This window comes from Corapipo altera, unplaced genomic scaffold (assembly GCF_003945725.1).
Source record: "Corapipo altera isolate COAL_440 unplaced genomic scaffold, ASM394572v1 69, whole genome shotgun sequence".
Classification (NCBI taxonomy): domain Eukaryota; kingdom Metazoa; phylum Chordata; class Aves; order Passeriformes; family Pipridae; genus Corapipo; species Corapipo altera.
Window position 1 is genome coordinate 1047471 of NW_020884908.1, and position 128788 is coordinate 1176258.

Consider the following 128788-nt stretch of genomic DNA (forward strand, 5'->3'; position numbering starts at 1 on the left):
GGACCCCCGCTCCCCGGGGGACACCGATGCGAAGCGGGAGGGCACTGCGGCCCCGCCTGGCGGGTCAGCGGGGCAGGGCACGGCCGGGACCCCGGCGCAGGGCGGGGCGAACACGCCCGTTCCCGCGTTGCCCGGGCGGAGGCGGCGGGGCGAAGGGCGTGAGGGGCAGCGCCGCGCCCGCCGGGAGATGCGGCTGCGGGGCGAAGGGCGTGCGGGGCAGTGCCCGCCGGGAGATGCGGCTGCGGCACGGGCACCTCCTGGCGGGGCTGTGCCTCGGCGCCACCTTCCCCCTGCTGTGGTTCGCGGCGTGGCAGGGCAGCCGAGGTGAGAGGGAGAGCCGGGGAGCGGAGGGAGGGAGGGAGGGCGGCGGCACCTGCTGCTGCCCCGCTCTCGGGGGCAGCGCGGCGCTGGCGTCTCTCCCTCGGTGCGCCGGTGCCGCGGGCGGGAGGTCGCGGCGTGCGAGGCGTCGGGTCGCCCCATCCGCCCCCGGGGCTCGGCACCCCGTGGAGGGAAGGAGGGGGAATATCATCCCCTCATTCCTGCTCAGCTCGGCTGTCCGGGCAGTGGCCGCGTGTCTCGGCTGTTCCCCCGGGTCACGGCTTACCTGCACCCAGGTGCGAACCTGCGTAACAGCTTACGGGGTTGGATCCTTGAGTAGTCACACACGTCCTGTTAAAATTAAACCCCTAAATTTAGGAGACAATAAAAGTTTCCTTTTAGCTTTTTAAACTTTTTTTTCCCTCTTTTTTTTTAACTCTTTTCCTAGCAAGCGCCTTGCATTAAGACGGGAAGAAAAGTCCAAAGGTGATTGCTGTAGCTGTTGCTTTTTAAATGTTTTTGATTTTAATTATGGAGAGCAAAGTAGCATTATCCATGCATTTTTGCCTCATGTACAGTCGCTTTTCCACGTGTATGTTTCCAGCATTCCAGAATGCAACTTTCCAGAGAAAAATACCCGAATTTTTGTACTTTATAAATAAACTTTAAAATTACACAATGTCTTTTTAATAGGTTATGTAGGTGGCACATGCTAGATAGATCTACCAAAAGCCACGTCTCAGATTCTCCAAGCTAACGTAGGAAAGATAAAACTGATGATACTTTCCAAAAATAAATTAGAAAGTCTCTCCAAAAAGTACCTCTAAGACCTGTAGACATGAATTGTTATGGGTGAGGGGGTGGCTGGTTTGGGGTGAGGGAGAGAGAATGGGTCTTTAAGAGCTTCCTGTACACACCTTTACAATAGGTCTGGTTTTATAGATGCAGAAGAACTAGAATAAACCAGTTAGTAATTCCTGGGATGAACACGGAACTCCAGCTAGCTGTTAATTTGTTTATATTAGTTGTTCCTGTAACAAACAGAAATGGGAGTAGAGAACTCGGCCCCATGATGGCATATTGAATAGAGTCGAGGCAGCGCTGGTCCTCCTGCCTTTTAGCATTTCGTGTGAACTGTATGATTGTTTATCTTACAACACCTCATGTTTTTCTCAGTGGCAATCTTGCTAGGAGTGGAGGAGAAATGGAGTAAAAGGGTGTGTCTTAAGAAACTAAGATCCAGGAGATGTCAGAAGGAAAGCATTTGTCCAACCTGCAGTTACTCTCGTGTTGTTTTGTGACTCCTCATAACTGACACTGCATTTTCATTTCACTTTCTTTTTGGCCGTTCTCTGATGGCATTCCATGCTGGGTTGTCTTGCTTTGGTTAGTTAGTTTGTTTAGGGGTTTGTTTGTTTGTTTTGGGGAAGAGTGATAATATGTGTTGTGGTGCATATGTGTTGTGCCTTAACTTTTCTCTTTCTACAGTTGCCTCCTCCACAGTAAACTGAGTAACTAATTCCTCTCAGATGGTGTAATTTTCCTAATTACTATTATTATCAGCACCTGTTTTCTTAGTAAACTTCTAACTATTACAAATATAAATATGTAGTGTTCAGATACATGTTCTCTCAAGCTTGGTAAATCTCACAGATGTGTAAATAAAATAGTTAATATTAGTAACTAAAGGAGGAGGTAACAGCATGTGGTGAATGACTGTATTATCTTTATTTCACTGAAATAAACACTTTGTTCACTTTGTTCCCAAGCAATGTTAGAAGATTGAAGCCTTCTAACTATCTGGAAAACCCCAAGAACAGCCAGCCATATGTTGTTACCTTTTACCACAGAGAGAGAAGCATTGGGAGCAAACCAGCTAATGTTCTGTTGTTGTCACAGGGTATTTGTTTAAGAAGATGGTTTGAAATTAATCTTTGCTCTGAAAACAGGCAGATACCTCTGCTTAGATGCTGTTAAACTTCTGTTCTTCCCTTCTGCACTACTGAACTTACTCTCCATTGACAGGCTTAGAGCACTACAGCAGTTCCCACTTTTGGTGCATCTCGAACTGCAATGTGTGTTTTCTTTTCTAATACCCTTTTCACTTAGCCCACCTGTTACTGGGAGGGCAAGTACTGCACAACAGCTCCCAACTCTTTCACTCATTTGTCAAATATTGTTTTCTGGCTCATTTTCTTCCACACATTTGTTAAGTCTCCTCTTCAGTTTCCTTCTCTGCTTTGCCCATTGACATGTTTTGGCTGCTCTTGATTTTTGACTACAGTCTATCACTAAGTAGTCTGTAGTATTCCCTCAGGTTTTTATCTAATTAGTGGTTTCTTGGATTGTAGTGATGTTGGGACAACAAATAATCTTTGTTGTACAACTAGGATAGGACAGCCTAGCTCAAGGCTAGTGGTTTTGAGTACTTCCATAGAATAAAAAGTACATAAAAGCCTTGTAAAATGTTGTTCAGTTCTTCCACAGTCTCAGAGCCTTTCAGCCCTTTTAGTTTAAAGTGTTAAGTCAGATATTAGCTCTGTCCTGAATTCTGTGGAAATAAAAAATCAATAGCTAATGCCAATGACCTTGAAACACATTATACTAAAGGTAGTTTGAGAGATTTGAGTTGAAATGTGTTTGCTGTCAATGACAGCAGTAAATAATTGGCCGTTTGGTGCTGCTTCTGACTATTATGTGCAGCCTGAGCATTGACTTGGAGTTGTGAGACTGAACTCAAGTATGAGTAGCTTAAACTGGCATAGTAGGAAAGATGCTCCTGCCTCACCCATTTGCTTAAAAATGAAAAATCAGAATGTACCGGTATCATTAGACTTCAGCTATTGTGGATATTATGGTATTTATTTTATCCTTACAAAGATGTTTTTATAGTCACTTTTTCCATTGCTTTATAAATATAAGCAGAGATTTCACATTAAAAATGCTCATATTTTTGTGGCCGGGAAAAGAAAAAGGAGATAAAAGTAATTATGGGGGCAATGACCAAATCTTCAGCAAACCCTAATACTGTGTCTAAAGTTGTGTGGTGATTCCTTCAGCATCCTCTAGAGAGCTTGCCAACACAGGCTGCTATTAGAGAGTAGTCAGCTGGACTGCTGCAGCAATACCTGTTTTATGTCCTGCATGGTTTTGCTATGAGCTTTTTGGTCCCTCCCCGGGGCCCCAGGCAAAACCTGTCTGAGGCAAACAGTTTCTATCTGAGGACAGAAAAGGCTGTTGTTAGGATGATGCAGATGTTTCTACTTGTTGTGAAACTGAGTTACAATCCACTTGCTAATTCACCTGACCAAAAATTATTTGCTGTCATAGAAACACTCTTCATATAGATTTGTAGTTATGAGAAGTAGTATAGAACTCACAATATAGTAGTGTTTTCCATGTAAATATTAATCCATTAAAAGTCTAAGTGTAAGGAGGTAGTGAATTTTTCCCCCTCATGAAAAACAGCAAAGGAGAAGGCAAAAATACATTATGAACTCATTATGAACTTACATAAAATTTCTTCAGAGAAAACAGTATTCCTGAATATAAAGAAACTTTGGTGTCTGTGCTGAATAACAGTGAAGTTTTTGTAAGTCTCAGCAATGAGGTAAATCATATCATCTCTCATGGCAGTGAGTCTTCATGTTGCTTTCAGAGGTTACAAAATTAGATCTCTTTGAGTTGACTTGTAAGATGTTGCTGCCCTCTTCACCTGAACTTGTGGGATAATTTATCCAAGTAAATTAAAAGTAATCTTTGACTGGAATTTAGGAGAAAATGCCTCTGAATGATGACATCACAAGGACCTAGGCATGTTAATATATACATATATTATATACATACATTATTATATGTTGAGTCAAACACTATGAAACCTGACTTTCTTTAGTTATTCCTTTGAGGCAGGGCGAACAAGAGAGAAGCTGTTCATACGTGATCACATTCACAGAAGTATATTTAAGGATTATCAAATTGTTTAAAGTATACATTTTTTCTTTGCTTCACAAAACCTTTAATTAGGGGAAGGTGTACAAAATATTAAAGAGGTATTTCTGATAAAAGTAGTTCTTTTTTCAGTTGAAATACAGTAATGCACGTGCTAGCCCAAACAGCTGATTGCACATTTGTTTCCAGTAATCCTCTGCCCATGGTGTGATGCTTTGTTTCACCTGGCCAGCCCCTGCTGTGCAGCCACGTGCAGGTCATTTGTGATGGACTTCTTTGCAGGTTTCCTGTCCAGACCCAACTGGCACACTGGCTCAAATCTTCAATTAAATAGGGGCATATTGACAGATTTGATATGGAGTCTTGAATTACACCATTCTCATTTCAGCCAGTATAGCTTATCCAGATTTGTGTGCAGAAGCCAATTTTCCTGCCTTCTCCAGGACTGCTAGGCTGCGTTTAACCACTGTTTTTTCCACTTGTCCCAGCTGACTGGTAGGCTACATCTTCCTTTCATGTGTACATTTCCTTCCAGTGGCACTGAGAGCATACAGAGGTTATTGCACATCCAGGTTTTGCCCCAATATGCAGTCAGGATGTGGCTGAAATGCACGGGGTGATAAGGGAAGAGTTTTTCCAGTCCGTCAATTGCTTACTCAGTTTCTTTGCAGAGTTCTGCATTTAGACATTAAAAAAAAAAATCAACAGCCTCAAACGGGACTTTAAACTTAGTATTTCCAAAATTTTACATCAAAATTCATATCCAAGACCTAGAGAAGTTGTGTAGTTTTACTGGCTTCTAAATGTGTAATTTACTGGATGAAGAGTCTGCTGCTTCTTGCAGTTACTTCAGTCAGGACAGTGCCTAAAGAGTAGAGGAACTGAGTCATAAATCCTGTGGTACAAAATGAGGATAGTTACTATCAGTTTTCATAGAGAAAGGGATAATGGAACATTTCAGACCTCTCTTTGTCTCATCACAGCCTGTACTTAAACAAGTGTAAGCATATGACATCCCAGTGTTGTACACTGAGTCTTGAGGAATGTAGTTTTATCCAGAAATACTTTAGTTAGTGGCTAGGCATTTAATTAAATGTGTGTATAACTGAGTAATTGCTACATCATGCAGAGAAGTAAAACTATTTAAAATACCAACCAGAACAAAGCAATAGCCATTGCTTGAAGTGAATGAGTACCACCTTAAAACCAAAGTGTACCAATTGTGGGCAAACACCATGCAATATCCATTCATTTTCTCTATTTTTCCACTTCTTTTAGTATTGCTTTCATATATGGTGATGTTCTGACTGAATGTTTTATGATCACTTTTCACTATATTCTAATATAGTAAAAGACCTGGACCTCAAATGAGGATTGTTTGCCAACATATAGGAAAATATTATTAGAGCTTTAGTTGTATTTTCTTTGAAAGAAGTTTTCTTGCTGCTAAGCTACTTTCAATTAGATACAGCATGTAAATGGTTCAGCAAAAATTATTCTATGCCAAACCCAGTAGATAGTCCATGTTCATTAGATAATTGTACGTTTTTTCAAAATTCAGTTATTAACTTCGATCTGCCTTTAACTTTGTAAAGTGTGTGTTTGTTTTAATACTGGAAAGCATTATGATTCTGTTCCTAGTATGCCCTTTATGGGCACAGAGGAACCTTAACTCCCACCCCTAGCCCCAAATTACTGGCACAGTGCTTTTCTTTGATGTCACTGGACATTAAATGTAACAGGTGAATGTACCTGGTGTAGGTGAAACAGCTTCTGACTTTATGGTAGTGTTTCTTGGCTGTCTCTGACGTCTTGGAAGACACAAATAGTACTGTGCTGTAAGGCTATAAAGAAAATATTTAAAGGTAATGCACATTGTTGAATTTAAGTGTTTGCGTAAGAACTGGCTGTTCTGACCCAAGACAGAGGCATTGTTTGGGCAATTTCTTTTCCTTCCTTACTCTGAGAGAAGAAAACCTGAGCTTGCAAAGCATGTAACAAGGCTCAGAAAGATCTATTTTAGATCAGTTACGGGGAGATAACAAACTGCTATTATTAGTGCAATTAAATCTCAGTGGTTTAATATGCTTCATTAGCCTGAACAGTGAGCAGTGGGTCCAAGCATGGAGTATGACAAGAACTTTTGCAGTTAGTGTGCTTATATAATTTTCTTTTGAGGCCATTAACCAAAAGTCATTTACTAAAAAAAAGAATCTTTAAGTAAAATAAACAGTGTAGCGTGTAATCGAAAAATAGGAACAAGACTCCCTGCTAGGTTTTAGAGTGCTTTCTTCCCTCCTTTATGCCACTCCCAATTTTCTTTTTATTTTCTTTTCTCTTTGAATGCTAAGAAGAGATAGTTATGAATTGTTCCACAGCTCTTAGATATTGCCAGAAATAATTAATGAAACTCTAGGCACTTATGATAATAGAGGAAGTGTGTGTGTATGGAGCAAAGAGAAATAATCAGTCAGCTTTTAGAATGAGTATTTGCTTTAGAGATTAGCATTGTTTCTAAACAGTTTCAATTTCCAGTGCAGAAAGTGTATATATATATATATGTATGCATTAGGAGGTGACACAAGATTGCATTGAAAACCATTTTAAGTGTTGCTAGCTGAGCGTTACAGTAGCCATAAGACTACATGAAAATGTGTAGTTAACAGTCGGAGGAAATGCTACAGTAGAGCTAAAAATTCATTGCAAAAGCTTTGAGTGCTATCACTGTGTCTGGTTGCTGGCTGGGTCCTTTTTTCTTCCCATGGCTAGTAGCTCACCAAGCCTTTACCTTCATTTTCTTTTTGTATTTTTGCCACAGGGCCTCATCTTGCTATTTTCTGCTTTTATTCTGACGTTCCTTGTTGCTGATAGAACCACTGGTAGACAAAGCACTACCACATTAGGCTATTGCTGGGCACAGAGTGTTTCATGATATGTCCAAAGCTGCTTCTCCCTGGCCCTCCCTGTGAGAGAGCCATGTTTGTAAAAACACCCTTTGTCTTTCTAAGCAATCTATTGCAAGCAACTGTTTTAGTTCTGTGTAGAAAGGAGCAACATTTTACACACACACACACTTCATTTAAACCTAATGACCGTTCAAATATTTAGAGTATTTAGCTTCATACTGCTTTCCAAACACATTTTTTGCCAAGGGTTTAGTAATAGTATTGCTCATTTACATGTGCTCTAATAACACTTAGATCATTTAGTGTTCTATTTCAAACTATATATTTTTATAATAAATTCATCCTTTGCTAAGGGTGAGTAAATATTATGTTGCTTTTGTCAAACCCTTGCTTCCTCATCTATCAAAATCATGTGAGATAAGTGACTAATAAGAGTCTTGTTCTCCTAACTGAACAGAGGCTTCAATTCTGAAAGACTTAAAAGTGTAAAGTTCTGGCCTGAAGAAATAGATGAGGCTGATTTACAAATACCATCTTCTCTGGGTGCACAGAGTGATAGTTGAGTATTGACCTTTTATTTGCCAGAGGCATCTATGACTTTTTGGTAGGCTCACCTGTAAGTAAGCAAATAAAACTATAATTGCTTGGTTCTTGCCAGAATGTCAGCATAGCAGTGATACCTCTGGTTTTGAGTCCCACTGACACTCCATGGCTGAAAGAATTGTGAAGAGACTGACTATGATGCTATAATTCATCTGCAATTTCTTTACTGATTCCTTCTACAATGCAGTTGTACTGAGGGGAATTTTAACTTGGTGTGACAAAATCTTATGCTATTACAGCACTGGAAATGTCAATTATAAAGCACCTCCACTACCAAATGATCGATTCCATTTTCAGAAGCAGTAAGTTGTGTCCTGTGATACCATGTATTTATCCTAAGATTGTGGGCTTGCTCTTTGTTGTTTGCATCTTCCCAGGAGCACATGGAAGTTTACTGCAAGTTAAGCCTCCACTTTCTCTTGGTGCTTTTATTAGGTAATTCCTAATAAAAGCAATTGGAAATTAAAGAAAAATGCACATTCATTACTATATCTAGGTTACACCTTTGAATTAGGCTCGAAATTGCAAGATAAATCTCCACTGTGTTTATATGTGCTGATGTTCTATCTGGAATCACTTTCTTGCTATGAAAACAGTCTAATGAATATCTATCAGTCACCTAAATCAGCTTAAACCTCCTGTTTTCATTGTATTCATATATGTTCTAAAGAATAAAAGCTAAAGGTTGGATTTGTATTATGGCATTGGAAACAGAGCTACCAAAGAAAAGCATAAATAAGAAAGTGCATTCCTATATGGTAGTTGATGAATGGGATCTTTCTTAGGTCTTCCAATAATTTAGCTTCTTTGGGATTCTAGCTCTGTAGTCTGATGCCTCATGAGAGATTTCTGTTGGAAATCTGTTTTTATCTATTTTAAGTTGTTTAAAGATAGATGCTGAATCTGTTTTGACCTTCCATTTTTTATTTTTGATTTATTCACTGACTTTTTGGGGAAGCCTACCTCAATAAAGTAGAACTTCCTTGTTGCGTGCAGCTGAAATAATCCAGTTTCCCCCTTCCTTCAGCGATGATGAATTTACGTTCACAGCTGCCTCGTACAGAATACTCATAGATATAAATGCCTGTCTTGCAAGTCAAAACATTTTTAAGAGCGTCAGAAAATTTTAGGAAGCATTCATTTTATGGGCATTTTACTAAACCTACTTTAAGTTTAGTGAGGTCAATAATGATAATACAGATCATACATTTACTTCTTTTTTTTTAACTACTTTTTCCTAGATGTTTTAAATTTCAGTGTCTTCAAATCATAAATTTAATTATTAAATTAAGAACTTGTGCTTACTGCAAATAAAAGCCCCTGTTTATCCAAAACACGTATTAATTCTGTTTGAAATGCCTCTGCAAATCCTCACAAATTTGTATTACCTGTCCATTATGATCTTAGTCTCTTTTACAGGCTAGAATTCCTGGGAATTCACTTTTCCAGAGAGACAATGGTGGATCCTATAAAATGAGGCCTGCCACAGATGGGACTCAGCACAGTCCACAGATAGAATGGGAGAAGTGTCTAAATAACAGCATTTAACTAAAAAAAACCCCATCAAACCAAACAATTAAAAGAAGCAGCATTAAAAAACACTTTTAAATTAATCAGGATTCCCCTTCTACTTTCTTTACTCTCTATTGCAAAGTGGGTGACATTATTGAAGTGTGGCTTTGTATTAATTTTAATAAATCTAACAATCTTTGTTCATATGACACTGAGGCAGTGAATGCTCCAACAGATATGAATCTCATATACCATCTGTGATAACTGAGAAGTTCTGACATCACCTCCTTCTTAGGAAAGTGGATCTTCTTTAAACATAACACTGATATTATCCTAGAATACTGTGCAGAATGGCAGAGGTGTGTGATAACTGTGACTGAGTACAGTGTTTCTAATGTTGATGTAGTTGTAGAGTACTTAATCAAATGTGGGCTCTATATTATGAAGGTATCCTTCGTACCTGAGCATAGTTTCAGTTGTTATCTGATAAAATATATCCAGGAGTTCAAGTAACTATCTTAACTAATAGTTGTTAATACACTCCAGACACTTTTTGAGTCATAGATGAAGGCTAAATACCTACATTTGGGTCTTAATAGTGGTTGGTAAAAAACACAAGCTGTTACATAATTATACTTTCCAATGTGAAAAGGGTTGTCAAGACTTGTAGCTTGGTGAAAAACGTTGTTTGCCTTACCAGATAGCACCTTCCCCTGCAACTCACAGATTTGCACTGACTTTTTTTTTATTGTGGATTTCTTATTTTTGGTTTTGTCTTCAGTGAAAGCCTTTACCCAGCTGTGCTTCCTAAACTGTGCCTTCTTAACACTCTTCCAGACTTCTTCACACGAATAAAATTTATTATTGTTTATACCCTTCTGGTGCTGTCATGTTCTGGACTGTCTTCGATTCTTTAGCTTTATTCCATCATATAAATTACCTCTTTGAAAAGAAATTTTGCTCTCACTGCAGGAAATGACTTAGACACATATGAAAGCCAGTTTCTGGAACTTCGGCAAAGACTATTGTATGCTGAAAAGGAAAATAAAAGAAGATCACATGAACTGAGCAGTGCCCTCGATGAAATTAAACGTATAGTTGCAATAAGAGCAAACTTGACAACAAATCATACAGGTCTGTATGTATAAAAATGTACTGTGTTAACAGTTCACTTTTGTGTGCTCATGTTTATAACTGGTGTGGGGAGAAAAATCATTGGTTTGATTATATCAGCATTAAGTAGAGGGTTCTACTTTTGAAGAAAAGGCTGGGGGAATAACTTCTGTTTGAAATGCCTCTGAAAATCCTCACAAATTTGTATTACTTGTGCATTTTAAAGAGGATTTTATGATTGGTAAGTAAGTGATCAAATAAGGAGATAAATAAAGGGGGGCACACTGGGCTGCAGGGGTGTCATAGTGGCAAAGCTCTTTATATTGCTGATCGAGATTCTTACAGTCCTTATCCCTCTCTTACTGCCAACTACAGAGCACTGAATAAGCTATTTTTACCAACTTTTACTGTGCCAGTACACCCTCATAAAAAGAGGGCTGTGTTCTGACCTGGAAGGCAGGTACACCTCCTCAGATGTTCCTCACTTTCCAGGTGGAGTGACTTTTTGAAGGGCTGGGCACCGAGGTGCATGTGTGGGTGTGCAGCCTCATGTCATCAGGCAGATCACATCCGTGTCTGCTGAACCCAGGAGTTGGGAAGCCCCATGAGGACTTGCTGGCTAGATACAGCCCAAGGGTGTCCCTGCTAGAATTCATCTTGCAAGCAGTCGGTTAATAATCAGAAGGAAAATGTGAATGCTTGTAAGCGTTGCCAATTAAAACTTTTATCTGGGGGGAGGAGGGTAGGGTATGTCTCTGCCCCTTTTTTTGGTGGCTTTTTTTGGGGGGGGGGCTTTTTGGGGATTTTTTTGAGGGACACCAACATGCAATTAAGCTTAGTGATGCGGCTTCTTCTCATTGTTAGTTCTAACTTCTCAGTTACCTTGCCTTACAGGCTGTTGTACATCTCCATCTGTATACACACTGTAGTTGTATACAATAGGTTGACAGTTTGATCCCATCCCCTAAAATAAGTGATGTAGTTGTGCGTGATCTGCCTTCCTCCCATATTCAAAGACCTACTAGAAGACCTACTTACCTGGGGAGAGAAGGGAAACTAGAATAGACATCTCTGTGCTGGAGGCATTTCACAGTACACCCCAACTTCAGAAAGAGTCTGGGTGATACTGAAAACTGCCATCTAAAAATCCTTATTTTCATTGAGTACAGTGGGCTGGTAATCAGATTAAAACAGAGAATTAACCAGGACTGTTACAGGGGAAGAAGGAACAAGGTGCATTTCTTCTTTGTATGGTCAGATTTGTTTCTTATCCTGTTATTCCCTGCCAGTTTTTGTCTGTTTATTCAATGTTAATTCAGTGGGACTGTTCCGATGTGCATAAACAAACAGCTGAGTGTTGACAGGATTGTGGCCTTACAAGTTTTAGAACAGAGCCATGGTGGCAGCCACCAGTAGCCCCACATACAGTTATTACCTAAAGCACATAACAGCAGTAGAGGAGACCTCAAGTTCCCCTTCCCTCTTTATTCACACTGGGGCCAGCTGAATATCAGAAAGTATTAAAGCTGTCAGTTCACAGGATTTAAAGCAGAAATTTCTTAAAATCATTGAATAATTTTCCTTTTGTTTTTACTTGCCCTTCTGCTTTTCATTCCAGCCAAGTTTTATTGTACAACAAAAATGAAAAGGTTTCTATGTAGCAAAACTCCTGTAAATTTAATGGTAAAACAGAGTGGGAGGAGTTGTGGGTCTCTCTTTCATACACAAATATCTGGGCGTTAAATATACATATACCCCCCCCCACACACATACATATATATATATATATATATATGGTTGTTTGGGGGTTTTATAAACCTGTTTTCTCTAGGGCTGGGAATCTCTGAGTCCTAATTTTCAGTGGGAATACTTCTTGGAAGTTGAAAAACTTAAAATATTTCCCATTCAGTAAGGCTCTGTCTTTGTTGATCTAAGCTGAGTGAATAAGGCTGATGATGGTTGGTTGTGAGACTTGTACGTCACTTTGAAAAGTAGTAAATTTTGGGAATTGTCTTAGATGCATTTTTTTTTTAGGAAAAGTAACTTTCTATCCAAGTCAATAGACCTTCTATTGCTTTCATCTTTATTTTAAACTGGTAAAGAAAAAAGATTTCTCTTACCTACTACAGTCTTTGGTTTCTTGAATACTTTCTAAAGGCCTGGATATGGCTTCTTTTTGCCATAGGACTTTTTGTAACCTGAGAACTTCTGTTTGAGCCTTGAGAACCACCATGTGTTATATTTTAGGGAAAGCATTTAAGTTTATTATGTAATTAAGAAAGTATTTTGTCAGAATCTGTGTTTCTTTTAATTTAAAAAAATTACTTGACAACTATGTAAAAAAACCCAAACCAGTTTTTTTTTTACTGCTGCTTTTAAAATCACTGCTTGTTGTGTTGTAAGGTGGCTCAGTCCTGCAAGTGTTTAATCATAGGAAAATGTGGACTCAGTTCCCAGGATGTTCAAGCTTGGAGTTCTGCAGCATCACCTGGGTGGGAGGAAATTGTGCTGGGCAATTCTCAGTTTAATATAGTGTAATATATATGACATATAATCTCTTCTGAGGAATAGTTCTGATTTAATAACCTTGCTTGTGGTAATCTGCCAGTGCTCAGTTGAGCAAAACAGTTGAAAAAAAAAAAAAAGGCTTCACTGCTGGCTTTTTATTTTATCTGTATCTGTGGATTTGTTGGGTTTTTTCAGATGATATGAAGTTGAAAATAGTAAACCTCCCAAGAAAACTCCCCATGCATCTCACAAACATGCACTACTATCTACCTCACCTTCAAGAATATGAAGATGGAATTTTCCCAAATGTTATTTTTGGGCAACAGAGAACAGGAGGTGGGAAATTTGGTTTGGCTTATATTTTCTATATGTTTGTATTTTATATTAAATTCTAGCAATGAAGCATACTCAAAAGTTTGGAGTGGGTTTTCTCCCTTAACTTAACAATGTGGCCAAGCTGAATTAATTTTAATGGAGATTGCAAAAGTACTCATCCCTATTTAAAATCTTTACCTCAGAGTATTCTGAAAAGCTTTTCAAATATCAAGAAAAACAGTCATAATTGAAAAACAATATTATTTTTTGTTTTAATGATATGTTCTTATGGCTAAGATGCATTTGCTGACGTTTTTTGCCTGCAAAATTAGTATGAATAAGGAAGCCAAGGTGAATTTATAATGTACTCAGTTTGCCAATGTGAGAAACAAATGGAAAGGTGATGTGATAATTTAAAGGATGTTAATATATCTTCAGTGTAAATTTTCATCCACATGAGAAACCAGCTGACACCTGCAGAAATCATAATGAATTTCAGTGAACTATAATACAAGTTATAAAGTTACATCTTATTTTAACTGTCATGTGACAAGTAAAAGGAGTATTCGAAAGCAGTAAGCAAAGAAGGAACTAGTCAACCATTTTGCTGAGTTTTTTATTTTCTTTAAGTTTTGATTTTTCTCTAGGGTGATTTTATATAAAGAAACACTTGGCAGTACTTTTGATTTAACTAAAAAACTCCAAACCCTTGGCCATGCCCATGACAATGGATAACTTTCTACAGACTTCTCATTAGTAGGTGTACAACAATTAGCTGTATCAGTGTGATCCTGTGTTGTACTTCTCACCGGAGTGCCCATAGATCAGTGTCACTAATAAAAGAATGCTCCATGTTTAATTTTTTTTTTATTTGTACACGAAAATCACAATAGCAAGACTGCAGTTTAATAAGGACAGGTTGACCTTCAGTGTGTAAAACCTGAGTGGTTTAGCAGGATATGTGTTTGGAAGGAACACTGGAACTTTGGCATTTTTGAGCTGACACTGGCATGGATATTAAAGTCTGGAGCAAGTCACTAGTTGCACCTACTCCATTCTTCTAAAATCTGCTGCTTTCTTGCCAGCCTCCTGAGATTTTGGTGAATAGAAATCATCTGCAAGGACTAAGATTCCATAGGTTTACTGAGCTATGTTTGGCCACTGATTTGGGTAATGCCCATATGTATCCTGCAGATGCATCTTGCTTACAGTCTAATGATGTAATACAGCATAGGTTTGGTAGTAGTGGAACCTTTGCCAGAGACAATTTCATCTCCTTTGTTTTAAATAACAATAATATCTAAGTTTCTTTCTTCTTATTACTGATTCTATGGAAGCCATTGATGCATATCAATCAAACTGCTCAGCAAGATGTTTGAATTTGATTCCTTCTGAGATACACACACAGTGTTCATTTCCTGTGATAGCCTGTTCACTAGAACAGTTTTGGTTTAACCCTTACTGCTTAGATCTCCAAAGCAAAAGTAACCACTTATTTTGCAATACTCACTTTTGAAACTCAGTAGCAGGCACCTATGTGTTTGCCAGAGGTAGTAGTATTCCCAAGTTCTAAAATGTTGATCCTCTACACAGTGTAGGGCTGGTGCTTATAACACAGACACGTGGGTATCTAACCTAAACTTAGCTGGAGGTGTCTCTCCTTCCAAGTAGTAAAGCAAGTGCTGTCCCAGTGCTAAGGGAATACTAACTGTCACCAAGTGTCATGGTCACATCAAAATTAAAATGTAATTTCCCTTTCCTTTTACTTGACTTAAAATTACGTGACTTGAGGCCGTCTCTCTTCGCAGTCTCACTGGTGGTGGGTATTCCTACTGTGAAAAGGGAAAAGAAAAATTACCTGATTAGTACACTGCATTCCCTGCTGCAGGGACTTTCTGAAGAGCAAGAGAAGGACTGCGTAATAATCATCTTTGTGGCAGAGGTAAGTTGGCATGGAAAGGTGCAGGATGCTGATAGAAAGACAATATGGAGATTTATGTCTTAGTGTAATAACGTAGGAAAGGCTGCAAAATAATGTTACCTAGGCCTTTGGGAGGGATTTCTTCAGGCCTGGAGGAGATGGTGAGCAGCTGTTCATATGTGGAAAAACCCCTGTAACTCAGAGGATTGAAGGGTAAAAAGTCACATTTACAGAAACAGTTGTTGAGTCAGATTTTTCAATAAAACCATATGAACTCATTATTTATCTCTGAAAGTAAGGCATTCTGCTTTCAGAATGAAATGTAAATCCTCCACTGAAGAGTTCCATAGGACTTGAAGAAAGGAAACTTAATCAGTCTAAAAAATGTTCAGATTATTTATCTTCTAGTTTGATATCATATATCTTACAAAGGTCATGTTAGAGCCTTCTGCATGCGTTTTGACATTGTATGTGCCAAAGAAGACTGTTCAGAGACTTAATCGGTTCCATGTTTGGGAAAGTAAATAGGGCTCAAGGTAAAATGTTAGAGCTAAATGCTTTTTTTCTTATTCCAACATGTCTTGATCATATTAAAAAAAAAGCTACAGAAGGGAATTAGCTAGTCATAGATCCTTGCAGGTAAATGACTGTGCACAGACTTTGTATTTTTAATTCATGTTTCTTTATCCTTCCATGAACAACATTAAATTCATACACGTATTCATTAACAGTTACAGTTTGTTTTTTTTTAGTTCAATCACCGCTTTTGCAGCTGTAATATTGTCAAACAGAACATAGTTCACTTTAGTAAGTTATGTCATGACTTCCACTTTTCTGTTTTGATCACAGTGATAAGTATATAGGACGAATTTTACTGGCTGTAGTTCTCCTTGAGCATAGTTTTTCAGGAGCTGAACTTATTTTACAGCTGATATTTCCCAGTGGAGAGCTCTGGCAATGATGAGCTTTGCCGAGCTGCCATTCAGATAAATGTTTTATTACAGGGCTTCAGAGGGTTCTGTGAGTTTTTGAGGGTTAACTGCTGAATAGTGGAGAGTCCTAATGTGACACTTCAAACAAACAGCAGGTCTGGTGGTAGTAACATAGTCCACATCAGCCAATTTAGGATTAAACTGCCATTGTAGGAATTATTCTCCCCTTTATCCCATCCCCAAAGTCACATTCTCGCAGCTTCCATTTTTCAGCCATGCAGTAGATTGGAGCAGCTTGATTGTGCTGATATGAGAGGTGATAAGAACATTTATTATGAGAGGAAGGCAGGTGAATCTACACCTTCCTTTTTCCCAAAATGTCTCAAAAGACTGAGTTAAAGGTTTACATCATGGGTTAATTCATAGTAACTTATTGACTGAAAGTGAGTTGTAAGTTCTGGGTATTTTTTTTTCTTATTGCAGCTCTTTGCTTACCATTTCACCTTGGTTTTATTTATTGTGTATTTAAAAAAAAAATCTGAACTGCTAAGACACATATTGTGTTGCTTTGCAAATCACATCCATAAAACTTTGCACTCTTTAATGTAGTTAACTCTTTAATGTAGTTAGCAGATGTGTTCCGCACACCGAAACTGTCACCTTTATGAAACAGCAGTAATGAATAAGTATGTCCTCAAAATTTCCAGACAAAGAGCCCTAAGTTTGTTATATTAGGAAGAAACTAACTAAAATTTTAAGTACTGCTAGCTTTAGAATATTTTTCTCAACAGCATCAGGCCTCTTTTGTGATTTTTGGATGATTAACCTGAAGCAGCTCTTTTTACTGACATTTCTATGACTGTGCTTTTCGGGCATAATTGAAAGCTGTAGAATAGAATTTATGCAGAAAATGGCCTGGCCTCCTGCAAGAACAGAGAAAAACAAAATGCAGAAACCACAGCTGGAGATGATTCACTTTTGCATTCAACTACATTGAAAGTTTGATTGGCTTGAAAAGCCCATACTGTCCTTTAGTAGAAAATCTGCTGTACTGTACCGTGTTTGTTTGGAAGGAAAAAAAAAGAGAATAAAAATGAAGTGTTTGCATATAAATATTCCCTACAAAAGGTTGTTTAATACAAGAATAGGTGACTTGAAATGAAATGCACCCTTCTTTTCTGTAGGTGAATGCAGACTATGTTAAGAGTGTTGCAGAAAGTGTTAAAACCAGGTAAGTCCTATAGAATGTAACACCCAACAGCGAGGTTTTTTTGAAAGAAAAATTACTGAAGAAAATTAGAGCATTTCAGCTGAAATGGAACTGCTAAATAATGAGGCAATGGTTCACTCTTGGTATGTGTGCTATAACTCACTGTGAAACGAAAACTTCAGAACAGAAGGATGTATATCCGTTTATTTTCCATTTTTTATTTCATGAATATGCTTTAACTAACCAGCTTAAATCTCTGATAAGTATTTACTTGAGCCCAAGTCTTTTCCCTATGAAATTAATGATGCAGTTCACACACCTGAGGCTACATACATTAGATCCCCACTGACTACACAAGCCTGCAGTGTATTCTGATGTCTGTCATAGAATCATTTAGGTTGGAAAAGACCTGTAAGATCAGTTGAGTTCAACCATTAGCCCAGCACTACCACCGCTAAACTATATCCACAAGTGCCACATCGACATGTTTTCCAGGTGTCTTTGTTTCCTTGTTTGACTACTTTTTTTTTTTGGCAGCAAATAGATTACCTCTATAATCTTTAATACTGTTATATGATGGGTAACATGAGATGGGTATTCTTTGCCATGCCAAATTAATGTAAGAGCTAGGAAATGCAAGCTTGCTTCCCACTGCAGTTCTGCTTGCTCTTATCTTCCCTCCCCATAAATGTTTACAGCATTGTGCATGTTAAAAACTTCAGAGGAACAACTATTTTTTGGGGGGGAAAAAAAATAGACTCATTGGTAGATTTTTGTCTTTAAAAGTGCTGCTTTTAAGAAATAGTATGGTGTAGCTAACAGTCACAAAACAGATAAGGCTAAAGGCCCTGAAGGGCAGTGGACTGAAAGAAGGAAGAGCTGAAATCTGCACTGTGCTGCAGTACTGGTGTTGCTGGTTCTTTCATGCACAAGCTTATTGGTGAATTGGTTACTCTGACAGAACCCCTCTTTGGCCAATATTTGAAGTGAAACAACCTTTCCCCTCGCTCCTTTGAAATGCCTACAAGAGAGTTCTCAATCTTTGTATTAATATTTTATTAGGATTATTCATTTAGGTTGGAAGAGACTTTTAAAATTGAGTCCAGCCATTAACCCAGCGTTGCCAGACCCACCACTAAACCATGTCCCCAAGTGCCATATCTACATGTCTATTGAATACCTCCAGGGATGGTGACTCAACTACTTCCCTAGGCAGCATGTTCCAATGCTTGATAACCCTTTTGGTGAAGAAATTTTTCCTAAGACCCAATCTAAACCTGCCCTGACGCAACTTGAGGCCATTTCTTCTTGTCCTGTTGCTTGTGAAAAGAGATGGACACCCATGCAAAACAACCAACAAATAAAAAAAAAAAATCGAACAAGATCCCTGGAGGAGTTGCCCTTTTTCTTCGCTTTTGAGGCTTTTCTGCACATCCTGCTGCACTCCAGGGTTTCCCACACTGCATTTAGGGTGTAGGTTTCCCCCAGAAGACTCCTGTTGGTTAAGTAATAGCCATTGCTTCCTGCCTCCAGAGGGTTTATCTCAGCTGGGAATACTGCAGCAAGGACAAGAGTAAGAGGCATTTCTCCTCAGCACTGTTGAGCACTGCTAAGGTACAATACTTACAGCAGTTTGAGGAGGTTTTTTTTTCCATGATGCTTTTACTCTGATGTGCTTAATTTTTAGTGTTGGTTTTTTTCATTAATCATAGGAAATGTGAAACTCGGTTCTGAAAGCTCTTTATTTCAGTGATCCTTTACTTTGTTGCATTGGAGTTTGTTTGTTGGGTTTGGTTTGGGGTTTTTTTTGTGGGTTTTTTGGTGTTTGGGGTTTTTTTTTCCAGAAAGAGAGGGAGATTTGACTTCCAGGCTTGACTCTCAAAGTAGATTATACATTTTTTCAGTGACTTTTTAAAGGGAAAATATAATCCTTGGATCAGAGACTAGACCCCAACCAAACCCCTGCTCTGGACAGTATAATTCTATCTAGGATGTGGAATTATAATTGGAGCAAGGGTAAGGAAACTTGGAGCTCTCACACAAGGAAGAACAGTTGTGTGTTGTTCTAAATAGTGGATTTAGTCATGAGTTACTGCTGCATTTTGGCAATTATCTCAGGATTGTTAGTAAGCATCTATAGATGCAGGAGGGGCAGGATTTTTGAGACACACTTCTCTCCAGTGTTTTCTGAGACTTTGAGTTACTGACCAGTCTGTTCTGATGGTGGTCAAAGACCACTTCTTGGTTCCAAATTTGCAGTCTATGTGACTTAGTTTCTTTGCTGGAGTTGTGAATTCCACTTGTGTGGGAGCAGACCTAATTCTGGGGAGCTTCTGTCTATGGTTGCCCTCAGAAGTCTTTTTGAGGAATGGAGTCTCACAAAGATTCTTCTCACAGCTTTCCCAGAGAAATCCAGTCTGGAGTCCTAGAGGTCATTTCTCCTCCTGCTTCTTATTATCCAGATCTTTCCAACCTGAAAAAAACACTTGGGGATTCTGAGGACAGAGTAAGGTAAGATGGCTGTATAATACCCAAGAACTTTTGCTAAGAGTGAAAAATGAAAAATTCTGCAAAAGTCAGTGTGGTTGAGCTGATAATGCTTTTCTGTTTCAGAGCTAATGGATCTCAGCTGTAACTTTAAAAAAAAATTGTTACACAAGCAGATCTTGAGAAAAGCTATGCTGCACATCAGCTTCAGCCACGGTTTCTCCTTTGGGTCTTGACTCTGGGCATCCCATGGGTTTTAAACCAGATGGATAATGCCAAAAGGCATTATCTGAGCATAAAGGAAACAAAACAGTAAAATCTTTCATGTGATGCATATGGGAGAGGCTCTGTGAACACACAAAGGAAGCCTCATGTGGCCCCTTAGCTAACTACTGACAACTACTGTGGGTTTAATTAATGACCTAACTTTTGGTGATCGCAGACGTTTTATCTACTGTTAATGCACCCTAACTGGTGATTTCATTCACTCACGTGCCCCAAATTCACTGAGACAGAGATTATAACCTAAAAAACCCATTGATTTATTGGAGGAAAGTAATTTTCTTTCAATCAACAATAAATAATTTATTGGAAGCCACTGCAACAAAGCAGCAAGAGACCTGCAGTACTGAGAGTTTAGGTTGGAGGAAATCAGCAAGTGTATGTATGCTTGTGTTTTGGCTTTATAGATAAACCTTATGTGTTTCAGAGCATAAACAAGTTTAAATACTTAACTTTCAGATATGATTAAAATCAGATACACTTTTATGTTATTTAAATACTGATAAATTACTCTCTAGTCTTTCACCATAGATTATCAAACATCAACTTTGTCCTCTCGTAAAATGACAGACTGTCCAAAGTCTCTGTTTATATTTAAAACTGAAAATTAAATTTATCAACCTGCTTTTGTGCTGTTCATAAGTAAAAGCACTTTGTCTTTAATTTTAGAATAATCCATATGTATTTACTGTCCATAATATAAGGAGTAGAATCATTTAAGTCAACTGACATGAATAAACTTGTTAGATATTTTGATTCAGGCTCCATTGATGGAGATCAAAATTTTTTGCTTAGTTAATGTTAACATTTATAGGAAAGTCAAATTATATATAAATGTTTACACTGATTGTAGAGGAATGGTTTTTTTCACTTAACTATGGGTTAGAATACTCAACCTTACAATTTCACTGTAGAGGAAAAAAACCTGCAGAGCATTAGAAATGCTTTTATTATAGAAATAACCCTTGCAACCCCCCCCCCCGAAAAACTTATCAGAATTTACTGCTTATGTTTAGGTGGAGAACTAAACAGAATTTGGATTATAGCTTTTTAATGCTATATGCCCAACCTAAGGGAACATTGTATTTACAGGTATGTCTATATTATCATTAAATAGCTGCAGTGCATCTGTACCGATTATTAGCTTTGGCAACTTTAATTTTTGTTAAAAGCCTCAATAAAAACAGAAGTCTGTCGTAATTTTCTGTGTATTTTACCTGTGCTCTTTACAAGCATCTGCATATTTCTGTGTTTATATTCATCTTATGGCCAGGTACTATTTGATTAAATCCATCTGTACCTTCTTGTCATTTGTGAGGTTGAATAGCAAGGTAACTGAAGCACGAAGGCCTTATTTGATTAGGTTAAGAAAGTCAGAGTTTAGTGTCTCTTTACTTAGTGCAGCAAGGCAAAATTGTGGTGGTAGGTCCAGGTTGTAGCCCAGATCCCAACAAACCAGAATCTCTCAGATAGGGAAACACACCAGTATAGCAATACTGAAGTTAAACTACATGTTGGTACAGATCCTAATTTCTGCAGAAGACTTAGTCTTAGACTTTAAGATCTGCATGCATTCAGGCTTAGCTTTAGCCATCATTCTAAATTTTCCTAATTTGCACTCCATAGAGATCATAATCACCACCAGAGAATCCAAAATTTATCAGAGCTGTTCAATAATGGAAGAGATCCATAAAATTTTCACATAGCTCATTACTGTCAGGAAAGCTCAGAAGAGAGTTTTGCTTGGTTCTTAGTTTTCCTGGGTCTTCTCCTGCTCCAGACACTGTATCACATAAGGACATCACAGGATTCCTGGAAGCAGAAGAAGAGAAGACTGCAGGAGCAGACATCTCATATGGTTCTTGTCAGGATTTAACACAAACATGTTTGAGCTGGGCTACCTAAGAGTCTGTGTTACGTTCTAGAATGTGGCATAGGTGCTCAGAAGGCAGGAGGAAAAGAAAAATGTTGTGTTTTGAACAGTTCAAGTTTAGTGGAAAAGGAAGTATTTTCCTGTGGCTTTTGTATATTTTTAAGAACAGTACCCAAGTTTACTAAGTGTAGACTAGAGCATTAAGGTACAGGAAACCCAGTGAAGTGAAATGTTAAGATACTGCCAGGTATTTAATGTCCTCTCCCGTTACACAGGTCTACAGCATTCATGTTTGCATGGCAATGACTTACTTATGTATTTGTATTTTTACAGAGATTTGAGAACATGGATTTTCTTATCTGAGACAGTATATAACGACTGTATAAGTTATAATTGAACTGTGTTATTCAGAGCAAAGCCTGAGTTCTGATGTTTGTGTGGGAGTTATGCCTGCATTCAGAATTTTCTTTAAAAGAAACTATACTTTCCTCATACCATTCCTACTATATCTACTTCTTCATTTTTATGTCCAGCCTGCAGTTGCTTCTGTAGCACTGATGCTGTTCTGCCTAGAAAATACTTTGTCGAGTACAGCTGAAAAGAATGAACACTTGCTGCCATAAAATCAGGATGATCTCCCTCTATTTGGAAGTCTTGTATTAAAGGAAAGCAGATAACTTAAAAATACTTTTCCTTAGCCTGCTACAAAGATTTACTTCAGTAGTCTTAAGCAAAACTTTCACTAGCTTAGATTTTATTTATCATTTTGTCAGGAATAGTATAGTTTGAGTGACTGGTATTAACTCCGAAATTTTGAAAGAAGATAAGCATACATGATTAGTCTTGATGTCTACAGTTGATGTTATGAGTCAGGCAAGATCTTTGCCAAATAAACACTCATTCTAGGATACTGCTGAACCAGGATTTAGGCAATGTGAAGTCCATTGAAGCTAACAGGGTTACACTGTGGATGAACCTTACCTACTGATCAAACATAGTATTTGGAAGAAACAGAATAAATCTCGTCCTTTTTACTTGAAGCATCTCTTCTACTTTTCCTTTTTTTTTTTTTTTTTAACCTGAACCACCCACTGCTTATTTCAGTTGTTTTGTTTGGTTAGTTCGGTTTTGTTTGTTTGGGGCTTTTTTGTTGTTTGGTTGGGTGGAGTTTTTTTGCTGGTTTTTGTTGTGTTTTTTTGTTTGGTTTGCTCTGGTTTTTGTTGGGGTTTTTTTGTTGTTTTTTTTTTTTTGAGGGGGTGGTGTTTGTGGTTTTCTGTTAGGGGTTTTTTGGGGTTTTATTTGGGGGGGAGGGTGTTGGGGTTTTTTGGTGACATTTTCTTTATCAATAAAACCTGGGAGAACTTTGAAGTCCTTGTTTCCACTTTCACTGTACCTCCTGGCATCCACCAGAGCCCCTTGAGGCACTTGTAATAATGGGATCATAACATAGCTATAAAAGCAGGCATTCCAGTCCCAGCCTGGTAGTGAGGACGTGTTCTTTTTGTCCCTGTAGACTTAGCTCATTCTGAAGCAATCAAACATTTAAAATCAGAAAGAAACACAAATATAGCAGTTTCTGGCAATTGTTTTCTATTAGCACTGAGAGGAAGCAAAAATAAAACATTAAATAAGTCTTTTAATTTCTTCAGTTAAAATCTGTTATGATTTTTTTTATCACCACATGTGGAGGCTAGGGAAGCTTTGTGTATTTCTAAATAACATATACATTATTTATATACCATTACTTCAATTTCTCAAGCGTATTTCTCTAATGTATTTAAGGCCTGAGGAATAACTCAAGGAGTTCGTTAGTAGTCTTTACATGGATTTTTTTTCTTCCCCTGACTAGACTCTAGGTGAAGCCTGTTATTTGGCAGAGCTCCTGAAAGGAGCTTCACAATCTCTACGTAGTCATTGTCAGTGTTTCAAAAATATAAAAATACCTTAATATAACTTAGAAAGGAAGACACTTTCCTGTCTGATGCCTACACTTCCATTGAATGCTTCCACTTTTTTTGTTACTACTTCATTTTTACTTCTCTTAGCATAAGAAAAACAAATGGAAACCCATTTATTGTCTATCATCTTGAAAATTTTCATAGCCTTGCTATAGTGCATGTGTCTCTTTTCATCCAAAAGTACTGATGAGTGAAAGGAAATTAGCTGCCATCATGTGTTTTGCTGACCTTCTCATGGCAGTGGGGCAAATGAACTAGACAGTTCATATCCTAAACCTCCTGATCCAGCTGTGTGCAGCCACTACATAACCTTTTTTGGTAGATAAGAGCATATGAAAAACAAGTGGCTGTAAGCTGAAGGCGGAAAAATTCAAATTAGGATTTGGATAAAAAGTATTAAGCATTCAGGATAATTACACGTATCACATACTGAAAAAGAACTGACACTGAAATACCTAAGCAATGGCAGATGTTCTCCAAGAAGATGTGCTTTAGTTGAACACAAATTACAGGGCTCAGTACAGGGTTATATAAAAAACTTAGTGGCCTGTGCTATGCAGGATGTCAAACTACATTCTCTAATACTCACTGCCAGCTTCAGGAAAGCCCATTTCAGACTTATCGCTTTGCAAAACTACTTTCAGTTCGTAACCACATTCACAGCCTCTGTATTTTTAATTTTTACTGCTCTTGTAGGCTTTCTCATGGTGTTTCTTGATATGGTGGTCTCCCTAGGTTTTTGAGGTACTCCTCACTGGTTTCGATCCTTTTTTGGTGCCCCTCAGTTTCTCTTTAAGGGTTGTCTAACCTCGCTCTTTATCCCTTTACATCTAGCTCCTCTAAGCTCATTTGATTTTATGCAAGATTTCTTGTAAGTTGACATTTTGGTTTTGTTGTTGTTGTTGTTGTTGTTCTCTTCTGTATAGCTGTCAACTCAACTCAATCCCCCCATCTCAGAATTCGTTAAGAAGCATTCATCTTGATCATCTTGATCAGTTTGTCTCCGTCTATCTATTTTTTTGGCATCTTACTATCAGCAAAAGCTGACAGGGTCAAATCTTGTCTTTCTAACCTCATTCTACATCCTCCTGGCTTCACTGTTGACAACACATTTCTTTCCAGCCAGCCCTACACTTGTAGTGGTGGCTAAATTCAGCTAAAAGCTGTGGGCCTGCTCTCTCAAGCTCTTGATGATGACTGTGCTGAGTAAGTTGAAGACACAAAACCAGCAGGAAATCGTGCTTTTTTTTTTTTACCCTCATTTTCTAGCTATTTATTTTCTAGCATTCGTTTTCTAGCTATTTATCTTCCTGAAGCAGATTCTACCACCACCAGACGTGTATCAGGGCCAGTGAAAGTACAGCAATGAGATCAGATTACTGTATGATTACACTACACCCCAACAATATTTTCCTGAGGACTCAGCCTCCTCTTCTTGTGTTTTCACACCCATACTGAATTCAAACTGTGAATTGCTTGCTCCTTAATTACTTCTCAAATACATTTATTTCCTTTATGTCATTGCCTCCAAGCTCCTTATTTGGATTCATTATCCTTGGCTTTTTAGTATCAGGAACAGCTTCTGTTTTTTCAAGTGCCCCATTCTTCTCTGAAAGCCAGGCAAAAATGCAGCCAAGGCCTTTCCCATTTCCTTCATGGATGTCATCTCCTTTCCAAGTACCCTTTAGCTGGCTCCACTGCTGTATTCTCCCTCAGCCTTTATAACACTTCAGAAGCTCTATGTATTCCTGTCCTTCAGTGTGATTCATGCAACACATCCCTTCTTTCATTACCAGAATTCCCTGGGACAACTTGCTTTCCACAGGCATCTCAGTAATCATCCACAGTTCTTCTCAGTCACCTTTTATGAATGACAAAGTCTGCCCAGGCTACCAGAGCCCTTAATCATCTGCATTAGGCACCTCTCTTCTCAAACAGTTTGCTCCTGTTGCCTATCAATGCTTATACAACTTAAGTACAAACCATTCATTGTTGTCTTCCCTAACTTCTTATCTTTTTGCTTAGTATTTTCTTTTAAGTGAAATCTCTTTAAGGTAGGAAGTCCTCCTTTCTCAAAAAAGGGACAAGCACCCATGGTGTTACGGTCACTGCTGTAGATAAATATTTAATGAATGATGCTAAAACAGATATATATGTAGAAGTTAAATAGCAATCCACTGTAGTTTGGCAAAGTTTCAGTACACATAGTACAGCTGTCAACATTTGCATGTGGCAACATCACCACCCCCTCTGCAAACAACAAAATCACTGCCTTTTTTTTTTTTTTCCATTCTCATCAGCTGGAAGATGATATTATAGCCAAACCTGATTATATTGCAAGTATAAAAAGCTTTGCTGCTCAACAGTCCCAAGACTGGATGGTTCTTGAGTTTTCACAGCTTGGGTTTATTGGTAAGTATCGATCTTAACAGGGTCAACTGGATTTGGAGCTGTGTAGATCAAAAAGGTCTCACTCAGAATTACACTTCAAAGCATGGAAGGACATATGTATCAAAACCTCCTTGGTTCTTCAAGGAAGGTCCCACTGAAAGTCTTTTACTTTTCGTGCTCTTTAAAACTGTCTTTTTAATACAGAATCTCCTCAGCATAGGATCCAAATTTGGGTTCCCATAAAAAGGAAGTTGTTCCATCCCACGGCACTGTGTGCCCCTGTAATGTGTAGTCTTCAAGAATCAAGCAATGTTTTTGCATATCTGTGTCTTAATTTGAAGATATTCAGTATAATATTGCCATTGAAATGGAATGTCTAGTATTTTTAGGAACTATTCAGGCTCCATTTCATCTGACACTCTGCTACAGGTGACTGGCAGGTTTGTGTTTGGAAATAGGATATAATTACACACGTTATTAGTCAACTGGTTGACTGTGTAAGAATATCTCCAGGCATGAGATGGACATCTTTGCAAAATCCCAAAGAGCTGGAGGATCAACAACTCTCCAAAACTGGAGTCTCTGTGAAATTTCCACTAAATATCAGAATTATGTTCATGTGTTTAAGGCTGGTGATGCTTAAATATTTATTTAAATAAATTATCTTTAAATGTAAAGCTGGTGATTTTTGCATAGCAATGAAAATATCTGAACATGCAACATTTTGTCTTGCTTTCAGGAAAATTGTTTAAATCAGAAGACTTGCCACTCATAGTGGAATTTTTTCTCATGTTTTATAAAGATAAGCCCGTAGACTGGCTTATAGACCACCTGCTCTGGGTTAAAGTATGCAATCCAGAAAAGGATGCAGTAAGTATGTCTATGAGTTTTTGAACATAGGTAGTATTCAAACAGTCTCAGTGACAAAGTAATTTATTTTTAATAAGCAGAATAGAAATCTCTCAAACCTGACATACTTTGGAATTAATGGAGAAAACTGTGCTGTGGATCTGCACAGAGTGGCACAGTGTTTGAGCCCATTGGGCCATAAAGGGAGGTCTGACTCTCAGAAATTCACATTTTCACACCAGAATTGTTTTGCTGCCTCTATCAGCTCAGAACACAGACAGCACAAGCTCACATCTGCCTGCAGCTGGTCATGTAGGCAACCCTGCAGCATGAAAGAAAAATATTAATATGTAAACCTATGGGTTTCTTGTAACCTTCTGCTGACCTTCTAATATGAAAGTCAGTAGAACATACAATGTTACCACCACAGTTGTTCTGAAATTTGCCTATCAATTCCTTTCTTTCAGGAAGCAGAATTTAAGTGTTTTGCTTTAAATCTTTTACTACCTGGGAAAAAAATTTCCTGTTTTCCTGGGAAAAAAAAAAAAAGAGCAGGAAAACATGTAGGTTGAAGGAACTAAATGATACTTTTTACTGAAAATGAAAGGAACAGTTATGTTGTGCCATTTCTAGCACTATGGCTGAGCCCAATGATATGTTAAGTATTTCTTTATGTCATTTTGCATTCTTTCTCTCACTAGTCTTTGGTGCTGGTCACTACTTACAGTCTTCTTGTATAACAGGCTGTGCCATGGAGGACTGACCAGAGTTTGTGCTCCTCCTTGGTTTTTAAGGTTCAGGAGTTTTAATTAGTGTAGCCAGTCCCTAGTGCAGGCATTTACACGTGTTACTTTCGTGTTGATAAGGAAGCAAGTAGAGACAGATAGCAGTTGTGCTGAGCAGGAGATTAAGGGGAGCGGAACATTGCCGGCTCATGTCCAGCCTCTCACCCACCAGCACCCCCAAGTCCTTCTCAGCAGGGCTGCTCATGATCTGTTCCTTTCCCAGCCTGTGTCGATATCAGGGGTTGCCCTGACCCACATGCAGCACCTTGCACTTGGTCTTATTAAACCCCATGAGATTCCCAGTGCCCCACTTGTCCAGCTTGTCCACGTTTTCGACCTTGACTGACTATTAACGTATCAAGGTTCAACTTCATCCACTCACCAAAAAGATGGTTTGTGATAAGCAGGGCCATCAGCTCTCTGCACAATTTAGAAAATTCATCATGTTTACCTCCTGTGAATCATCATCCACCTCTGGGCTCCCCAGTACAGAGCAGGTGCAGAGGAGGCCACAAAAATGATCAGAGGCTGAAGCACCTCTCCTATGGAGACAGGCTGAGAGAGTCAGGGCTGTCCTGCCTGAAGAAGAGAAGGCTCCAGGGGAGACCTTACAGCACCTTCCAGTACCTAAAGGGGGATTCTAAGTAAAAGAGAGAAGTGTTTTTTCAAGGGCCTGTTGTGACAGGACAAGGGGCAATGGTCTTAAACTGAAAGAGGGGATATAAGGGAAACATGTTTTATGGTGAAGGTGGTGAGTCACTGGCACAGGTTGCCCAGAGAAGCAGTGGATGCCAGATCCAGTGTTCCTGGCCAGGCTAGATGAGGCTCTGAGCAACCTGGTCTGGTGGAAGGTGGCCCTGCCCATGTCAGGGGTGTCAGAACGAGATGATTTTTAACCGTCCCTTTCAACCCAAACCGTTCTGTGGTCCTGTGATCACATGCAGTTGGGACTAGCAACTTGCAAGGGTGGAAGGCCTGACTCAAGGAGGAACCTTATCTCAGCTTCTGCAGGAATGACCACACCATCTCTGTGCTACTGATTATTCTCAGCTGTTGCTCTTTTAGTAGTCCTGCCACAGCACAAAAGGAGACGTGCTAGGGACTACATTATTATAAGGGATGAACTGCAAACCCTGTCAGTAGAAGGATCACAGATTTATTTTCTTATAATGATTTTTTTCTCTAGCAAAAGTATAGTGTGCTTTTCAAAGAAACAGCTGCCAATAAACCAATTTGCATGTGTTGCTTTTTTGCAGTGTTTTGCTGAACATCTGCTGGACAAACATAAAAATACTTCGTTCTTGCTTTCCGGGTGGTTTTGAATTTTCAATTCTGTGGAAATTATAAATCCCCCATGAATCTTGATGTTTAAGCCAGCTGAGTGAAGACTTTATAACTTTTAGCTTTAGAAGGCGTTGATATATTTTATGTAACTTTTTTTTTTTAATAGAACTGAAAGCTCTTGATTGAAGAGGTAAACACATTATCCTCTCAAATTTTAAGGTATGAGACCTGGGATACAGAGAAATTAAGTGATCTTCCAAACTCATTCCATTCTATGGCAGAAACTAGAGTAGAACTCAGGGAGTCTCATTTTAGCTCTTTGCTCTGTTCCATGCTTCATGGTCTCATTAATTATTGTGGCATGTTTGCTTCATTGCATCGAACTATGATGCTCTATAGATACTGAGAAAAAAATTGCATTTAAAGGAGTAGTTTGCAATCATTCAAAAATCAAGAAACTCAGAAATTAGTACCAATTACAGTTATTTAAATCCCTGGTATACGTATTGTCACAAGTGTAGTAAACTGGAAAATTGTGTTTGAAATACAGTATTTAAGGGCTTTATCTAATTATATGATAAAAGATCCATGACTTATAAGCCTTTCAAACATAGCAGAAAGAGCCAAAATTATAAAGATTGAAGTATAACCAGAATATATCTCAAGATTAGTTTTGGTCAAAATAGTTTAATTAGAATGATATGGCAAAGCCAAGAGTTGAAATACTATTTGCCAGAAATAGGTAAAAAAATCAATTGATTTCAGATTTGAGGTCCATTTTTGTCACTCTGAGATGTGATCCATGGTATACAGTGCAGAAATCCCTGAATTGCTGGTAGTTCAGCCTTCAAATCTGTATAACACCGTAAGTGGAATTATGAGTTTTGGTCTAGAAACAGTGTATTTGATATAAAGTGATGGTTAATTTAAGGATTACTCATTTAAATATGGATAAAAGACCTGAACCCATACCCTCAAGTAGATAGGGAAATTGCCTTATGGAACTTAGTTTGTCTCTCCTTGGTTTAAATAATCCTTTGCTCCCTTTTACTTTCTTTCCAGACACACTGTGAACAGGAAAAGTCGAAGTTCCGTATCCGTGCTAAGCCATCGCTCTTTCAGCATATGGGAATTCATTCATCATTGGCTGGGAAGATACAGAATTTGAAAGTAAGAGTAACAAATTAATGCCATATTTCTAAATTACACGCTTGTGTTCTGACTTGTTTCTCAAATCAGTTTCTAGAATCACATATTTGGCATTGGATGGCATTTCCATATTCAATTATGTTGGTTTACAGATTTGGTGGAAAATATTAATCTGGCACCTAAACTGCAGCTGGGGCACACTGCTTCTGCACAAACATTTTTGAATCTCTAACGTGAACAATTGCACCAGTCACAGCAGCGTTTCATGGCATGTAGGGACCCTCTTCCCAACAAAAGGTTACACGTGCTCTGCTCCACACAAACACAGACAGCTGCGATGGTTTGTTTTGGCTGAGCAGTTCACATTCCCAACATGAAGGACTATTAAGAAGGTGTACTTGTAGGACAGAGGTGTGCCTAATGTGATGGCCATAGATTTTTAGGGAGAGTTTGGAGGGCAAACCACATATCTGATAAGGACAAGAACAATGGTGCACCAGACTTCAGGGATCTCTTGATGGTGCCACTTAGACTTGTCACAAGATAATATGAATTTCTCTATTTGATCAGACTAGAGATTCATGTAGCCTTTAGCAGAGACCAGTATCACATGTTCTGGCAGTAGACAACTATGAGATAGCCTACTGTGGAGAAGTTTATTTTTAAATCTTGGTAACTAAGGAGTAATCAGTACAGCTCTGCCTACAAACTGTAACACTGAGTCCCAGTGATTGCACTGAAATATTATATATTTATTAAAAATATATTGTATATCTTTTCACACTGAGTTAATTATTTTCTGGAATAGCTTCCTATAGCTATTCCAGATATCAGTGCACTTTTTTTCACTGTGTGAGTGAAATTAAATTTCTTTATATCCAACAGGATAAAGATTTTGGAAAAAATGTACTGCATAAAGCACATAAGAATCCACCTGCAAAAGTGGATACAAGCCTAAGAATATACCAGCAATATACCTTGGAAAAAATTTACAAAGGAGAAGACTTTTTTTGGGCTTCAGCTCCAGTGGCAGGTGACTACATCAGGTTCACCTTTTTAAATCCACTTAAAGTTGAAAAGTAAGTATTACATGATATGGAATACAGAAACCTACATATATCCAGTTTGGAAATTATTGAGTCTGTTCAAAATCAGTGCTCAACTGCTTGCATAAACCTTGTTACTGACAAAAATCCTTTATTTGCTATTTATCTGCTCTTCTTCTTGAACTTCCCTCCTGAAATACATTTCTTCCTTGGTAATTGGAGACCTTAATTTTTTTTCTTTTTATTTTATTTCTTCATATAAATATTTTATACTCTCTCATGATAATTCTCAAAGGATTTTGTGTTTCAGTAATGAATTTCAACAATAGTTTGTGAAAACTTTATTTGTGTAGTTGCCAACAGAAAGGCTATTTGCGTGATGTCATGTCTGTATCTCCACCTAGTGAGCTGCACTAAATGACAGTTGTTACAATAAACACTGCTGTTCTGTGATCAGTGGTTAATTAACTGGTTTATGCTTTAGGAAACCTGGGTAGCCTGTATTTTTACATTTTCCTGTTACTGGGAAGCTGTACTGCATGAAGCTAACTCACATATAGTATTGTCTAATGGCTCGTCTCAGCCCCATCACAATGCTAACCTGTGAAAATGTACTGTTAGTCCTATAATATTTGGTGGTCTTAGGCCTTGAATGTTTGGTACCAGAGGAGAGAGGTTGATGCTTTAAATTTCCTTAGTTCTTTTTGGATCTAAAACCCTAAGAAATCTAGTGCCAGAAATTTCAAACCAAACAAGGATTTTTATTTTTAAATCTTACAGGTATTTTCACTTGGATTTTTATTTTCTCAGTGCTCTGGCTCATTGGCTAGGAAGGAAATTATTTAGAAGCATCTGAATTGATCAGTATTGGTTAAAAAAAGGGGGATTCTTCTGGCATGCAGTGCATGGTTTAGTGGAAACAGGAGTTTTTGCTGCCATTTGCCTTCCAGAAACCCATCTCACCTCAGTCTTAAAATGATAGGAACAGATCAGAGGGCAGATCTTCCCTAGCCATTTAAATCTGGGAAGTTAATTGATTTGGAACTTGAGCACTGGAAAGGGAGGACACTTGCATTCCTGGTTCCTGAGAAAGATGGTTTAAGTGTTTGTTCTGTTTAAAATAAAAAGCCTCTACTATAGTTTGGTCACAGATGTTAAAGTTCCAATGCATATTTCACTATAGCCCACAACTATTTAAAGAAAAAGTATCTGAAACATTCCTTCAAAACTGGAAAGAATTATTTCCCTAGAACTTTTCTAAAATATAAAATACCTGGAAATAATATACCTTTATCATCAGGTACTTCTTCAGAAGTGGAAACATGGAGCACCCTGGTGATAAACTGTTTAACACTACTGTGGAAGTGTTGCCAGTAAGTCTCTCATTTCCAACTGTATTTCATTTTAAGAATGATGTTCAGCATAAAGTGTCATAACCTAGAAAACATTTCTGAAAGTTTTATTGTTTCATTGTTTGGGGTTTTTTTACAGGAAATGCAAAGAAAAGAACTAGTTGATACTGGAAATAAACTTAACTACCCAGCAACCAAAGACGGATATTTAAAAATAGGTAATTTTTTTATTTTCTCTGCAAAGTCAGAAATTCTATTCTTACATAAAAAATGGTTCTGCTTGAGAGTATTTCATTACCTCTTTAATAAATTCAAGATTCCAAGGTGGATTAGTAAGGAAGATAAACCCTTTGCACTGCTGTGTAGTGTAGTGTATGATATTTGACCGATGACTATCCATTTGGTTTAAATAAGAACCCTACCAGCAGCAGCAGCAAAAGCCAAGCCATTTAATTAGAAGAAAAAACTAATTACAGTCCCTGCAAGGTCTTAATAGGATGGATTGGGTTTGTGTGGCAAGGTTTTGGTAGTGGGAGGCCTACAGTGGTGGCTTCTGTGAGGAGAAGGCTCCAGGCTGAACCCTTCACTGGCCAAGGCCAAGTCCATCAGCGATGGGAGTAGCGCCTCTGGGGTAACATATTTAAGAAGGGGGGAAAAAACCCTGTGTGACAGCAATTGGAGCTGGGGAGAGGAGTCTGAATATATGAGAGAAATAACTCTGAAGGCACTAAAGTCAATGAAGAAGGATGGGGAGGATGCCATGCTGACTCCCCTGGGGAGGAAGGAGGAGCAGAGACAACACAGGACGAACTGACCACAACCCCCATTCTCTCTCCTCCTGCACCCCAGGGGGCAAGGAGGTAGAGAAAATCAAGAGTAAAGTTTAGCCCAAAAGGGCGGGGGTGGGGGAAGGTATTTTCAAAATTTGGTTTTATTTCTCATTACTCTACTCTGATATGATTGGTAATAAATTAATTTTTTTCCCACGTAAAGTCTGTTTTGCCCATGACAGTAATTTCTGAGTGATCTCTCTCTGTCCTTATTTCAACCCTTGTGTTTTCTTTCCCCTGCCTAGCTGAGGAGGGGAATGATACAGTGGCTTGGGGGGCACCCTGTGTCCAGCCAGGATCAACCCACCCCACAGGATGATTGATTCTGGTTTGGCTTTTGCAGCCGTAGAGGAAGACAAAAATCATGATTATGACAGCGTTAACTTGTGTTCTAACTTGAAATGAAACACGATACAATGCACCTTCTCCCTTTTTGCCTCCACCCTGCTTGCCCTTCTTCCTTTCTCAGGGTGGTGAGTGACTTCTCTTAAACAAACTGCAGACTCTCCACGTGCTTGCCAAGGCCTGGTTTCTACAATTACCTAAACTAAAACACCACTGTGTGAACAAAAATGGTCTGTTAGGAGATCTGATTTGCTTGCCACTTCTGTGCCTTCTAACACTTAATTACTCTTTTCTCCCACTGAACAACTTTCATCTCTCCAACACTTTGTATGCTCTGACTTCTCTCCCACCTACCCATGGCTGCTTTTCTCTAATTAGAGATGCAAACCAAGATGCTGTCAGCTCACAGTTGCACATGCAAGTTTATAGGAATGAATATCATATATGGGATGAGTGTTTTTCATTTATCTGCAGGGATTTTATGCCAGTTTAACAAGGTTAATTAAAAAGCACTGAACTATTGAAGGAATGTGTCACAATTGGTCCATGATTACCAACACATCTTTTTACAGACAGTAATACTTCTCAGAAAAACTGTTCTAGATGATTTAAAATGACCATGTGTGCCACATGTATATGGTTACTACTAGCATGTGCACATTTATTTAACATTTGTAGCTATAGGTTGTTTTCTTGTATTCTTCTCCAGCTCCTAGTTGCTGTAACTGAAGGAATGAATCCTTCTTGCTTATAGCTTTATTTTTCAGTTGTTATTGTTTGACCTTTTCCAAAAGATTTTTTTTCCTAAATGTTTTATTTAATTATACGTGGATTTAATTTATAGATTGTAATTTAGGGCTTTCATATAAGTTTGCTTGGAAATATATTTCATTCTAATATATGTTTGCATGGATCTTGTTCTATTTTTTTATTTAGGAGCTTTTGAAAATGGGATTGCAGAAGGAAGTATCAATCAGTCAATAGGAAGAATAAAGGCTATTCGTTTATCAATCAGTTCTGATTCCCCTGTCTGGGCAATACTTAGTGAGGTAAGCATAATAATAAAAGCACTTTTATTATTCATTGTTAAATGAGTTTTGGTTGTTCCAATCATATAGTATTGGTAATCATGAATTCTGTTTAATTTTAAATTAATTTTGTGTGGGGAAACTCACAAAAGTGGAGAATTATATTAATTATTCAGGGGAGAAGTTAAATTTATGTCACAGAAAGTGCTGGAAATGCTTAAATGGGATGATTCTCCAGTTTTGCAGTGCTGCAAGTGTAGTTGCTAGGATTTGGGTCTTGATTAAAAAAGCTTTTTTCAGTCACCATCTTGTATATTAATTATATTATGTCATTATATTATATAATTTTCAGATGAGCATGTGATTTTTTAATTCTTCAAATTTTTCCCAAGTGTTTGAATATCAGTGAGCCCATAAATAGAAAATACTCAGCAGAAGTCACTGAAGAGAATTATTACAGCCTTAAACTCTAGGCATAGCTGGAAGAAGGGAAAAGCTAATGTCTTAGGAAATGTTTCTGCAGATTTTAGAAAATAATAAGATTTTGATTTTTTTCAGGTACTTATCAAGACATCTGAAAACTGAAAAAACCCCCACATTTTTGATGTGTTGCTTGTTACAGACTGTTTGAAAACAAGGCTGACAGCAACAAAAAAAGAACTGGGTAAAAAGACCAGTTCCAAACCCATGTCATTCTTAGTACTGTCTCTTATGAAAGAGTTGGGATAACTCTTATGTCTTTATAGAAAAAGGTATAAAGAACCCAATTATGTTTGTACATTTCTGTAAAATGTTGTTGAGTAAGGTGTCATCTATAAAAATCTCACCTTAGGCTGGCAACATTCAACATATATAGTTATAAAAAATTGATAAGGCATTGCAGGCTGTCTCAGGGACTAAAACATAAATGTATAACAAATTTAATTAGAAGTAAAAATATGGACATTTTTGGAAAATATTAGGAATACAGTGTTCAACTCCACTAAAAACACTGGTCAGTTTTGTAGGGAAAGGAGAACTGAAGGAAAAAGCTGTCAATAGTCATTGCAAGTATTCAAAGAAGTCCACAGGAACTGTTTAACATTATGAAAATGGATCTGAAACTTAACATAAGTGTGCTTCAGTCTTAATGCAGCATAAGTTACGTTTAATATTTTTTAAATGAAAAGTGCCTCTAAATTACCATTTGAATAATTTTATACTTAAACAGATATTGTTTGGAAGATTGTAAAACTTTTCGATGAATTGTGTATTGAATTAACTACAGGAAATAATAAGGGTATTACGTGTAACTATATTTTTGTAAAAAGAAAATCTATTTAAATAAAATTTTGGATCCTACTGTTTGATAATCACTGTGTAGTCATATTTAAATCCTGGTCACAAGTCAAAATTCGACAAAAATTTGAAAACAGCAATCTCATTTGACATATTTCTAGGAAATTACAAACCACCTTGGGCATCTACCTGTAAACAGGCAGAATTCCAGTATCACATCCTGAGCACTTGAAGGAAGACAGTGCCTTCATTGCCCTGCATAGGCATTGCATCCTAACAGCAGGAAATTAATTGCAGTGTACAGCTCTGCGTCGATTTGTATTGAATGGGTTACATTAATGTAATATTGTATTCTTAATGCAAGAGTGTTTTTCATTTAGAATGAGTTGAAATTAATTGTCTTACATTAAAAGAGTTCAGAAGAGGTTTGTTTTTTTTTAAAGACCACCTCTAAAAATGTCTTGATAACGTTACTTGCAGGTTTATAATTTATTTTTTTTATATTATTTATTTAGACTATTATTTACAGGATTGTTTATATACTGTGGTGCTATATATACGTGTGTATAGATGTATATACATACCTATATGTACATGTATTTCTTGGACTAAATATTGCAGCCTTCATTGTGTTAAGAGTTTAATGCCAGTTAAGAATCAATGCAATAATCCAGCATCCTTAGAAATACACTGAGCAACACCTTTATCCATCAGCACTTACAGTGAAAACATAAAATCTTATTTTGCCATTGCTTTCACTGCAACAGACTCACAAGCTGGGAGTAGTGTCTGCATTCAGGGTGCCTTACACTCACTTGTTACAGGGCAGTGTCACCGTGAGAAGGAAATTTTAGGGCAATTATTAAATCAATGAAAACAGAAAATACTAAGGCAATAGGTTTTGCTACCAAAACCTCTTATTTTTACAGTGAAATGAGATTTCACTCTAACTCATGAAGCGTAATTTCAAAAAGATCATCAGAATACCTGAAATTATATTAGGAAGTGATTGGACTTTAACAAAATATTGTTTAAATGTAATTTTTCATCCTGTGCTGCCTGCTTTGTGCTTCATTCATTGTTCCTGGTTTTACATCTTTTACATAACCATTGCAATCACGGGATACACTTCCCATACCTCTGATGTAAATGAGGTTTTAGTTGACATCATACATAATGAATGCTTGGACGTGAACCTTTAAAGTAAAATTTTGCTTAATCCTGATCCTTCCCTGTGCTTTGGGGAGCGCAGAGGTTTCTTGCACCGGCTGCCAAACCACAGCCAGATTAAAGGCTGCCAAGAGGAAGCTTCAATTCAGGTAATGGATCCAGGGAATTAAGGAGCTTCCCCTAACTTTACAGGTGACTGGGTTTGAAGTCTAGGCATTGTGATTGCAACTTATAAAACCAAAGGCAATAAATGAGAAAAACAGCTCTGAAAGGAGTTTCAGATTCCGTATTGGATCACCAGGCTCCTTCAGTAGGAAATTGCAATTCAGTACTTTCAGGTGGTTTAAAACATAGTCTCAAAAATAGTGACCACCTCGAGCTCATTGTACACATACCTAACCAGGTTAAACGCCTGCGTGGGAAGAAAGCTTATTCAATATTAATATGGATATTTAATAATATTTTAATAATTGAGTATTAATATATTAATATATTAATGTATACTATTAATATAATATTACTGTTGAATAATATCAATATTGAACAAGCTTATCCAATGTTAATAATTGTTTATTTAACCCATGATTTTCACTGGAGCATACATTTCATTTCTCTGCATGGCGTGCCTCGGTTCTCGTCTTAAATCTTTTGAAGTACTTTTGAAAGGGGGCACACTGACATTCGTCTTCTTTAGAAAAGGCAGCTGAGAACTGAGCTTCGGTGATTTATTTTAAATGTGTTTATTTCGCTCGGCTCAACGACCCCGTATATTGGGGTCATCAAACACGTGTAATTGGACCGCCAAAGTGAGCCTCCAAATGTAATGAAAGGATTTGTTAATTTGAGGTTAGTGGTGGCGGAGAAGCCCTTTTTCTGGGCTGACCGCTGCCCGGGGGCGTGCGGAGCAGGACGACGTGTGACCCCCCGTCCCCCTGTCCGCGGCCATGACGGTACAGCCGCTGTCACGGGTGCCCATGGCCGAGGGGAGGGGCCGGCCCGGGCCAGCGGCCGATTGGCTGATTCGCCGCGGGAGGGGCGGGCCGCCAGTCGCGCACCGAGCCGCCATTGGCTCTCACCTCACGGCGGGCGCCGCCGATTGGCGGGGCTCCCTGCCCGTCTCCCGTGCCCCCACGCGCGCTCGGCTCGGCCGTGCCGCGATTGGCGGGGACGCGGCGGCGCGGCGCGAGCGGCGGCACCTGCTCCCGCTCCCGCTCGCGCTCCCGCAGCCCCGGGAGCGGCGGGGGCGCCGCGCGCGTGCGCGGCCGGGGATGCGCCGGGAACGCGCCGGGAACGCGCCGGGAACGCGCCGGGAACATCGGCCCGGCCCCGCTCCCGTTCCCCGCTCCCCATCCCCGTCCCGCCGCCCGTGACCGCCCGCCGCGGATCGGAGGACGCCGGGAGCGCCGGTAACCGCCCGCCGCAGGGCTAGGAGCGCCGGCAGCGCCCGGGGAGGGAGAGTGGCGTCGCGGTGCGTCGCGGTGCTTGGTAACGAGGGCGGCGGCGGCGGGAGGTGCGTGTGGGCCCCGTGTGGCGAGGGGAGGGGGCGGTGGCGGTTCCCTGGCCCCACCCCGCTCCCCTCGGCCCTCACGGCCGGCGGCGGGTCCCGAGGGCGGGTTGGGGTGAGCGCGGTGATCCCCCCGCGGGGGTGGGTTTGGGGCCTCGGGGGCCCCGCCGGGCACGGGGAGCGCGGCCCCGCAGCGCCTGCGGCCCTCGCTCTGCCTGCCAGCTGTCCCGAAAAGCGGGGTCGTGCTGGGCGCTGTCTGAACACCGAGCGGCCGCTCGGTTGACCCGAACTTATATTTTTTTTAAATTTTTAAATTTTTCTTTTTATTTATTTTTTTTTTAATTGGAAAAGAACGCTTTCCCGGAGGTTTTAGCAGCAAAACACCTCGAGCAGGCCACCTTCAGGAGCACAGCATTGCAGCGGGAGTAGCTGCTGAGTTACGCGTTTGGCACCCCCAGTCCAGTGCGGAGGGGAGTACGGCTTGCACACCAAATAAAGGGAAAAATAAAAAGCTGCGTAAGGATTCTTGAGTGCTTTTCACCGAGCAGTTGCAGCTGGATGTTGTCTTTGGTCAGGTCGATGCCAGTGCAGCAGCTTGGGGGAGGTAATAAGGCAGCAGTAATAAGGTGGGGGAAAAAAAACCTCCACTTTTTGTAGCCCTGGATGGAATTGCTGTTTGGCCCTGGGGAAAGCCCATGTGTTGATACTGTTGATGCAGGAGCTTTAGACCTTGGACTGAGAGAGACTGTTAATGGCTGGCTTGTTCCCTTTCTGCTTGAGAATGCAGAGCTCTGAGAGTTGCATGAAAATGGCATGACCCTCTTCAAAGTCCAAAGAAAAGTTATTAATAATTATTAATAATCTCAAAGATTTTCATCTCTGTTTAGTTCTGCATAAAATGGAGCAATGGTGCCACTACCTTAATGGCATGTGTAGAATGTGCAGCAGGTCACAGCGCAGAGGTCTGAAGATTGACGTACTTGCACCATCCAACCATCTGTGGAAATCAAATCATTCTGGTGGGAATGGATCCCAGGAGGTCTCTACTGTGGCAGGGGCAGCCCTGAGGCCAGTTCAGCTTGCTCTGAGCTTTGTGTGGTCTGTGTGGAAGACCCCAAGGACTGAGCCTGGGCAGCCTGTACTACTGCTTGCCTGCCCTCATGGGGGAAAAAATTCTAGTAACCAGTCAGAATATGTTTTCAGTTTAGGTCTGTTGTCTTTCTTAAATATTAGTATGTGTCTCAGAAACACCAGCTTGTTACTTGAGCTGCAATGTTCTGCTGATGTTGCAGCACTGTTGCTGATCCCAAGAGCAGTAGTACTGCTGGCTCAGATGTCCCTTCTGATGTGTGGCAGTGCTGTTGTTACCCATGGTAAACAGTGACCAAGCTATGCAAAAATTTAAGTTTAAAATTGCAGAGAAAGATGAATATTAGCTGCCCATCCCAAAAGGAGAGATTGGGAATCCTGATTTGGAGGTGCAATTATTCCAGGATAGATTTCTGTGTCTCAGTTCCTTTGAATGCAGATTTTCTATCCAGTTTTCTCATGGGTCATACAGAATTGTTGGCTCAGCTGGTCAGAGCATGGTGATAATAGTGCCAAGGGTGTGGGTTTGATCCTGTATGGGCCATTCACTTAAGAGTTGGATTTGATGGTCCTTGTGGGTCCCTTCCAACTCAGAATATTCCGTGATTGTGTAAAATGCTGGCAAGATTTATGGTTTTTCAGTTATCTATTTGCTGTAGCTGGCTGAAGGATGGTTTGGAAGTCACTGGTCTTTGGTGTTTTGGCAAAACTGCCAGTAAACATGTATGGGGTTTGTGTGAGAGCCTTAGTCTGGGATAACTTGCTTTGTTCTGCTGAGGAAGTTTCAACAGTGAGGATCCTTCAAGCTTGATTTTATTGTCACCTTGAAGAAAGAGTAAGAAAAGTTTTTCATAGGTCTTCATGTGTTAATTAAGAAAGTTCAGTAGGTTTTAAAGACCATTAAATGTGTAGTGTGAAATTCTATTTTGAGACCACAAATTCTTGATTTATTTTACATTCTAAGACTGTAATGCTGGCAGAGTTCACAAAAATAAAGGATGCAATGGGATTGTTTGAAACCATCTTTGCCTGGCAATTGAGCAATGACTGCAGTTGGTCTTGATAATGCATTTTGGTGTTTCTGGGATTATTTTAGAAGTGTATCAAAAGGTCAAAGGTTAAAATGAGCCTTCTCTTCTTGAAGGAAGAAGTAAGAGATCTAATTGAAGACTGAATGAAATTAGGATAAAGTCCTAGGCTAGGACCAGGAAGCAGCGATAAGACTCGGCGTGAACGAAGTGAAAGCATCAGGAGTTTTGGAAGGGAGCTGTGTAGAAAGGTGAGTGTTAGTCTGATTTCTTGGGTACCCTTGTTATTCTGTGTATGGAACAAAAGTGGATGTGGCTAATTACAGTAAAATTACAGCTATGTAAGTGAAAAACATTTTGGATTATGCACATTATACACCTGTAATGTATTGACAAAGAAAGGTGTATCTCTTCACCTGCTTTAGGAAAAGAGGAGGAGACCACCTGCATGACAAACTAGCTAAAGGTAGGCAAGCTTTATACTAAAAAAGCAAGTCTGATGCCTGGTTAATATATGACACTTTAGGTAGGAGCTAAGGAGTCCCAGAAGGTATTGATATGAAATTCTTTGACTGTTTTTATCCTAATACAATGGTTAAGAAACACAAAAATGAAGGTGGTAAAACGAAGTGTGACACCCTCCAGGCAAAGGTGTTCAAAATATACCATAAAATTCAATGTTCACCATGATAAACTGAATTACTTTCAGTCTTCAGGGCAAGATTATTTTAAGTGCTAGAATTGGCCCAGGAGGTCTATGAATTAACAATATCTGTAGTTTTTAACTAAAATTCTAAAAAATCAAATACAAAAACCACAGTAAAATTTGCAGATAACTGTTGAAATGTATCACTGTGGTAATAACTGAGGAAAGAAGGAACCACAGACCTGCCTCAAGCAAGGTTATAAAGTTGCCACAAGCAATGGCAGGGATTATGGATAGTAGTGTGGGGCAAAATGTGATTAATGTAGTTTTGTGGAAAATAGGTGTTACTCCCAAAAAGAGAGGCTTTTGATTATTTCCCAATATTGACATAGTACTAGTGTGTGAAACATTTCTGTATGATACTCCTGGGTTTTGGCTCTAAATATAATCAGTGCAGTCAATATTAATTTAATGAATCCTAATTTTTTTTCCTTATTCCTTTTTTTCTTTTTGGATATTTGTAGCACAGTCATGCTGGGATATGAGTTTTTTTAGCCCTGATACTGTTTGATCTCTATATGTGTTGCTTGATAGAACTTGGCAGGTGTTAAAAAATGAACGATGAATAGGTATTGGTGCAATTCTGATGTTTGAGTTGCTTAGCAAATCTGATAAACCCAGGAAAGAAGAAAGAGACTCACACTTCCAGTATAAGATAGTATCTAGAATTGCTGGGATATTCAGAGTTTAATCTCTAAAGGGTGATGATTTAACTGAGAGGGTGATTGCTTTCTCAGGAGCAGAAAGCACCTCAGCAGCAGAGTATTTAGTTTGACCAGTAGTGGCTAAAGGTAATGTACAGTTTGAAAATGTCATACAATAGCAAGTTAAATATCAGTATTTGTCTTTATTTTTAAGCTTACTGTGAATAGAATTAATAAGAACTAAAGGATAAACACCTTTTCAGAGGTATCTAGAATGTCTTTGTTCTGTTTCCATATTCAGACAAAAACAATTTCAGAAAGAGGTGTTTTTTGCAAGACCTTTGCAGAAAGGTGTGTCCTTGACAATGCACTGCTCCAAACCACTGGATACTCCAACACAAATCTGAATTTGTATGTCTTACAGATGTGAAGCAAAAAATACAGGGCAACAATGTGTTCTTTTTCACAGCAGATCACATGGAAAGGCTGGGGCAGTTGTCTGCTGTTGACATTCATACTTACACAGATTAAAGATTTTCAGGTTTCCCTGAAATTAGAAATGTATTTGTATTTAAGCTTGAGCTTCTGCTTTAACTAACTTAAACTTTAAAATCATTGGAAAATTTTGAAACAGAAAATATTTTCTGAAACAATCTTATACTTTCTTTGGACACTTCCAGCTGGAGTTGATATAAGCTCTGCGCTCATCTAAACATAGTCATTGGAAAAAGAGGCAGAAAGAAATGTGTAATTCTGGCAGTGGATAATAATGCATCCTAAACCTAAGGATTTTATTTGCCCTAATGAAAGGGATGTTACTTATTGCTACATTGTAGAGACTGATTCAAATTGGTTACTTGTTCAGATTGTTAAAGAATGGGAAAATAAAAGCAATCTCATCTAATTCTTAAAAAAATATATATACTGCAGTCAAATTCTTGCTAAATTTGGCAAGGTAAGGGAAAAGGCTACAAACACTTCCATAGGGACAACAAGAAGTAGAAGAGAGTCTGAGTCAGAGCTTTGTAGTAAAACAAAAAAATTCAAATTAAGAAATAGCACTTTCATAAAATATTATAGTGACAACACTTTCTGATAGTTGTTTCCTATTGTTTTAATGTGTTTTTTTTCTCTTGTAGATAAAGTCTGGGGTAAAATTAAAATAGCATTGGTAATATCCTTGCAACAATATTTAAAATTTAAAACTTTCAGTTCTTCAGATAACCAAGATGCACTTCCAGTGGGACTGGCTGTGTTTGGGTGTCCTGCTAATTAGCTCAGTGACTGCAGAAATTGGAAATGAAGAAAATCTGGATGCAGATGTTGAAGTGGAGGATTTTGACATGCAGTCCCAAGAAACTGAGGTTGACAGAGACAAACCTTCCATAGAGGTAAGATTGCAGAAGTCTTTAGTTAAGTCTGGTTAAATACAAGATGCATAGTTATAACTATGAGAAATTGGTGGACAAATATATTTTAAAAAGACTAAATTAGAATGCAGTTGACAACTGAGTGGGTGTCAAACCCAGCAGTCTTTCAGTTGCTGTGTGTGACATGTAGGGCAAACTTAAAGAATGATTCTCTTATGCCAAAGTGTAAAATCTCCTGCCTGTGGTGGATAGTCGAGAAAAAGGTTTTACTTCAGTCTAGATACAGAACCTTTTGATGCAAGTCCTAACATGCTTTTTCTAGAGAAGAAAGCAGAAAGCATCTTGGTCTTAGTGAAATTTTGACTTTGGACCAGTTTCTGGATTTCATCAGTCACAGATGCTTTTTGTCACTGTCTTTATTCTCAGAAAATCTTCCTTTTGTTATGCTGTACTTCACAATAGATACAAATAGCTGTAGGCAATATTAATAACTTATTTTTTCAACTCTCTGTTGTGTAGCCCAGTTGTAATGTGCTGAGTAGATAGGAAAACAGAAGAATGGAAAACATGTATAGAAAGAAATAGGGAGGAAGCAGAGAACTGGTGCAAGTTCAGTAAATTTTCTGGGGTTTTGTTATAAATAAGATGTAACAAAGGTTTAGTTATGAGCTTTGAACAACTTATAAAATTCACAGTTGTGAAATTGTTCAGTGTTCAAGGGATGCACCCAAACTATTGAAACAGGGGTGGGGAGGAAGGGGTTTTATGCTGCTAGGAAATTTCTAATGAACAAAATGTGTTGTTCTGCATGGGTGGATTACTTCTGGAGGTATGATAGTGTGTTTCAAATGAAATATTGTAATTTATGTTAGAACATGTATCTGTACTTGTCTCTTAGGTTGTGTACCAGACTCCAACGCCAACCGGGGAAGTGTATTTTACAGAAACCTTTGATGGGGGATTGTCTGGGTAAGCTTATGCCTTAAAAGAATAAACTTTTACTTTCATCAATTCAAATTGCAGTGGCAGGACTTATTTTGTATTCAGTTTTTTGGCTAGTATCCTTATAAAAATTAATTGTTACAGGGGTTAGAATTGGGTAGGCTGTTAATGCGTGCTCCAGATACATCATGATGTTAAGATGGACCTTTACCATTTCAGATATGTTGCTATTTTTTTGTGTGTTTTAAGGAAGCTTTTAATAAACTCTGGGTTTGTGGACATTAAGAAAAATAATATGAAGATTTAGCCAGTTGAGTTTAACTAGCTGAAAGGTGAAGTGCATAGCACTTCAGTAGCATTACACTTCAGTAGCAAGCCCTTTCTTCCTTTTCACATGATCTTAGGTATGTGTAAAAAGGCAGCACCTTCACCATTATAGATAAAATCTCTATTGGAAAAGACTTTTTAAGCAGATTTTTATTAATTTATTTTATCACATCCCATACTCAAGAGGAGTTAGATATTTATGAGACTACTGAAGTGTTCCTAGGTAGTCCTTACTGTAATTAAATTTTAGAACAATATTCAGGTTTATCTCAACAATTCTCAAGCCAGAAATTTTTGTCTTGTCTGTACCTTGGAAGTGTTTTTACAGCAGTGTGGCGATGTTGGGTGTAATTGCTGCTGAGTGACTTGTGATGTTCAGTGAAATTCTGTGTTTTGTGACCTGCAGTCAGTTGCCACCAGTGCACTGTCAATAAAAAAGAATGTAATTATTACTTTCTATTTCTGGAGTAGACTTACTACTTTTAGTTGGAAAACAGTTTGGCATTCAGTCCTCTTTCTACCACAGATGTAAAGGGTGTAAAATCTCAAGGACAAGTCAAATGCTTACCATGTAAATTTGGTCTATACGATCGCTGAGTTCTCTTTTTTAAAATGAAAAAAGAATCAAGCCAGGTCAGCATGCTGTCACTGGCTCAAGAGAAGTGATTGTACATCCAGGTAGAATCTGAATGTGGTTGAAATCTCTTTAGTAAGAGCTGGTGTGATATTAGAGTGCTTTCTTGCTATGAGAACAGCTTTTAAAATATGAATGGAAGTCTCTGTTTCTAATGAAAAATCGAGTCTTATTACTGGCATTTTTTTTCCTGTACACTTTGATGCTGTTGAGCACAAGAGCTATCTCTTGATTTGTGAAGAATCAAGAAAAAAGGTGTTTTCATATGTTACTAAAATTGACGGAACAAAAACTAACTCCTGGGAAGAGCCAGATTGAGGTGAAAGGAGATGCAGTGTGGTGTCTTCATTTGGTAGGACTTAAAGCTGCCAGTTTTTTGCTTCCTGTGGGAAAACTGAGATCCAGCTATTGTTGGAGTGAGATTATACATCATGAGACATGTCTATTGAGGGTGCATGATTTGGACCAGCAGACACCAGTAACTTTTGTAGGATTGAATCTTACTCCCTTTTTCCAATTGTTTCTGAACTGTTCTCTTCTGTAGAGTTACAGGCCACTGAACATTAGTCTGTTATTACTCACGTTATGTTCTTTCATATTTTCTTATTTTCTTACATATTTAGACCAAAGAGAGAAGAAAAATAAGTTAGCAAGCTCCAGTCTTCAGTTTATTACTTGTCTTAGTGATGTGGTCACTTCTAAATGTTAAGTGCAAAGGCAGTACCCAACATGACAGGAAAAATTATTAAATAGAAGAGATGATAATGGTTAAAAAGATGAAACAAACCACTGAAAACCTTGATTAACAAATGCAGAGGCTTAACTGGGATACTCAAATGATAGCATTCATCCCAATTTCTAGCTTATTGAGATCTGTTCAAAGATTAGCTTGTCTTCCTACTAAATCTAATATTCAGAGCTTTAGCTACAATGCTTGGGATTTTTTGGTCTAGCTGTACATAATTTACATAAAAGTAACATATATGGAAGAAAGATTTATAAAAAAGTGAGCAGCATGTTACCTTTCTCCCCTAAAATTGTGGAAAAGCCTGCACATAAATTGACTGGGTAAATCACCAGAATAGAGTAACTTTTTTGGGAATGGCTCTTGCAAATCTTCTGTGTGACTTGTAGAGTTTTATTTCCTCATTGGTCTCTGTCCTGGTACACCAAGGATCTAGTTTGCTATTTACACTGGGAAGATTTTCCAGCACTTCTGTTAACAGTGAACAAATGTGACTGAAATTCCAGCAGAAAAGATAAAGTATTCATCCCTGAAATACTCCATGCAGACAACAGTTCAGAATGAATGAAAATAGTTCTTTACAGAATTAATGATGAGAATGTAGTATTGTAGTTGATACAATGAAGAGTTCAGCAGCACTGTTGGCCTAAGATGTTCCTGTGCATGGCTCAGGATAGAACCACTGTATGTCCACATGGGGGGGAACTGCCCTTTTCCTTTTTTTCTTCTCCAGATGAACACTTTGTGTGTAGACTGTACATGTCTTTTTGGTAACCTCAGTTTGATAAGCTGATTGCCTTGCTCATACTATCAAGATGATCAGGAGTGTGTTTACCCTGTTGGATCCTCTGTGTGCAGAACACTTGGAATCTGTTCAGTGTCTAATTGCATTTGTCATTTAGACACTTACCATTCCCTTTTGTCCTCTGGTGTACTGTTACTGTCAGATAAAGTAAGGGTTCCTTTGGGTGATTTTTTTTTCTTTCCTTATCATAGTGAAGGTTTTATACTTGAAACTTGCTGTTTTCCCTGTATTTTGTACATTGTATGCTGACATAATATTCTTACATTCTGCCAAACTCAGCTTGTATATAAAACTGAAGTCTATTCAGAATTAAATAATTCAGGAATTGAATTACTTTAGAGTTTTAATTGTATATTCCTTTGCATTTTTAGGAAATATTTTGAAATGCCATCTTAGACTAATCTACCTATGATTTTTCTTTTCATGTTCTTTGAAGTACACACAGTTCCATGATGCTGACTGTCAAAATCATTATCACAGGTTCACAGCCTAGAAGCAAAAGCTGTTTTTCCTGTGCTTGTTAAATAATAGAGCTTTGCATAGATTGTTCAATGACCAGTACACTTTTTGTTTTAGGTGGGTGTTGTCTAAAACTAAGAAAGAAGACATAGATGACAACATTGCTAAATATGATGGTGAGCACTTTTAATGTTTACCTCCATTGTATGGTTTGTGATGTTTTGTTGCTCTTTGAGAAATAACTACTCCTTACACAGAACTTATCTTTGAAAATCTAGATGAGACAGGTAAAAAATATTAGTTTGTATAATGACTGTTACCCTGAAACTGAGATGCCAAATGTTGCTCGTCCTCACACTTAGTGTGAGGATAACTTTTTTGGTCATCCCAGCAATCTATTGCAATGGATGACACCAGAATACACTCTGGCATCTGAATATTCAGTCTCGATTGTTTATGAATATTGCTTCTTGAGAACTGTCTGCTTTGAAATTGTGTCAGAGAGATTTCCCACTTCAATGTCAGCTGTTAAACAGGTTTCTAAAGCAGCATGTTCCATCCTGCTCTGTCTCTCCAGCTGATTCCTGGGTTGGTCTTTTGGTATAGCCTTTGAAACAAGAAAGTTAAATGGAATGATGTTTTTCTTTAAAATACTTCTTCAGATTGCCTGTGCTTCAATATAGGGCTGTCCAGTGGTTCTTGTACAGTTTAGCCTTACAGTAGTCTAAAACAAATTTGGAAAGCAATCATGAAAAGGTTGTTTTGCTGGTTTAATTATTGGAGTATGCACTTGACTTGTCACTTCCTAGTCTATAACTGGCTGCTTAAATGTAATTCTAGGCTGTTTGACAGATGTGTGATCTTTGGCCATAATTTTGGAGTCCAAATTTATTTAATTCAAGAGGGAGTGGAGAGAACAGAAAAAGTTTCTGCTACAAAAGAAAACTATTTCCTACTGTTCTTTTGTCAAATGAAATCAGGTAACATTAATAGAAAGTGGTAAGCAAACATAACTTGCAGGACTTTGATGAGCAGAACAGATGTTTTTAGGTTTAGCAGTTACCAGAAATAACTGGTAAAATTAAGAATTTGCAGAGGAGATATCCATACAGATAAGATGGTTATAAGAACTGATGTCTCCCTGATTACTCAGCCTCATATTAGATAGAAATTGTCTTTAATGTCAGAAAGTTGTTTTTGGTTGAAGTCACTCAGAAAATTCAACATTTAATAAAGTCAGTGGTAAAAACACATTTTGGAACTATTTTCCCATCATTTGTTTTTTCAGGCTTGTTGTTTTGCCCAGTGTTATTGCTTGGCCTTAGTTTCCATGAAGGAACACTATTGAAGAGGAGGGAATTCTCCTCTCTCCTGTTTAGCAGACTAGAAGAAACTAAGAATTTTTTTTTGATGTACATACCTGCCCTTCCTTAACAACTCTACACATATTGCACTTCAGTTGAATAAAAGTAAATAGCTGTTTTATTGGCATTTCACAATTTTATGAATCTTCTCTAAAATACATACTGAAGAACTCATGACCTTTTTTTTCCTTTTCACATTGACACAAGCATTTTTCAGATTACAGTGAATTGTAAAAGTAGTTTTTTTGTGCTGTGTTCATGCCTGGAAAAAAAACCAGTGAACCTTGTGCTGGTAATCTCTGAGAAAATATAACTGCCCTTTTAGAAATCTTATTCTTTGAATATTGGCTAGATGTGTATTCAACTGTATCTCTCCCAAACTTGGAGAATATATAAGTATAGAATCTATTTTTAAAGCTGCAGGCGTATTTGTTTGCCTTTAAGATCAAAGCTGATAATTCTTGGAAAGACTTTGGGGGGGAATTTGATCTGCCCTGTGATTAGATTTGACCCAAAAGATTCTAATTCTGTATAAGCAGAAGAGAAAGAATGATGCAGGTCTCTGGCTTACACAGTGCCTTGTGCCTGATGCTTTTTATGTGATGATGGTAGGAGCAAATCTAAAATCTGGAGAAATATTTTATGTTCCTCTAGCTATTATAGGGTACTACAGTCTAAAGATACAGACCTACAGCATTTAAGTTTTCTTGTAGATTTCTGTAAATTTGAGAAGAGCAAGAAATAATATCTTCGACATCAGATGTCAAGATTTTTTTCCCTGCTTGGACTAATAGTCTTTATTCATTAACTCTTTGCTTTCAACAAGGCTGTGATTTCTTCAGCCTGCATTGTTTTTCAAAGACTCTGTGTCTGTGTTTTAGGAAGATGGGAAGTAGAAGAGCTGAAAGAAAACACAGTGCCTGGAGACAGAGGCTTAGTGTTAAAATCAGTGGCAAAGCATCACGCAATATCAGCAATGCTAACCAAACCATTTATTTTCGATGATAAACCTTTGATTGTTCAGTAAGTAATGCCTCTGATTTTTTTACTTTTATTATTAAAATCCTTAAGTTAAGAAAATAACGTGAACCTCTAAAACAATACTGATTTCCATATAGCATTGACCTATCATATCCAGAGCTATTAGAATTGTAAATATGACTGGTTGATTAATTAATTAAGATTGTAGTATAAGTGCTAAAAAGTGATACTTAGACTATTTTGAAATAATTTTGGACGAAAATCTAATATTTGCTTACATAGAAGTGTTTTGACAGTAGTGACTAATACAGAGTCTTATGTATTCATAATTAGAATGGCAGATTAGAAGTTAATTTGTATTTTTCTCACACTTGGAATTTTTTTTTTAACTTTCTCTTTGCCCAGGTATGAAGTGAATTTTCAAAAAGGCATTGACTGTGGTGGTGCATATATTAAACTTCTCTCCAGTAGTGATGACTTGAATCTGGTATGTCCTCTTGCTTAACATTTGCTATCGGTTGTTCATTTGAGGAACAGCTTGGTTCTCCCTGAGTGATGTCTTATATCCAGGACAAAGGACTTCTGTATCTGTGTAGTCTGACTTTGTGTATTAGTAGAAGCCATAGGATCTTAACTCATAACTTCTGAAACAGTTATTTTACTGCAGAGCACAAGCAGGTTATTCCAAATATGGAAAACATATAAGTAGTTAAAAGGCACTGACATAACTAAACAGATTAATGCAACATACTCTGCAGGTGAATAACTATATCTGATCTTTTCAGGGCTGTTTGTTGCTGTTACTTAATGTGGAAAGGACAAAAGCACTGATAAAATACTGGATATTAAAATCCTGGCTTTTATCTTTATTGGAAAATAAAGTTGTTATGAAGAACAGTAACTAGTTCCGCTTCCATTTTTAGTATAATGTTTGTAGAGGGACACAGGTACTTGGGTGTTTTGATTTGTGACAGGCATCTAAATAAATACATTCATCTTTGAAGAGACTAAAAGAGTTAGTCCATTCCCTGAGAACAGAGAGCACCCAGCAAGTCAAGAGGAACTAATCAGTTCCTTTCATGATTTTCCCTACCACTTTTCATTTATCTTTTAGAAAAAGTTAACTATACTGTATGCCAAGGAAAAGAACTACTGAAAATTGCTTCATGAAATGTCCAGTATAACACATGCTCAGCTTTCTTGGTTCTACAGGAATACTTTTTTGACAGAACACCTTACACTATTATGTTTGGACCAGATAAATGTGGAGAAGATTACAAACTACACTTTATCTTCAGACATAAGAATCCTAAAACTGGAGAATATGATGAAAAGCATGCTGAACGTCCTGATGTAGACCTAAAAAAGTTCTATTTGGACAAGAAGACACATCTATATACTCTTGGTATTTTTTAATTCTTACAAGTTTAAATTGGAAAGGAGAAATTAAAATTTTTTTCTGTCTGCTGAAGCTTTGTAATTGAGTCTTCTTTTTTGTTTGTAATAGTCTGTTAATTGTGAAGGGTGATTGCTTAATGATGTGGCCTTAAATAACTTAATAACTGGGCTTAAATGATTTAATGACTGAGCTTAACTGCAGGACATAAAAGTGGCTTTCAGATGCTGCTGTTTAATATTCACTTATAGGAAAAAGCATATCAGCCCTGGCCAGCCTTTAGCATAAAGAATTGATTAATGCCTTCAGTATTTGTTATGGTAAAAATATTTTTACTGAGGAAGATATTAAGAGATACAACTGTCCAATATTCTAGGAAGGTGTCAGAGTTCACAGGAATTCAGTTAAATCTGCAGCATGTCACACACCACCCTCCTCCACGTGTTAAGAGCTCTCACAGACACCTGCAGTGTGCATGAAAAGATAGGTCAGCACATCCTCTGAAGGTGAATGAATGTGGGCTGGGTTAATTCATGTGACAACTCTTCCTGTACCAGTGAACAGTATAGCAGAGATAAAAGTTCAGTTCATTTTCCGCCCTTTGTTTATTCTTCCTCAGAAGTTAGAAGATCAGAGAAGAATGGGCTAATCTGTGGCACGCTGCAAATCCAGCCAAATTAACTGTATTTGCAAACTTCCATGGACTAATAATAACAGTAGGCATGTTCATATGCTGTGCCATGGGTTTTTAAGATAGATTACTGTAGTGTGCCATAGCAAACTTTTACTTTTAGATAATAGGAATCTCACAGTAAAGGAATGCATGCATTCATGTATTTGGGCTGTTTGTTAGAAATTCGAGATATTTAAACTTGGATTGCATTTATTTTCTCATAATTATTCAAATAGACTCCACAGAGCTGTGTAATTCTAATGTGACTGATAACAGAAGTCTAAAAATTAGTTCTTTGTATTTTACCTAAAGTTGATATGGGGGTTTCATGGGATATTTTAATACTGTTGAAAACTTTGGGCTGCAAGATCTTCGTTAGATATAAGACTGTTACTCTGGTTTCCATCACCCAGCTTTAGGAAACTGTCATAAAAGTGGAATAGCATTTACTTTTGCTTAATAATCTTTGTTGTGTTGAATGGAGAGTTGAATACACTAGTTAACCAGTGAGCCCATTTGTAAGTGCTTACTAGAAGTGGATCTGGATGCATCTGTTACCGAGTCTGACACTGCTCAGTTCTGTGACCTTGGCTTCTCAGTGACTCACACTTGCTAACATACTTAAACATTTGAAGAGAATTTTCTGTATTTGCAGTCTGGCATTTGAGAGAAATGGCTGTTAGAGGTTTGAATCTGAGAGAAAGTACTTCTTTGATCCTTCAGCTGTGTTACTGGCACAATTCTTGTGTTTCCATGCTTTCAAGTGTGAGATTGTAATTTAGTAGCCTTTAGGGGCAGAGATTTGACTTTCATTGTCTGTGCTTTTTAAATAAAAACAGCAGAATTTTGGCTAAGTGGTAGGTTTTTGAAAAATCTCCTAGAATGTGTCTGGATGTGTTTCAGCAACTGAATTTTCTAGAAGTTTCATTTTGAAGGGCCTGATGCTGGTTATACATCCCCTCAAGGGCAACTTTTTGTGTCCAGATTAAGTGAGGAACCTGTCTCCTACTCTGCTTGGGAGGATCCTGTTTGCTGTTATTTTACTAAGCCTGTGCTTATTATATAGCTTTGGTTAAAGATATTTATAAAATTAATGGCTTCCTTATTTCTTTAAAACAAATTTCTTCAATTTAGTGCTAAAACCAGATGATACATTTGAAATGTTAATCGACCAAACAGTTGTCAGTAAAGGAAGTCTTCTTGAGAATATGGTTCCTCCAGTAAACCCCGCCAAAGAAATAGAGGATCCTAGTGATAAGAAGCCTGATGATTGGGATGAGAGACCAAAAATACCTGATCCAAATGCTGTCAAACCAGATGACTGGTAAGGAGACTATTTTTTATCTCTACAATGCCTTTTACATACAGGTTATATATTTGAAATTCAGGTATTTGTAAACAGAAAATTGTCTAATTCTCATGGTCAGTGAGTCTAATTCTGTTGTGCCTTTGAAAATCATCCCTTTCAAGCCAGTTACAGTCCTCTGAACAGAACATTGCTTCGAAGTCAGGCTGCTGTATTTTCTAACGTGAGTCTGTAATTGAAGGGATGAAGATGAACCTTCCAAAATAGAAGATCCTGATGCTGTTAAGCCTGAGGGATGGCTTGATGATGAACCAGAATATGTTCCAGACCCTAATGCAAAAAAACCAAAGGACTGGTAAGTTGGAATGTGTAAGGAATGGCCAAATATTTGTTGGTTTGTGGGACCACTTCTATAAAAACATGAACGTGTCCATTGCTTTTTGTTTTCTGAAGATATATTAGCAAAAACAGAATATGAAGGAGCCCTTTGAAAGAATTTACTACAGTTTAAGTCGATGTCTTGAAGTCATAATATAATAGCCTCCAAGGGATCTCTAAGCATCCTAGGGAGAAGTGTTTCAAGCTGTCTGCAGATGCAGGAATGTGATTGAGGTCAGTCATGCTGTGGTAGTTATGAACATGTGACCTTTAGAAAAAAAGTGGAGCACTCCTTAAAAAAAGTGTTTATACTGTTGGGTAAAGCTCTGTGAGCTGGTCAGAGTTCTGAGGTTGTTATAGCAAAATGCATACGGACCCAAACTTCAGACTGCCAGTGCTTTGGGCCTGTCTGATCTTAAAGCAGTTGTTTTGTAATTTTATTTTTTTTTCTCTTTAGGGATGAAGAAATGGATGGGGAGTGGGAAGCCCCCCAGATCCCTAATCCAAAGTGTGAGACTGCACCTGGTTGTGGACAGTGGGTGCGTCCCATGAAGAACAACCCAAAGTATAAAGGAAAATGGAGAGCACCTATGATAGATAATCCTAACTATCAGGTAATAGCAAAATTGTAGGTCATTGTTAAAAGGTACAGAGTTGAACAAGAGCAAAGTCAAAGTAGTATATTTATCTAGGCTTTTTTTCAGTATATTTATATTTTAGAATGAGTCTGAATAGCCTCACTAAACACTTTGAGATTTGTTTTGCATGTAATTTGCTTTTTTTTCCCCTTTAAGTAATGCTTCCTATATTAAAACAATTTATCTGTTCAAAGTTGCTTTTTGTACAATTTGCACTGGTACCATTTATTTAATAGTCTCTGTAGAATTGTATTCTAAGTTACATTGGGGCTTTAAATATGAGTCTTTTGAATAAACAATCTTTTTTATATTCAAAAATTAAGCCTTTCAGCAATAGTAGTTCAATTTTAGAGGATGCATCAATTTTGGATAATTAAATTCCCTTCTTCCCCTCCAGACGTAAGAGGTAATCAGTTGCATATTAAAGAGAGTTACTTTGTATTAGTTATGGCTGGGGAATACTTGAGTCTGATTTCTTTGAGCTTAAGATCCTAAGCAGGTTTGCAAACAAAATTTGCCTCTAATTTGCACAGGTATCATAAGGCTGAAGTTTCCTTTCCTAAAATTTTTCCTACCACTTCTGGTAAGAGTGCAGGTTAAACTTTACTGCTTGTCTTTTTAAATAATGCATTTAACATAGTTGTGAAGTTCTAATTATTTTAAAATTTCTTTCACAGCTTGTTTTTTTTGGTGAGCTATAGGTAATGTGATTACATTTTTTTTCCATTAACAGGGAATCTGGAGCCCTCGGAAAATACCAAACCCAGACTATTTTGAAGATCTTCACCCATTCAAGATGACCACTGTCAGTGCTATTGGTTTAGAACTGTGGTCTATGACATCTGATATTTACTTTGATAACTTCATCATCTGTTCAGAAAAAGAAGTAGCAGATCATTGGGCAGCAGATGGCTGGGGCTTGAAGAAATTAGTAGCAAGTGCTAATGAGGTATAAACTTTACTATGTTCTTGATATCAGAAAGTAGTGAGGAAGCTGTGCTGTTGGAAGAATTTTCTGTCAGTTAATGCTGACAGAATATTAATTTGTCTGCAATTAATAATCTTGCTGAGTAACTCTGATAGTTTGGCTTTTTACTTTTTCCAGATCAATATCTTCTTGAAATTAAAAGGGTACTACATTTTACTTAAACACTTGGTGAGAAATTGGCTTCATATTAAGTCTTCTGCTGTTCACAGTGACACTAGAAATTCAGTACCTGACAGCCAATGAAAGCCAAGTTACTTGCACTCAAAGACCTTTTTTTTTCTTTTTTCTTTCCCCTACCACTCCCATTTTTCCTTGTGGCTATATCCATGATACATATTCTTTAGATGCTTCCCTCCCGTGAGGAATGGATAAATAGTCCAGTGTTTGTTTCTGTTTAATAATTTTAGGGCTTTGGCTGCTCACACGTGTGTTATGCAGCTCTGAAAATGTTGCATGTGTGTTTATGGAGCTGCATCTGTTCTGTTTGTATGGGTGCATCCACATTTTTTTCTGCACTTAGCCAGCCACCACAGTGTTTCCTAGATCTTCCCTATGTTGTGGGAAGGAGCTGCCCTGCCACACAGGGATCATGAGCCCCTCTAGTGGCTGCCTGCACTCCTTTTTCTGTCCAACAGTCCTCTGTTTTCTTTGAATCAGTGGCAGGAGCAGGCTGCAATTTTGGGAGAGAAATGATGGGTTGGTGGCAAATGTGGCCAATTCCTGACAGGTGCTGTTTGTCACAGCATGAAGTAGCAACAGCATATCTGCCCATGCCATCAGGAAAGCCATCTTTTCCCCCAACCTTGTCTTCTTCCAAAATGTTTGGGTTTATGTCTGAACCTTTATCTATGCTTGTACACACAATGGCAAAAAAATTCCTTTGAGTCCCTTCCCTCCACTGTGTGTCTCAAACTTCCTTAGTCACTGATGTACCTTTTCCTTAAGTCATTAAAAAGCAAAGGTAAAGAAGGGTTTCCTTTGGACAATATAAATGTATAGAGTATACTTCATAAACTCATTATTTATTTTCTTTAATACAGCCTGGTATGTTTAGTCAACTGGTGACTGCTGCAGAAGACCACCCATGGCTCTGGGTTCTTTACATCTTGACTTTAGCTCTCCCTGTTGGTCTAGGTGTATTGTTCTGCTGGCCAGCAAAGGTTAGAGAAATTTATTATATTTGTATTTGAGTTTATTCTTAATACTTTATTTGAAAACTCTTAGCATCTGTACAACAATATGCAGTTTTAATGTGCCATTGGTATTACTCAGCTTACAGTGGCTGTTGTGTTTAGTTCTTAATTTGAGTTGAAATGTAAATCCTTTTTTAATTTGTTGTAGAAAACAGATGAATATGACTTCAAAAAAACTGATGTATCTAAGCAAATTAGAAAAGGGGAGTTAAAACAAGAGAGAGAAGAGTTTGAAGATGATGAAATAGATGAAGAAAAAGAAAATGAAGATACTGCTGAAGATGGTAAGATGAACATGTCAGCTTGCAGTTTGTTTAAAGGCATGAATAGAACTAGTTCGTGGATTGCATTGCCAATAATTACAGCCAGTTATCTTACAATATGTGAAATCTGCCTTGCTCTGAGTCTTTTTTCTTCTTTGATAACCTCCAGTGAGTGGCATTCCATGGCTTACAAACTCTTTGATAAATACAAGCAGAAAGTAAGGCTCTACTCAGTATTTTTTCACTTGCAAGAAATTAATGTGCTTCCAGCAGTCTTTTTTATCTTTGTAGACAGCGATGCATACTTATTCCTTCTAAATATTTCATATATTGAACACATTTTAATGGTTCAGATATAAGTACCTGAAGTGGTTAAAGTTACATCATTGTCTTTAAAATGTGTCTGGAATAGCTTTATGTCTTTAACATAAGTCTTTCTGCTTACTTCTCTGGGGGAGGTTTGTACCTTGAACTCTTCTGTTGATCACTATTTTTAGTTGCTCTTGTTAAAGCCTGAAAATACTTGAAATACTGAAGTTTGCTGCTTCCTTTGTGTTGCTTTTTAGCAACACATTGCAAAGGTCTGTCCTGCTGCCCAAGTGAGAAATCAATGATTCAGTAGGTTGAGCTGTACTTTGGCATCCAAGGATAAATCATCTTGTGTTACTGTATCAAAGATTACTGGTACTGTTCAGCCATGGCTCTGATGTGCTGTTAGCATTTCCCTGAGTCTATATAATGAATAAAAACCAAATCACCCAACTTACAGTGCGTTATCTTGACTTTCATGAGAAAATTTTTAGCTTCAGAACTCTAAAAGGTTCTACCTCTTACTTCATTCTTCCTTGATAAGAACAAACAAAGTGACAAGTGACTGGCATGGATAATTAGAAACCGAGCAGACATTCTTGGTTGGCATTTTTTTTCCTTGGTACTGACATCACTTTTTATTACTGACTGAAACTTGGTGGGGTTTGTGTGTCTTTACACCAAGTTCTATGAATGTTGATGGCTTCTGTCTGTATGACTTAAAAGTTCACTTAGCATCAGCCATTCTCATGCCAGTACTGACAGAATTAAGTACATTGTTGTCCCAATGCTTGCCACCCCAAATTTAGTCCTGACTATCTACCTCACTATTTGAGAGCCTCACCTAGGCATTTAGTTATTTTGTTATGCTATTCTTTACATTAGCATAAATTTTAGTATATAGTTTCATCATTGTATCTTCCTGCATTTTCCTTTTGATCTTGCTCTACTCTACCTGGTCGTGGCTCCTGAATTACAGACTCTGTTTTATTCTACCCAGTCTTGTTGCAGATCATAGATGTGGTTTGTACCTAATACACAGCTGTTGCAAGGCTGAGATACCTCAAGTCCAATATTCTTCTTTAAGACAGTTAATTTAATTTATTTAATTAATTACAAGACATCAGTTAATAAATAGCATGTTAGAGTGTGTGTTTCAGTGTTAGAAATAAAGTTCAGGCAATTGCAGAGGAATGCTGTTTAGCTCCCACTACTTTTTAAAATTCTACTTGGAACAGCTGTTCTTGGTGTTGCAAAGGTAGGTTCTATTTTAGACCTTTACTTTTAGTTACTAAACTGAACACAGAGTAAAAATAACCTAGGTAGCTTTTGTATGACTGTTCCAAGGTTTTCAAGTAAATTCTGTGCTTCAGAGGGAAGGATTACACTTTGCTGTCATATGACTTCAAGGTTTCTTTCTCCAAGAAGAATTGCTTAGCTTCCCTTAGCTTCCTGCTGCCTTTAACTTTTGCAGGTTGAAAGCTTCCCTTTTTTTCTATCACTGTCTTTCCATCTTTTGCCTCTTCTTATCTGAAAGCAGTAGAGAATTTGCCTTCTACCTCCTTTTCCTGATTCTTTTTGCTACAGAGAGAAGAGAAATGGAGGAGACAAAAAGAGAATTTTTGAAGGATACAAAGAAGATGGGAAGGGAGGCTTCTCTTTCAGGTACTGGGAAAGGGAAGTAATTTGGGCCAGGACTTGCAAATGATCTTTCCTATCTGGTTTCTTCCCTCTGCTTCCTTGCTGATGGTAGAACTTCAAGCTGGTGGATTCCAGCTCTCATCCAGTGCAATGCGAGTTTCCTCTAAGATTTCTCCCTGTGGTATCTGTAGTCATAAATATTTTCTGCTAGTCACTTTGGCTCCTTATAATTTTTACAGTTCCTTTGTCGTCATTATCTCCTCCTTTGTTTTTTGGAGTTGAAGGTAATGGGGTTTGAGCTGTTGAATACTGAGCGACTTGAGATCTATATTTTATCATGGGGCCATTAAAAAAAACGAAAGAAAAGGGAAGTGTGGAACAATACCAAAGTTCAGAAACACTTGGAGATTTCTTTCACTCATTCTCCAGTGAGAATGAGTTGCTGGCAGATTACTTCTTGAAGGGCATTGTCCATGGGATTTACTGTTTTATTTTGTTACTGTTTGTTAATTTTTGTGACATTGCTAAAGAATGGTGTGTTCTTGACTTGTCTACTTGTCTGCTTTGTCTCAAATTCCTTGCCTTCTAGAAAAATATTCCAGGAAGTAAAAGAATGTTGCCACAAAATGGAATTTTAGGACCACAGCCTGAACCTTATTTGTCAAGTTATAAATTCATTTATATGAAATACTGTTTAAATTACTATTGGAATTAATAATTTTACAAAGTATAGTTGTCCAGTTCTGGCTTTTACAGCTTCTGATGTCTGAAGGTTTTTTTGTTGTTTTGGGGTTTTTTTCCCCTTCATTGAAATTAGTACTTATGGGAGGAGCTGGATTTGTATCATTTACCATTTCTAATATCTTGATTAGAATATGAGAATTTGTGAATTTCTGCCAAGCTCCTCTGTTAAGAGCATATTTTTAGAACAGAAATCTTTGTCTACATCTTTCTTAAACCATGAGATCTGCATTTTTTGGTCATATTTCCCCTCTTCCTAACAAATGTAGAGAGATACTATTGTAGACATGTACCAGGTATATTGACAGATGGGAAAATGGATTTCTTAGTTTATAACAATTTTAGGGAAGCTCTATTTATAGCTGTACTGCAAGTGAAGTTTTTTGGTACTTCTGCGGAAGTCTCAGATATTTTAATTGGAATTTCTAGGTTGTCATCACCAAGAATCAGGAGAGTCACATCTTATCTGTGACTACCTCCTGAATTTATATGGATACTTTTGTTTCAGTTTTTACTGAGATGCAGCAGTAAGAATTGGGAGGTTGGAGTGGGTGGGTATTCTTTTGGTTTTTTCTTTTTTTTTTTTCCCCCCACACTGAAGTAGTGCTTATGAGATGTAGGCATGACCTGAAAAGGCTAGAATTGAGCACTGCTTCCTTACTGTTTTTAGCTGAGTCACTGGCAGCCTGTCAAGTTGTAGAATGCCATTGTGTATCCTTTCTATCAGATTTTAGGTAAGATGTCTTGTTTACTCATGATAGAAAGTATTTCAAAGGGTACTAGTGCACTAGTAGTGCAAGCTGGACGTACCTTGAGTGGTCTAAGGGGAGTACAGTCCTCTTCTGACTAGTTTCTGCATTACAATAATACATAAAAAGGGGGGAAGTACTGAGCTGCTTATCCCTCAACCAAAACAGAAGAATTGCCAGAAGAATTCCCTGCTGAAAACAGGAGTTGCCTTAAGATGTCAGTGTCCCCCTTGCTGGATGACTGATAACTGCAATATTGTACTTTCCTATCTAAGTCAGAATTTAGTCAAATTTGGGATGCCTGAGTTGTCCTGTTTTGGGTTCTGGTCTCCAAACTGGATACAATACTTGGATTTCAAGTGAAGTAAATCAAGTCCTTTTAGTCAGTAACAAGTCTGAAGAGAGTAGGGGCTATTGTGAAAAGAGGTGAAGGTGTTAAAATTGATTATTAAATTTGAAAATGATCACTTTCTACTAATTCATGAGAATTCTACTCACTCTGTCACACAGAGATGTTTTTATGAGTTATTCTAAACAAGCAGTTTATTCTAAGACTGAAATTGGCTTATTTTCCTTACTAGTGTGTCTGGATATAGTGCATTTTTAATACAGTTTGGCTTACAAAGTAAAGTTAACTTCTTCTGCAGAAGATGAGGGTGAAGGTGGTGAAGATATCGATGATGATGAAGAAGAAAATGAAGTTGCAGATGAGGAAGAAAATGAAGTTGCAGATGCAAGTCAAGAAGAAGGTGGTATGTCAAATAAATCTGATTCAGAAGATGAGGTAAGTTATCTGACATCATACTTCTAACTAAACCCAGTTACCTGCAACAAGTGTTTTTCTTCTCTTGAGCCATAAAACAAATCCTGAGGTGGAAATGTGTTTTCATTTGAGTTTTGACACCTCAAATGCTCTGTATAAATACAGGTATAGTATAGAAGTGATCATGCAGATCTCTAAACATGAAGTGTTTTTACAGGAGTGTAGTTTTTAACAGGTTATTAAATGAATTGCTAGTCTCGAAAATTTAGGTGTCAGTCTTTATTGTGCTACTTAATTGATGGAACGTGCTTCTAACAGAATAGCCTTTTCATGAGATCTAGAAAAACCTTAAGCTTTCAGCTATCTTTTGGTTTTTTGGATTCCAAAATAAAGCAAAATGACCACACTCTTTTTCATTTCAGCACCTGCAGTTTCATTTTTCTTGTGCAGATTAATCTAGTCACCCAGATAATCTACAAAATGTTTTTCATAAAATAACATTGTAGAATGGAATTTGTTTGTGCTTTACTTGCTCATCAGTCAACTACTCATTATCCTTTATTTAGAAACTGGTGTGTCTGAAATGCCTTAGATCCACCCATTGGTCACGTTGTGGAACTCATTCCCTAAATGAGTTCCTTCCCAGATTAGGGGAGTTGTTTAATGCAATGTAATGTTAACTCCTTTTCATGGAAAACTCCTCTAGGAAACTGGACCTTACATGAGGTTGCATTGTTTCAGGACTAAAATTTTTCATCAATTACCCCTTATTCAGTACTTTTTCTTCCTGTAGGAAGTTTTTTTTTTTCCTTGTACATTTACCTAGGAATACAGTATCTGATGAACCCTATTAGGAGTCACAGGACTCTTTGTGAAAGTAGCAACAAGATCTGAATGTGTCTGTGCCATTACACAGTAGCACAGTGAGGCCACAGCTTGCTTCTGTCTTGAGTTAGCTGGTGGCCTAGTTGGGAGGCATCATGTACACCACATCCTCACTCAGGTTGGGCCACATTCTTTGAGCTCTTCCTTCTGAATGAGGTGCTTGCCATTAGGTGATGCAGGGAAGTGAGGAAGCAATGCATTGTCTGAGAATGGAGTTCACACTGGAAGGACTTTTTATGTTCCTCTGTAAGCTTATTGCTTTTAAACTGGGAACACCACATCTGATTTAAGAACAACTTGCTTTATTTGCAGCTCTCCAAAGGGGACTGTTACAATGCTTTAAATGCTTCCTGCTTCAGAAGTGGAAATTAAAATTAGCATAAGATGCACTTCGAGGAAGTTGCTAAATTAATTTAAAAGTCACGGCTTTTAAACCAGTGAATACATGGGCAACCCCAAATTTCTGACATCTGTTTAGATGTACTTTTCTCTTCCTTCTGAATATAGGAAGGAAAAGTCTTCTACCCACTTTGTTTACCATTAGGTTGGTATTGTTGAAAAATATGTCCTGCCACTTCAGTGTTGCATTTAGTGATAACATGACTGGGAGGTTTAGGTGCACTAATAAAGTAGCATGCCAGCTTCAATAATTAAAGTAAGTTTAAAATTCTAATGCTGAATTTCATTTTTCTTTTTCAGAAGAAAGAAGCTGACGAGGGTACAGGAGATCATCCGCTGAGATCGGTGCGCAAAAGAAGAGTACGAAAGGACTGAGTTATTTCCAGCTGGTATTTGCAGGTCTAGATAACAGTAGCTTCTGGTGTGCCACTCCAGTGGGCCTGACAGCATGCAAGTTCCTGAGCTTTAAAGGAAAAAGGGGAACTCACTGCTACTTAACCTCCTGTTTTAATCCTCTGACCTCTTTAACCATCCCGAACTTCCTCGATTCCCTTTTTTTTTAAGGAGAAATACTATCTGTGAGGAGTTAGCTGGTGTTTCCAACTGAAAATAAAAGTGAAATTACAAGTTGGCCAACTGATTTTTAGGTGAAGATTCTTAAGATTTGAAGTTTCTAAGAAAATTAGTATTAGCTGGAGATAAACTTGCTCTAAATATTTTTTTTAAAATGAATAAATTATAATACTTTTGCAGCTCTAGCACAAAATTAGCTGTTTACAGTTTTCAGCTAAAAGAGGATGACAGTGTAGATGTAGCATCTATAGCAGTTCTCATTGCTATGAGAAAAGATATTTTTTTCTGTGCGGAGCTAAATGCAATAATTGTTTTTGTATGATGATTTTGTGCTAGCAACAATTTTTATTGTAAATTATTTATTTTAGTTGATCTTGTTAAATGGGTGGTCACCTGTTCACTTTAGGCATTGGTTACAGTAACTTATTTTTAAGAGATATTTTAAAATAGAATACTCATAGAACAAGTGGTAATTGATGTGACTTGTTTTACTTTTGAATGCAGATAGCAGATCTGCAGAAGTGATATACAGATGATTTTTTCAAACTTTTATAGTTCTCATGTTCCAAGCCAGAGTGGTATAACCTCTGTTTATAGAATATTTGCTAAGTGTATATTGCCACCTAAAAATATTTAATAATTCTTCCTTAATATGAAATTTATTAATATAGATAAGAATTTTTGATGGTTAAGTTTTTTAAAGATGTGAGTAACTTGGGCATTCTCATAATGTAGTTGAAATAAACTGCATATTGTAAAAGAAACTTTGTTTTGTTAAAGTTCAGCTGTATATTAAAAAAAAAAACCCAATAAAATTTCAGTCACCAGAAACCTCTTGCTGCTTGACAGCTGCCTGTAGAAGTAGTGGACTATAAGGTGCTAAAAAAGCAGTAATACATTGTAAACAAGCAGAAATACATTAATTCATAAGGATTCTAACCGATTTTCTTGTACCTGACAAGAATTTAGTTCACATAAAAAAAGGAGTATTTTCACAGCAGTTTCCATGGAAGTCTCTAAGAAATGAATGATTACTTAACCCTAATGAAAAAGGCAGTGTCCTCAAGTGCTTGTTCTGAAGTGCTAAGAAGTTAATTATATTGGACTCTTATTTAGTGTGAACTACATGGAAAGGTCTCAAGAGTTTTTTGTTTGGTGTGGTTAAGTGCAAGCTCCTACCTCTTTATTTAGGGTCTACATGAAGAAGGTAAGAAGTGAAGACTGCAGATTACTCCACAGTAATCTGTAGTATCCTGCTAGTACCAGCTACTCTAAGCTGTCAGGGAGCATTTCAGCTCTCCTGCTGAATGGATGATATCTGAGTCTGATAAGAGTCCTTTGGAATTGTTACAGCATTTGGGTGTGGTTCTGGGGTTGGGTTTGGTTTTTTTGTTTTGGGGTTTTGGAGAGTTTTTTCCTTTGATATGATATAGTTATTGTAGTTTCTTTGTGATTTAGTTACTCCAGGGATTGGTCACCCCACAGGGGATGCTAGTCCTCCCTTAGGGTTTTGAACTTAAGGTTCCCATAGTCTTGATTAATGCTGCATCAACATCTTTGCTTGTACCTCACTTTAGTAAAAAAGGAGCCATTTATTATGGGTGAAAGGGTTACCCACTGCTCAGTGGATACTCATAGCTCAAGGGTGCTGTTTGCAGTAATACTGACTCTGTAAGGCCTCTCTCACTTTAATACTGACTTAATTACTTTGATCACCTAGAACCTGGAGATGGAAGACATCCTTCTGCACATCAGCTTACTTGGATCTAGTCTTATGCTGCTAATTAGGGGAGAAATATCAGAGCTTTGGTGATTTGAGGCTCTAAATGTAGAAAACCAGGCAGAAGGGGAACCTCCCCTGTCCATTGGTACTTGTAACGTTGAGATTTCACCCACAGTTCCTGTGCATCATCCATTTATTTCTGAACAGGTATTTCAGGAAAATTACTTGATCTTGCTATCATGGCTGCTTGAAAGAGCTTCAAATTAACAAGGTGATGATTTTCAATTCCAGGGTACCTTACTATTTAAAGTATCAGTCATCTTTGGAACTCCATGAGTATCAGACCTCCACAGCCTGCACTCCCACCAGCTACACTGTAGCTTCATAAAAGATCTTACTGAGGATGCCAGATAACCAGGCTGAACATTGTCTATATGCAGGGAAGGCCAAGTAGGACTGAGGCCCTTTTATTTCCTTACAGCTGAAGCCACTCCTCAGTTGGCATACACAGTCATGAACGTATGATGAACTAATAATTCTGGTTCCTGTCTAACGTAGAGCTCACTAACTTGTGTAGGAAAAGGTAATGCTTCCTGTATTCTAACTTGGCTTAAAGGCCTCCCACATGGAGAGGTGCAAGTTTTAGCTTTTTGAGTAGACTGGATGCAGTCTACCAATCCTTTTTTCTTTAGCCAGAAAAGTATACAGAAATGTGAGAGATTCATGGCTGAAAACAGCAAGTGAGTCAGGAACCGAAACCTTACTGAAACTAGATTCATTGACCCAGGTTTAATCTTAATACTTGGTGATTTTATCTAGTCTTTCACACAGTTCAGCTATGTAGAAACCATTAAGATGATGGCAAACCCCACTACTTTTCCACCTTTCGACTACAGATGGCTGTGAGAAGTCTCAGGGTTTACAAATGTTAAAGCAAACTAATCAAGACAAATCAAAAGTTTTTATTTAGTGTAAAGTCAGAAATACAACATCTTTAAAATGCTCATAAGTTAAATGAAGGCCACAGTAGTGGGATGTAAAATCGCATAGAGATGAAATAACTACTATATACACACTGATGGATAAAGTATCACTATCCAATCTACAATACAAACCCGGGATTTTAAGGTTACTTTATCTTGGGAAGTTGCTGAAGTCTAACAAGCGCATGCTCTGTTACCAGGTGAGCTGCTACAGTGCAGATGGAGATGGGCAGTGACGTGGCTTTAAACCTACAATGGCTGTGATGCGATGCAACCTTTAGAAGTCAAGTGCTTGGTGTGACTGTTCTTTGTTTAATGCTCAAACTCTGGACTAACCATGTGATCTACTCTACCTGCTAGCATTAATTTAGAGTCCCAGTAGTGTGAGAGAGTAGTCCATAGAAGATTAAAAATCATTTTAGACGTTTACAAGAACCCCGTGACACAAAGAGTATCACCCATTTGCGTCTTGGTGGGTAAAACATTTTTCATCATTTGGTTTCTTGACCCAGACTTGTAAACAGCCCTCGAGAGCAAACTATTAGTGCTTTTTTGGCAGTCTTTTGTCTTTGCTGACACTCCAGTGAGCACTGTAGAGCCATTTTAAATGGGGAGAAATGGGAAACCTCACCTTTTGGAGGGGGGAACCTCACAATGTCAACTTACTCTTGAGACACAGCAGTGCTTAGCTGCCAAGAAACTTGGGGTTTGAGAGGGATTTATTCTACTGTTCCATTGATTCATTCACAGCTAGGTTGAAAGAGATCCTTGAACTAGTGGTTTCCTTTTAAAAGGTCAAGTACAATGGCTTAATTACTGAAGAGATACTCAGTTCTAGCTAACATCCATAAATAAACCTGCAGTGCTCCTGTATGGCAAGATGAAACATGCAACTAAGTACTGATAAAACTTACATTGTTGTTTGTATTTCAGCTTCTGCTCTCCCTTAATACTGATTATGCTGGACATGCTGCCTCTATGGGAAGTACTCAGACCCATAATCTGGGCTTAAGCTCCCTTACCAAACCTGCTAACAGCCAAGCCAGTAAAACCAGCACCTTGGCACCAGGCACTGCTCACAGCAGCATGGTTTTGAGAGTCAAAAGCCACCTTCGTTCCACTGCAGCCTTCTGCCTTCCATGTTTTTATGCAGTGCCTTAAGAGGCACTTCACAACCTCAGGCTGTTGGGCAGGAAAACATCTGCTCTGAGGCCTGAAGCAAATTTGGCACTTCAGGAGGAAAGTAAAAGGTGGGAAGGAAAGAAGACTTCTCAGTTCCTCACTGCAGATTGCTCACAATGAGCACGAGGAACATTGCTGATCTTCTCTTTTTGAAAAGCTTATCACTCAGGTTTTTACAAAACTCTTCATCACACAACTGAAAAACCTCAGGAAGATCATACGTTACGGTGCTGTGCCTGATTGTTCTTTGAGGAAATGGGAAAGTGAAAATGGTTTCAAGTGTACATATTACAACACTCCCATACTGCATCAGTTTGGTATTTCCCTGATTAAGTTGCCCTGTTCCTCCTCCCCTTATCCTCCCCCTTCCCAAAAAATCTTAAGTGTTTTTCTGTATGCAAGCCCTACAAACAATGTCATACTGTTATTACTTCACAGAAATGCTTAACTGGTTTATAGGTTCTTGTTTTAAGTTGCTTTGCAGAGCTATGAACAGTACTACACAGTAATTAAATATATTTCATGTGAAAAAAGTGATGCAATTAGACTCTGAATATTTTAACTTATTTTGCTAGTCAAGAACTCTACCCTAAGACCTCAAAGAGTGCCAACAGACCTTTGTTTAACCTCACAAACTGAATCCGATTTTTAACAAGATATGCTCATTTTTAAAACAAATATCAAAATTTAGTAATTATCTACACTACATTTGCACATTGCTTAATCTTAATACACAAACTTACGTCTCCTGTCCATGATAATGCTCTTAATTCTGTTTATCACCGAAGTTTATAATCTTTAAGTATCCAGTAAGCCACAAACTAAGGTATTTTAGCTCATGTAGCCTATGCCAGTTAAAACAAAAAAAGACAGCAGCAATACAACAGCATCATCTATGAGTCAGCCCTTACTTCCTTTTGCTTTTTGTGTCAGTTGTTTGGAAAACACTAGACGCTGACATCAGATTTTCTATATACTGTCCAAGAACTTGGTTTTCTGATTTCAGTTTCAAGTTTTCTTCCTTAACAGCATCTACTCGTGCTGAGAGATCTGCGAAGGTGATATTATAAGAGAAGTATTAGACACTATTGCATGCAATAATTAATATGTTCTACGGGCCTACGTCAGACATCACACCTTTAATGCAGGAAACGTTACCGTAAGGTAACATAGTTATAGTTAACATAGTAATATACTAACATTCTGCTACTAAAGTGTTATCAAAAGCCCATTTTTCCTGTATTATTTTGTAGTACAGTATTTGGATAAACTTCTTAAACATACTCCTAGTCTGTAACTTTATTATTTTCTTGAATTTTTGAATTAAGCTACTGCAAACTCAACTACTTGGAAACAGACTCAAAGATGTGCGTCAGCTGATAAGCAACAAATTAACTGTATCACCCCTCCTGCTTGATGTGTATTATGAGAGTCAAGCAAACACAATCCTGCATAAAGAGGAAGGAAAAAACCTAGTTCCAAGATCTTGCCTATGTACCTTCAGCTGCTTTAAGTGACATACTTCTGGACACTGTGCCTAAAGCAGGGCAGAGCAGTGAGGTTCTCTTCTTTTCCTTATTACTGTGTGCTTGTAAAAAATCTGATGTGTCAAGCTGCTAACCTTCAAGTGTGTGCTGCAGTTCCAAAACTTGATTAATAAGCCGTGTTTTCTCTTCTAATTCCACCTGATTCTCAGCCTCAACAGCTGCAATAAATCATGAGAGTTTTAGTGCAACCTCTGCAAACAGTTGGAAATTATAGTAAGTAGAAAGAATAACAAGAACATTAAGAACTTATACCATCCATGTCGGCATTCATCATTGTAGAATGGGCTCTTTCCACTTTTGAAGAGCGTTTCCTTGAGAGATGCTCTGCTTAAAGAAAAGAACATGGAGGCAACTGTTAATGGAACTGCCTTTATATTTGGCTTTTAGGTGCGTTTTTCTAATTGGCGGTGAAAGGCCTGCACTTAAGCCTAAGGCAGAGGAATGCTCCTTACCATTCTTTAATTATTTTTCCTAGGGCCTTATGTGGTATGTAACTATGGTTCTTCGATTAACTATGCTTCTGTTTACAAAAATAACCGATCCGGACGCCTCTAACGCGTAAGATATCGCCGTCCCAGTGATGTAACTGCCGCCTTCCCAGCACCGATCATTCTGGAATTGGCTATTCCCGAACGCACGAGCGGAAGGGCCCCGCTTTGTGTCCCCCCCACACCCCCCTCCGCCGGTGCCCGGGCCCGCGGGACAGGAGTGCCGGCTCCGGGGCTCCGCGCATCCCCAATTCCCGGCCCCATCCCGGCCGTGCCCGGCGCCGCGGGAGCCGCAGCGCCCGTGCCCGGGGGCCGGGGGGAGGCAGCGCCGCAGAGGGGCTGCCCCGCGGGCACCACACGGCAGCGCCGCGGCCCTGCCCGCGCCCCCCGCCCCTCCCTCCATCCATCCACCCACCCAGCCACCGTCCCGGCGCTCCCTCCCGACCTCCCGCCGCTCCGAACCTGCCGCCTCCCCGCGGGCTGCGCCCCGGCCCGGCCCGGCCCCGCTCCGCTCGCACCGCGCCTGCGCCGCGAGGGGGCGGGCACGGGGCGGGATGCGGGGAGGAAGGAGGGATGGATGGATGGTTGCGGGAGGGATGCGGGGGGAGAGGCTGCCTTCCCGCGGCCGGGGCGGCGTGTCACAGTTTGTGCCTGCCTTACGGGTTGCCTGAGTCGCGCCCGGCCCTTTCCCGTTAGATTCCGCCGGGTTGCCAATAAGATAATGGAAGGAACTAGCAAGAACGCGCTTAAATTAAATTAAAGGAAGAATGTTTTCCACTGCGAGGGTGGTGAGGTGCTGGAGCATCCTGAAGTTGTGGATGCCTCATCCCTGGCAGTGTTCAAGTTAGATGGAGCTTTGAGCAATGTCCAGTGGAAGGTGTCCCCGCCCGTGGCAGTGGGGTTGGAACTGGATGATCTCTAAGGTCCCTTCTGACCCAAACCAGTCTGTGATTCTAAATAAATGTCAACATTAATTTGTTCTGTGCTCACACACTGCCAGTGTTCAGAGCAGTGGTCCTCGGCCGCCAGTTGCTCTGCATAGCGTTCACAAGAAATCGAGAAAAGGCAGCTGTTCCCTGGTGGGGATTCAGGTAGGTTGGCAAAGCCTGAGAAAGGTCAGAGAAAACCGACAGTGTGTGTGGCTGCTGTGAACTCTCAGGTGCTCATATGTGGAACCCCGCAGCTGGAGTCCATCATGGTTTACCTGTGCCAGTTCAGTGCTACGTACAACTGGCTTAGCTGCTTCCAGTCTGGCAGATCAGCAAGCCTTTTCCACAGCAGTATCTGGATTAACTGTAATTTAGCTCCTTGCTTCTGGATCTCACAGCATGAGAGATCACATCACGCAGGGACCTAAGTAACTTCACGGAGTTACTCTCGTCTAATAGCTCAGTAGCTCCAAAGCTACACTCCTGTGTCTTCATTCTTTCCCTGGTTCCCTGGAGGGAATAACATGCTGCACAGGGTCCTCACTTTGACCTCACAGCACAGTCTGTGAGCCACAGTAAAGGAATGAAAAACATTCAGGACCTGAGCTAATTTTAGTGGCTTCACTGAAGTGACTGCACTGCATAACTTGTAGTACCTTTGTACCATGTAGTTTGAACCATATGTTGCAGTGAAATATATCCATATTATATCCCTAAATTGCAGGAATATATCTAGTTATAAATAAGTAATTCGATGCTATGCAGATACACGGGAAGATAAAGGCATTTGGGAAGTGAGCCCTCTACTGTATTTTTAAGTACACTTCAGAAAGTGTGTATTTCCAATATCCATATCTTCCGGCTCCCTCCACAGTATTACTGTCATTGTGTTAATAACTTTTTTTAACCTTACAATCAGATAAATTCAGACTAGACTGAATGCTATTCAGGTTATGAATTACTGTAATTAGAGTCCTGCTGTCTGTCTGTACTGGAAAATTAGTCTGTTTTCAGTTCCATTAGCCAGTGTGCTAGCTAGCTAGCTAGTATATCACCTTCTCTACAATGGCTGTTTTAAACACAGCAATCCTTATTCCTTGCAAGCAGTCCTCTCAGGTGGTTGCTGGGCTTTAGGAGCTTGTTAGTAACTCTCCTTGATTGCTGTTTTTACAATGATGAGTGCTTCTCACACTGTTTTGATCTTGCTTGCTGCACCGGCTGTGTGGCAAGCCTGGCAATCAACAGGTTCTCACAATTCTTTCTAATGAGACAATCTCCAGCACTTTGATTAACAAGGAAAAAAAGTATGGCCAGAGTTGGCAGGTTTATACAGATGGATGGAGAGCTTGCTTATCTGGTGAGGAACTTACTGTGTTTTATACTGTAAGGCAGGGGGGAATATTGCAGGCTTATCTTGGGGAAATGCACCTCTCTACTGCAGAAATTCCACTTTTCTTGCTGTATTTTGTATTATTGTCTAAACTGTCCCAAAAAGAGCAAAGTGGGAAGATCCTTGATGTTAAATTACAGGACAGAATGGAAATTAGACATGTTGGCTCCTATCCTATTGTAGCCAAAGCAGAAATAATTTCAAGAGCTGCTAGTTTACCTACTGGTTCCTCTTTGGTACCTCTATCATTGAGGGTTCATTCTACTTTGTGTGGTTGTGGTTTCTGACTGTAGTATTTTCTTTTGATTCTTAACTTTGATTTTTGAGCATGAGCACCAGGATGGAACTCCTTTTCAGAAGTTAACCTATGTGAGAGGTTTTTTGGTTTTCCTTTAGAGAAAATTGTCTTTTTCTGAGCCTCCACTGTCAGCATTGCAGAGAGCAGATGGTGTTTTTAGTCTACAGAGCGCTATGTGTTACTGGGTTAGTGTTAAACAGTTGCACAGAAGCTTCCTTGGGTTTGTACTGCTGTAAACTCAGACATAGTTGATCTCACACAGTGCATCTTCCTAGTCTGAGTGCTTAGTATGAATCCCTTTTCCCTAATAGATAAGACTGTGCAGCTGGCGCGTGCTCCTTGGCCCCAACATTTAGAAACTGTTTTCTTTGTGACCTGGCTGTGTCCCAAATCCTTATTGTGGAAAGATTGATGCACGGTGCCCTATTTCTTTCCCTGTCCTTCATCCCCTGTTTCCCAGGGAAGTATGTTTAAGTGCTGGGGCAGCAGGGAGCAACTCTACTGTGCACAACCCTGATCTGCACAGTCCAGGGGCCAAAACTGTTGGATTGATACTGGTGGGTGCACATTCCACAGAGAGGATGCCTAGATCATCCTGTGTTCCCTTAAAAAGGTTTGCATTCCTAACTCTCCCTTATTTTCTGGTGCAAAGAAATCAATTCCAAGATTCTAAATATCCCATGCATTAGCAGTTTTAAACAAACAAACACCAAAAAACACACACATAAAAAAACCTTGAAACACAAAGCAAAACACACCCAAACCTAATACACTACAGAAAAAAAAGCCCACATCCCAAAGTATTCTTTCATGAGAAAGCAACCAAAACAAGAGAAGTTTAATGTATCACATGACTTACCTATTGGTTTTTCAAATATCTTACCTCACCTCACCTGTCTTCCTCTCTGGGTAACATAGTATCAGTTAAATTTTTTGTGCTCTTTAAATTTCAAGATTTAGGCATTTAGAGGATAACCAAAACAATCAGGTTCCTTTTATAATGCACAATGTGCCCTAGGGAAGGCACAGCTCTGCATTTTACGACACCAAGTTGTGTGGGAGTGTTGATCTGCTGGAGGGTAAGAAGGCTTTGCAGAGGGTTCTGGACAGGCTGGTTTGAAGGGCTGTGACCAACAGTATGAGGTTCAACAAGGCCAAGTGCCAAGTCCTGCACTTCAGCCACAACAACTCCATGCAGTGCTACAGGCTGGGGGAAGAGTGGCTGAAAAGTGGCCCAGTGGAAAAGGACGTGGGGGTGCTGGTCCACAACTGGCTGGACATGAGCCAGCGTGTGCCCAGGTGGCCAAGAAGGCCAATGGTGTCCTGGTCTGTATCAGAAATAGTGTGGCCAGCAGGACCAGGGCAGTGATTGTCCCCCTATAGTCGGCAGTGGTGAGGCCACACACCAAGTGCTGTGTCCAGTTTGGGTTCCTCACTGCAACAAAGACATTGAGGTGCCTGGAGCATGTCCAGACAAGGGCAATGGAGCTGGGGAAGGGTCTGGAGCACAAGTCCTATGAGAAATGGTTGAAGGAGCTGGGGTTGTTCAGCCTGGAGAAAAGGAGGCTCAGGGGAGACCTCATCACTCTCTACAACTACCTGAAAGGAGATTGTAGCCAGGTGGGTGTTGACCTCTTCTCCCAGGTAACTAGGGATAAGAGGAGAGGACATAGCCTCAAGCTACACTAAGGGAGGTTCAGGTTGGACATCAGAAGGAATTCCTTCACAGAAAGGGTTGTATAACATTGGAACAGGCTACCCAGGGAGGTGGTGGTGTCATCATCCCTGGGGGTGTTCAGAAAATCATTGAACGTGGCACTCAGTGTCATGGTCTAGTTGACAAGGTGATAATTGGTCAAAGGTTGGATGATCTCAGAGGTCTTTTCCAACCTAATTGATTCTTTGACATCTGTAGAGTAACCAAATACTACCTTGCATTTTTTGGGTGTGCTTGGTGTCCCCTTTGGCTGGGGGTGACCAATTCAAGCCCTTGTGTAACAATTCTTGCTTTTATCAACCTGTAATATTTTGTTCACTCTTGTGTTAGAAAGTGTCATGTCTTTGTTCTGTAAATTGTTAGATGGCAAGTCTTGCTTGAGGACCATTCCCAGGAGAACCTGAAACAATCCTTCCAAAGTCTGCCATCTGTTTGAGAGGGATCTGGTAGCATTTGCTTCACTGTGGTTTCCCCACTGACTGGGAGGAGCAAAATTAATGAGATTAATACTAGTTACATGTAACTGTGAGCAAACTGGCCATCTTTGCTGTGTGGCTGTTTACTTTGAGTCTTTGGAATATGCAACACAAGGCTGAGAGATGGGCCACAACCTGTGTTCACAGAGCTTTTTTCTGTTGGTTTTGTTTGCAAACTTAGTGCTCTCTTCTTTGGAGAACATACACCTTATTAAGAAAATTAAATAATATTCCCAAACACTGGAAACTGTTTTCTTCTGTGGAGCAGCATAACAACCTTCCAATAGCACTGTGCAGTTTAAAAGAAGAAATAAAAGTATTCTCTTTGTTACTATAAATACTTGAACACTGCCCTAAGTTATATTCCACTGTTTGGTTTATTAAACTGTTTTTACATGTCACACTAGATTACTTGCTTCAGGTGAGTGGATTTTCTCACTGAAGAATTATAAAGAGAACTCGTAAGTTCTAGTGCTGTGTCAGAGCTCCTGAAGTCAAAACTGACTTGAATGTAACTAAGAAGAGGTGCTAAACTCTTTCTTTATTACTAATTTTGCAATTATCTATACATACTTGTACCCTAAGTTCCAGTTAGATTTTCTAAAACTAGCTGATGCCACTGGCAAAAGGAATTATTTTATTCAGCTTCACTGAAAGAGCATTTTTTTCCTTAAAATACAATCATCTCCCCAGGATGTAAAGCATCATTAACAGTTTACCTGAATACATGTACACGTATGATTACTAATGGAGAGGAGAGGATTTTGTTACTCTGAACTCAGACTCTAAGCCATTGTTGCTAATGACAAATGTTTTCTGACTTTCTCTTTCTAAAACTCTGGTGTACATCTTGTTTTTCTCCATGGCACACAGTGCAAACCAACAAGCCTTTGACTTCCTTTTTGGCAACATTACAGGCACCAGAGGCGCCTGCGTAAGCTGACTGATGACAGAGGTTTCGCTGTTCCCCACTACAATAGAAATGTATTCTCCTCTCCTCCAACTGAGGAAGGCACTGTACATGTTTCTGAGATGCTCTTTGAACTGTACTGTTTCCTCCTTTGGCTAGTTATTGCCACAAAGAAAAAAGACAAAAAGGAACGCAAATGGCTTAATCCTTTTTCCCTGCAATGTTGTCTTGTAGGACCCCTTACCTCAAATCTTCTTGGTTTTGTTTCTCTGCAGAAATAACAGACTCTGAGGTGGTTTTTTTTTCATGTAATGTTGCTTTACACCCAAATTCTCTGCAATTCTTGTTACTCTTTCATAGTAACCTCAAAAGGCTTTTGTAGCCTTGTGCACTTCCTTGTGCAAATTTCCAGTTAAGCACTTTTGTCAAATGCAGAATTCGAGTATTTCTTAGTTTGTGCTTTTTCCAACCTAATCAAATGACACAAAATGAGCAACTACTTTGGCTTACATTGTTCTAACTCTTGTCTGTGTCCTTAGTTATTGTGCTTGTTTTGGTTTTGCCTTAGGTCCTGAGTGAGAATGGGACCTCATCAGATGACATAACCTGTGAGCACACAGTTGGGATAAAAAAATGCAGTCTCTTTAGAAAGTCTGTGAAAGGCAAGCCTCAGAAAGTGATATTTTTTCTTTACCCCTGAAGAGGCCTGCCTTTATATAGCTGCATATAGCTGTATAGTCTATATATAGCTGCATCCTATCCTTTGCAAGATTGAGCATGAGTGCAAATGTTCTTGTTTCTACTCTGACTCCACAAAACCCCATTTTTAAACAGACAGAGGAATTGGACCCTTTGCAGCTCTAGGCTGTGAATACCAACATATATGACTGTTAACACTGTCCTGTTAACTATATGATCCTCCTTGTAATCATTGGCTATAGGTTTGCCACCAGATTTTGTGGAAGGATATTTAGCAAGGTTCCATAAGGCTTTTACTGGTAACCTATTAAGATGAAAAACTGTTTTGTCTTTCTGAAAGTTAGGCCCAAACATTCTGGGGTTTATATCTGCTTTTAAAACGATGGGTTTACATGAGAAATGTGGTCATTAGTGTTGGCTTTCTGTAGAGTATTTGGAAAAAAGAGTATGATAATTTCTAGGTACTTTACAAAAAGGAAAGAGCGCCTTGGTTTACTTATTCAGCATTGATCAGAAGTACAATAAAGACTTTTTTGCAGCTGTTGGACATCATCTCACTGTTTTGTTTTACTTCTGCTTTAATTTTCTCTGTGCTTTTGTTTGGGTAGGTCATGTTTTGAGGGAACTTTATCTGAGCTATGAGTTTTTAAATTCAAAGGTATTTCATTAAAGGTGAAAATATTTTCACAAATGCCGTTAGCAAAAGCTTTCCTTAATTTCATGCACTGTTGATACTGCTATTAAAATACTTATCGAGGAGTTTCTGTCTTGCTACCGTTTGGTCTTTGTCTTGATTTACATGGAAGTGTTTTATTTTTGATACCTGCATACTTAACAGATAGAGAAATATTGCTGTTTTGAAAGAGCAATGGCTATTAAATATTCATGCATTGCACTCGGTTAATCAGGCTCAGTGACCCCTGTTGCTTTGACACAATGGCTTTTCACTGTACTAAGGAAACTTTGATATGAAGGCTGTATTCTGATTATGCGTCAGATTGTACATATGCAGCATGTTGTTCTGCTTGTCTGTTTAGTGTCTTTTCCAGTATGTTTTAAGAAACAGAGGGGAAACCTTATGCAATAACAAATGTGCTCAAGTTGCATGTAAATCATTATCATTCTCAGACAAAGTTCACTTATGATCTACATACTGCAAGATTCCTTTATTCCGTGCTTGAACTTGCTGTTTTCCATCCTAAGGAATCTTTTTGTTTCTCTCACTGTGTAGATTTTTAGCTTCCCTGCTCTTCTGGAATTGATGCTCTTCTCCAGCCTTATAGTTACAGCTGTAAGGCCCACCCCACTCTGCTTGTTAGCTTCAATGCCCTAGAGTTACTGTAATTAGTCTTAACTTCAGCTGTGAGAGATAAGGAAGACTGTTTCCTACAAAGTGTGTCGTAGTCTCTTCCTATTATAGTTTAGGGATTTTTCTCATACCTTTCTAACATCCAAGTGTTGCCATCTGGCAGGAGAAATGGACCCGGGTTATCATGTTCACCATGAAACTTACTGTATTTAACCTCTGTGCCTTCAAGCTATAAGCTGCCTGAAAATGTCACTTATTTTCAGTTATTCTGATTTTACTTCTGCTCTCTGAGTGATTGTCCCCACCTCCTCACTACTAGGTGAAAAACTGTAATACTGGTAGCAGATCTTTAATAAAGATGCCTTGTTTATGGTCCTCTGTGTTGTGGACATGAGCTTTCTCTGACCTTGGGTGTGTTACTGCAGAGTAAATTTGAAGTGCTCAGTTTTTGAGGTGCAGTAAAGTCTTATTTGCCCTGCTGCTGAGCAGCCATGTTTTACAGCAGTGACATCTTTCAGAGGCTGACTTTGGTACCCACTGTCAGTAGGTGCTTGAATGAGAGAGTTTTTAACCTTGTGCCTCTGTTTTCTCATGGGTAATACCATTTTCCAAGCTGCAAGGGTGCTTAAGTCAGAGCAGTAAAGGAGGCTGGTGGGTGTTTGCCTTCTAAAGGAAGCGACTTGACTTCTTCTGAAAGACTAAGCAAGCTATATGGCAAAACCACCCATCTGTGAGACAGGGCAGATTCAAACATATCCTGTGTTATGGAGTCACCCCTAACTCAGATGGAGTTTTGCAACTCAGTTCTGGATGTTTTGCAAGGACAAGACAATCTTGTCACTGAATGCTGCCCCTCCTTTGTTCTTGAGGTGTTACCAGCTGCACGGCAAGTCACGAAACAGTGTCTCTCTCATAGGATACCTTTTCCCTACTCTTCTATACCCTGCTACAGGAAAAGAGTGAGATTCACTGTCAGGAGAACCCTTCATTATTGCACAGCTTGGACCAAGGTCTGCCAAATTGTCTTCTTGTGAATAGTTCAGGTCAACCACATCTTGATGTCATAAGGCTATATTCTGTATAAATGAAGTGCATTCAAATATCCAACTCAGCACCATCACACTAATATTGAATTGCTAGAAACTGTGTTCTAAAAATAAAATCAACTCAATGTTTTCTGTTTTGTTTTGTTTTTTATATAGAAGGTAAATATAGCATGCACAATAACGTTCTTTATGCTAAAAAAAAAAAAGAGAGGGTGGGGAGGGAATAGGACTCGTATTATTCATAAATAAGCCCCCCTAGCTCCTGTAAATTAGCACAGCTCTATGTCAGCCATGCTGACGTTATCAAGTTGATACTCTGGCCACACCTTTCTAAATAATTTATTATCAATTCATATTAACTTACTTCATTTTTCCAGTATGTAGAATTGTCCTACTTCCCCTTCCAAGTAATTTTTATTCTGTAAGCTGGGTGGGGGAGGGGGAGGCAGTCTTTGTAGTTTCTTTTAAAACAATTAAATGCTTAATAGTGGAAATTTAAATTATCAGCTTGTTTCCATTACTAATTAATTTGCAACACTTCTTGTGAGCTCTCATGAGAGCATGTCAAAGAGGTTATTGTTCTGTATTCAGGAGGAAACACCAGCATTATCTGTATTTTATTTGATAGTAGTAACTACTGAGTTAACCATTCTGTAACACTGTCCCTCTAAAAAGTGAAAGGCTCTATGTGCTCAGTTGATGAATGTATATTACTATATGTTAATATGTGAAAACTGTGGTACCCTCCATACCCCCAAAATCTCAGGTCTTAACAAATCACAAGGCTTATTCAACCACACAACTAAAAAAAGTTTATGTGAAGGCATTTGCTAAAAGTACATTGTACCCAGTAATCACGATCTACAAATTTCTCTGCTCGCACAATGCTATTATTAAGCCCATGGATTCTGCATTGTATCAATAGAGTACTGCAGTTTCTTACCTGAGTCATCTGCCAAAGAAATGTTGGTGAAAGTGCCATCCTCCTCATCCAAAGGTAACTCCATTTTGCTGCCTTTTTCCAAAGTTTTTGAGCTGTGTTGTTAAGCATGGCAGTTGTCAGCCATTTCTGAGAGCACACGTGACTTCCCTGGTTCAATCTTTAATGAGTCCAACACACAGGTGTTGTTGTGTACTGTTGGCAGCTGCACACGTCTTACTCGATGTGGTGTCTCCTCTGAACCTTGAGCTCTTTTCCGGAAATTGTTAGGCTGGAAGGTGTCTGAGTTCTAACTGCTTTGTCAGACATGTACTGAGCAAACACTGTCATAACAGGTTCTTTCTGTAAAAGAACTGTGGGTCCACCCTATCTGGCTTTTTGTTATTGTTGTTCTTTATTTTCTCTGGGGCTGCATGTGGAGTTTTGTTGGAGGGGTTTTTGATAGAGAAAAGAGGGGAAGCAAGTTAGTGTTCAAAAAATGTTGCTTACAGTCCAAAAAAATGCAGTGAACACACTTGGGAGCAGCAAATTTAAAATATAATCTTCAAATACTTAGGAAATTGAGTGATTTTATTTACATGAACAGTTGCATCAAAACCAATCAAGTAAGGTGAACAAGTGAAGTTAAATAAGTGAGCATCTAATGCTCTATGATAGCAGACAGGAGGAAGGAAGAGAAATCAAGTTCACAGAAGACCCCACTTTAGTCATCTTGTTTTGCTCCTGAAAGAATGTTGAACATAGTTTGAGCACATAAACTAGAAGTTTTCTGAATTTACAGTTTACCTTTCACACTTTTGGGCATAATCTTGATTTAGACTCCTGAGACAGCTTCTAGGTACAAAGAAAATGCACGAAACTTTGCAGGACAAAGGGCCTAAGATACAGAATCACAGAATAATATAAGTTGGAAAAGACCTCTGAGATCATCGAGTCCAACCTTTGACCGATCATCACCTTGTCAGAGTGACCACGGCACTAAGTCCTGTTGTTTCCTGAACACCTCCAAGGACGGTGATTCCATCACCTCCCTGGGCAGTCCATTCCAATGTTTAACAATCCTTTCCGAGAAGAAATTCCTCCTGATTCTATATCATCCATAACATGCCCAGATTTAAACCTATCAAGTATATACCTATATATGTGTGTATACACTACACAAACAAAAATATTATTTCAGTAGTTACTGACCACCCCCCTAAGATGCTTGTTGAATTCCTGTTGTCCATGACTGGTGTAAGTGGAGTGGTCCATACTCATTTCTCCATAGTGTGTATAGTATACAATGGCAGTGTCATTTAGCAACCAATATTGTATATGCAATTCAGCATCACAGGCTGTTCTCACCCAAAATCGGGTCCCCTTGAGGTACACGTCGCGTTTCCCTGTCCCTCTGCACAACCTGCCAAGTGCACCCAGGTCCTTGAGCAAAAACAATCCCATGGATGAGTTTGCCTTTGCTTGAAGCAGGACTAGTCCAGACTGTCTTTCCTAACATATTCCTCAAATGCACCATGGGGACTTTTTTATCCATCTGTGATATGTAAGGGTTCTGACTGGGAAGGGACAGCTTGACTGGGAGAGGCTTTGGTGTTAACTAGCCACGTGGCCTCTGCTAAATATAGATCCCAGTGTTTGAAGGTCCCACTGTTCATTGCCTTCACTGTGGTTTTTAGCTGTCCATTGCACTGTTCAGTTTTCCTAGAGGCTGGTACATGACAGGGAATATGATGCACCCAGTCAATACTGTGCTCTCTGGCCCAGGTGTTTATCAGGATATTCTTGGAATGAGTCCCACTCTCAGACTCAATTCTCTCTGGAGCATCATAACACCACAGGACTTGCTTTTCAAGGCCCAAGATGGCTTTCAGCTCTGCCATTTGACTTGGTCCACCTTATCCCTCAATGACTTCTGCAACTCCTTGCATAGGACTCCATATGGCAGCTTTCCACGTTCAATTTGTCCCTACGATGTGACAGGAGCCATCAGTGAAGAGAGCGTGTTGTCTTTTCTTTCCTGGTAGCTGATTATATGGTGAGGTTTCCTTAGCATGTGTCACCTCCTCCTCTTCAGATGATAGACCAAATATTCACCTTCAGGCTGGTTCATGATGATCTCCAAGAGACTCCAGGAAGGACCATTCTCCCTGGTTGCGGTGCAGAGCACATTTTTTACATCCTGTCCTGTCCTGACTGGCCCAAGGGCTACTGCATGAACAATCTCTTGTTTGATATGTTCAAAAGCTTGTTGTTCACAAGGCAGAGAAGGTTTACAATCTGACTGTACTCTGGGATGTGCAGCCTCCAAAAACTCACAGCACCTAGGAAAGCCCGTGTTTCTTTCTTGCTGGTCAGTGGAGACATAGCTGCTATTTTGTTAACCACATCCATTGGGTCTGGCAGCATCCATCTTGCCACTTTACTCCCAGGAACTGAATTTCCTGGGCAGGTCCCTTGACCTCACTTTGTTTAACCCCTAGGTCCTTTTCTGCTGGGCAGCTTTCCCACTGCGCTTCCCCGAGCCTGTAGCACTACATGGCATTGTTGTGGCCAAAGTGTAAGACCCAGCACTTGGCCTTGTTGAACATCATACAATTGCCCTCAGCCCATCAATCCAGGCTGTCCAGCAGATCAACACTCCCGTCCAACTTGGTGTTGTCTGCAAACTTACTCAGGGTGCACTAAATCCCCTCATCCAGATCATCAATAAAGATATTAAACAGGACTGGGTTCAATACTGAGCCCTAGGGAGCACCACTAGGCAATGGCCACCAACTGGATGTGGCACGATTCACTACCACTCTATTGACACTATGTGTTGGAATTGGTGCAGTAATTATAATGGAATGCTGCTGTTTAGTTGTTTTTTTTTTCTGATCTTTTAACTGCATGGCTTCATTTTAGCTTTACTGCTGGTGTCAGTGACGTTACTGACAGCTGCCTTCAGAGATAATTGAAAAACAAGAATATCTTGCATTTTCAGAACTGTATTGAGTTACTAATTTTTGCTTCATATTGATTAGAAGCAGTTCAAAATTTACCTTACTGCTATTGAGGTGTCCTGAGCAGGGCCAGGAGCGGGACTTGATGATCCTGATGGGTCCATTTCAACTCAGTATATTCTATGATTCCGTGATTCTTGAGTAGTCTGTGTAAAGAGACTTACTGGATTAATTCCAGATCCTTGAGTATCACAAGGGGGTTCTGGATCAGTTGTTTTGTTTTTTTCTTTCTTTTCAGTAATGCAGCAGCCTGTTTCAAAGCTCTCATGATGATGATAAAGCTAGAAAACATTTTGATCTTTTGTCTTTATTATGTCTTTTATTGTTCTCAGGCATGTTAAGTACAGTAGAAGCATTTAAGCAACTCAGGTTGGAAGGGCAGATTCTAAAAACATATGCAGTTATATAATCTGTTAATCTGTTACCTCTAAATTTTGTAAAATCATATGCCTGTGGAACCTAAGGGTTGCATCTTGTCTGAACTGTGCAGCCCTCATCTAAAAGGTTTAATTAATTTCTTGAGCCTGTGTCAATATTGTTCTACTGTATTGGCCATAAAGGTACCCTCTGGTAGATACAATTTCCATGTAAATTATTAGCTGGTTTTAGACAGCCTGTCACAGTAGCCTAGTGAATATGGATGTTGTGCAGTTGTTATTCATGTCTAGATGAAAGGCATTAGCAAAAGTGTTGCAGAGTAAAAGCTGTACTTTAATAAGAGCCAATAAGAAAGGCTCCTCAGGGTGAAGGAGAAGATGACTCAGGGAGGAGTTTGGCTGCCTCCTGTGAGAGATACCAGTCCCTGCAATTTATGGAGTCAGGCTCTTGGTTTTGTGCCAAGTGCATTCCACTTCATATGGCAACAAGGAGCAGGTTACCTGAGGAGTTTTTCGTCCTGCCTTAGAGAGTCAAGACTCCAAGGCTCAAAAATAAGGTTGCTTTGCAAGTGTTTCAGAGCTCATTAAAGCTCCCTTTGAAAGAAGGGCCTTTGGACAGATTGCTTGTTCGCTTCATTTCCTCAATCAATGCCTCTGCCTCTGAAGAAGGAGGGAGCAGAAGGTATAGATACATGTGTTTGGGTGCATGTATCTAGCTGTGTTCACATGTATGACAACAAAGACCAATATGGAACTCAGGAGCTGCACTGTTTTACAGAAGTTCTTTGCTTTCCATGAGGACCAGGGAATCAGGTTTGTGGGAGACCTGTACAGCTTGTTCGTGGAAGTGGAGACTCATTTACCAGCCAAGAGAGGGATGGGGTTCAAAAGGAGTCTACAGATGTGATCTTATTTCTATCTTGCCCAAAAGATTCTTTATGTTTAAACATACAGCTGTGTTCTATAATTTTAAAGGCACTGGTAGAATTATATCCACGGTTTGTTTGGTTTTATGAGTGCTATGATGAGAAACATTTTCTCTGGTGGTGGCCTGATATTTCATTAGTGAAATAATGTCTTTGGACAGGAGGTGCCATGTTAATGTAAAGTAGAAGTACCCATTTCTTGCTGTCACTGTGTTTGTTTTATAAGGGAGAATACAAAGGAGCAGTAGCAGACAGAGGAACTCTGACCAGCTTAAAAGGAAGCTACATAATGGAGGTAAATGTCAGGCACAAGGAGTTCAGTTATTTCCATGTGTGAATTATTTTCACTGAAGCAATGGACATTAATGTAAAAGTTAATTTGGTTGTAAAATATCAGTTCATCTTTCTGAGGGCTTCATTACCGAGTAGAACAGAGGTTGTGGAGTGCCGAGCAGCTGTCTGGCTGCCTTTTAAAATAGGTGGCATGAACTATCAGAGGAGGCTGAGGGTAGGGGAAATATGGGGGCAGCATCTTCTACAGCTGCTCCTGAGCCATTTGTTTGACTTTATAGCAATAACATCAGTTGATGTAGCCATGTGCTGGCCCAGTCTCGATGAGTGCTGATAACAAGCATATCAGCATATCACTGTCTGGATATGATGGTCGTGAAAGCAGGAGATAAATGCCCAAGAATGTCTTCATGCTTGGTACTGAAATGATTCTCCAAACTCAGGGTTTTGTAGTTGGTCTGTGTCAAGGACACACTTGTAGGAGTGTTTAGGACTTTAGATTTAAAACTCTATAGCTGAACGTGCCTGGTGGTAGGTTCACTTTTTTATTACTGTAAGTACCTTGTAACTGCTTTCTAATTAAAGTGATTTAATTAGTGAAGTCAGCTTCCACCTGAAGAGGAAGTTGGCTCAGAGTTAAGTATGAATTTATGGAGTAAATAAACTGTAGCATGTGTTAGAACTCCTATTTATGCCAACAGTGTAACAGTGCCTATAGGATGGTTGAGGCAGACTTCAATGCCACTCTTTTTTTTTTAAAGTTCAGCCTTGCACTTACAAACTGAGCTACAACACCAAAACTTTCAACAGCCATGTTCACCTGCTTCCCTTGTTTCCTATTAGTGCTAATTTGTTATCTCTGGAATTCCACAGCTGCTGGGCTTTCCGGAAACACTTTTCAGTGGCTCTGTTTCAAATATTCTCCTAACTTGGAAATGCAGGAGGGAAGTGTGGAATCAGAGGCAGGAGTTTAGTTGCCTGAGAGACATTTTTGCTGTCTGCACCACATGGCAAAACCTCACTGACTTCTCGTTCCAAAGGTGTGATTGTGTACCGGTGCCTGCTCTTCTCTGATACTTTCTGAGTATCAATAATAGAAAAGTTTATTTCTTTAAACACTCAAGTAAAAGAAGGTTCCTGTTGCTTTCATGGAATACTGGGACAGAGTTGGAGTAGTCTAGGTAGATTAGATCCTTGTTGCAACACAGGTGTAATGTCTGATCTTCCATCAGGTTGCACTGTGCAATCTTAATGTGTTCTTCTGCTTTTGTTATACAGTGGTTTGATCAAGAGTCTAACTTGAAGACAAGTTTTACAAATGTGGATGCATATGATATAAGCAATACAGTACATCAAGCAAGCCACTAAAAGATTCTGAACTGAGAAAACTATGTTTTGCATTCTTAGGAGATATGGTACCCTTCTGCTTTTAGTCAACACATTTAAAAACAAATGCAAAAGCATTCCTTTTGATTTTATTTTTTTTCAAATAAGGCAATAAGCTTTGAGTAAAGGGTAGCATTTGGATTTATTTTTCTTACACAAAATGTTCTAAAGATGCATCCAATGTATCAGTTTCCCACTACATATAAACCACAGCATTTTAAAACTATGTGCCTTGTTAGGAAATGACAGCTGCCAATGCACTTCTGTTTTAATAAACTTTGGCAGAAAGGAACTGTGGAATGTGTTTAGTGCATGCTAATAAAACAGTAATTGTGCTGGTGAATTCACAGGATGTTCAAAGCTGGGCTGATTGACACTGTAGGACAGTCACCTACTCACAGAACAATGGTTTACTAAGATGGTGACAGAAGTGTATTAAATGTGTTATTCACAGATTTAACCTGTAAACTGAGGTATATTTATACTTGCCAGTAAGTCTCCTAGGTGTGTATTTTCTTCCCCTGCTTCCCTTTTCTCTCACCACTCACCAGTTTAAGGTACTTACAAGCAATGTTGTGGCTGACAGTCTTCCAAATTTTGAAATAGACTTTGAGACAAATGAGCATCATTATTTGTAAATGCTGCTTCTGAAGCTGCATCCAAAGTCAGCCACCTGGCAACCATCTACAACAACTACCCACTTGTACTCATATCCACTGATTTGCTACATTTAATTTTCATGAATGCATATGTGTTTTTCTTTTCTGCATGAGTAATTTTTTTTAAAATTTGGATCTGCTGTCTGAAAACGAGAGACTTGTTCATAACATCTGGTAGGTATGCCTTAAAACAGACCCACTTTCCTTCACACTTGTCCATTCTACTCTCAGATTTCCTGTCATGTGTCTGTCTAGACTTGGAGAATATTTGCCTGCTAAATTTAAAAAAAAAAAAAAAAAAAATTCTGCTGCTTCAAATACTCCATAAAGTTTAATTCCATTATGATTCCTGTGAAACCAGACAGTGACTGAGCGATGGGTGAGCCTATCAATATTTTACTAGAGTGTGCTTTTCCATTTCCTGTTACTTTCTCTTTCATCTGATACATCATAATTTTTAACTAGGTGCCTCAGCATGTGCAGCCTGCAGCAGAACAGGACTCTTCACCACACTTTGGAATGATCAATCTGCTTTTCTCTTTGAACGAAAGTCTGTTCTGCTTAAGTCCATTGATCTATAATTCTAGACATGGCAGTAATTCAGGAACAGCTTTGGCTCAGATAATTTCTACATCTCTAATAATATTTCGCAGTGTTCATTAAAGATAGTAGGACAGTATTGGTTAGCTCAGTAGAGAGTACCAGTGTAGAAACTGATGAGACACTGGTTTTCCTTTCATCGCTCTATACTCATACTAAATATTTCCTCCACATCTTTCTAATACAGTCATGCAGAAAGTTCAGCAGTGCACAACCTGTCCTAGGGTATGTGTTCCTTCTGTTTTTGACACTGTTCTCTTGTGACTGGCCACTAGCATCCTTCTAAAGTGAGTGTGACCTGTCAGAACATAGGAACTTTTCCTTCCTCTTGGGCCTTCCCAGAGCCCTTCAGGTCTGTAACCAGATACCTGTTTTTTTAGTTCTCTTTCATAGTGCAGGTAAATGCAAAACATTTCAGACTTTAGATGTGTTGTCATTAAAATTGTCATTGTTAAATGAATGGGGAAGGTTTAATCCAACGGAAGTTTGTTGATTAACCAACAATTAAATGGGTATAATACTAATATATTTTACTTTGTAAGAGGATTGCAAAACAGTGTGGGTGTCAATGCAGCCACAGAAACTTCCTTCATGACAACTCACATGCTGAGATCACTAGTTTGAGTACTCAAGCAGTGTAGTTTAAGCACAGATTTCAGGGCTAGCTGCAGGAGCAGAGTAAGTTGCCTTTCATGAGTCCTGTGCTGCAGCAGCAAGGCAGATACTGGTACAGAGTTCAACAGTGTGTCAGCCCACCAGCTCTTCTGAATCTTCTCCCTGAACCTTGCCATTTAACAGGGGAAAAAAAGTAGGGGAGATACTTTAAAATATTTTGCATTTTAAACCTTTTCTTTTGCAAAATCAAATGTGATCTCTCCACAGCCTGAATTCTGCCTACCTTGGGCTTGATCAGCTTCATTGCAGATACTCTGACTGGGCTGCTGCTTTAATAAATATTGTTGTCATTTGCATACAAATGCCCCATCTGAAGATCTCGAGTTTCCCCTTGCCACACACCTGATTTCTAGAGGAATCCCCAGTGGAATGTAATCACGTGGCACATTTGCTCAGTCATTTGTTTCTTGCTTATTCTTGGATATTATCTATGTGAGCTGCAGATTTTCTTTAATACAAGTCTCCTAGAAGGTTATTGTTGATGGCATCGGTGGCCAAACCTAGCCTGGAGAGATGAATTATTTAAGGTGACTAATGCTTTTAATGGACTTGATGATCAATAGTGCTTATAACAATACAATAGCAGGGAAATCTTAGTTGAGAGAGAGCTCACGTATGAAAAAAAACCCCAATTTCTGAAAAAGGAAGGGATCTTTGGACACATTTTTTCCCCCTATAAAATGGGCTATTTCCCAGTGACTTTAAGAGAATTGTGCATAGATCTTAGTTTTATCATGAGTCTTACAATAGCTGGTGTTTTCTTAAAAAAAATCTGAAATTCTATGAGAATCTTCATAATTTCATCTTCATATTCTTTTACTTTTAAAATGCAAGACTTGTGATAAGGAATGAAAGATGAAAGATGGCAGAAGATGAACACAGGTGTGAAGTATTTGAATTTATTAAGGAAAAATTCTATTCCTGTAAATCTAATTCTGTGAGTCACAGCACTTAAATGGTGGAGCACTTGGTTTGTTCCCATGTTTTGCTTTAAAAACTGTTTTATCAAAGCAAGGGGTTTTTTTATTTAGAAGTTATAGTTTTTGGTTTTGTTTTTTTTAGGCTCTGGAAGTGGTTACAGGGTATTATCTCTTATGTTTGTGTTTGAGTGGCTTCTCTTGCCAACTTTCCTGGTGGGAATCGCGTCATACTGCAGAAAAAGTTTTCAGTTTTGATTTGAAAAAGCTGCAAATAGAAGGGGAAAAAGAGAAAACAGTAAGAGGGTAATAATGAACAAACTCGATTTCCAGGCCAAGTAAACTATTTAAGAAGGAAAGAATGAAGCTTTGACAGTAATGCCAAACCCAGAGATCAAAAAATGCTACTCTGTAAATGGTTCAACCTCAAAAATAATAAATATTGGGATTCTTTTATTAGCCTTTGTTTCTTTAGCCATGAGCATTAATGCTTCTAACATCTCTTTGGGCCCAAGCAAATATTTTTTTTTTTTATTATAGGGTATTAAAGCTAAGGTGTTGTGAAAGTTTATCAGTTCAAGATACAGGAGGAGATATACCATTATGTTAACACAATGCAGGATAAAACTGCAAGAATTGTAATGATACCTTATGTAGAGAGAATCAGCTACAAGGCCCATGCAACAGTAACAGTATGTGAATGTCTGTTACCAAAAAGTTCACCAAAAGCCAAGAAAAAGAAAAGTTACTCTCAGAAATTGCAAGTCTAATGATGGAATTATCTGGCATGGACCAGATGCTTATCCAAATATCTGAGCATCTCTAGTTTGATGTGTCTGAGAGAGGTGTATTTCTGCAGACTAAAGCAAAGCAGTGACATGTCTTTTTCTCCCCTCCCAGCCTCAACCTGCTTTCTTCCTCAATATCCCAGCTTCATGCTTCCTCCTCAGCCCTGCTCCTGCTCCATCCTTCTTTCTCTGTGTCTTTAGCTTTTCTTGCCTTCTCAGCCCTCTTTACTTGACCATGTTTCTGTCATAAGTCACTTGGTACAAGTCCTGACTCCTGATGTGTTCTGGCAGGCCCAGTACAGTAGCCTGTGTCCCACAGGGGCAAATTATTATTATTTGATGGGCAGTATCTCACCCCTGTGCTGTGGTTCACAGCTTCTTAGTCTTTGATCATAAATATAAGGCAAGAGTACCTTATCTGGGGAGAGGGATGGGTGGGAAATCTGACCTTATTTTTAGGAAAGTTGTGCTGAACAGCTAAAAAAGATATGATACCTTCAGAGTGGAAAATTATGAATTTCTTTATAATTTATATTATCATGGCTTTTGTCCTTTGGGAATGAAATGCTGTAAACTTTAGAGGTATTCCAGTGGAGCAGTTTCAGGCAGAAAGTAAAGATTAAGTCTGCATGTACAAGAAATTAATGGATAAAGAGCTTTCCTAAACTCCATGGATTCTGAATCTGTATGTACAATAAATTAATGGTTTAAGAGCTTTTCTAAGATTCTGTGTAAAAAAAAAAAAAAAAAAAGGCTTATTACTCTCTGCATCTACAGCTAGTGTATGAAGAGCCAGATCCTAAGGTACCTACTTAGGTTTTCCTTTGACAAACTCTGAAAAAGAATTATGGTTAGGAAAACAAACAAACAAACCCTCTCAGGTTGTAACTCTTTACAGTACTTTTCTCATTAGTCAGATCAAACTGTCAGAGGATGTATTTGCCTTACAAAGGGAAAAGGAAACATCTTTTTTCTAATAATCTTTTTCACAGAAGGTCCCCTTCATCTTTGACTTCCCCAATAGACCTCAGTCCTTTTCCTTGTATTACTTCCCAGTGGAGCAGTAGTTCCACACTCCAGCAGTGTTGTGAATCAACAGCCAGGCTTCAGTGATGAGTTTGACATTCATTAATGCTAATTATTCATGCTGTGTGTATTGTATGCTTTGCACGTGTATGGACCTCAGCTATTTTGTTTGATTATCTGAGAGTGGTACCTACATGTTTTCTAAAGTCCATTGCTTTGTATGTAAATTATCCTCTCCAGTGAAAGTAGGGAAGACATTGCCAAGCCATTTTGTAATGTCCCTAAATAAATCTCTGGAAGTGTGCTCCTTGTCATTCAGATTGGGGCTGGTTCAAAGGACTGCTGCATAAAGTGTTGAATTTAATAAATATTCCCATCTTCAAGTCCATGGCAAACATGGCATGAGATGTGAGGGGGTTTAGGGTGGTATCTTTTAGACAGGATTTTAAATCATGGTTCTTTTGCCTAAATTCCAAGATGGATCTTACATGGGAATCAGCTAAAGGATGCAATACCAGACTTGACTTCTCCAGAAGAGATTTTCCTGCTTTACTCTAAACTGAAGAGCACTGATGTCTGATCCAATGGAGGGCAGTATTTTCTTCTTTTTTAAAAGGAAGAGTTTCTTTCAGTTTGTTTGAAAAAGAAGTCTGATTGAGAGACTTTTCAACCTTTTTTTTTAATTTAAGTTGCTGTGACAGTTGTTGCTTGGATCAGCAGAGAGTGTGGTCAGCTTCCAATTACCAGCAGCTAATGGAGAAATGCATTTTACTAAATCATTGCCTTGATATAGTGTCATTGATTTTAAATTATGGATGAAGCAATGAGTATTCTCATATGCCCATGGAGCAGTTCACAAAGGTGAGTTAAGCTAACACATGGTAGTTGTGGCGTTCTAGGAATGCATCTGTCATCATTTACTACAGACTAGCTTGGAAAGTCCAAGGGTAGTTCAGTTGCATTTCATTCAGCTAAATATACCTAATATTTATGTAAAGTTTTTGTAAGTTTATTGGAGCTTTTTTATTTGGTTGTTTGGGGTTTTTTTATTTCTGAGTGGGCTAGAAGGTGGAACTGAACAAATCTATAGACTGTTTCAGTGGGAACATTTGCTTGTGCCCGAGTAATAAAACTCAGCAACAAATTCTAGCGCACACAGACCAAGGAAGTCAGACCTCAGCATTTCTAGTTCTGCTTTTTGTTTTTGTTCACCCCTAATTTTAGCATTTTCATGCTGAGAATCTAATATCCACAGCACACATCCCTAATTTAAATCAGTTTTGTGTGATGAGGCTCAAGTAAGTGAAGCAGTTATCATCTGTGCACACAGATTTGAAAAGTTATGCCTTGGGATAGATGAATAAATATTAGGAATTCTGGGTCTTCTGGTAGCTAAGCATTGAGCAAGTGAGAAGTTACTTGTTACTCTAGTGATGGTAGGACATCATTATTTACTCACTGTAGTGCTCTGGTTTTGCTGAGTCACATGAGAAGCATGGATTAATCAGAGGAGGTAATTTAGTAGAAATGCACACACTTCCTCCCTCTTTCTTTCTCAATGTGTATATTGGGACAAGATATCCAACAATTCATTGTCTCTGTATCCAAACTCACTGTGAGATTGTCACAGTTGCACATAAATCATCACTGTTTGATGATATCAGATCACTACCTATAGGACTGCACTGTGGTGTATCTACATCTCTGCAGATGGGCAGGGGAGATGCTACTACCTCAAATACTTGATCTCATAATAAAACTTACCTCTGGATTTAATCTAAAGCGCAGCAATTTGTGAGGTTCTTGCTTACAGCTGTGCCAACAGCCCTGCAAAGATGCTCATTCCTCATTTTTTAACTTTGAAATACTTTTGATTTCTGAAAAATATATATTTTTAAATAACATTTTGCTAGAAATGCTACATAGTTTCTACATAGTAGAAATGGAAAAGTGTGCCAGCATAATTTACTGAAGTGTAATCCTCCTTAACAAACACGACTCGAGCTTACTGGCAGCTCCTCAGGCCCTGCCCTGCAGTATTTTCTCAAGGAAACTGTGAAACCTCTTTAGTTTCACTATTGTGTATGTTTATGTTGTGTACCTTCATTCCTAGCTGCAGAGGGAGATTTCACTGTGTTTGATGCTGTACAAATACAGAACAAAAAGAGGCTGCAATTAAGAGAAACTAAAAAGAGGGGGAAATGTGAGGAAACAGTGGGATAATGGCCGTGTGCCAGGCAATATTTTCAGCACACTGACAATCTGACTGTTGTCAAAATTTTCTTTAGGGCTTCCAGGGGGAACTGTGGAGAAAGATAATCGGGCAGTATTGCTGATATGTTGCAACTTTAAGTCACCACTAAATCACCAGGGAAACACAGCAGAAAGCTTGGGAATGTAACAATTAGGCATGCGAGCTTGCATGGAAATGTGATCAGAATGGAGCATCTCAGAAAGGCACAGGAAGGTGAGGGAGGAAGAGAACTGGGAAGCCTGAGCAAACAAAGTGAGTTGATGTAGTAGAGAAGCAGCTACTATTTGAAAACCACAAGGAGAGAGATGACCCGGTCAAAAAAATGAGCCGAGAGAAATCATCGTTGCAGTAGTATTTTGGAAGAAATAAGAGAGACAAGATTGCATCTGTCAAGGCCAAGGAAAGGGATGTTGTAGTAATCAAGATGAGAATCAGATTTTCAGCTGTGTGGATGGATAAGAAAAGTCATGGCTTAGATATGTTATACAGCAAGAATGTACCAGACACACAGGTAGTCTGCTTGTGCTGAACAGATTAACTTCTGATGGAAAGTACAGGTCATCTGTCTCAAGCAGGTGTATATTAAAACAGTTGTCAAACTTTTCATTTGAGAGGAAGTGGGAAGAAGGGTGAAGAGACAGATGAAAGAGGTAAAGAATAAACTGTAAGAAGGTTTTTCAAAGCACTGCTTTCATATGGCAGCACACTGCACCAGAGGTTGGCTGCATCTAGCAGATTATAAAGTCGAAGTTGGTCTTTTTCTTCACTCTTCCAGTGCTTCTCAAATCAGCAGCCTTGGTACTGTAACCTTGCATGAGTATTGTGCATCCACCCATACAGGTGGTTGTTCTCATAAGCTGAACTGAAACATAAGGCCCTGCAGGACTCAGTAAACACACCTCTGCCTCCAACTCCAACAGAGCAGCTGACTGGGGTTAAATTATTAACCAAGCACTGTTTATCCATTTATGAGTTTTCACCAGCCCTGTGTTGTGCTGACAGTAACCACTTTCCTAGTCAAGTTTGACTTGATTCTCCTTCCTTACTTGATAACAATGACTGGGTCTTTTAACTGTTATTTACTGAAAAATTACGTTGGCTGGAGTAACAAGTTAATTTTCTCCCAGTTCATGTACAAGTAAACCAGTTTGTTTGTTAGAGGTAAGACTACAGGCAGAGTCTGGCAAAAAAGTGATGGCAGAGTTTGCTGTTCTCTGGACTATCTAACTAGACCTTTTCTTCTTCTGATATTCAATCCCTGGAATAAAGCTTTACTGTAAATTAATTTTTATGGTTAAAGAGATACATAATTCTGTTTTGTTATTACACTTCACAGATAAAAACCATTAAATCCTAGCTGATCATTACTGTGTTCTGTTACCAGATGTATGTTCCCCAAACAATCTTTTCTATGTAATCAGTGTGAGTTCACATGAAAGGTAGCTTGTAGGTCAGAGAACTTCCTTGGAATACTTCCCCATGAAACCTTATCGAGACATAATGTGAGGGAAGGATGCTGGTTGCTCCAAACAAGATGATGTTTTGATAGCTACTGCTTTTACTTAGTTGGGTTCTGAAAATAAGCCCTGAGTTCACAAAAGCTGCAGTTTTGAGGTTTTAGAAATACAAGGGAACAATGCTGAGACCTGGGAACCTTTTGGGTAGGGCGACTTTGCTACTTAGAAAAAAAAAATAAACCCAACACATTTGTTACACGGGGGGCAAGACTTACATTTGTGAACAAATGTATGGCTCCTTCTAATCCTGAAGCGCAATAGATGATGGAAGAAGAGGAAGGAATACAAAGAGAGCTGCATAGTGACTAAATAGAGTAAAATAATAGTGTTGGTCTCTTCTTCCCACAGTTGTGGGGACAATCACAATATGTTAGTTTTTCTGTTGTTCATGGCAGTCAGGGAAAGCCATAACCAATATGATTTCATGTCAGGAAAGACTTCTCACTGTCCACAGAATGCTTCTTGCCTTTCAAAATTTGCATGTGCTGCAATAACGTGATGTCCAGGTTAAAGGTTTATAACTTTTTCTTTTTTTCGGATGCTCAAAAATCATCTAACATGCCATGCAAAGTTGTAGGTGACATGATACCTCTTTTCTGTTAACACTGTCTTGTTAAGATTTCACAATCCAAAGAGTCAGACAGGGTCTTCTGCAACAGTTAGAGAAATTAAAATTCTTTTCCTGTCAAATGTGTTACAGCAGAAAAATATGCTGTTTGGAATTATCTTCAAGAATCTCAGGATCCTTTGCTTAAGTAGCTTATGGAAGAAAAAAAATTAAACATTCATTAGGTGAAATAATGTTTGTTTGGTTAATATAATCCACTGCTTCTTGAGTTGCACCTTAATTTCACCTATAGTTACAATGCTACTTGAGAGACTTGAGTAGCATTTAACTCGTATGTTATCTTGGGGTCATTTTATACCTGGCTCTCCTATTCCAATGAAAATTTTAATAGGAATAGCAATTAAAAATGTACTTGAATTACAGCTTCCCTTTTGTGAAATTACTGCAACAGGCATCTACACCAGGAAAAAGGATTTGCCATTTGTTGTTCATTATTGGAAAGTTGTTCCTCTTCAAGCTCAAAACTTTCCCAATCATATAGTGCAAATATGTGTTGTTTTATTGCCAGTTAAAATACTTTGTGTATATTGATATAGCCCATTTATGTGCCTACAGAAATATAGTACAGAAATGTGATTGTTCTTACTGACCATATAGTAGGGTCTGCATGTCAAAACATAGGTTGGACCAATGTTGAGCACTTATGAAAAAACAGATGGAATGATGATGAGGTTCTTTCTTATGTCTATAGCATTTGGGTTTTTTGGCTGGAAGTACCAAAGTAGGTTCTCTCTTTCATTGCACGGTCTATACTCTAAAAATACAGTTTGATTACAAAATAACTCCTTTCCCCTCTCTGACATGACAGGTCAGCTGAAAGTCTGTTTCCAGACTATCTTACACTGAATGCCATTTAAGTAACTGAAAAAAAAGTTGTTGAAGGAAGAAAAGTATTTTTAAAGGAAAAAAGAAAAAAGGTATTTAAAGAGGTGCATCGGTTGTTCTGTTTTGGTTTTGTGGTACTCGCCATAGGACAGAGTAACACTGATATTCACAAAGCTATGGTTTGGGTGCAGCTTTTCAGCAGATACACACAACATGGATCTCTGCATTTGTTATACCCATCTTCTTCTGGTGTCATGGCTGGAAACATGAAATGTTTTACGGGTACTGCAAGGTGCATGTTCAAGTTCTTAAGAGCCAGTACATATAAAAACCGAAGAAATCAGTGTTCCTGCATTCAGGGGGACATTGCCACAGCTGATAACCTTCTACAAATATCGGTATGCCAGGCGAATTATTTTATTTATGTCTTGCTTTGTTTGACATAACAGCAATAAAAATAATACACTGATTTGCTTTATGACCTGTTTCAGGCAGGGGGAACACTTTGGATATACTATGCTTCTCCTTAAAAGTCTGTGTATTTAAGCCTGCCTTGAAGTCAGTTAGTTCCAGTTGGTTTTGGTAGTTTCAGAAGGACTTGGTGAGATCACCCAGTCTCTTCTATCTTCTGTGTCAAAGAAGTTTTGGGAGAGGAGCAGCACCCTTTCTCCTATCTGGTGCTCAATATTCATTTGTTGACAGTAGTTCTGGGTCACATAGCAGTATGTGGAGTTATTTCTTCCTCTTCAGTTTTCATGCTTTAATTTATGTAGGCAACAGAATAAAAGGAGCTTGAAGACTATGTTGGTGAGTGGAGATGAATGAATGGGGAAGAAAGATCTGGATCCTGGGCACATAGCAAACTTCCTGAGGGATCAGTTCTTCTCCCCTTTCCTTTCAGTTGTATCCCACTTGACCCAGGGGCAGTACTTGTGCCAGAAAACAGAGTACAACCTGAAGCCTCAGCATTATTTCCTTTGCTGTCAAGCTGTTCAAAGTAAGAGCAGCAGTTCTTTAGTGTAACTCTGATTCAGCATCAAATGAGATAAGTAGCTTCTACTTCTTTCTTCCCCCCTCCATCCTGGCAGATAAGGAATAGTCCAAGATTTTTCCCCCTCAGTCTGTGCTCTGCCAGCCCCTTGGGTGCTCTTTTAAGCCCACCCCAAAGTCATGATCTAGTTTAAACTGTTTGTCCTTCTCTGGAGAACTGTTTGTTATTTTATATCTGAACAATACCAATAGTAGTTGGGGTTAATTTATCCCATTACTCATCTCTGTTTTCATTTAATGCTCGGTTGTTTTTCCTGTTTCAGTACTTATCAAATACTCACTTGCACTTGTTTAAAAAAACTTTCAGTTTTCTAGAGAAGATCTGAATTTTTATTATCATATATTAGCAAAGTCTGAGTATAATTTTCTTCAGCATCTCATTTCCTTAACAACAGAAAACAGACTTTGTTTAAAAAAGAGAGGTGCCTACTATAACTTTGAGGGCTATAGCACAATACTGTAAATCAGAATTTATCTGAAATGGATCTAGCCAATGTTTTGTGTCTGTCAGGATTTTTAGATTTTCAAGAAATGTACAAAAATTCACCTACTTCTCCATATTTTCCATTTCTTTAGATTATGACCTCTTTTGGTGCTTTAAAATTAAATTGAACTGTGTGGTTATTCTTTTTGGGAATAGATTGTAAATTTTCAGCCCCCTGATATTTTGATTTAATATTTCAATGTACAAAATATAAACCCATCTAGCTGCTTTTCCAAACACACGGGCCAGCTGCCTGTATCCTGAATCTAATGTTGTCTATGACTTTCCTAATTATCTTTTGCATCCCCTACTGAGTAAGACATAATGATCATCAGCATGTTTTCATCAATTTTTGTTCTTTCTCATTGTGTCTTTTTTTCTTTCTCAGTATGAACTCTTTTGGAATGGATGTTTCTCTGTTTTACAAGATCCTAATCTTGCAATCACTTAACCCAGCTAGCTGCATTGTTCAAGAGTCTAACTTGATATTAACCTACCTCCAGAGACTAGTTTGGAAGATAATTAATGGTGTCTCGATTTCTTTCCACTAGTCATATTCTAAGCAGAATTATTTAGGAATTTACCTCAAGGTGAAGTTACAAAAAATTAGAAAGCTTACAGATCAACATAGATGGATAGCTGTTTGCACTGATCTAACAGAATATTTAAAGTAATTATATTGAATCTAATCTTATTATGTCTTGGTATTACAAAGAACAGGGGGAGAATGTGGCTCTTGTTAGCTGATGGCATTAGTAGGTTATGGTGACAGAATCTATTTTTTGTTGAACTACATAAATTAGGTCTTCATCACCAGGAAGCATCCAGAAAGTTCTTAAGTATGATTGTTGACCTGTAGAAAAAAAATAAAATTAAAATCTACATTCTTGTAAATGAGCAAGGAGAGCAGAGGTTTCTGCTAAAGAGGATAAAAGCTGTTTAAACTACAGGATTTTGTTGATGCAGAAGAAATAGGTGAAGATTGGAAATGGAGAAGTTATTAGTTTGAGCAGAGTATCTTGGTTTGACAGCTTTTTTATGCTCACGAAGCCTGAAGAGAAACCTGTCTTAGAGGATACTAGGCAGAGGCAAAGCATCTGAGTGAAAAATATTGCTTTATAGAAAATTTGTCTTAGGTCCTGTGGCTCTTTTCCTGCCTCTCCTTCTTCCAGAAACAAATGCTTAAGCCTTTTTCTCTAGATTAGTTTGTTTGCCAGTTAGTAATGCTTCAGTATTCCATAGCCTTGTACTGACTGGTGATCAGGGCACTTTTGGCCACTGGAGAGCATTACAGCTAAAGAGAAAGGAGTCCATTCTGATCACTAGGACACTGAAACACTTTGGCTTATTTTCTCTGAATAATATTCTTCCTCCCTCCTTGGAAATAGCATCAGGTAGGGCACATAATTTGCTACCCACTCTGTGGTTAAACAAACAATTTTCTTGTTCAAACAAACGATGCCTACAACAACAGTTTAAAATGTACGGAATATGCATTACTTGAATTCATTTATTTTTAACCTTAACATTTACTTAAAATCTTCTGATCAGACTGAATTTATTTACACTTATGTAAGTAACAAAAGAAAATTTTGCACATTTACAAATGAAATGTGATCGGTTGGTAACTTTACAATTTGCTTTTGTTATTTTATTTGCCTGCCTGTGACTTTCACATGAGCAGCATGATTCTAAAATGCTTATTTGCAGATGTCACTTTAAATATTATTTTTCAAGAGGTTTTTTCTCTTAGAAAACAGATGTCTGTAATTATCTTCTTTGACCTTGAGACTTATCAAAGTCAAATAGGTAATCAACCAATCAGACGGGCTATCATTATCAGAAGAAAAGTAATTATAATCTGAATATGTTTGAACATGATTATTACAAGGCTTAAACAGTTACACTTCTGATTGGGGCAGAACTAAAGACATTATCACTTCATAATTCACATGATGTAACTTCACTTATCCTTGTAATTTAGGAATATGAAAAGCTTAATTTATTGAACAGTGTAGTTCTTAAAACTTGAAAAAAAGTGTGTAATACCCTCTTTAAAGCCAGGAGGAGGATTCTCAAAATCTTTGTACTGAAATTAAGGAAAACTGTATTTAAAAACATGAGAAGTAAAACACAATAATAGAGTAAACTCTAAAAGGGCTGAGGAGTACAGCATGTGTTTATGTATGAAAATTCACTTGGAATGAAATGTTTTACTACTCTAACAAATCTAACAAAGCACTGAGACAAGGAGACAAGAGTCTCCTTGGCTCTAAGCATTTAGATGATCAGCTCTGTGTCTCTTGGGATCAGACACAAAGCTTGTGTACCTCCTTCAGTGCTTTTCTTCTCACACTTAGGGGAGTGGGAGGTAAAGAATCCTTTGCTGAGCACAGCTTGGAAGGCACAGCACTGGGCCTGTCCTTGGCTGAGGTCAGGGATGAGATGGCCATGGCACTCCTCAGGGGCTGCCAAGCTGCAGCCCTGGGAGATGGAATCACACTGTTTCAGGCCCTGTAAATACAATTGTATGGAAAGATGGAAGCAGATTTTAATTTCAATCATGGCAATTCCAAATATCTGCAGGTAGATGGGGAAATTTGTTTTTTAAAATGGGAAATTGTGGGAATGTGAAAAAATGCATTGAAGCAGAAAAAACTGTTGATAATTCGAGGATGGAGACAAGAAGGAGAATTCTTAAATACACAGGGTTGCCCATGGTAGGTGTTTTGATTGCTAGGGTAGGGTGCTTTTACCTGATCTGACAGGTGAAACTTGAGCTTAAAACTCAGAAGTTACTTTAAATTAGAAAAATTCATTTTAAAAGAAAATTCCTGAAGAGATTGTACCTTCTGAAATTTGTGTGAGTCTGATGAACAGTGCAATCATGTTCAGTTGCTGAATATTCCTGCCCTGCAAGAAATAACCATGAGTGCTGATTTCCCAAAGTGTGAGCTAGCAGAGCCAGGACCAGCTGACAGAAAATGCTCATCAGGGGAGAGTCAAGATTCTTTTTAGGGTATTTCAGCACTATGCTCTATGCTCAAATAAGGTAGAACAGGGTGGTCTGAGACTTTCTGCTTAGGAATTTGAATGTTTTTCCCCAAGATAGCAAAGACACAAGTTCTATTATACTGGTTCTGTGCAAAATGGGTGTGCAGAGTAGGGGCTGGCTAATTAAGCAGTTTCAAAGAGGGCAGAAGCTTTCCGGATCCCTGGGGAAATCTGTCAGAATAATCTAACTGCACTTTTGGCCATTTCTTGGGTCTTGCACATGCTTGGGAAAAATTATCAGCATTAGATTCTCTGTGGACCATTTGAAAATCAAATAATTTTAGAAGATGAGGAAATAGATTCTTTCACAGCAGGATATGGCCTGTGGCAATATGAATGGGTTTGGAATTTTTTACTTGGGACATGCTTCAGAGCTTCAGAGATCTGTAAGGAGTCTTTTCACACCTAGAAGATGTCTTGGTGCTTACAACACCTCTGAAGAGGAATCAATACCCTCACACATAATTTAGAATAACCTGAAGGCTACCAATCATAATTAAAGCAAAAAAAAATTGAAGTGGTTCTGTAAAGAGAGAAAATACTTTAGCCATAACCAATGAGACAAGAATTTGCTTGGAGGAAGAGGGAGTAGGGAGGTTGGAAATTCTGCAGAAGTATCTAGCTCCCCCCAAAACTCACTGGTCTGTGGACTTTTGAAGGGTTCCATCCCCATTACTGAAGGTTTATCTGTATGCTTACCGGTATTTCAAAAGCACTGCATAGGATGGATGAAAAAAGGAAACCATTCCACAAGTCAACTGAATGATTGAACATCTTTCAGCACTGAAAAGGGAGTTTGTGGTTTTTTCAGCTCAGCCATGTTTCAGAATCCTTCTGATGCTGGACTGCACTGTTAGAACTTACTGTCTGACATAGACACGATGATGTTGCTGGCTTGGTACAGGAGAGATCTAAGCTCTCCATGGAGAAATGACTTGCACTATCTGAAATTTACAGCAGTGATTAAACCTGCAGGACTTTTCCGCCAGTAGCTGTAGGAGAGAAAGTTTACAGACAGGAGATGAAGTGCATCACTGTGATAGGGACTGTAGATTCAGAGGTTCTCAGGACATGCTGTCATGTGAATGGAAAAATTAGTATTGTGATGCTGCTGCTGTGTTTAAGTCCAGGCATGAACAAAATCAGGCTCTGGTGTCTGTTGACAGTGTTGCAAGTGGTTTGTTGTCTTTCCATGCTGGAGAGCAGGGAAGTGGCTGTGCAATGAAAAATGTGGCTGCCGACACGGTTGTCATTTTTCCTCCTCGCTTGTCAGAAGTGGAAATATCCTAGTCCCCTGGAAGGATTAGCCTGTATTGTAGTTAAAAGCTTCCATGATACTAGAATAATGTATGACTCACAATTTTAGTTTCTAGTAATGAACTAGAACAAAATGTTCATATTCTATTCTTGCTGTTCCATATCAGAGATGCAGGGATGAACTAGAAACACCCTTTCCTGATTTGCTAAAAGAAATTTGGGAGAGAAGGGAAAAAAAGCTCTAGAGTGACATGGACAAGATGGAAATCAATTTAGGTTTTTGTCATGAAAATGCTCTGATAAAAACTAGGTCAATCATTCCTTAAGTGAGTTGTTGAATTGCTTAATTCTTGCTGGACTGTGTTACTCTCAGAGCTGACATTTGGGACCCAGATGGGGAGTGTGTCTGATATCCCAGCCAGTCACACATGAAATTACTGGGCATGCAAAACCAGGTTTTCCTTGGGCTTTGTGGAATTATTTCCTTTTATCAGTAAGAGAATGGAAACACTGGAAGCTGTTACCTGTGATAGCACGGTCTTCATGGAGAAGAGCTGTGGAAAAACTAACTCAGGAGATGAGAGATTTCCCTGCTGGTGCTGACTAATGTAGGGTCTAAGGCACTGAACTAGAGATATGAAAGACTATATTTCAGAAGCAGAAAGTGAGAAAACCAATGAAGTGAAGGTTATTTGAGAGGCACGAGAGACAGCTCATTAAAGCATGGGATTGATTAAAAGGCAGGCTGGCTGGTACTTCTGAACGACTGCTCTTTGTTTCTTGTACATTCAGTGGATCACAATCTTATGTATATTTGGAGCAGTGAAATCTTATCTTGCCAAAGAAATATTCAAAGAATATCATGTTGTTCTTGCAGTGGCCTTTTGAAGGGGTCAACATACTGTGGTTTGGCCTATGGTAAAAGGGGCAACCGTGTATTTTGAATATATGATATTACAGGCAGATGTTGAAATTCCTTGTATGGTCCATTCTCTAAACTACTTACATTACAGGTGCCATGGTTTAAGCCCAGATGGAAATTAAGCCCCACACAGCTGCTCACTCAACCTCCCCCCTCACTCTGGTGGAATGGGGAGGAGAATTGAAGTCAAACTTGTATGTTGAGATAAGAACAGCTTAATACTTGAAAATGAAGTAAAATACAATAATAATGGTAAATAATGGTAACCTGTCCGAGCTATACTCCCTCCCACTGGTAGGGCATGAGACAAGAAGGAAAAAAAAAAAAGTCCTTGACTTAGGACAGATGCAACTTAGTGAAAACCAAAACATCAGTGTGTTATCAACACCATTCTCATTCCAAATCCAAAACACAGCACTGTAACAGCTATTGAGAAAAATTAACTCTACCTTAGCAAAAACCAGGACAACAGATTACGCAAACAAAATAAAAATTTTTATTTACGTTGGATGCTTTTCTCTTCTCAAAAGTGAAAGAGCGGATTTAACAAATTTTATCTGCTTTCTATCCAAAGTTATTGACCTTTCTGTCATTTGCTGAAATTAATCATAATTTACTATGTCTGGATGGATATTTTTCTGGGAAAGGAAAAAAAAAAGAGAGCTGCTTTTTCACTTTTCCTGCTAATTCTAGCATAGATTTGCCACTGTTCATGTCTACTTCTACTATTGCAGAATTCTTTACTCTGTCTTAAACAACCTCAGTATCTTTCCTAAGGAATCTGAACTCAATTAAGCAGCTTATCTACTCCTTCTTCGAAAATTCATCTGTTCTGCATCACAGCTAATCCCGAAACTTGGCATGAAATTATGCACAATTTATTTTCCATTATCATGCTATATTCTTCAGAAAGTATGACAGGAAAGGTTAATGTTCACATAAAAGTGGACACTTTTTCAAAGCACAAAAGATTTAGACCTACTGAGCCTCTACCTTTGGCTTAAGGAAGTCCTTGAGCTGCAAACATTTTATGAACCTGGCAAGTATATAATGATATTATTCCTATGAGTAGTCTACTGGTTGCTGTTGGAGATACATCATACTGGGCTGGATGGACTGTTTGGTGGCTTCTTTGTAGCTGTTCTAATATATTTCATCAAAAAAACTGTATCCAAATTTGAATAGAAGCTAATTAACTTCATTGGATCCAAATGGTTGTAGCAACATAAGCGCAGAGAGCATTTCTACAAGAGTGTTTCAGCTGAATCACGATTGATGCAGGTGTATCTTGGATGAAAACCCACAGTCTCACTTAAAATGTGGGCCCTGCTTTTTAAGTGTGCTTGTGTCATTACATCCTTGTGCTTCTAGACATCTTCATCTTACACTAATTGGACAGAATATCTTCTCCTGTAAGCAAGTTTGGGACAACAGGATTTGAACCTCTGTTTCATATTCTAATATCAATAGCCCTGTCTTTTGAGTGATATTTACTGACAGCTCTTCAACTTAATGCAGATTAAGAACCTGTTTCAAGGAGGCTCTTGTTGCCCTAATAGCTTGTGTAGCTGACAAGTAAAACAACCCTTTGCTTTGGAATAATCTTCAGCTTTGAGAATGATGAATATTTAGTAAATAGTTAGCATCAATAAATACAACATTCCATTGTTCAAAATAAAAGTACTTTTTCATAATAAAATATTAAGATGTAAGACTAATTTATTGTTTAAATATTTTTTTAAATCACTACATTGAGCATAGTGTTTCTATAGGCACCCATATATGGGAACAATTTTATGTATGTGTCCACAGTCTGTCCACACACAACTATTTTAGAATAACACTATTACGATTGCAAAGTCAAGTATTCAAAATTAGGGAGTGTCGTAACTAACACCTTATATTTAATTCACTTAATTTTCTCCTTTTTGTATTTTGCATTGTGGCATACAATTTGAATATCATTGTATTCTGTTGGTTTGGGTCTGGTTTCTTTTCTGTTCCTCTGTCTCAGTGTCTAGCATGGATGGTGTTAAATGGAAATAAGTCTGTGCATCAAAAGAGAAGTCTGTAACCTGGAAGGTGACAGTGACAATGGTGCAAGGGTTACAGGGACAGTCACACAGACTTTGCCCTCTTCATAATGCCATCTCCTTTCTTTAGACATTCTGTAAAATTTTGGTTCCTCCCTTCCCTTACATCACTTCTTGGTCCTGGTACAGTTTTTAGATTGACTCTATCCCTAAACAAGGTCCTTTTTCAAAACTGCAGTGGTTCTTGCCTTACTCCTGATCTCTCTTCAGGAAACTGTATAACTTAACTGAGAACTGACTCTCACAAATTTTCTCACTGAAAGGTTTTGAAGAAGGTTGAGACATTTCCCCAGGTGGAGAACAGAGATGGCAGTGACACTGCCTCCACTTGAAATCTTAGAGAGCTACAGAAAACAAAGGCTGAAAATACTGTATAGTACTAACTGCTGAGCAGCCCCACCAGTAATATATTTGATCATCTCTCTCTCCTCAATTTCTGCTTATTGTTGTGATTTTATTTATTTTTTTAATAGCAAAAGCTACATATAATACATCTTGCAGAGGAGGCTTTTGGTAAGCACAGGTGAGGGTTAAGTGTCTGACTTTCTTTGACTTCCTGCGTGGTATGAGCATTTGATTGGTGATCACATCTCTGCCAAACTTTTCCCTCCATCTTTAAATATACCAATGTAAAGCAAAGTAATACAACTCCTATGTAGAACTATAGTTATTAATATATTTTGAACATGCTTTTAAATATATTTTGTTATACTTGTCTTCATAGAATCATAGTATCATTTTGGTAGGAAAAGACTTCTAAGATATCAAGTCCAACTGTTAACCCAGCACTGCCCAGTCCACCACTAAACCATGTCTCTAAGGGCCACATCTAGAGTTGTAATAAATGAGAAGTAATCAGTTTAAAGGAGTGGAAAAAAAAAAAGAATAGTAGAATGTAGCAGCAGTTTTGATATGATGTCTTTTTTAATATTTTTTTTAAAGTGAGTTGATTGCAATGAGTTTTAACTTAAGCTAGAAGGGAATTAGGTATTTTGCGCTTCTACAAATAATACAAATGTAAGAGGTCTCTAAAGAGCTGGAGAACTTACAAAATATTAGTGACTTAATCATCTCAGAAGCTGATATGCTAAAAGGAAATTATTTTTCAAATTACTTTTCCGGGATTGTGTTCTTAAACATTTAAATGCAGATGCACACACAAAGAACAAGTTATATGTTAATAATCCGAGTCACTTTAGTGACTTTAGTAACTGATACATTTATTAGAGTGTTCAGGGAAAATGTATGCCAAAATGGACATGAAAATGCTGGTTTATGGCGCAAACAACAGGAGTGAGGATTAAGTTTCTCCTGAGGATCAAGGAGGGCTTCCCAACATTTTTTCACAGGATTGCATTCATGTGTAGCATAGCCATATTTCCATCTCTGGCACTGTCCCTCTTGCTTTTCCCATGCAGAGTTTCTGTCCTGGACACTGCCACTACACTGTGCTGGTACCACAGAGAAATTTGGCTCTCAGAGCTTGGATTGGTTGCTGAAAGGAGTGGCTGCCAAGCTGACAGGAGAGCAGGACCCCAGCGTGGCAAGAGGAAGCACAGCTTATTTTGGATATCATTGCAGAAAATCTGCAAAAAGTAAGTGTTTGTAATAAGATGATTAGAAAGAACTGTCCAAATCAGTCATATAACAATTATTTTAATTTGGGATCAATGTTTTTAGTGGATCTGAACTGCAGTTATCTCTCTGGACAATACAGTATGCCATGTTCACCTGAATTGTTTTTCTTTAAATATAAACTTATTAACAACAAAGAATGTTTTAAAGTTCTAGTGAATCTAGTCCCATTGTTGCATTTTGGAAGGGAAGTAATAATGACGTATTTCAGCTTTTCTTTAGTTGGACAGGTCTTCTAAACATTCACTGTTATTGTTGGCTGTACATGTTCACTAATTATTTTGGGGAGGTAGATTTTTTCAGTAGATGTTTCAGCATGCCTAAGTGAGCAGAAAGGATCACTGTTTCTGAATTAGAAATTCACACAATAAAAGAAACTTGTAGTAGTATGCAATGTAATGGTTAGGGTTTGTGTTTTTTTTAATCTAGAGTTATTTCTCAACTTCAGTGTTCTATCAAAATACATGAACTCTGGTTTGTTTCTCTTTGGGAAGAGGTGTACTTCAGTATTAGTGGAGATCACAGCATACTTAGCCTATAAACTCTTTGAGAGGACAGGAAAACAAATTACAATATTTAAAACAGTATGAAAAAGAAACTGATGTTCTGGAGGTACTTTACATTGGTATATCACCTCCTTTCCCAACATCCACAAAATTACAATAATGCATTACAGACTCACAGGATCCTCATAAATTGTGTATTACTACCTCAGTTCAATTGATAAGAGAGTTGAGATACAGAAATATTTGTGGTAACTCAGTAAGCTAGTTAAAAAATGGAAATATTATTCCCCTTTTTTTTGAACCCTAATTGTGTTTGAAACAGAAAATTTTTTTTTCTCTCAGAAAATAATATCAAAAAAATGGAAGGGATCTCTGGCAGTTTTAACCTTCATCCCCATCAAAAGTTCTGCTCTGATTATATCAGTCTTGGAATATGTTTGTGTAACTTGTTCTCTTGTGACAAATACACCACAGCCTCTCCCAGCAATATGTTTCAATGTCTCCCCGTGGTTATCACTAAAAAAGTTTGCTGTAACTTAAATCTATTACTTCTTGTTCACAATGGGCATAGAGAACAAATTACTCCTTTCCTTTGAAAACTGTGACCATACTCCTCCTTAGTCTTCCTGTCTGGAGATAAAACAAGTGCAGTTCTTTTGATCTTTCATTGTGTGTCATGTTTTCTAACCCTATCATCAAATGGCTGATGCCTTAATAATACTAAATAAAGCAGAAGGATTACTTCACCTGTCTCTTGGAGCAATTTCGTGCTGCACACCAAATATGATGTTTGCTTCCCCCCCCCCCCCAGAGTGACACTGCTGATTCATTTTGCTTGTCCTGTGTTGGAGGCCTCTTTTTCTGCAGCAAGCCTACCCTACCCACCCAGCCTGGTCACTGCATGCCCACCTTGCAGTCGTCATAGCTGTGAGTAGGGGCTCTCACCATCTTATTTTTGCTTTGTGGTTTGTCATCACTGGGGAGGACTCACAAAGACACCTGGTTTGCTGTTTTAGAATCCACCTGTATAGTCCCTTCTAGACTGGATATACAGAGGTAACAGACACTTAAACCAGAGAGGCCACCCAAGCCATTATTACTGCAGACATCACCACAAAGTAACCACTTCTATAAATTCTTCAAATATAAGTTTTTTCTTGCCTACACCGTGCTGAGTGGAAGATCATTCCAGGATGCTGGTCAGCAGCTGAGGGTGGTGAAATATTTGATCCAGTTTGACTGTATTCACTTGTCCTCACAGCAGAACGTTCTCTGTGGTGTTGATCCCCGTGCAGAGTGCAGCCCTGTCCCTTCTTTCTTTCTCAAGAAAGCTAAGGAGTTTCGATCACCTTCCATGTGACAAGTGCTGTCAGTGACAGGGTCACCTTTGGCAGCATTCCATGTTTGACTCCTGTTTTCCCGGGCATGGGCACCTGCAAAAAAAACCCCAAACCAACAAAACCAACAAACAAAGAAAAACCACAAACAAACAAACAAACAAAAAACCCAACCCCCCCAAAAAACAGAGAAAAGGACAACCTGCAGCATGGGGCAGGTGACAAGCAAATCATAGAATCATAGAATCGATTGGGTTGGAAAAGACCTCCGAGATCATCGAGTCCAACCCTTGGTCCAAATCCAGTCCATTTACTAGATCATGGCACTCAGTGCCACGTCCAATCTGCGTTTAAAAATCTCCAGGGATGGTGAATCCACCACCTCTCTGGGCAGCCCATTCCAATGCCTGATTACTCTCTCTGTAAAGAATTTTCTCCTGATATCCAACTTAAATTTCCCCTGGCGGAGCTTAAGCCCGTGCCCCCTTGTCCTATTGCTGAGTGCCTGAGAGAAGAGATGTTGCATTTTACTTTATTTTACTTTATAAAGTAAAATGCTGCATTTTACTTTATTTTCTACTTATCTTCATCATTTTCATTTCTCCTCTTAAAAAAAAAATCTTTTGATGAAATTTTACTCAAACGAGAGCTAATCTTCCTGCGCCTTGCCGCGCCAGTTTCAGTGGGTTCGCTGGACCTGTGCCGTTCCCTGCCCCTTCGTCCCGCTCCTTCCCCCCGGCGGCTCCTCAGCCGCTTCCCTGGCCCGGCCGGGCGCGGTGCCCCCGCCGGCCCCTGGGTGGCGCGTCTGCAGCTCCACGGCGGCTCCCACAGGCTTCGGGAAGCGGCTTTGGGAAGCGGCGGGAGAGCCTTTGGGAGGCGGCGGGGCGGCGGGTCCGGCCCTCCCCCTGCAGCCCAGCGGGGATGGCCCCGCCCGGCACTCGCTCTCCGGTGCGAGAGGAGCTCCGGAGGAGCGCGCCCCGCTCCGGGAAGATCCAGCCCGCAGATTCCCTGCGGCTCCCGGCGGGTGTTCCCCGTGTTCCGTTTCCCTGGATGCCGGGGTTAGGCGCTGTGCCGGCTGGTTAAAGGGCATTCCGGGCCGGGCAGGGGCGGGGGTGGTGGCTCCGTGGGCGGCGGGGCGGGCGCGGCTCGGGGCGGGATGCCCGCTGCGGGAACCCGGCGGGAGCGGCGCTCGGCCGGCCTGGGGGAGCTTTTCCAGGGGGAGCCTTTCTTTCCAGCAGGAGCACCGCAGCTCGGACCGCAGGGCTCGCCCCCCTCCCTGCGGCCGCTCCCAGCGCCGCCGGGTCGGAGCGGAGCGAGTCACGGAGCCGCGTTGGAGCGGGTGTGGGTCCGGGACGGGCCTGATGCTGATGGGAGGGTGGGAAGGCTGCAGCGCCAGTGCTCCTGCCCCGTGCGTGGAATGGTGTGCTAGCACTGAGATAATCGAAAGAACCAGACTTAGGAAGGAGATCGGAAGTAAGAAGTCACCGATGAGCCAGACTTCCAGTGTCCCTGGTGTTGCTTCGGTTCTCCGTTAATCTCCTAACAGTCTTGTTAGTCAGAGCACCCGTTTTGGGAAGGGGGCTGCCCCAGGGGTTGTGGTTACATCTACGTTAAGGAAGTAGTGGGATGCAGTGGCAAGGGATCTGTGCAGTGAGTCTCGCTGGTGCCTATGCTATATGCTTTTCAGGATGCTTTACTTTGTGGTAGGTCTGCTCTGGAGCGGTGCAGTAGCGGCTGGAACACATCTTCCAGTTTAGCTTCGTTTGAGACTAATCCGGCTTCAGACTGCTCCACCGTCTGAACCAGCCGGGATGAAACAATCAGGAGAAATCTCTTGCAAGGCACGCTCCTCATACAAACGGCAGTGCCGATGCGTTCCGTGCACACCTTTTGTCATCCAGTCCTACAACGCTTACTCACTTTGAGTACCATTTATGTAATTCATCTCTTCCACGAAGTTTAGCGGGACTGCTGGCCCAATCCTTGCTAATCACCTGTGATCAACTGTGATAGAAAAAGAGCTTTCGAAGAACAGCATGTGTGCGTCTTTGTGGTTTGCAGAATGCAGATAGCTGCAGATCTTTCCAAACCTGAGATCAAGACCAGTTAGTGGTTATTTTAAGTGAAAAGAGTAAGATTTTCAGAGGACTCTGTGTAAAATATTCCCCTCCCCCTTTTTTTTTCTTTGTCCTTCAGCAACAGCTCAAAAAAAAAGCAAGTAAGAAAGGTGTAAGCCTGCCTTTGAAAGTTCACAGAATCTCAGATCTATCACTCTTCCTCGTGCTGAGCAACATTATGACAGTACCTACAGAATCCACTTCAATTAGACAGTGTCTGTATAATTTCCATTCAAAATTTGGAAATTTCAGTGCTAGTACCCAGGTTGAACACATCTGATCCTTGCTGCAAGTGCAAACACAATGACTGTTCACATTTTTAATGTTTTCTTCTCATCATAGTGTAGACATGTTCAAATACAAGTAGCTTAAAACCTTAAAAACTTAAAAAATTTCTGAAGAGCATTTGCATTCTGTGCTTGGGTGAAGAGATAAGTTCTTCTACAACATTTGCTTTCACCAATTGGATGCTGGATTTTTGTATTTAAAAGTAGAACTGGCCAGTGGAATTACCACTGAATCAGAGAAAGCAGAGATGGAAAAGCCCAGTTATATCATCTGGCCTTTCTCCTTCCTGTTGAGGGATTATTGCCTACCCAATACTTTAGTGCTTTTTCCAGTGTAGCTTTAAAAGTCTCCAGGGATATGCCATGTGTCTCTTCCTTCAGGCAAATATTCCATAACTTTCTGTACTTTACCATTAGAAATCTTTTCCTGAAATTTGACCTAAATTTCTCCTTTCTTAAGTACATTCCATTTGCTGAAGATTTATTACCTTGAACCATTCTAAGTAATTCCAGTCACTCTTTGGTATTGACATCTCTAACATGCTTGTTATTTCCTAATGCTTTGTCCCTTAATCAGAGCAGCTATCCCTGCCTAGCCTGTGTCTTTGCGGTCTTATACCACTTCTACTTCAGGCTGTAGGCTATAATAGGGATTTTTGCAACATTTGTTGCACTTCCACCTTAAGTTCATTTTATTGAGAGTGCCTTTTTCGAGAGTGACTTTTTCATGGTTAACATGCATGAAACTGCAATTTTTCTCTGGAGGAAAATTGTAAAAATGCTGTCATTACGGTTATTATTTTTCAAAGATGTACAGATAGAAATTAAAGATAGTCTCTTGATTACCAAGCAGTGGCACAGGTTGCCCAGGAAGGTTGTGGAATATCTGTCCTTGGAAATGGTCAAAACTCAACACAAAACTCAACCTGTGAGACACTTGCTTGGAGCAGAGGGTTTGGAGTCGATAATTTCCAGACATATCTCCTAACCTCAACTATTCTGGGATTCAGATGGAAAAGAACAAACCTAGCTCTAACAGCAGTAATTGCTTGACAATGTCCTCTGAGTCTGCACACTCAGTTCTTAGTGCTTTATAACGTTAGATGGATTGAGCTTAAACTTTTCTATTGGTCTATTAAGTTTGTTCATAGTTAGAAGCCTAAAAAATTTCCTTTTCCAAATCCTATAAGTAAGTCACTGGGAGCCACAAATTACTTAAAATGAGATAGTCAGCTGAGCTTGCTCTTGCTCAGTGTTTAGAATGAACAGTCAAGGTTTGAATTTTGAGGTGTATATCTGTCCTTGAAGGTGGACAAATGGAAATTTGCATTAATCTTAATGCATACTAATAAGGAATTAAGTTTCAGAAAGTTATCAGAAATTGAAAAGGCAGAACAAAGAAGTGCCCACTCCAGCTGCACGTATGTGTGCCTACATGGCTCTTCTGCTACTTCACCACTTTTTTTGTCCCCGAGTCTCACACACCTCAGGACACCAGTTAACCATGGGCTTTGATGACTGGCAGTGAGGCTTTCGCATTTTAAAAGGTAAGAATCCTGCAGTACAGGTGAAGCCCACAGGAGCCAGCACATACCACTCAAAGAGAGCCTTAATCTATGTTTGCTGTCACCGTGGGATGCACAGCTCCACCACAGGGTGTGCAGTGTGGGCTGTCAGTCAGGGAGAGAGCAAAGGCCCAGCCAGGCAGCCCCACAGCCTCACAGGAGTGGGTCATTGGAGCAGCAGCATGGGCCAGGGAAGGAGGCTTTCTTCCCTTTAAACAGATGGACTTAGGTGAAATAGAGAAGGAGGAGGGAGGCTGAAATGCACAGTCCTTTTAGTATCTCCGGAAGCAAAGTGGAGTGTTGCTCTCTTCTTAACTCATACTGGCAGAGTGCAGGAACCTCCTTGTGGGTGTTCACACAGCAAAGCCTGGGGGTTACCAGATCCTGGGAGCTCCCAAAGCGTGGGGGTTATGTCTGGGCAGGAAGGTGCTGCTTGCCCTGTTCTCAGCAGCCCTTAGCAGCTGGTTGTAATTACACACTGCAGCTTCAGAGGAAGTCGCTGGCTGTGGAGAGTGTGCAGTGCTTGGCTGCAGATCCGCTGCTTTTAAGGGTACAATGGAGATGGGGAGGGGAAAAAACAGTGGCACAGGGTGAAGGGGAGGGTGAAAGCTTTATTATCCCCCACTTGAACTAGCTGCCTTGTTAAATCATTACATATTTCGGAAAGTCCCTTGATAGATGTAGATCATAAATGAAGTCAGATGAGGGAAAGACCATATTCAAATGCCAGGAACTCCTGCCACAAAGGACTAAAACTTTAGAAGCAAAAAAACCTCTAAAACTATCTGGAAAACTATTTATTATTTATTTTACTACTATCTACCAAAAAAAATTAGGCTGATTTATGTCTTTTGGAAAGAAAAATTGCATCGAGATGACATATTGCAATGACTATTTTTGGTCTTACCATTTAAAATTATAGAGTTATAATTAGAGCAGTGCAAAATGCAGCTATTTTGATTCTCACTGGGATTCACACAAACATTTGCTTTGGTTTCAATCGTTGGAGTCAACCCTCTACTCAATGCTGATTCCACTTCAAGTGCAGAGGATTCCTTATTTTTTGATTTTTAAACAACCAAACCAATTTGTAGTTGAGAGTTTTTGCTGACTCTTGACCTTAAGCTATGTGCTGTTTTAACATCACCTAGTAATTGCCTCAAGATTTGCAAAAGAATTGCAAAAATATCTGTGAGGGTGGCTTATAGCGCCAGTTTTGCAATGAAAGCCAAAATGAGGCAAATTTTGTCTGGAACTGGACATTGTAACAAAAGCTCTGGTTATAATTCTCAGGAAAAAAACATTTGTAGTGGAAGTGACCAGTGAATCCTAAATATCAACAGAACATATTACTATGAAATGTGTATACCTAGAGGGGGAAAAATTGATCCCACTCTTGATAGAAAAGCAGCAGCTTACTCAGAGCTATTCTCAGATGTCAGTCAGTCATCAAATCCCTCATCTGTGGTTGCATCTTTCTAAGTTTTGATCCCTTCGGGCAACTATTTTTAACAGATGAAGCAACCAAGGTGCATAGAGAAAAGGTGTGCTGTGCCAGATTAGATTTGGGGGTACAGCAGAACTGTGACTTGCGTTGTTTGTGGGTTTTTTATTCCTTTCATTCTGTTTCTCAGATGCAGACCCTTCTTGGGGCCATCTGGGTGAGTTATCTTAACATCACAAAGTGTCTGATTAATTAGGGGTTGCCTAATGACATCAGCAGTTCTTTCAAACAATGTCTGTGCTGTGTGTGGATCCCACATGTAGCTAGGCAGGTACAGCTATCTTGAGTGTGGGAGACAGCTCGAGGTTACTATGGCTCTTTTACCACCAGAGGATATTAAAACTGGGGTGCTTTGGACAGGCTTCTCAGATGCACTTGCTTGTTTGAAAGCCATACAGGTCTCTTGTTCAGAAAGGTGTAGAGTCATGAGTTGAGCATTTAGAGGTCTGTGATGGGGAGGTAGATTTAACCAAACTAGTGCCTAACTATTATGCTATTGCTTCTTTCTTTCTCTCACTCTTACAATAGATATTTAAGAAAGAGTATTACGTACTGCTGGTGGACCAAACTCTGCTTTAATTTATTTGGTTTAAATATACGTATTTCTACATGCATTAAAAAAATAAGTAAGAATAACTTCACAGCTTTCAATAGAATTACTCCAGAGAATTCTAACTCCAAAGCCAATTGTGTCTCCAGATGTTTCTTAAGGTTGTCCTTGATTCTGCCTCCTACTTACCCAGACCAAGAACTTGTCGCTATTCCCATCTCATCATGCATTAGGTTCCTGTGGAAAACAGTCTGTAGAGAGAGAAGGCTGATATCAATATGAGGTCAAGATTTGGTCAAGACTTAGGAAAACTCTTGCAGTTTATATATTGTCAGGTTACCTGTACAAATGGGAGGGAAATACAGATCTTTAGCTCATAAATCTGTGTTTACATAGGTGAGTAAATAGCCTTGTTGTTGGAGACAGAGAACTGTATGTCAGAGCAACACAGCTTATTCTATGGCAGAAGCATAACTGTGACTTAGGTACTTATCTCAGGCATGTAGTGTTATAGACAATTTGACCCAGAGACATCATCTGTGGTGGAGTTTTTGCCATGAAAAAATTATTATATTTAATAACATCTCCCAGACAGTCAAAAATGCAAAGGTACATTTATTAGCTGATACATTGCTCAGAAAGATACCTGACACTACAAAAGCTCTTTGGCACCCAAGAGCTTAAAAAGCAGATGGATTTTTTTCCCAACTTAAAAATAGAATAGCCATGGGCTGAAACTTCTAGTAGAACACATTCTTAAGACCAGCTTTTAAACCTGTAGAAATGGGGAGTTACTGTAAATGGAAGCAGTGGCAGTTTTTTAAATACAGGAGTAGTATGGATACTGACAGAGGTTTATAGTGTCTGGAGATGAATTACTGTTTCTTTGCATTAGGCATTAATGTAATAATTTGAAGATACAGGAGAAATTCTACTCTTAATGGTGGGAGTAAGTAATACTGAGGAAACGGTCTGAATTTATTTTGTGTAATACTTCTTTTAATACCAGTGTCTGTTAAAGACATCTGCTGAAAGTCTGTAACACTGATTTAATAGGGAGTAAAATTAACAAAGTTCTTTAGCAATTCTGTCTTCAGTTTAATATTATGGGCTGTTAAAAGAGGGTTTATATGTGCTATATTATTAACTGAAATTCAGCTCAAGTTGAAATCAGGCCCAGAAAACTTGCTTTTCTTCAGCTCCTGCTAGGTTTTTGAAACAAGTATTTAAAATTATACAAGAAAACGAATATATTTTTACTTTCTTTAGGATTTTTAAAGGCAATCATGGCAGGCAGAGAAATATTTCTAAACACCTATTCTCTCACTTACAGTATGCGACCTCTCTAGCAATGTTAAAGTGCAACAAAAAATTACCAGCTTCCTACACTAAGTCATTACTACAGAAAGAAAATCCACCTCCAAAGTGACTGAATTACAATTCGTAATAAAACAGCCAATACTTTACACTGGCTTTGTCAGGGCTGAAAGATAAGTCTTCAGTTATGAGAGAGACTGGGGGCAGATGGAGGTGGGAATGGAATCCCAGAGATCATGGTCTGGAAGAAAACTTCCTTACAGAAATTAAATACTGAGTTTAAAGTAATTCCATTGCTGCTTAACTATGGTTGACATTGTGGAGGTTTTTTACAAAATGTAAATTATAAAGATTAAAATGAAGTAATAAAACACGTTGTATTTTTATCACTTAAATGTGGAGAGGCCTCACGTTTTCCACGCCTGTAGCCTTGATGATTCTTTAGGCAGTTCTGCCAGTGATAAAAGGAATAACTCACCGCTGTCAGGGAACTTGGCTGTTTCATCACTGACATGAGAGGCCAGCATAACTCCATGGTGATTGCTGTCTAAATGACTTATGTAGTTTCTTGATATACTTTTTGATTGAAGAGTGATAACTCAGGCAATGAGTTACTTGGCATCAGCCTCGGAGACAATCTGTTTTCTTTTTATAAATCCTACAGCACCTTTCAGCCACCCATTCTTAAATAAGACTATGGTGGATTAGGTTCTAATATGCTGACTGCATTTAGCCAAAGGATGGTTAAATTAGATTTGCTGCCATTATTTTTCTCTGTTTTCATTTGTTTGTTTGTTTATTTGTGGGGTTTGGGGGTTTGGTTGGTTGGTTGTTGTTGTTTTTGTAGAATTGTACTTCCCAAAGTGAAGCATTGACAAAATAAGATGTGGGCTAAAAGACTGTCTTCATTTTACATCATAGGACTGTGTCAGGGCATTTTCTTTCTGGTGGTGGTGGCAGACCACATTGTCAAAGAACCCAGAGAGGAAAAAATACACTAACACTTGCCTAATTCTAAAGTCTTGGACACACCCAAGAGGAAGGAAAAAAACAATGAAAAATTTTCTACAGCTGAAAAATAGCTTGGAATGTCCTTATTAGTGATTTAAACATCATTGTGCAAGGAGGGAGGTTGTTGTACAATAAATGTGGTATACGACAGATAGAATTATGCTGTGAAACCAACAGGATTTCATGCAAGGTTTTGGATGGAAACAGAAGCAGTTTCCTTGCTGAGTAGCAAAGACTGTTAGATTTGCTAGAGTTTTATTTGGAGGATTCCCCAAATAAATAACAGGATATTTTAATAACAGGATAACTGAGGAGTGTTAAATATAATCTGAAGAGTTGCAGAGGTGATGGGTGCTTTGGACATCCCCTTTCTTTATGTCTGTTACAGTTTTTATTAAAGTAAACCAGTTAAATCTTACAGAAAGAGTTGAGCTTATATTTATATTAAACCAGTCAACCGCGTGTTTCTCCCTTTTTTTACCTTGGCTCTTTATTTTCGGACAGAGCAGTGAGTGAAAGGTATAGGTGAGTTTTACAGTATTTACACCACAGAAATGCACAGTGCTTCAGTCAGAATCCGCGTCCTTTCGAGGCAGATGTTGTTTAAACAAATGTTAAGGTTGTGGTTCCTTCTTGGAAGTGTGTGTAAGAACCATCTGCATCAGGCATGTGTCTTGATTTGTGTCACAGGATGAAAGATACCATCTTTCATCCGTTCCATTTAAACCTTGAAATGACAGTGCATTTTCGTATGGTTACTTTCAAAGAATTCTAGCTATGCAAAGTTTAGTATTTGTCAAAGAAAAAAAACCTGTACATAAGGAGAAAAGGCAAATCACAGAGAAGTTGTATATATAGCCTGAGTTAAAAGACTGTCCACTGTCCTTACTGAGGTAGTTCAGTGATTGTCACATGGGTTCATTTTGTATGGGATGTTCATGTTAGTCACCCAAAGCAACAGACAACAGGATTATGACAGATGGGGGGTTGCCATTCTTCACATCTCTCTTAAGCTTTTCCTAATTTTTTCTCTTTTATGTGTATTTGTAGGTTTACATTTGTGTTTCTTTATTGTTCAGAGTATGCTGCCTTGTGAAAAAGAAGGACTCACAGTCTTTATCACTGACACAGAAACAGACTGTTAACTTTTTGGTTCCAAGCAGCACGCTGGAATTGCAGGTGAGGCAAGGCTGCTGGCCTTTGCAAAATGCAGGGTGTTTTTGAGACACAGAACTGCCTGCTGTACTCAAGTGGGCAGTGCTGAGAACTCATCTGGTGCATAAGAAGGCACCCTGCATTTTGAGGGATAGAGTTCAGGAGTAGCCCATCAGTGTGCAACCATCCTACTCACAGAACCGTTTCCGTGACTGCTCCATTGATGCCGTGATGAATGCTGCCTTGTGCTTATAGTGGATCCTGCCTCCTGTTCCATTTTTCATTCTGTCCACGCAAGGGTTGCACGAAGGCCCAGCCTTTCAGATCTGAATTTGCTTTCCGTGATTCTGACATTCAGATTCATTGATGTTTGATTTTTTCAACCTGACAGAACCTCGCTTTTATTTTCTAATTCATATTCACTCTTTCTCTACAGCAAAATCTGTCAGTCATGGGAAATTACATGAATGATTCTGTGGAGGCTAAACCAAGATTGCTGAACTCATTTTCATGCATGGCTAACTGCAGAATTGAACCTCATGCTCCAGAAGTGAAAGGTTAGTGATTTTAGATAATTTTAAAACGATCGTATAGGAGTTGATACAGCTACTGTCAGTCTACCCTAATCCTGTTCTTTGTTGACTCTGCCCTTGCGAAGGCACTGCTTTCTGTCAGTGATTAAGGGGAGAGATTGGTTTCAGTGATGCTGATTCAGCACAGCAAAGAATCTGTACATTAGCGAGGACTGTGAGAGAATTTTAAATATAGGTAGAGTACCACACTTCTATTATTACTGTGTCTTGGAAGTGAAACTCTAATGTAGTTACTGGACCAGGCATTGTGGGAGAGGTGACAGATCTCTTTCTGAGTCATAAGACAGAAAAATCAGGAAACTGTGTATCCAGTTTTTAGCTTCTCGGTGTCACTGCTATAAAATTATGATGTGCAAATAAATAGGTCTATAGAGCTAGTATACATTCTACTGGACTCTTCGTTTAGTAACAAAATGACATGGACAGCTGAATAATAATTAACTCTGCCAAGTCAGTCTCTTTGCTCTTTATGGAATGATACTCTATAATCTTGAGGTCTCTTGTTTTTTTCCTATCTGCACAAAGTTAAATGCTTTCATAAATACAATATGCAACTTGATTAATTTTGGTGGATCATAAGATGCAACTGAATGGTGTGACACTGCCATACAAATTGAACAACATATTAAACACCAAGGAAACCCCACCAACAAAAATTACATCTAGTGTGTGAGAATACTGGAAGGGATAATAAATATTTCCAACTGAGTAGTGTACAATTCAGCTTTGTCTCCTTTATGGAATTGAAGTCTGCTCTAACTCAAAATTAGCAAGAGCAGTCAATTCAGAGAAAAAAGGCATCAAGCTTCTGGTGCCATTCTAGCTGAGGCAGCATGTGTTTCCTTTGCCAGAGAGGAAACACAGATTCAAAAAATCTCTACCAAACCTGTAATGGAAAGGTACTACCTTCCTATATTCTAACATTTGCTGGTCTTGGCAAGAAAAATTGGTTGGTGGGTGAAGCAAGTAGGCCTACCTCCAAAATTAAACTGTGATCAGTGCACTGATCTAGAACTTGAAATATCAATATGCAAGATACTGTGAAAAAAATGGTGGAGACCCTGGATCAGTATAGACCAATATGCAAAATTATTATGCTGACAGGTTCTCTTCCTCTGAGTGGGACTTGTAAAACTACAACACTTTTTTATTGAGTTCTGGATGAGAAGCCTGGATTATTAGGAGAAATGGGAGCCAAACAGGTGAAGTGGAAAATGAATGACTGCACATCTCATAGGAAAAGAATTAGGTAAAAAACACATCTATACATAAAGGCATTAATGCTATACCATGGAAAAGTTAAAAATTTTGTTATTTATTTCCTATTTTATGGGGTATTGCTTGCAGATTATGTACTTACGCAAAGATGGTGCTTTAGTCTTGGTCTGCAGTGCTGGATTTCTCTAGAATATGTCCCACATGAATCATGGGAACACTGATGAGCTCAAAGCTCAGACAACATGGGCATTGTGTCTGCTATCACCTTATTCAATCAGAAAGCCTTGTTGAGCTATCAAATGCAAAACATGCTTAAGAGACTAGCAAGTTACCTTGAAGTATCTGTTGCATGAAAATCATGTTGTGTTAACTGATCCAACACAAATATTTGTTATATGCAAACAAAAGAGAGGCTGAAAATAAGGATGTAAACACCTTATCTGGGCAAGTTTGCCACGTAAAATCAACTATAATTATAATAGCAATTTGAAAGAAGCAATGTGAAATGCCCCCAATTGTTTACAAAGTTAGTGGCTCCTAGTAAATAAAGGAGGTGCCAATATAGCTAGCAGAGTGAAATGAAGAATCACAGGTACTGTCTTTTGTCACTTCACTGCTCTGTGGCTTATAATTGCTCTGCAAAGAGGAGTAATGATGCTCAGGAAGGTTTCAGAGCCACAAGCAATAAATGCTAATTATTATCAGTGGATATTTCAGGCAAACCCAGAAATGAGAGCAGATACAAATGAACCCTCAATTATGTCTGGCTGTATCCAGGAAAACCAGAAGTCCTTTCACAATTGCTTGTCTGTTTGCCAGCCACATCTGCCCTATATTGCAATTTGCACAATTATATATAATGAATACATATATTTATACATACACACATACATATGCATGTATATCCATATATGCATATATATCTTGCTGAACATTAAGACTGCTCTTTAAGAATGACATAACACCCTTGGATTCCATATCTTTGGGGAGTGATAGATGTCAAAATGAACGCCACTGTTGTGTTCATTTCAACATGGGGAACTATGTAAAAATGAGAAAGTCTACCAAGAATAGACAAAGAATGGCACCCAGGACAATTAAATCCACGAAGGCAGTATGAAGACTACAGGAGGACACCAAATAGGAAGCAGAGTGCCAATGCACATGATTTACTGAACATACCTGAGAAAATAGAACTAAGCAGTCATGGCCAAACAGCAAAGAGAAATAAAGAAGAAGGTGTTTTTCCAAAAGCTAAAGATATATCCAAGTGAAAAAAATAAATCAAAAGTATCATAAACAATGACAGATGTTAGTATAATTACAAGTAAATGTAATTACTATTATAAGTATTATGAGTTTGAGACCTAACTAGCAAGAACCAAAAATTATTCAATATTCTTCTTCCAACACATCAGGAGGGAAAAAAATTATCACTGAGTCTGAATATGACAAAGGTATAAAATGAACCCTTAGGGAGGATGGAGTCATGGAGAGAAGCTGAACCATTTGCATATTTCGTTCAGTGTGGAAGATGGGATTCCATGACCCTGGCTGAACACTAGGTGCTCATCAAAGCTGCTCTATTACACCCTTCCTCATCTGGACAGGGGAGAGAAAATATAAGGAAAGGCTCATGAGCTGGGATAAAGACAGGGACAGATTACAAACCGATTACAATCATGGGCAAAACAGACTTGACTTGGGGAGAAATTAATTTGAGTTATTGCCAATGAAATCAGAGTAGGGTAGTGAGAAATAAAAACTAAACCTTATAAACATCTTCTCCTCACCCCTCCCTTCTTCCTGGGCTTAATTTAGCTTGTGAATTCTCTACCTCCTCGCCTCTCCAGCAGCACAGGGGAATGGGGAATAGGGTTTGTGGTCAGTTTGTCACACTGTCTCTGCTGCTGCTTCCTCTTCAGGGGGATGACTCCTCACACAGAGTTTTCTGCTCCAGCATGGGGTCCCTCCCATGGGAGACAGCTGTCCATAAACTTCTCCAGTGTTAGTCCTTCAATTAAAGTTCTTCATGAACTGCTCCAGAGTGGATCCCTTTCCACAGGTCACAGTCCTTCAGGAACAGGCTGCTCTAGCATTAGTCCCCCACAGGGTCACAAGTCCTGCCAGCAAACCTGCTCCAGTGAGGGCTCCTCTCTCCTTGGGGTCACAGGTCCTGCCAGAAGCCTGCTCCAGCATGGGACTCTCATGGAGTCACAGCACCCTTCTATCATCCACCTCCTCTAGTGTGGGGTCCTCCACAGGCTACAGATGGATCTCTGCTCCCACATGGACCTCCATGGGCTGCAGAGGCACAGCTGCCTCACCACAGGCTGCAGGGGAATCTCAGCTCTGGCACCTGGAGCACCTCCTCACCCTCCTTCTTCACTGACCTTGGTGTCTGCTGAGTTGTTTTTCTCACATATTTTCACTCCTCTCTGTGGCTGCAGTTGTACAGGGATTTTTGTTCCCCTTCTTAGATGCATGACCCCCATTGCTGATGGGCTCGGCCTTGGCCAGCAGTGGCTCCATCCTGGGTCCGGCTGGGCACTGGCACCATCGGGCACAGGGGATGCTTCTGGCAACTTCTCACAGAAGCCATCCCTGTAGCACCCCCCTCACTTCTACTAAAATCTTTCCATGCAAATCCAACACAGAAGAAATCGGGAAATTGTCCTTCCCTAGACCTTTTTGAGTATTCAAGGAACTTGGCAGAGAATGTCTCTGAAATATCTGGAAGGGGTAATGGTACAAAAGGCAGATGAATGCAGATGAGTCTCCAGGATCTGAAGGATTTACCGATGAATTCTAAGAGAACTCAGGGATGAAATAGCAGCAAGTAACCTGTTTCTTCACTATTCCTCAGCACATGAAGATCAGAAGGTGTCAAATGTGATGTCAGTCATTAAGAAAATTCCAAGGATATCCAGAAACTTAAAACTGAGATCTGTTTAAGGTGAATGGCTAGATATTGTAAGAATTATCATCTACCTCAGTAAATACTATCTAATCAGTGAAAGTTAATAAAGCTCTCAGAGTTCTTCGAAGGGATCAGTGATTTTTAAATGAGGATCATCTAATATAGTCAATTTGGATTTTCAGATGATTTCTGACAGAACTTTTAATCAAAATGTTTTAGGAAAACCAAGCAACACAAGAATGTCTTATGCTGGCATAAGAAGGAAGGCACTGAAGTGGATGGGAACATGATTTAAAAGATGGGAACATAAGGTAAACCATCCTTGGATGGAAGAAAATGATTGGTTCTTGCACAGGAGGGAGAACCCAAGCAAAATTCCATATGGAATTTGGACCTATACTATTCATTATATTCTTAAATTACCTGGAGAAGGGAAGTTACCAGTGAGGTGACAAAGCTTTGCTAGGTTATGCAAGGTAGTAAGATGAGGGAGACTGCATAGCTTGCAGAAAGATTGACTGTACAAAAAAACAGCAGGTGCAGTTCAGTGTAGATAATTGTAGAATGGTATATTTGGGGAAGAATAATCCTATTTCACATCTTGGATAATTTCTAAGCTGGCTCAAAGATCTTCAGGAACAAGACCTTTGGGTTATGGTAGACAGTTCCATGAAAATACCACTTAGTTCAAGAAAAAAAACTAGCTAGGAATGATTAAGAAGCAAATAGAAAAAACAGGATCATTACACTTCCTGTTCAAAGCCATATGCTACTGTAAAAATCCAGGGTTCTGGTCCATTTATCTAGGACAAGATATACCAGAAATGAAATTATTCAGAGATGACAAGGATGATCAGAGGTATACTGTGACTTCCACTACAACATGCAAGGTACTCCACCAATTGAATATCCAAGAATCTTATTTGGAAAAAAACATGACAGTGGGAAGGTAAGAAGAAGTCTGCAGAACTGAGAGGTCTGGAGAAAAGTGGGGTGGGATTGACTTTTCTCTGTCTCTTGTAATACAGGCGTAAAAGGGTATAGGAAGAAGTTAGTAAGACCTTTATTCAGAATAAACCAGAAGAACCAGTTCTTCAGACACTTCCATAAGGACCTGTGGTCATTCTCCTCAAATGACCTTCTGGATCAAGGAGTTTATAAAGCAGCAAGGATAGCCTGGAAAAACCTTGAAAGAGATGCTGTGGAGTCCACTAACTAGATAAATCACATAACCTGACCCGAAAATGTTTGAAGGCTGGGAGGCTGTATGTGCTTACCCTGTTCTGGTTTTTCCTAGGGGCTCACTCCCATGGTTAATGTGAGAGATGGACCTGTGGTCTGAACCGACACACAAGTTCATATGTCACCTTGCCCTTGCACACCAAAGTCCGAATTAATTAAATGAAGATATTAACAGCTTACATATACTTATGGCTTTCAAGTTCCCTAAATAAGCATAATGTTATGAAAATTTAGGATCAGAAGAAACTTTAAGAAGTCACGTAATCCACTGCTTTGTTCCGTGGCAAAATCAATTACAGTCCTTAGTGACAAATTTGTCCAACCTGTTCCTAAAGCTTTCAGTGATGGAGATTCAAGGGCCTCCATAAGTAATCTATTTAAAGTCTCACTATTCATACTATGAGAATGATTTTTTTCGCTGTCTAATTGGAATCTAATCAGCTGTGGTTTGCTGTAAACCATTAGTTAGCTGCAAACCTGAGCTAAGATGAGAGGCATCCTACATTTCTGATGAATGTTGTCCAGTAACTTTAGTGACTCTGGAAATAGCCTGAACATAGGCTTGGTTTTTAATGTAGCTAGTAATTACTGAGGTTTGTATTTTGGTTAATATGACCAAGCATGACCAGGGATCTATTCTGTATCCTTTCAGGGGTTTTAAGGTCATTCTAATGTTTTATGTCTTTAGCATTTTCTGGCTTCAGGTAAACTTTCTGTGAGCAGTGCTTTCTTAAACCTAGCATGTTTTGACTTTGCTGCAACAAAGGCTGTTTGAAAGGTGTGTCTACAGAAAAAGTGGGACAAAAAAATTTCTTTTAAAACATTACTGAAAACCAACATGTAATATTTTCTTTCTTTCCTGTAAGGTCTAATTTCTGGGTTTGCCTGTAATTCACTGAATTGTATGTGTTCAAGATTAAATGTTTGAGCTGTCTTAAGTGATGTTACTCTGTTCATGCAAACTGCTTCTTGAAGATGACTGTTGAGTTCCCTGTTTTCCAGGTACCTGATTTGAGAAGAGGGTTATGCCTAGCAGAAATGCTAAGTACCTACAGATTCCACTGAATTTGATGTGGGTTGCTCTTATAAAACACAGTGTGCTTTAAGTCTTTCAAAAAAATCAGCTCAAATGAGGCATTTTAGCAAAACTTTTTAAGCTTAATTCCTTTGTTCTGAGTTTCCACTCTCTAATGTAAGAGCACTGTCTTCTCACTTGCAATGAATTGTGAAAATCAGTCTGTTGGTACATGTGAAACACTCTGGAGCAGTGGTGGTGGTCATTCTGAGGAAATGAATGTCTGTGAACAGGGTTTGATTTAGTAAATAGCTATGAGGTGATACGTGGAGCTAAAAGGAAAAAAATGTATTAGATAGCTGCTCACTGGTGAGCACTGACAGTTCAGTGCACAGAATGATGCAAACATCCTGTGGAAAAATAGTGTGTAAGGGTGTATTTGAAGACTTCATCATGCTGTAGATTGCACAAGGAAGCCAACTAAAGATTGCACAAGTGTGCTTTGATTTCAGTGGTTTTAAGCTCATTTCGAGACTACAACCTCAGTGATTTAAATAATAGGCTTAAATAAAGGTTTGTAAATGCAAGGGATATACATGTGTATTTGTAGATTGTAAACTCTAGCAGTTTCAATGAAACAACACTGTTGTCAGTCAGCACATTGGCACAGGGAGGAAAATACCATATTTCTCTTGAAGACTGAATTTATACTATCTTACAAAAAATTACCACTATGGGAAAACTACCCTTTATTTCTGTTTTCCTGAAATTTAAGAACTTCAAAAAAAATGTTCCCATTTGAATATTGAACTTGAATGGTTATGCCAAGAATCGCAGAACAAGCATCAGTTTCCCATATGAAGGAACATGATCATGTTCACGCTGAAATTCTTATAAATGGCTGGCATGGAAACAGGAATTAAAAAATCCCTTGACTACTTCCCCATCACCAAAGTTGGGCATTTAATTTTATTGATGGGGAATTTCTTGTTAGCCCTGTGAATTCAGGCTAAATTGAAATGGGGCAGTCATTGGTGAGAAGCACTGGGCTACTCCATATAAGAATGGCTAAAGGAATTTAAGTTCCTTCATGGATATTTCTAATGAAAGCTGCAAGGAACCACCAGAATCATCACTCTGGGATTTTTCCAAGTGCCTTTATTCTCATTCTATCCTTTCCACTCCCCTGCCTCCTCCATTACAACCCAGTTTTCTCTTGAGATCAGTGTGACAGATCAAAGGCTGAGATGGGGCCTTTGCCTGAGTGATGATTTTCCTTTCCCCCTCCAAGCTCTCTGCTAGATCTCTCTGTGGATAACTCCTACAGCTGCTAGCTTCAAAACTAGATTTTCAACTTAACAGGAAGACATACTGTGGCATATCAGGATTAATTATATGAATGCTTCCTAAACTAGAATGTATTTCAATAACGCTAATCTGACAGGACAGTGCATCGGTAACAGTGCTCATTTATGGCATTGACTTTTTTTAATGTTCTTGTTGTGACCTATGTGTAATCAGAACAGGAGAGAACAAGTACACATTTTGCATTCCTTTCCCATATTTTTCCAGCCCTCGTTCAGCAGAGTACTCAGGTGTGTGTGTATATCTCAATCCATGTGCCTGTCCTCCTATAATATCTGCTGAATTGGAGCTTTCAGTGGTGTTCACAACTGGGAAAATTTTGTAAAAATTCTGATTTGGATTCCCCATGTTCTACAAATTGAAATGTACAAGCTGGAAAGTATGTTTAGAGTGTGTTTTGGGTTTGTTTGTGTTTACACATAGCAATCACTCCTCTTCCTGCGATGCTTTAAATCTCCACCTTTTGCAATTTGAACTTGCTTTCTGATTTTCTTTGTTGCTTCCCGTTCTTTCCTTTATTGTTCTGTTCTTACGTTCCTCTGCAGCCTTTATGATTTTTTTCCTTAACTATTTAGAGCAACATCTTTTGCTCCAGAGTTGGTTCATCCCTTGAAGAATTCCTACAGCTCTGGATGTTCTGACAGCCGTAGCTTGTGGCCACCGCAGCTGTCATGAGAATTTTTGCCATGCTGTAGTTGGATTTCACAGATACATTCATTCCTGGAGCTTGTGGGGTTTTTTGTTTTCAATCAACCCTCAACTATGCAGCTTTGCTTTAACTGCTCTCCAAATGACATTATTATTTTTTTTTTGACTATGGATGTATTTAAGTGCTTGTGGTAGTAACTGAAGCACATCTGATTTGCTCGTTCCAAGAGAACCTTCAGCAGAAATCTTCTGAAACTCTTCCCAATATGTAAGAAAGCTGCTTCCTGCAGACCCAAAAAGTGTGTTAGCTGGGTTTCAAAGCTATTCAGTGAACACATTGCCTCTAGGTTTGCCTTCCAGCAGGTGCCTGTGTCATCCATGTCATCCATAGATTTAGACATAAAACATTTAATTAGAGTAGGAGCTTTCAGAAAGATTTCCACCCAGGTGGCCACTCTGGAGGTTAATCTGTTGCCCAGGATGGTTTGAAACTTGCTGCCACAATGATTGCAGTTTCCAACCTGATTGGCAGTGCCAGGACCTAAAGTGTGGTTTCTAATAGAGTGGGATTCCTATTTAGCCTCACAGGGATATTTTTCATGTTGCCCATCTACTGGATAACCCCCTAGCTCAGCTGACCAAAGGGAAGCGCTATGTTGCTCTGCAAAGACTTATTTTCTGTATTATTTAGGGAGCTCCTCCCACTAATATGACTAGCTAGATTATCTGTAAGGCTCTACTTGTTCTGAAACCACTATTGATTAAATGCTGAGATGAAATTTTTTTTTAGAAGCTGTCATTGGAACATGCTTAGGCTGCACTTGCTGTCAGCTTAACAGTCATGTTTCTGTGTCTTCCTCTAAATTCCTCTCCCAGCTGGGCTCTTTCATATCTTAGCATTAAAATAGTTTCTTCCTAATTAGACAGATCTCTGTCATGATAATCATCTTGAGAACGTATGCTGTATTTTCATACCGCATATCTTTTCACAGATCAGGCCTGTGCTTTATAATTTTTCAAAATCATAACTCACTGAATAGATCCTTTGCCAAGCAATCATCTCCAGTAACTAGTAATTAGTGTCCTGTCAGCTGATATCGGTAGGCATTAGTGTTCAACTGCTGGCATCAGCAAGTTCATCTTACATCATTTAGAATTCTGATATATTTGATACTTTTCAAATTCCAGTTGTGAAGATCATTTTTTAAAGCTGATGTGCAGACAGGGGGGAAAAAAGCATACAGCAAATATACACATTTGTGCATGCAAAGTAAATTACTACAGGAGAGGTGAGTGTTTTTAAGTTCATGGTCATAAATGTAAGTGCACACCTTGATCACGAGTGACACTGTGCCTCTGACTACAGAACAGAGTTGTTTGGTCAAGGTTGTGAAGAACATCTGCTTTAATGACAATAATCAGTAGTTAGAATGAAACTGAGATCTCTCTGTTTCTCACACTGCCCAGGCTATAATCTGAGGGATTTTTTCCTGTTTTTATTTATTCAGACTCAGAGGCTTAGCAGAAGTGTTGTCCTTCACAAAAATTGAATTAAATAGTTCACTAAATAGCTCATTTTACTTCCAGCTTTCAGAAGCTGGTAATTGTTTATGTAAGTGTCCTTAAAATAAATGATGCAAAAATTAACTGTGAAATCTTATCTCTATTATGCTGTTTTACAAATGGCACTCAGTACTTGGCTTTAAAAAAAAAAAATCTCCTGTCAGAAAAAAAAAATTGGTTAGCTCTTAGGTGCTGGATGACAACTGTAAAAAAACAGAGCACAACTGCCCTTTTTTATGAAATGCTGATTCTATTGATTTTTTTAGATATAGGAGGGAGTGCTTTATCTTATAAAAAGTTGTGCTGTAGAATAATGCAGGAATCACCACAGTGCTGCTAAAATGAGTGGGGGAATAGATAAATATTTGCTGAGCTTTGTTTAAACCTCAGCCAATGAAAAAATATCTTTTAATCAGAATCAAATGTTTTTTGAATGTATTCAGATGGAGGGGTTTGGGCAAGGTTTTCTTTCTTTCTTTTCTTCCTTCCTTTTTTTCTTCCTTTCTCTTTTTCTTTTATTTTTTTCTTTTCCTCTTCCTTTTCCCTTCCTTCTTTCTTTCTTGGGGTTTTATTTCCACAAAAGTGATGATTGATCTGTTTGCAAAACTTCTAACATTAAGCACCAGTTACTCCAAAACTTTTTTACTCAAAACATCACCCCTGGGCTGTGCAGCCTGGCAGAACGAGGTATGTAGCTGAGAGATGAAATATTCCTAAATACTGAATAGGCTGGAATGAAATTCTTTAGCAATACAGCATACACTTAAAAATTGCCACGCTGACAGCTGCCAAAGTGACATACTGAAAGTTAAGGTGTGACTCCACATAGGTTGAAAAATGGTATTTATCATAGTCGTGGGAAAAGAAGACAACTTCAAAGGCACCGAAAAGCAGTCTGTAAGAAAACCACTGCTTTTGCATGTATTTCTGACCCTATGAGTATAAGAAATGTTTCTTTTTTGGGATTGGAGTGCTATGCGGGTCTGCCCATCCTTTGGAGCCAGGCTGCAGCACACAAGCTGGCGGGCTGCAGGGGGCACTGCGGAGGAATCTAAAAAGTACTTGTTCGAACTTAAACCTAGTTCACAACTGGCTCCATCTCTGGCCTGATGACACTTTCCGTTTCAATTAAAAATCAATCAATCAATAACATTAATAATTAAAAAAAACCTGAACAAAAACCCAAGCCGCCCACCTCCCTCCTTTCCCCCCCTCTTACATTCAGTCTTAACTATTCAATTCAGTAGTTACTGGAGAGCTTACAACACATCCCCCGGCTCCAAATTAACAGAGACACGGATCTCTCTAATTGGCGCAGGATTTGCAGTTTCCCCGCGCTCTTACGCTGCTTCTGAGCAGAGCTCTCATTTTTCCTTGGTGGTTTTTTTTGCCTTTTTTTTTTTTTTTTTTTTTTTTTGTGATAAAGTTGTTATCCGTGATCACGAAGAGCGTAAGTAGCTTCACTGCGGTTCTCAAACTGATACTACAGAAAAGTTTTTTTCTGAGGGGGAAGACATGTTTGTTAGTTCAAATGCAAGGAAGGTACTAATTGCTAATTTTATTTGTCCATTATTGTGGTTCATCTCAATATAGTCAGGAATTGTGGCAATAGGCATGAAATCAAATCCAAATTTCATACTGCTGAGCACTCAAAGAAGACAAAGACAGCTCTTTACCGCTGTGAGTAGCTTAGAAATAGTATCCTATGCTAATCTGCAATGGCAGAAATGAAGATGGTTTAAATCAGATCTCATGACTTATGCATGAGTTCCCAATTTTCTTTATTTCCAGCTGCATGTTAGAGAACAAGGGTGTCTCTCTGAGCTAATTCTGTTCTATATAGGTGTATTAAAAAAAAAAAAATGGAAGTGCATCTCTCACAGAAAATAACAATCAATGACAGCTGTGCGTGCAATAGCTTTGTCTGCAAAACGCTTTTAAAAACTAGGTTTCCCGGGATGTTATTCTTGATCCATTAATCACCCG

The 128788-nt window shown here is 39.0% G+C and overlaps 3 protein-coding genes across 13 annotated transcripts; 2 read left to right on the forward strand and 1 right to left on the reverse strand.

Moving 5' to 3' along the window:
- The first annotated feature begins 233 nt into the window (after positions 1–233).
- On the forward strand, positions 234–36291 carry MGAT4D (MGAT4 family member D). The gene is made up of 16 exons (XM_027652697.1): positions 234–324; positions 10260–10421; positions 13104–13244; positions 15032–15165; positions 17261–17307; positions 19684–19797; positions 21072–21147; positions 26187–26298; positions 27017–27147; positions 30258–30365; positions 31230–31423; positions 32691–32763; positions 32800–32805; positions 32882–32960; positions 34854–34966; positions 35504–36291. Exons 1-16 carry the CDS (start codon positions 234–236, stop codon positions 35528–35530), a joined length of 1608 nt encoding a protein of 535 aa, XP_027508498.1. The 3' UTR covers positions 35531–36291.
- Positions 36292–38709: 2418 nt separating this feature from the next.
- On the forward strand, positions 38710–63717 carry CLGN (calmegin). 10 transcript variants are annotated; one of them, XM_027652674.1, is made up of 19 exons: positions 38788–38903; positions 41131–41265; positions 41440–41480; positions 42666–42716; positions 43567–43755; positions 44633–44703; positions 47764–47822; positions 49892–50033; positions 50397–50478; positions 51204–51396; positions 53195–53384; positions 53608–53721; positions 54202–54358; positions 55116–55331; positions 56411–56530; positions 56712–56847; positions 58723–58800; positions 60914–61050; positions 62614–63717. In XM_027652674.1, the coding sequence occupies exons 5-19, from the start codon at positions 43594–43596 to the stop codon at positions 62686–62688; spliced, it is 1932 nt and encodes a 643-aa protein (XP_027508475.1). In that variant the 5' UTR covers positions 38788–38903; positions 41131–41265; positions 41440–41480; positions 42666–42716; positions 43567–43593; the 3' UTR covers positions 62689–63717. The 10 variants fall into 10 exon arrangements, with proteins under 10 accessions (XP_027508471.1, XP_027508475.1, XP_027508476.1 ...); XM_027652675.1 differs by lacking the exon at positions 42666–42716 and having other exon boundaries at positions 43577–43755; XM_027652673.1 differs by lacking the exon at positions 41440–41480.
- Positions 63718–65551: 1834 nt separating this feature from the next.
- SCOC (short coiled-coil protein) lies at positions 65552–78702 on the reverse strand. 2 transcript variants are annotated; one of them, XM_027652692.1, is made up of 4 exons: positions 78527–78702; positions 68574–68648; positions 68396–68479; positions 65552–67824 (listed from the first exon to the last, which is right to left on the reverse strand). In XM_027652692.1, exons 1-4 carry the CDS (start codon positions 78588–78590, stop codon positions 67682–67684), a joined length of 366 nt encoding a protein of 121 aa, XP_027508493.1. In that variant the 5' UTR covers positions 78591–78702; the 3' UTR covers positions 65552–67681. The 2 variants fall into 2 exon arrangements, with proteins under 2 accessions (XP_027508493.1, XP_027508494.1); XM_027652693.1 differs by having other exon boundaries at positions 68574–68645; positions 78527–78695.
- Between the last annotated feature and the right edge of the window lie 50086 nt (positions 78703–128788).

Excerpts from the sequence above, each read along its gene's own strand:
- SCOC (XM_027652692.1), bottom strand. The coding sequence starts at position 78,590 with ATGGAGTTACCTTTGGATGAGGAGGATGGCACTTTCACCAACATTTCT. Across the intron at positions 68,649-78,526 it reads TTCTTTGGCAGATGACTCAG|CAGAGCATCTCTCAAGGAAA; the intron begins GTAAGAAACTGC and ends CTTTTCTTTAAG. Across the intron at positions 67,825-68,395 it reads ACTGCAGCACACACTTGAAG|ATCTCTCAGCACGAGTAGAT; the intron begins GTTAGCAGCTTG and ends TCACCTTCGCAG.
- MGAT4D (XM_027652697.1), top strand. The coding sequence starts at position 234 with ATGCGGCTGCGGCACGGGCACCTCCTGGCGGGGCTGTGCCTCGGCGCC. Across the intron at positions 15,166-17,260 it reads TAATCATCTTTGTGGCAGAG|GTGAATGCAGACTATGTTAA; the intron begins GTAAGTTGGCAT and ends TCTTTTCTGTAG. Across the intron at positions 30,366-31,229 it reads GGAAGATACAGAATTTGAAA|GATAAAGATTTTGGAAAAAA; the intron begins GTAAGAGTAACA and ends TATATCCAACAG.
- CLGN (XM_027652670.1), top strand. The coding sequence starts at position 43,594 with ATGCACTTCCAGTGGGACTGGCTGTGTTTGGGTGTCCTGCTAATTAGC. Across the intron at positions 55,332-56,410 it reads TAGTAGCAAGTGCTAATGAG|CCTGGTATGTTTAGTCAACT; the intron begins GTATAAACTTTA and ends TCTTTAATACAG. Across the intron at positions 56,848-58,722 it reads TGAAGATACTGCTGAAGATG|AGAGAAGAGAAATGGAGGAG; the intron begins GTAAGATGAACA and ends TTTTTGCTACAG.